This window comes from Rousettus aegyptiacus, unplaced genomic scaffold (assembly GCF_014176215.1).
Source record: "Rousettus aegyptiacus isolate mRouAeg1 unplaced genomic scaffold, mRouAeg1.p scaffold_m13_p_6, whole genome shotgun sequence".
NCBI classification, from domain to species: domain Eukaryota; kingdom Metazoa; phylum Chordata; class Mammalia; order Chiroptera; family Pteropodidae; genus Rousettus; species Rousettus aegyptiacus.
Genome location: NW_023416309.1, coordinates 65,797,585 through 65,903,292, shown reverse-complemented (window position 1 = coordinate 65,903,292; position 105,708 = coordinate 65,797,585). Strand labels below are relative to the sequence as shown.

Below are 105,708 nucleotides of genomic sequence, written 5' to 3'. Positions count from 1 at the left end.
CGTCAATAAATGGTACTGGGAAAACTGGAAAGCCACATGCAAAAGAATGAAACTAGACTGTTGTCTATCACCACACACCAAAATTGACTCAAAATGGATTAAGGACCTGAATATAAGACCTGAAACAATAAACCGCATCGAAGAAAATATAGGAACTAAACTCAAGGACCTTGGACCTAAAGAGCGTTTTATGAATTTGACTGTTTTATGAATTAAATGAATGAAACTACATCAAACTAAAAACCTTCTGCTCAGCAAAAGAAATCGTCAACAAGGTAAAGAGAGAACCATCCAAATGGAAAATATATTTGCAAACAACACCTCTGATAAGGGCCTAATATCCAAAATATACACAGAACTCACATGACTCAATAACAACAAAAAAATCAAAGGATTCAATCAAAAAATGGGCCGAGGACCTGAAGACACTTCTCCCTAGAGGACATACAAATGGCCTAAAACATATGAAAAGATGCTTATCATCTCTAGCTATTAGGGAAATACAAATCAAAACCGCAATGAGATACCATCTCACACCTGTTAGAATAACTATATTCAACAGGACAAGTAATAGCAAATGCCGGAGAGGATGCAGAGAAAAAGGTGGGACTGCAAATTGGTATAGCCACTATGAAAAACAGTATGGAATGTCTTCAAAAAAAACTAAGAATGGATCTACCATATGATCCAGCAATCCCTCTACTGCATATTTACCCCCAAAGACTTGAAAACCCACATCCAAAGGATATTTGTACAGTGATGTTCATAGCAGCATTATTCACAGTGGCCAGGACATGGAAGCAATCAAAGTGTCCTATGATAAGTGATTGACTAAAGAAGCTGTGGTACATATATACTATGAAATATTACTCGGTCATAAGAAGAAATGAAATCTGCCATTTGGGACAACTTGGATTTGCAAGATAATCATGCTAAGTGAAATAAGCCAGAAAAAGTTGAAAATCACACGATATCGTATATGTGGGATATAAACCTAAAAGCAATAAATAAACAGGACAAACAGAGACTCATGGACATGGACTAAGACTGGTTGTTACCAAAGGGTAGGGTATGGGAGAGGAGGGGGAGGTGGATGGGGTAATGGGAGTCAAATATAGGGGGTATGAGGAGGACAAAGTGAGAAAAGGGGATCAAATACATGGTAGCTGAAGGAAACAACTTTGGATGGTAAATACACAATAGAATATACAGATGTTAAACATACACCTGAAAACTATATAATTGTATTAACCAATGTTACTGCAATAAATTTAATTTAAAAAATTAAAAAATATAGTGCAATATGCTCAAAAGTAAATGCATACTTTTCAGGTTTGCCTGAAATCTTTCACTTTTTAGTTAATGTCAAATTTATCATTCTGATAAATATTCCTTGAAGTGATTTTTCCCCAAGCTCTATTGAAATATAATAGAAATTAGTTGTTCATATTTACATTATATAATTCAATGAGTTTTTTCTATTGTATTTTTGTTTTACAGCATAGTCTCAGAGAGCCACATAAGCAATCACCCCACTAAATCAAGTACCCCTCTTCCCTCTTACATATTTATTACAACATTATTGACTATTTTCCTTATGCTATAGTCTACATCTCCATGTCTGTTTTGCAGCTATCCATTTGTACTTTTAATCCCTTTGCTCCTTTTTGCCATCCCCGCTAACCCTCTCCCAATTAGTAGCCCTCAAAATAATCTCTGTATCTATGTTTATTTCTATTTTTGTTGTTGTTATTTTGTTCTTCAGATTCCACTTGTATGTGAAATCATGCGATATTTGCCTTTCTCTGACTCATTTCATTCAGCACGATACCCTCTAGGTCCATCAAAGCAGTATCTTTTTCCATCCACTTCCTTTTTTAGTCTGTATGTGTCTTTTAATCTGAAGTGAGTCTCTTGTAGGCAGCATACATAGTAGTAGTCTTGTTTTCTTATCCATTCAGCCACTCTATCTTTTGGTTGGAGCACTTAATTCTTTTCTATTTAAGGTACTTGTTGATAGGAATGTAGTTATTACCATTCTTTATTCATGTTTTTGATACATATTTTTTTCTTCTTAAAGAAGTCCCTCCAGCATTTCCTGTAATACTGGCTTGGTGTTGATGAATTCCTTCAGCTTATTTTTGTCTGTGAATCTCTTCATTTGTCCTTCGACTCTAAATGATAGTTTTGTTGGGTAAAGTATTCTTGGTTGTAGATTCTGTGTTTTCATTATGTTGAATATTTTGTGCCAAGTCCTGCATAGTTTCTTTTGAGAAATCAGCTGCCAGTCTTATGGGTGCTCTCTTGTAGGTAACTAACTGCTTTTCTCTTGCTGTTTTTATGATTTTCTCTTTGTTTTTAACCTTTGGCATTTTAATTATGACGTGTCTTTGTGTGGTCTCTTTGGGCTCCTCTTTCTTGGGACTCTCTGAACTTCCTGGGGTTATACGTCTATTTCTCTCACTGGGTGAGAGAATTTTTCCATCATCTCTCCAAATAGCTCTTCAATGTTTTATGTCTCATAGGTTCCTTAAATTATTATTATATTCTTGGCTTCTTTTTTCTTGCCATTCTGATTGACTGTCCTTGGCTCCCCCATCCTCAATATCAGTGGTTCTATCCTCTTCTTTATCCACTATGTTTATTCTCTCTAATATACTCTTCATTTCAGATAATGTGATAATGTGTTCTTCATTTCTGACTGGTTCCTTTTTATAATTTCCATTTCCATATTTATGGTTTTCTTTATCTCTTCATTAAAGTTCTCACTGAATTAATCTACACTTCTCCTAAGTTCATCGAGCATCTTTATAACCAGTGTTTTGAACTCTGCATCTATGAGATTGCTTGGCTCCATTATTCCTAGATCTCTGTTCTCTTCTCTCATATGATTCTGCTTCTTTATCTTCCCATTTTGGCTGCCTTTCTGTGTCTGTTTCTATGTACTAAGAAAAGATCCTAAATCTCCTGATCTTAGGCTTTATGTGGTAGGTGTCCAGGGGCACAGTCCTGAGAGAGGTTCAGTCCAAGTTTAGCCCTGGCCTGTGTCCCTCTGGGGTCACCTGTTAAGATTCAGTAAGCAATCCACAGATGCTGTGCTTAGTTGCCTCGGGAAACCACACCAGAAACCAAGGCCAGCTGCCACCAGTGTAGGTCTTGGAGCTGGTCAGCAAGGTGCACCATACTCACTGAGGACACAACTGGATATGGCTTGAGTAGGGGGAGGCAGAATTTCAGGGAATTCTCTGGGGGAAGTGATCTCCATTATCCAGTTTGATGATGTCTCAGCTATGGTGGTGCTGCCTCTGCACACTGGGAGAGGCGGAAGGCTCAACAGAGGAACCATGGATACCGCTGGCACTTCTGCCTTGGAGAAAGCCTCACCTCCAGCCCTCACTCTGACAACTCGTTGTCCCCTATAAGTCCCTGATGTCCCTCGTGCAGCCAACCAGGTACCGGTGCACAGAGTGAGCAGGTCCATCACCATGAAAGCCTGGTGGTAGACACGACTCGTTTAAGAGATGTCTGCAGCTGCCACAGCATCTGTCCTACTCAGCTGCACAGGACCAGGCAGCCTCATGTCTTTGCTCCCATCTACCTTCTACTGTTGCAGGGTGATTAATTATTTCTGTCCCTAGCCGTAGTGTTTCTTTTCCTCTGGATCCCAAGTGACTTTCCTTGCTGTTTGTTCCATGTTTCTGTCACAACTTCGATTTGGTCGCAAGTGCAATGAACAAATCCTCTATCATCTATGCCATTTTTTCCCGTCTCCTGAAGTGATTTTTGAGTATTTTCTTTTACACACCTTATCCAATTTTTCTGCAAATTCTGTCGGCAAAATTCCAAACCTCGTAAATTCTCATCAGCTATTCTATTACCACCTGGTTCAAGCCATCTTCCTCTCTCACTTGAATCATTGCAGTCATTTCCTCACTGGTCTCCTAGATTGGTTTTGCTCCACTTCACTATATATGTAGTCTTTACAGAGTAGTCAGCAGCATCTTTTTATAGCATAAATCAAGTCACGTCATTGCTCTGCTTAAAACCCTGCAGTGATTTTCCATTTTAATTTCTTTTAAATTAAAAGCGAGAGTCTTTCCAATGGCCTACATGATCTAACTGCCTATTATTATCTCCAACTTTGTTCTCCTTGTTCACCCCACTTCGGTAATACAACTATCCTTTCTGTTCCTTGAATAGTGCACTTTGTTTCTCCTTCAGAGTCTTTGTATGTGCTCTTCCCTCTGCCTGGAAAGTTCTTCCAAACAGTCACATGACTCTCTCCTTTACTTCCTTCTAAAATGTCTTTTCTAAAATGTCACTTCCTTCCCAGGATGTTTAAAATTACACACACACACACACACACACACACACACACACAGTCTCTTTCTATTCCTTTTGAAGTTTTATTTTTCTCTGCAGCAGTTATCAATCTGACATACTTTACTTTTTTAAAAAATTGTATGTCTCCCTCCAGCTAGAATGTATGCTCCCTACAGGTAGTCACTTTGTTCTGGTTTGTTCACTGCTTTTCTGTTCATTCTGTTCATCCCCATATGGAGAACACTGCCTTTACTAGTAGGCTCTCAAGAACTATTTGTCAAGTGAACGATCATAAATGTATGACAGGGTCAACATTAGTAAATATGTTAATGTCATTCTCTGTGGAAACACATTAAAGAAGGAAAACTTTGTGCCCACAAATCATTTGATAAACTACAATACTGATATCTGTTTTCACAAACTCTTAGTAAGCTGGGAATACAAGAATAACCTAGCTACCAGAAGTCTTAAGGAAAACATACACTTCATGGTGGAACATTAGAAGCATTCCTATTAAAAATCAAGTCGAATATGTCTTCAGTCTTCACAACTATCCCAAGAAGTTAAGAAAAAGAAAAGAGCAGTAATAAACATACTATGACAGGGCGGAGGCTGGCAAAAGTCCCTGATGTGCCTTGGTGAAGCCTGAAAGTGGGCTGAAGGCTGCTGGTGCACAATGCATGCTGTGGTGGGATGTGGGCCCTACCTCCTCCAGGGAAGCTGCATCAGTGCCATCCTCCCTTTCTTCGCCCTGTGGTATCTGGGACTCTGGAATCTGAGATAGGCTCTATCAAAGGATGCATTCACCCAGAAGTCTGGAATGCATGAGGCAAAGTGAGGGACCAGTCCAAATTTGAACACTTCCTCATGATTCCGCAATCTATTCTTATAGTGTCCCAATAAATTCCTTATTTGATTAAGACATCCAGAGTTGATTTCTATTGCTTTCAGTTAAGAACTTTGGCTGGTACACTAGGGTTTCCACCGGTATGGCAATTTAAAACCTTTTTCCAAGCTAGGCAATACATAGCATTGCATATTCCTTATGGTAATCCACTCATTCATCTGTTCAACCAACTCTGCTCCAGGGACTGAGAATACAAAAATGTTAAAGGTATAGTCAATGTACTTCTAGTGTAGTTGGGAAGAAAAGCTACGCTATCTGAGCCCTTACAACAATCAATCCAGCAGTCAAACCCTGGGGCAATAATAAAAGCATTAGCACTTTAGTATATTTAACTCATTCTGAGATATACCACTGAAAGTGCTGAAGAAATTGAGGTCCGGTTTCCATCTTGTGATAAGAAAATTCAAAAATCAGAGGGAGTAAATTTATTTGAAGGTTTTACTGCCACCTAGAGGACTAATCTCATACTGTACTGTGTGAACTGAAATGCAGAGCTGCAAACTGGAAGCTGCTTTAATTGAATAAAGTTAAAATAAAGATATATTTAAATATTTATTTAAAGAATTTTTTGGAATTTCGAATAAGACATTTATATGTTTTATGGCGGGAACTAATAACATTTTGGGTCATGGACTCATCTTCAGATGTGATGAGACAATGAACACTCTCCCAGAAAAATACATGTACCAATTCAGCACATTTCTAAGGATCCATGGACCACAGAAAACCATACCCAGGTTTAGTCCCTAGTTATGAACCTCTGCTTTATATGGGAATTAGCTAAACCCTAGCATCCAATGTTAAATGCAAATACAGTTCAAAGATGGGCTCCAAATTTACCTATTTACAAAATATTCCTGAACTACTTGTTTCCCTTTCCAGTGAGCTGTTGTTCCACATGGAGACACACATAGTATGAGAAAGTGGACTGTGGAGCAGAGCAGCAATCAGGCCAAGCCAAATCTCCCTTGATCTCCAATACAATTTCGAGGCCCCCTCTGCTTGCTCTAAAGCAGTGGGCACTAGTGAACAATGAACAGGCCCTGTTGAAACATAGGATGGATCATTGGCCATATGTCTATCTTTGGATCTCAGCCTCAGTATCTAGATACAAAATGAGTATAGTAATGGTATTGACCTCACGGGTTAAGGTGAGGATTAGATGAGCTAATGAATGTAAAGGGTATGTCCAGCATGTGATATAGAATAAGAGGTTTAATACATGGGTTAACACAGATGGGTTTCCTTGTTAGGGTCTGATGGGACATTACACAGAGCCCCTTAAAAGCAGCCATAGGACAGACTTTTTGCAGAGCAGTCCCAAGAGTGGCAGATTTGAAAAAGAGACAGAATGTATAGCCTTGACGGGTGTCCTAGTCAAAGTGAGAGATTTGAGCTGTGAAATAGGAGCGTATCAGCAGATAAGCCTCAGAAGCTTGAATCTGCAGACTCCTCAAGCCCCCTTTTTTTCCCTGGAGGAGACTGTATAGTGACCTCAGCTGAGGCAGATGCCCTGCAAAATGTCATTCATTCTACTGAAATCTACCTCTCCGCTCTTGATTTGTTTCAAAGCAAATAACCAAAGTCACGCCTCCACAAAGCCTGAGCAAGGAAGTCAGTCCCAGCTCTGGGAGAAAATAGCTCACATGCCAAAGGACTCACAGGCCCTGGCTGCTGTGTGTAAGAAGAGACAAGAGGTCATGTGGAAGAGTAGATTTTGAAACTGTTGGATTGAGAAGGGAAGAAATATAAGCCTGGGTAAGGGGAGTTTTATCCCCCCTGGGGGCCTTCAATCATAAGTCACAATCCAGAGCTATGGCAAGAATACCCTGAGCTGGGTGACGAGGTATTTTGGGCCCAAAGGTGACTGTAGAAGCAAGTGGCAGCGATGGAAAAGGGCAAGAGGTAGAAAGGGCAAGAGGTGGAAACTCCCTTTCACCTGTTACTTTTTTAGAGGAAGTAGCAAAGTCCAACTGCTTGTAAGAGATGTGGCTGATGATCCACTGACAAGTCATGGTATCACCCACTTCCTAACAAACGTCCTGGTGGAAAAGAGGTTCTGCCGGAACAAGCTGGTGCAGATGCAAGTGAAAGCTTTAAAGACGTAGGCCACTCCTCCGGTGCCAGAGAAATGCTAAAGCAGTACTATATTGGTGATATGCATCTGAATAACCTTAAACCTGAAAGTGGAAGCAAGGACCCTTTGAAAAATAACACATGCAAAATTTGCTGATCACATTGGATTTTTTTCATCATAGGTGTTATTCTCTTAGGTTTCTTGTATCATTACTTCTACATGTCAGAAAGCAAATCCTCCTGAGGAGGCCTCGTTGAAGTCTGGAAAACAAATCCACTTCGGAGTGAAAACTAGAGACTTGTTAGAAGGCTATCACAGTGCCCTGTTCTCAAATCCTAGTTGTATTCCTCCCGCTTAGAGCTCAGATGGTTTGCCAGGTATCCATCTCAGACTTGGGGACAGTGTCCTTTTTCAGAGCCTTACTCCCAAAGCACCTACCCATTGTTCTGTGCCACTTCCAATGTTTCCTCTCTTCACTGGTTTCCATGAGCACGTTTATATTACAAAATTATCTGTTAATAATTGCAGTCCATACATCCTAGTGACATTACTCTTTGGTAAAATGTCTTCTTTCCAAATCCTGTTTACATTAGACAGTCTTAACATGGCAACACACTCTAGTTTTGAAGCTTTCCTTTTTTCATTTTTCTTTTAAGTAAATATTATTTTGTTAATTCTAAAAAAAAAAAAAGAAAGAAAGAAAGAAAGAAAAGAAAAAGAAAAAGAATACCCTGAGCTGGTCTTAATAAACTATTGGGACGGAAATTGGCCCAGGAAAATGAGGAGGATATTTCCAGAACTTCGTTGGCATAATATTGAGGAAAGGTTATAATGGTTAAGGAGGTGGAAATATTGGAACTGATTTACTGTGTAAGACCTGAGAACCCATCAGAGAACATTGCCTTATTAAGGCCATCGACATCTCTGAGTTGCTTGATGGTGGCAGCCTAATTTTGGCTAGTGTGGGTAGTAAGTGGTGCTACTATCAATGAGAATAATGGGATTCTGGAATGACAGAAGCCAGTTGACTGTATTTAAATATCAAAGGAAAGTGAATATAATTATTGTATTTGGAAAGCAAGGCTGGACTAGCCATCAGGGTTCCTTGACTGATAGGGACCTGGAAAGATGGCTAATGGATCATGGTGCTCCTAGTGGGGAGAAAGATTAATAGCCAATTAGGACATGGTTATTTATATAATCTTTAAAAATTCAAGAGCTCATGAGCAGAAGGCTAATGTGACCTGTCATGATGAAAAATCATATTCCCTCCCAAATTCCCAGGTGTAAGTCAGTTCATAGGCCCAGAGCTCATTGTTTGAAAGGGTAGCCAAGCTCCCTTAAGGAAGGACTCTGCAACACCACCATACATACATACATATACATACATACATACAGACAGACAATATTTTCCCAGTCATTTTGCTATAGGAAAGAGACATGAGAACTACACAAGATGACAAGAGCCTTTATTCAGAGCCTGCAATGTGCTGCCAGACAATGGGTAACTTACAGAACAAAGGAAGATTTCTATGAAATTACTAACTATTTACTCACATCATGAAAGGAAAACAGGAAAACAGTCTTTAAGTCATACCCTACACAAAATAAACCCAACCATTCATTCTCTACAGCCAGATCATGAAGAACATACAGAACAAAGGCTAAGATTACTAATATGCCTTTCACACTGCATAGCCTTACCATCAAAGGAAAATATGGAAACAAAGTCTTTAAACGGTAATTCACAGAAACTAAGAATCAGATATAAACTTAATTCCTTGAACACTTTGGGTGTCTCTCATTCTCTGCCTTCAAGAGAAAACCATGCTCTGTCTGTGGACCGTTATTGCTTCTCTAATAAAATTTTCTTTTTTTTTCTAACTCCGGTGTGTACTTGAATTCTTTACTGTGTTTTCTCTCTCTTGTTGTAGGACTTTAGTCTCCACTTAGGGGAATTCACTCTATCCTGCATCATCTTTCCTGGAAACCATGAAGAGATAAAAAGACATAAACATGATTCACCCAGGTACTCTATGACTCTCCTCTTTTTTTAGATGGTAACTGGGAACTCATCCCCAGCCATGTAGATCAAATGGCCTTGGGCAATGGCTGACACTGTTCTGGGGATCTGGTTGCGGTCAACCCTCTGATAGAGCGGGAGTCCATTGATCCTGCCTGCCTTTCATACTTCTTTTCCTCTATCTTCCCTGAAACCTGGTGCCTCCCATCAGAATTGCAAAGAAGACCTGCTGAGGGACCACCTCACCCAGACCCCATATTAAGACTGTGCAGCACCTTTTGACCACAACAGGATGAGTGAATCCCTAGAGTCTTCTGTCTCTTCCTTTTGGCCCCTTGCTTTCATTTCACTGGGAGATTGAGAAAAAAAATTATATATTTTTATATATGGTTAAGCTAAACAAGGTCGGAATAAACATAATTAAGTAAATAAATTTAAATATCAAAAGTAAGCTAATGTAAAATTAGACTTGGGTTTTCACACTCTGTTAAATAAGTGTTTCTTGGACTAAGGTGGTCTGCTACTGACATTGTAGAAAAGTTTTCTGAGTAGAAACAAGGATTTTGTGCTTCATCAAAATAATTTTCTGTGTTTTATGTTGTCTTAACCAGGTCATTGGTTACTTTAAAAAAAATCTAAATCTCCACAATAGTAAAAACTAAGTTTTGCTAATTATTATGTGAATGTCTATATTTCAGGCCTGTTAGGGTTCATGTACCCTTCTCAATGTGAGTATACGCCAGTGTAAAGAATGATTTGGGCGTTTTTACCAAAAACCCAGATAAGTTTAGGGATGAAGTCCTTAAGCTTGGCCTGACGTTTTCTCCAGCCTGGCAGGGTGTAATAGTAGTTCTGACCCATGTTTACATCCATAATGAAAAGGCTCAGATCCTTCAGAATGCCAGCGAATTTGCTACCTATCAAGTGGCTGATGAAGGAGTTCCAGAACACATCCCACGTGGAACTATGAGGATGGGAGAGATCGGCTAAAGATGGGTCACTTTCTTAATTGCATATCGGAAGAAATAAAAAAAGATGCCAAACTAAGCCAGTGACTTATATTAAGGTAAAAGAGATTACTCAGAAAAAGGATGAGAATCCAACTATATATCTTAACCAGCTCTCTACGGCTTTTAGAAAATATACTAACATAGACCCAAAGTCCGATGAAGGCCAAACATTCCTGACTATGCATTCCATAACTCAGGCTGTGCTAGATATTCAAAGGAAATTCAAAATGTGGAAGCCGGACCCCAAACCCCACAAGCTGCCTTCATGTTAAAGGTCTTTAAGGCGTTCAGTAACCAGGACTGGGCAGAGGGAGAAAAGAAAGGAGAGTAGAAAGAAAGGTGCAAAGTTTAGCTGACATAATGCAGGGATCATCTTGAGGTGATCTTAGCAATAAAAGCCTTTTGGGCCAGGATGGCCTCAATCTTGGTCGATATCGACAGGACTGGGGCACAACCAACAAACATGCTGAAAAAAGGAAGGGCACTAGAAAGGTGTGTCTATTCAGCACTGGAAAGAGGTGGACCTCCTAAGCCCTCTCCCCTCATGGCTAGCTTCTCAAATAAGAGAGCCACCTCCTACAACTGAGGAGGCCCAAGCATTCGCTGGCTCTAGTTTTAGAGAGATCTATTGCCATTACGACAGTGGAGCTTCAGGTCACCCTTGGCATGACTGTTAGGAAAACTCAATATTTTTTTTAAGTTTCTTGGGGTAACATTGGTTAATGCAATGATATAATTTTCAGGTGTACATGATAATTTGACATCTATATATTCTATTGTGTGATTACCACCCATAGTCTAGTTTCCTTCAGCTATCATATATTTGATTCCCTTTACCCACTTCATCCTCTCCCAACCCCCCTATATTAGACCCTCTTTACCCTGTCTACTTCTTCCTTCCTCCTCCACCCCCTACCCTCTGTCCATGTCCCTGAGTCTCTGTTCGTCCTGTTTATTTATTGCTTTTAGGTTTATATCCCACATATAAGTGATATCATGTGATTTTCAACTTTTTCTGTCTGGCTTATTTCACTTAGTATGATTATCTTGAGGTCCATCCAGGTTGTCGCAAATGGCGGTATTTCATCTCTTCTTATGGCTGAGTAATATTCCAATGTATATTTGTACCAGTTTCTTTAGCCAATCATCTATCGTGGATACTTTGGTTGCTTCCGTGTCTTGGTCACTGTGAATAGTGCTGCTATGAACATCGGTGTGCAAAATATCTTTTTGGATATGGGCTTTCAAGTATTTGGGGTAAATACGCAGTAGAGGGATTGCTGGATCATACGGTAGATCCATTCTTAGTCTTTTGAGGAACCTCCATACTGAAAAACTGAATTTTTACTAAATACTAGAGCTGCCTACTCTATCCTGACCTTTCCCATTGGAAATCTCTCCAATTCTGACTGTACAGTGACAGGACTAAAGGGCCAGCCTAAGGTAAGATAATTTACTCTTACCCTTATCTGTGAGACTGGGTCTAAGATTATAGCTCATTTCTTCCTACATGTTCCTAAGTGTCCCATCCCCATAACTGGTTAAGACGTATCTAAATTAAGAGCCTCCATCTCTCTTCAGGGGATGCCACACAAGTTTCAGTGCTCCCTGAAAATGGGATTTATTCACTAGCTCTTAGAACTCTCTTGGATACAAAGCTACCTGTCCTTCCTAAGAAAATTAGGACTCAGAGGGCAGAGTCAGTAAAGAATGTTACTACTCCAGGGGAGACAATTAATATTGAGCCAATTAAAATGAACCTTACAAGACTTTTAATATCATAACTTGTGGCCCAACATTTGGATTTTTGCAGCTTTATTTTGAAGCTGCTTATGGGGCATGACTTTCCCCTTTTGGGTTCTGAAACTGCCTACAGATTGTATTCCCCTATGCTGATTGAACTGTTTGATAAATCATACTCCTTGCATTGTCAATAAATAACCCTCCCTGTACTATAATTGTGTGATCAAAAAACCTTTTTGTTCTACAAGCTTAGGCTGAAACAAGGATTGATAAAAGCTTAATTATATATTATCCATTGTTCTCATCTCACAATCCCACTTGCTTGACCTCTGAGTCAGATGACTGTTGAAAGTCCAGTTTGCCTCTACTAATCAGAAAATAAATGATGTAAGTTTATAGTCTTGTTTCCCCTAGCAACCCATCTCTTTGCTTATCAGCTACTCATGACTTATGCCTTTAAAAACCTTACTCTATTCTGTGCCCCCCACCCATTTCAGAACATATTATAGGTTCTTACTAAGGCCTATATTCCCTGATTTGTGAGTCATTATCGGATTAAACCATTTAATTTTCAGAAGTATTCTTAACTTTTGTTTATAGGAAGTAGGATCTTTAGGAGGTGATTAGGTCATTAGGGAGCCCTCAGGAGTGGAATTAGTGCTCGAAGATTGCTCTCATACGATCTGCCTAAATGAGGGCACAGAGAGAAGACAGCCATTTATGAACCAGGAATCAGGCCCTCACCAGATATGAATCTGCCAACACCTTGGACTTCCCAGCCAGCCTCCAGACTTATGACAAATACATGTTTGTTGTTTAAGTCACCAAGTCAATGGTGTTTTTGTTATAGCAGCTTGAACAGACTAAGACAAGCAGCATACAAGAGTATTGTTTGACTTATACAATTAAAAGAAGATCAAGCTCAGATATCAGAAAACTGATGTCACTTCCATGATAGAAAAATCATGATCTTTCATCAGTTTCCAAACCTGAGATTGTTCTAAGATCTAGACCTAACAATTGAAAGGGTGGCTAAATGTCTTTGAGGAAAAACCCCAAAATGCCACAACAAATATATATTGTAGATATTCTCCCAATCCTTTCTCCAAACATGCTTTCAGTCATTTACCAGAATAATTGTCAACTGAGAAAAAGAGAACACTCAGATCCTTCAAGGGGTAATAGATTTAGGTTCTAAACTGATACCAGGGGCTCAAAACATTATTGTGGTCTCTGGTTAAAGGGAGGCGGGGTGGATTTGAAGATCCTGTGATTAAATAAAATCCTGGTCCCAAATCCATCTTACCATGGTCTGACAGGTTTGAAGACTCACCCTGTGGTCATTTCTCCATGATCTCATGGCCCCACGAGGCATAATCAGAATAGACTTTTCTAGCATTTGGCAAAACCCTCACATTGGCTCCTTGACATGTTGAGTGAGAATCGTTAAATTTAAAATAAAAAGAAAAGAAAAGAAAAGAAAAGAAAAGAAAAGAAAAGAAAAGAAAAAAGCAAAAGAAAGGCCAACTGGAAGCTCCTGAAACTTACCCCAACCCTTGGCCAAGGTACTAAATCAAGAAATACTGCATCCTGAGTAGAATGATAGATTAGTGCCTCCCTCAAAGAGTTAAAGAATCAGTGGTAGTTCCCATTCTACTTTCCATTTCATTCATTGGCATATGACTCCTGCAAAATTCAGATGGATCATGATGGATGATGGTGAAGTGCTATAAATTTAACCAAGATGCAGACCTAATTTTTATTGCTATTTCAGATTAACACAGCCTCTGACAATTGGTATGTGGCTATTAATTTAGCAAATGCATTATTTTCAAACTCCATTGAGAAGAATCAAAAGTGGTTTGCACTCACTTGCGATGAAGGACAGCACAAATTCAGTCTTGTCCAGTTCATGTTAACTCTAGTGCTCTCATTGTATTATTCACAGCTCTCTAGAGAAATAGAAGAGAAAGAGAAAGGGAGGGAGGGAGAAGGAAAGGGAGATCGTTTGATTATAGAGAAATGGTTCATGTAATTTTGGAAGCTGCGAAGTCTCACAATTTGCCATCTGCAAGCAGGAGAAATGCATAATTCACTCTGAGTCTGAAGTCCTGAGAACAGGTGAGCTGACGATAGTATAAATCTCTGTCTGAGGGTCAAAGATGATATGTCTAAGCTCAAGCTGTGAGTCATAAAAATGAAGTGAGTTCCTCCTTCCTCCATCTTTTGTTTTATTCAGGCTCACAATGAATTAGATGATGCCCATTCACACTGGGAAGGGCAATCTATTTTGCTTCCTCCAGTAATTCAAATCCTTATCTCATTCAGAAACACTTTCACAGACACGTCCAGAAATAATGTTTAATCCGGGCACCTTGTGGCTGATCCAACTGACACATAAAATTAACCATCACACTATTAAAACAGTCTAAGCAACACTGTCTATTAAAAATATGTGAGTTATATATGTAATTTTAATAACCACACTAAAAAAATGGCAAAAAGTAACAAGTGAAATTGATAATATATATTTACTTAGCCCAATATATCTAAAATTTTATCATTTCAACATATAATCATCATAAAAATATTAGTGAGATATTTTACATTATTTTTTCAAACCAAGTCTTTGGAATCAGGTGTGTATTTTACACCTAAAACACATCTTCATTTAATTACTCACACTTCCAATGCCAACTAGTTATGTGTAACTAGTGGCTACCATATTGGACAGTGCCGGTCTGAAGAATACTTCATTGTCTGGACATTCTGCAGAACACCACACTGGGGCACTATATTGATGACATCATGCTAATTGGATCTGGTAAGAATGAAATGGTATTCTGGATGCCCTGGTAAGACACACACATGTCAGAAGGTGGGACATAAGCCTTACAAAGATTCAGGAGTCTGTCATACTTGTGAAAATTTTAAACCTGTTGAATGTTTGTGTAGAAAAGAATCTAACCTTGCCTAAAGAGGTCTGGCCTTTGCCCTCAGCTACTGGGCAGTAATTTCTAGGCTCTTGCTTGTCATAGTTGATAAGAGTATTTATATTTGACTGGGGGTTTTGGGCCAGCCATATGCAATAGCAGCAATGTGATTTGGGGTGAGGAGTTTGGGTGATGCCGTATCAGTGTAACTTCTCGAGGGACTGGAGACTAGGAGTAGCCACAAGGGCAATCAGTTATGTGTATGTGGCAGAGCCCCAATAAAGATTTCGAACACCAAGGCTCTTGAGTAAGCTTCCGTAATTGGCAATACTCCATGCATATCATCATTTATCGGTGTCAGGAAAGTAACATTGTCCTGATCGCATGGGTAGAGGACAACTAGAAGCTGTATGCTTGGTACTTACCTAGATTCTGCCCTATGCATTTCTTCTCTTGGCTGACTCCATTTCTTATCCTTTAGCTGTAATAAACTATAAACATGAGTGTAACAGATTTCAAAAGACTTCCAAGCAATTATCAAACTTAAGGGTGGTTTTGCAATTGGTGTCAGAAGGAAGGCTGATCTTGTGTGGACTGTGTCCCTTACCATTACTGTTGGTGATTTTCATGTTATTAAATGTTTGTTTACATTTGTCCTTATACTTACCACTTTCTTTGTTCTTTATAATGCCCTGCTTCTCAGATTTTCCAGCTAATGCCATTTTCCTTCTGCCTGAAACAAATTCTTTAGACTGTTTTAGTGAACTCTGCTGGTGACATATTTTTTTGGTCTAAAAATGTCTTATTTTGTTCATCCTTGAAATGTATTTTTTGTTGGGCATAGGATTCTGGGTTGGTAGTTACTTTTTCCAGTATATTGAAGATTTAATTTCACAGTGTTCTGGCTTCCACTGTAATTATTGGAAAAGTTAGCCTTCTGCCTAATGTAATTCCTTTGAAGGTAATCTGTTTGCCCCCACTCCCAATTATTTTTAATACTTTTTTGAGCCTCACAATTTTTAAACTTTATTTTGAAGTAATTTTAGATTTACAAAAAATTTGCAAAAATAATTTAGAAAGTTCCTGTGTACAGTTCACCCAGCTTCTCCTAATGTTAGCGTCTTTCAAGACCATAGTACCATTATCAATTAACATTGAAACATTAATACTAATAAAACTACATTCCTTATTAGTAGTTCTTCAGTTTTCCCATTGATATAATTGGATCTCACATTGCATTTAGTGATCATGTCTCTTTTTCTCCTCTGGTCTTTGACTATTCCTCAGTTTTCCCTTACCTTTCATCACCTTGACACTTTTGAAGAATAAAATATCCCTCGATTTGAGGTTACCTGTTGTTTTTTTCCTCATGATTAGATTTAGGGTATGTTTTCTTTTTTTCTTTTTGGCAAGAATACCAAAGAGATGATGTCATGCCCTTCTTTGTGCATCACATTAGGAGATAATGTCAATATGCCTTATGACTGGTCATGTTGACTTTGAGCACTTATTTGTGAAAGGATATTTTGAGACTGTGTAAGTATCTTATTTCTCATCATACATTTGTTTCCAAATTTTAGCATTCATCATTGGTTCTTGCATATAACAATCTATGACTGAAATGTCCTAATGGTGGTTTCCTATTTTCCTCATTACTTTTACATTAATTAGAATTATTTTATAAGTAAGAGCTATACCTTCCCTCCCTTCCCATTGATTAATTTATTCAATTATTTACTTATATCAGTATGGGCTCATGAATATTTATTTCATTCTATGAACCATAATTCACTATGATCATTATTTAATTTGTTGTTTAAGCTTCATTGTGTTCATCTGTTAGTCAGGGATAATGACGACTGCCTTACACAACTGTCATAAAGATTAAATGAGATTTTAAAATGTAAAAATATCCAATCCAAGGTACCTAGTAAATAAATGCTAGTTCCTTTCCTCTCTTTCCTTTACAGAAAGGAAAGCCATGATAATTTGGAGGCAAAACCATTTTAAATAGGTGAATAACTGAATTTTAAAATTCTCTTTTAATGTAATGCATGTTTTCTACCCTAGGATATTTAAAGCAATAAGAATTGAGCTATCCTGGTGTTGCTTAGTGGTGATCATTTGGGATCTGCCTATAATGACTGTATAAGATTGATTTTTTTTTTTTTTAACCAGGGATGACTTTATTATTTATTTATTTTTTTGTTTGTTTGTTATTTTTTTAACATTTAATTTTCCCCCCATCCCCCCTCTGGTAACCACTAGTCCATTGTCCATGTCAATGAGTCTTTGTTTGTCTTGTTCATTTGTTGCTTTTAGGTTTATATCCCACACACAAGTGATATCATGTGATTTTCAACCTTTTCAGTCTAGCTTATTTCACTTAGTATGATTATTTCAAGGTCCATCCATGTTGTTGCAAATGGCAGTATTTCATCTCTTCTTATGGCTGAGTACTATTCTATTGTATATATGTACCACAGCTTCTTTAGCAGGTCATCTATCGTAGGACGTTTCATTTGCTTCCATGTCCTAGCCACTGTGAATAATGCTGCTGTGAACATCGCTGTGCAAATATCTTTTCAGATATGAGTTCTCAAGTCTTTGGGGTAAACATCCAGTAGAGGGATTACTAGATCATATAGTAGATCGATTCTTAGCTTTTTGAGGAACCTCCATACTGTTTTCCATAGGGGCTGTACCAGTAAGATTGATTTTTAATCAGTATGCCCATGATTTGTATGAAAATAGGTGCTTGAGGATACTTGAAAACAGACTGTTCTCTTTAGTTTGTTTCCCCAGAAATCTTGTTTATGTTCTAAAATTGTTCAACAAAACTATTTTCAGAAACAGTCTAAAGCATGTCTTAACCCCTTTCCTGTTTGCATGAAATCTCTCTCTTGTATAACTATTTTCACATTGCTCTAGCATATCAATAGTCTTTGGAAACAAACGACATCATTCTATTTATAGCATTCTGTTTTCAGTAGTTTGATCACTGAAAATGTCAAATTCTAGAAAATGCAGCATTTCTAAGCAAGTTACACTTTTTTTTTTCTAAACAGGAAAAAGAAAGCAATGAACCAGCAATTGCACATATCATCATTCCTAACTCTAAATTAGTAAAATCATTGATTCATCTTTAATTCCCAATGTTATGGTAATGAATGGGCAAAATCCAAGTTTTGCTTCTCCAAAATTTATTTAAAATTAGGTTTTTAAAAGTTTTGGGCAATCTTTGCTTTTTTATTTCCTAAAGTTTTGTAATTAATAATCTATGTGTGGATTTCTTCTTATTTATTTTATTTGGGGTTCATAGTGACTCTTGAATTGGTGGGTTGATTTCTGCCATCACTTCAGAAAATGGTCATCCATTAATTTTTCAAATATTTTCCTCTTCTACATTCATTCTCTCTTTTCTCCCATTCTGGGACTTTGATCAAATGTATTGTAGACCTTCTCACTGTATTCTCCATGTCTGTTACCCTCACTACATACTTAATTCTGGGTATTTTCTTTTGACCTGTCTTCAATTTCACAAATTCTCTTTAGTTATAACTCTGCTTACAAATCCATCTTAGTTTGTAGTTTCAGTCCTAGAATTTCTAGCTGCTTCTTTTTTCATATTTACTCTGTCAGTTTTCATTGTCTCATTAGTTCTCTGCCCAAATTTCGAATTTTATCTTTTAGCTCTTTGAACATAGTTAGCACAGTTATTTTATATCTCTGTCCAATAATTCCACTATTAGGAGCTCTTGTGTGACTGTTTCTATTTGTCATTTCTCTTGGCTCTTTTTCCTAATATCTTATTTTCTTGTGTGCCTGATATCTGTGATTGTGTGCCAGACATTACATTTGAAAAATTGTTTGTGGAAACAATTTGAGAACTTGGATGATGTTATCTTATCGTGAGAGGATTTTTTCAATTGCTTTTATACGGTACTTGGGGGTACCAGAAATCAAAATTTCCTTAATTAACCGTTAAGGATTCAAAATTTCCTGGGCCACCCAGATGCCTTGAAACTGGGTTGCAATCCCTGCAAGGGCTGGTTTACTTCTCGTGTAGTCTTTTCAGAATCCCAACCCAACTTTGTCCTTTAGTCTGTGAAGCTGTCAAAAGCATTGCTCTTTTTAGCTTCTCAATCTTTTTTTGTGAACAGTGAATTCTTCCAGTACAAGTGGCCCTAAATGCAGTATTTACTTTGCTGGATTTTTTTTTTTCTCTATCTTCACCCAGAAATCCTTTATTACCTTCTTATTGCTCCAATGTCTTTTAATGATTTGTTCATGTTTTTAAGTTTTTCTGAGGAAGAGCCACAATTTTACAAAAAGTAATTAATTGTTTTAATAGTGATATTGGTTAATAAAATCCAATAAGTCTCAGCTGCACACTTTAACAGTAAGGCATATATATATATTTACACTGTATGCTCACCTTCCGGGCCACATTTTTTTAGAGATGACTTTTATAAAGCTATCGATACGAATGCTTTTGAAAATGTAAAACGTTGAGTTAAGAATAAGTCTTTGTTTAGACAGTTAAAGTGAGAATTTTAAGATATCACTATGTATTCTGGCTCTTGTCATAAATCTGAGTTGGTTTTTGTCTGTTTTCTAAAAAGAGACAATAGCTTTCTTCTCCTATATTATCAAAAGGTTTATTTGAATAGTTTCCTTGAGGTTATGAATGTTGATATAGAAAACTATATGTTAGAATGTTTGTAGTAGAGCCATATTAGATTTGTAAACAGTGTTTATCATAGGAGATTAATTTTATTCACTGGCTTTGTGATAATTGACTTGCTGATTTAACCTCACTGATTTGTAACTGATACAACTGGTATAAAAAGACTGTAATGATTCCCTTAAAATTAAGAACATAATTAAAGGAACCCCTGATAAAATTTATTTTTACATGTAAATTAAAGTGACTCTAACAAATTAACTTGGAAATGCAATGCAGAGTATCAGTCTACCACATTAAGTATTCAGGCTAAGAAATAGTCTTGCTTATTTTTATATTCTTGTTTTATTTTAACTTTATTCATATATGGATCATCAAATTTCAAAAGATTAAATGACAATACTCTTAAAGCTTCTTTAAGCATATAAATACTTTAATGGGTAATGATTCAGAGGGCATCTACACTGCTAGATATCACTTTATACTTGCCCAATAAACAGATACCCCATACTGTGACACTGGATAAATGAGTATTAGCTGGAGGAGGAAGGAAAGATAGGCAACATGGTATAAGTAAATGGCTTTCGAGTCAGACTGACAGTGATTGAAATCCTGTCTCTATCCCTTACTACCTTCGTGATCCTGGGTAAATTAGTCTGAGCCTCAGAGTCATCATCTGAAAACTGGGGATAATGATAGTGGCCATCTCACAGGCCCTTTCTGAGGGGAGAAGGTAAAGAATTAAGTGAGGTTGAGATTATAAAGCACTTAATACATTTAGAGCACATACAAGTATTTAATAAATAAATAAATATGGCTATTATTACCTGACTGGGAAGTATTCAGCAACCTGGGGTAATAAAGGCAGCTCTGGAATTTCTGCTAGGAGGGGCTCAAGAGCAGCAATCACAATGGAAATTAGTGTAGGACACTGATTTTACACTGATTATATGCTGACTTCAAGAGAATAAGGAAGAAATTGGGGAGATTTTGAGGACCTGCAGGGCTCCTCCCATATTCCTTGTTGGCTGCTCCTATCCCAGAGATATTCAGGGGGTTTCTTTCACTCTCCCCTCCCATCTCAAACAATTAATCTGTCAACAAATACAAAGGAGCTGCTGCCAAAGGATTGGCCTCCTGGAAGAGAACCAGAGAAGGGTGGTGCACTTTCTTGATAAGAGTGTAAATGTTTTGTGCTTACACTAGATACCACTTCTCCTTGTACGCTGACCCTGTAGAGAAGTCTCACTTAGCACCCCAGTCCCGCTCCTCCTTGACTTCAGTCAATCTCCACTTTGGGAGAAAGGTGCGATGGGGGCGGGGCATGACCCGTCGTTCAGCAGAGTAGATCTTCCGGAGCACAGGCTGGTATCCAGGGCCTTTTCTGACTTCCAGGAGCGCTACTCAGACCCCTCTGCAGCCTCTACTGAGGCCTGAAGGACACAGACAGACAGACAGACAGACATCTATCCTCAGCACCAGCTCTGGTTGAGGATACACTAGTGCATGGAGAGCCTCAACTAGTCTCTCTTGCTCCTGTGGGCACACTCTCCTTACCCAAGGAGACCTTGGGCTTGACCTTGGGCTCTGGAGGCTCACTCTCTAAGTTTGAAATTCGGGCTTCACCTTTAGTTAGCTTGTGACCTTGGGCAGGTTATTTTTCTGTGCCTAGTTTTCCCCATACCAAGACTGGCTCCAAGGACTATTATTAATCTAGTGGATTTAGCGTAGTACCTACCTGCATATAGTACTCTCAATAAATACCAACTGTGATTACCTTATAGGCCCCTAACTAAAATAGATAAATCTATTAACTTGCTTTGGTCAAAAGACACAGGGTTCTAGTTATAGTCTCAACATCGACACACTGATTTTGGACAAGTTGCCTCTTCTCTCTGCATCGCAGTTTCCTTAGCAGTCATATGATGGACTTCATGGATTTTTAAAATACACCCAACACTTATTGAGTTGCTATCTTCTAGGCCTCTTCTCCGCAAAACATCAAGGTTACAATTATTACCCAGTCCTTGATCACACTCAAGGGGTGGTGAGGAGCACTTAAAGTGGGGAGGCTTGTTGGACTCTGCTTTGGGGGTAAATAAATTGTCATCATATTCACAGGAAAATGGCACTTGAACAAGGTTTCAAGAATGATTCACTGGAGTTTGCCTGGTAAATACTGGTGAGGTTTTTGTTTTGTCCTTTTCAAATTGCTGAAAATAAGACCACTCCTTTTTTATTGCCGAAGTCACTAATCCAGGGAGTGAGCCGGAAAAAAGCAGGGTTTGCCGCCTAGTCTGCATCCCGCGACCCTGACCTCCTAGAACATGCGCGCCAGGGGGCGGGAGGAGGGTTCTGCTCTTCTGGGAGAGAGCAGGGAAAGGCAGTGCATGGTAAAGCTACTCTAGTCAGCCAGCGCCTTTTAACCTAACTCGAATGAGAAGTAGAGGGTGCTAAGGTGGAGCGTGGGGTTGTTAGCTCGGCCTTTTAGAAGGACGTGTTCTGAAAGGTGTCCACAGCCAGGCGCCCAGTCCCGAGGCGCCGCGCCATCCCAGTTCCAGCGTTTCTCGCTTCAGGAGGGTTAGTCTTGCAGGAATTGGGCCTGCACCAGTCACCGGAAAGCTGAGGCTGCTGACCTCTGCGAGTTAAGAGCTTCTAAATTAGGTGGAAGAGGCGCCCGCAGAATACGCAAAGGGCCACGCGGGCGGCTCGGGCGCGTACCCCCGCACCCACCAAAGGAGGCGGGGAGGGGGCGGGGCCGGCGGCGCGGCCTCCCGTGAAGCCTCGCGCGGGGAAGGACCGGAACTCCGGGCGGGCGGCTTGTTGATAATATGGCGGCGGGAGCTCTCTGGGCATCTGGAGGAGGCGGTGGGGCCCACACCCGGAAGGGTCTCTTTTCGGGCTAGTGCGGCGAACGCTGCGGACCCGGAAGTCCGGGCCAGTTGCTGAATGAAGGGAGCCGGGCCCTCCCCGCGACAGTCCCCCCGCGCCCTCCGCCCCGACCCGGGCCCCGCCATGTCCTTCTTCCGGCGGAAAGGTAGCAGAGGGGGCCCCTGCGGGGAGCCTGGCCGGGCCTCAAGGGCGGCGGTGGGGATCGTGGGCCTACAAAGGCTTCCTCCTGGGCGGTGGCGAGGCTCTAGGCCTCCGCGCAGACACCCCCTGTGTGCTTCGCTCTACTCTGGGACTCTGCAGGGAGGGAGAAGGTGGCCTCTGCGTGCGAGGTCAGAGGGGAATCGTCCTCTGGTCCAAAAGTGTTTGCAGAAACATACAAACTGATGCCTGTTTGGGTGTGTGTGTGTACACTGTGGATCAAGAAAAATGAAATTCCTTTAGTACTGTGTTGTAGAAGTCTGACTTTTCAGAATCTTGATGATTTTGTCTAAAAGCAACACGTGAAAAAATTGTTTTCTTCAACTAGTGCTCTTTTCCAGTTTCCCCTTTTTTTGGGGGAAGGGGAGGTTCTACTGTTTTTAACATAACATCGCTAAAAGTTTCCTAATGAAGAATACTTCTTGTGATGACTTAGTAAGTTTACTAACTCCTGGAACTACTTTATAAACAAACTAGTTCTATTTCTGATTTTCAGTTTCAATAATAGCTGCCCAGTTTTTAAGTAGAGGCAGCCTGATTGTGTGTGTGTGTGTGTACTGGATCGGTGCATTTCATTAAAATACATATCCAAAGTGAACAAGTGTCTTTTGATATGATAGTGGTTCTTGTATCAATTCTTGCTGGTTCAGAGAAAATGTATCAGACCAAAAAAACTGGTTCGGAAAAAACACTAAACAATCAGAGACTTGAGCTCACATGACAGCTCTGCCATCTGTTAACTTGGGGGACATAAAAGTATAAACTCACTTTGCTCTCTTCTCTCCACTAAGAATTAGATAATTCCTAAAGACTCCATTCAACTCTTTAAAGAATTTCTTTAAAGTACGTACAAAGTTTGGTGAATGAATGAAACTGGTAAAAGTGATAAAGGAAGTAAGGTACTTTTGTGTAGTCAATAACTCTAATTTATTTAACAGTTTTGAAGTGGTTAGGTGTTTTTGTCTTTTTTTTTTTTTAACGGGGGAAAAAAAGTACCCTGTGTATGATGAGACACATTACATGTTGCACAATAAACTCTTGTCTCTATTTATTCAACAGATATTTTTGAATGTCTACTGTTTGCCAGGCACTGTGGTAGGTCCTCAGTGTAGAGCACTGAGCACGTCCTTGTACCCACAGTTTATTGTCTGCTGCAGTAGACACTAAAACAGTCAAAATCTCTCTCCCTCCCGATCTCTCTCCCTATCCAAATTGAATAAAGTCTTATGAAACAGATAACTTGACAGAGGAAACATTTAGATTAAATGTTAGAGAAAAGCCTGAGAAAGTGACCTTGAAACTTAGAGCTGAGGAATTAGCAGTGGTAACATGTAGATGCCAGAGAAGAGCATTCTAGGCACAGAAGAGCATGTTCAAAGGTGGTGAGGCAAGAATTTGGTGCCCTTCAAGAAAGGAAAGAGGGCCATGTGACTCAGGCTTAGAGAGGAGGTCGAGGATCAGATGATGTAGAGCTTTATAGGCTATGGTTAGATTTTATTCCAGCTGCAGACACAATATTATTTAAACATTTTTAATAAGTGATTTTGTCTTGTTTGATGTTTTTAAAAGATCATTCTTGTTTTTTGGAGACTGGATGTGGCAAGAGTAGAAGCTGGAAATGTTCTTGTGTAGGGATCCCTTCCAGTCTTTACCATTTTAAAATACTACCTGTATGCATCTCCAGCTTGGATTGTCTGCGCTGAATCCAGACTGGTATATCCAACTGTCAGTCCACTTTATACTTCTACCTAATAGATACCTAATAAATAGACTATTTAATAGATAAATATTTAACTTACTATATCTGAAACTTAACTCCAGATTTAGTCATCAGTTTTTCTCATTTCTGTACATTGCATTTCTGACCTTTTAATTGCTCAGGCTAAAAGTTTAGTACATTCTTGAACCTCTCTTTCACTCCTACTCTATATCTGATCCACTAGCAAATCTATTAGGTCTTTCTCAGAGTATATCCAAATCCAGCCACTTCTCACTGTTCCTTACCTTAACATTCTGGTCTGTGCAGTCATCCCTATTTAGATTAGATGATTAAAGAAGTCCTCTTTAATTCCAGTCTCAGCTTAAATGTCAAGAGGAAGCTGGTTTTATGAAAATCAAGGAAGCAGCATTATTTTGCTATTAGCCTTCAATTTGGTTTCCCTTCCATTTTTGACCCCTATAGTATATTTTCAAAATACCTTCGTTCAAATTCCTTCAGTGGCTTCTTACATGTGGCCCTCCATAACCTAGGTCATAAAAATTGTATGAAATTTGTTACCTAGCAGTTCCATTCCTAGATATTTATCCTAGAGAAATTCTTACATATATACATAGAAAGATAGGTACTAGAATGTTCACATCAATGTTTGTGATAGTGAAAACTAGAAAATGAAACAAATGTTAACACGAAAATGGGTATATAAAAGTATGTACATTTAAAGGAATTAAGCAACTAAAATCAACTAGAGCTATATTAAAACTAGAATTGCATTAATATAGACAAATGTTGAATTATTGAATGAATATGGGCATACCTCAAAGATATTGAATGAATACAAGTATGAGATACAGGTATACCTCAGATATTGTGGGTTTGCTTCTAGACTACTGCAATAAAACAAACATAATAAAGTGAGTCACGAATTTTTTGTTTCCTGGTACATATTAAACTTATGTTTACATTATACTGTAGATTGTAAGTATGCAGTAGCATTATGTCTAAATTCATATACCTTAATTAAAAAAAGACAGTGCTAAAAAATGCTATCCATCATCTGAGTGTGTCATAATCTTTTTGCTGGTGGTGGGTCTTACCTCTATGTTGATGGCTGCTGACTGATCAGCGTGGTGGTTGCCAAAGGTTGAAGTGGCCATGGCAGTTTCTTAAATAAGACAATACTAAATTTGCTGTATTGATTGACTCTTCTATTTATGAAAGATTTTTCTATAGCATGCAGTGCTGTTTGATAAAATTTTACCCACAATAGAACTATTTTCCAATAGAAAATTGGAGTCATCTTGAAACCCTGCTGCTGCTTTATCAGCTAAGTTTATATGATAATCTCAATCTTTATTGTTATCTCAGAATCTCCATAGCATCTTCAAACCACTTTCTTTGTTTATCCATAAGAATCAACTCCTCATCTTTTAAATTACTATCATGAGATTGCACATCTTCAGGCTCCACTTCTAATTATTATTCTTTTGGTATTTTCACCACATGTGCATTTACTCTGTTGAAGTCTTGACTTTCAAAGTCTTCCATGAGGATTGGTGTCAACTTCTTCCAAGCTTCTGTTAATGTTAATATTTCGACCTCTTCCCATGAATCTTAAATGTTCTGAATAGTATCTAGAATTGTCAATCATTTCCAGAGATTTTTAATTTACTTTGTCCAGATCCATCAGCGGAATCGCTGTCTGTGGCACTTATAACCTTATGAAATATATGTCTTAAATAATAAGACTTAAAAGTTGAAATTGCTTCTTGATCCAAAGCTGTAGAATGGACATTGTTTTAGCAGGCATGAGAAGAACGTTAATCTTATTGTACGTCTCCATCAGAGCTCTTGGATGACCAGGTACATTGTCGATGAGCAGTAATAGTTTGAAAGGAATTTTTTTTTCCTGTGCAATAGATCTCAGCAGTGGGCTTAAAATATTAGGTAAACCATGTTGTAAACAGATTGGCTGTCATCAGGCTTTGTTACATTAATAAAGCACAGATAGAGTAGATTTAGTATAATTATTAAGGGCTCTAGGATTTTTAGAATAGTAAATGAGCATTAGCTTTAACTTAAAGGTCACTTACTATACTAGCTCCTAACAAGTGAAGTCAGCCCGTCCTTTGAAATTTTAAACCAGGTGTTACCTAGGTATGAAAGTCCCATATGGCATGTTCTTTCAGTATAAGGCTGTTTAGTCTACACTGAAAATATGTTGTTTAGTGTAGCCAGGTTCATTAATTATCTTAGCTAGATCTGGGTAACTTGCTGCAGTTTCTACATCAACACTTACTGCTTCACTTGTACTTTTATGTTATGGAGACAGATTCTTTCCTTAAACATCATGAACCAACCTTTGCTACATCCAGTGTTTCTTCTGCAGCTTCCTTACCTCTCTTGGCCTTCAAAGAATTGAAGAGAGGTAGGGCCTTGCTCTGGATTAAGCTTTGGCTTAAGGGAATTTTGTGATTGGTTCAAACTTATCCAGACTGCTGTAACTTTCTCCATATCAGCAAAAAGGCTGTTGTGCTTTCTTATCATTTATATGTTCCTTTACATTCACAACTTTGCTGTTTGGTGCAAGAGACTTAAGCCTTCAGCCCATCTTGGCTTTGACATGCTTTCCTCACTAATCTCAATCATTGCTAGCTTTTAATTTAAAGTGGCAGATACACTACTCTTCCTTTCACTTGAACAATTAGAGGCCATTGTAGGGTTATTTATTGGCCTCATTTCAATAGGGAGGCTTGAGGAGAGAGGAAGAGAGACGGGAATGGCCAGTTGGTGGAGTAGTCAGAACAAAATATTTATCAATTAAGTTCATCATCTTAAATGGGAACTATTTGTGGTGTCCCAAAACAATTGCAGTACTAACATCAAAGATGACTGATCACAGATCGCCATAGCAAACATAATAATGAAAACATGTGAAATGTTACTGGCATTATCACATGTGTCACAGAGACATAAAGTGAGCAAAGCTTTTGGAAAAATGGTGCCTGTAGACTTGGCTGAGTGCAGGGCCATCACAGACCTTCAGTTTGTAAAAAACTCAGTATTTGCAAAGTGCAATTGCATTGCAATTAAAGAGGTATGCCAGTGCCATTTATGTAATTTTTAAAGATGTGCAGAGTAATTTGTTTTACTTTTTTATACATTCATATGTAGTGATAGTCTAAAACATGCATAGCCATAAACATATTTAATTTGGCATGGTATTTATCACTGGGAGGGGAAGAAGAGCATTGAGATCAGGTAGTGATTTGTATGAACCTTTATATGTATAATGGAGAAATAAGGCAAACTGCTAATATTTGGTAAAGTTGGGTTGTGTGTGTAGTTGCATGTTTGAAATATTGAATAGAAGATATGACTGGTAAGATGGGAATGCATTGAGGGTGGCGAAGTGAAACTGGAAGTATTTTGGTGGTAGAATCAGTTGGTGTTAGAAGTGATTTGGGTGTGAGAGGTAAGGGAGAGACAGTGTTAAGGATGACTCCCAGACTTTTCGCCTGAGAAACTGGTAGGTGATGTTGTGCCATTCATGAGAGATCACAAAAACTGTAGCAGACACAGATTTGGGGAAAGATGGTACATTTTGCTTTGGACAAATGGAATTATGGAATATGTAAAAATAATATAAAAATGATTTAGACTAGAAATATAAATTCAGCAGTCACATCATGTTTATGGTTTTGGAAGCCTTAAGATTGGATAAGATTGTCCAGGAAATATATACATATATGTAGTAAAAAAGAAAAGGGATCCAAATCCTTTCCCCAAGAAACTCCCAGTGGGCAAAGGAAAAGTCAGCAGGGGGATAAATTAGGAGTGGCTAGAAAACCAGAAGAATGGAATGGCATGGAAGCCAAGACAAGTTCATGTTTCAAGCAGGAGACGTAGTCCATTGGCAGATGCTGCTGAGAGGGCTGTTAAAACCACTCACCCTACCATATTTCCTTATTTTATCTTCCTGACAGCAGTGATCAGTTGGAATGATCTTATTTTTGTCCGTTTGTCTTCACATAACTTGCATGCGGACTTCGCTAAGGCAGGACTATCTTTTCTAAGCCAGAAGAGTATCTGGTACATACTAGCCACTCAAATATTTGTTGATAGATTTATCAGGTACTATGAGCGCTAGTTGTTTCCTGCTACTAGCCTTTCAACTTGACTTTAATGTTTGAAAGTACAAGTAGAGAGATTGGTCACATTTTGGGATTTCTTATTTTGATAGGCTTTTCATGGTGAAGTTAAAGAAAATTAAATGTTGAAAAAAACACAAAACGTAAAAAGATTAAAATAGTCTTATGTTAGATCCTGAAAGAAGTTAACACTTGGCTTAGGCTGCTATGTACTTTCTTTTCTTGGACATTGTTAGTGTTTATGCAGTAGAATTTTCACTATTTTGAATGATAGAGGAAAGATTATAATTTTTTAAGAAACAGGTTGTTAAATCTTATATTCGAAGTTCAGAATGTTTGTAAGTTTAGAGTGTTTGTATTTGATGTTGTTGGGGGAATACATAGAAATATGATATAATATATAACCTTTCTTCAGGATGCATCTAATAGTGAGTAGCACATGGTGATAATATTAGTTAACAGCCTAAATTTACTGTGTGCTAGTTACTCCTAGGCCCTTTACAAGTATTTATTTTTTTATCCACAACCCTCTAAGGTTGTTATTATTAATGGCCTAATTTTATAAATCAAGGAAATTGAGACCCAGAGGAGTAAAGTAACTTGCCCAAAGGTCAAATGGATTTATCAGCCAGAATTTCAAACTAAGTAACAGTCAGAATTTCAACCTAAGTATTCTGTCATTGATTGTCTATAAGCACACTCAGTGTTTTTGACTGAATACTGTTCAGAGGTATCTTCTAGAGAGATGTTCCCTGATGACTGCCTGCCCTGGCCCTCTCTCCATTCCATGGCAGTTAGTCCATTGCTACTTTGAATACTCATGTGTTAGAATAAAGCTTGTCTAATTCTTACAATGTATAGAATGTATCTTTTTGACTAAAAGTTGGTTATGATGCTCTTTTATCTTCTAGTGAAAGGCAAAGAACAAGATAAGACCTCAGATGTCAAGTCAATTAAAGGTGAGTTCAGCAACATTCCATTTTATTAAAAAGTGCTGTGCTTTGCATTTATGAGTTCTTTAATCCTGTTGTCTCCCTTTTGCCAATAATTATTTCTGCCTTCTTTTAGAATTATTTATGATTGTGACTGTTTAATTTATATACTCTTCAACACCTAGCATATAATAAGCTTTTACTAAGCATTTATTGTCCTGGTGATTACACTGAACCAGTGCCCTCCTTATTAATCACACATTTGATTGTTCCCCAAAAGCGATTACTTGACTTTATTTTAAAACAACAAAAAGCAAAAAATACTCTTAACTGAGCAGTCTGACAACTGATTGAAAGTGCTGCTCCTTATAAGACTTAGTTTTCTGTTGTTTATCTGGAAGCATGGATGATTATAGTTTTCACTTTATTACTTTGGATGAATGTCCTTACCTTAAAATTTATTCAGAATACTTTATTGGAATCAGTATATTGTACTTATTTATAAGACATACTTAGATTATAATCTTTGCTGTATTTTTGACTGATTTCATTTTGTCAGTGTACTAAGATTAAAATGGGACACTTACAGTGGAAATTATTTCCATAGCATTATATATCAGTTTCGTAAATGTAATTTATTTTCATGAAATATCTGGATCGCTACTTATTTAGATTTTTCTTTCAACCGTTTTTATGTTGTGTGACTAACATTGAGTATTAACTTTATATGCTCAGTTTTCCGGAGAGAGAGTAATTATAACTTAAGAGATTTGTAAGATTATTTTCTGCTTGTTTCTGATAATTTAAAGCCAGTTGTATTCCTCGTTAGTTCATACTGCCCTCGTTAAGCAAACTTTGGAAATGATAAAGGCTGAAAGCCCTTAGCAAGCAGGTTTGTGAAGACTAGATCTGATTGCAGTAGAAAGAAGGGACTTTGCTATTTCAAGCACACCAGTCTCCTACACTAACAGTATAACCTTGGGAAGTCATTTAACTTTCTTCAGATTCTTTTGTAGAATGAGAAGATTGGCCTACCTAACTTCTAATCTGTACCAGGCTAAAAAAATTCTGTGCTTGTACTCTGTTTATGACAGTACATAATCTGTGCTAGCACTCACTGACTTAATTGAAAAAAATCATTTGAAGACAGCATCATTGCATAATTCTCCTAACTCTTGTTGAATGCCTAATAAATATAGATACCTGGAAAACAGGTATGGACATTCATGTTCTTACCGACTTTATTCATGAACACCTCAAGGAGCAATAGATTGAATTATAGTACAGTGTATTCTTCATAATAAATATTATCAAGCATTACTCAGATTCTGTGTCTGGGAAATGTTTACTAAGATTGAGAGCACCTGTGTGTTGACTGCTTAGTGAAAGAAGTGGTAGTAAATTCAAGTTTAGTTATCTGTGAGTATTCTGAGGGTGTGGAATGGTTAGTGACTGTATCATTTCTATCCTTGCTGTAGTAATATGCTAAACCAAAACTTCTTCATAGAATCTTTAATATTTGTGTGGAATAAATAGGATAGGTAGGATTTTAATTCAGCTGTATCATAGAGTGACTTTGACAGTATTGTAATATTGAGTTGACTATTTCCTATTAACACATGTGTAACCTCTATTCTGAAGTCACAAGGATGATTTTAATATTTCTTCAGATTACTAAAGGAAATATATTTTATAAATTTTTAAGTGTGTTTTATCTTTAAGCAGCGTGAACTTTGATCATAATTTTTTTGTTGTTGTTTGATGGAGAAATTTTCCTATTCAGTTAAAAAAAAAAAAGTAATCTAAAGAGAATTTTTCTAAAATTCCCCCCCCCCCCAAGCTTTTATTTTACAATTTTAGTTTTGTTCTTTGGGCAAGCAAGGATTAAAGAATTGGAAAGTCGTATTTCAGAATGTTCCCTGGCTTTGGTACTGTGCCTGTCCTCAGTAGAACTTCTCAGAGAAAGGTCTTTCTTTGAAATTCCATTTTTGGCACAGTATTTTGAGTGTTATAAATAATAACATGGTGTTTCTTTGCACTTTTCTGGTGCGTGATTAGTTTACCTTTCCCTTTTGTTCAGTGTTAGTTAAGAGAGATGTTATAAAACTTAATTTTTAAAGTTCTCTTAAAGCCCTCTTTTGAGACACTTTTAGACTATCTAATTTTGTTTAATTTTTGATAATTTTTTGAAAAATTATAGCCTCAATATCCGTACATTCCCCACAAAAAAGCACTAAAAATCATGCCTTGCTGGAGGCTGCAGGACCAAGTCATGTTGCAATCAATGCCATTTCTGCCAACATGGACTCCTTTTCAAGTAGCAGGACAGCAACACTTAAGAAGCAGCCAAGCCACATGGAAGCCGCTCATTTTGGTGACTTGGGTAAGTGACAGTCACTTTTTGTTTACTTAAAGTAGGAGGAAGGAGTTGAATATAATATGTGAAACTCCTGCCAGAGAAAACTGAACTGTTTAATTGGAAGGGACCTTGAAAAAAATGTATTTAAATTAAAATAATAGCTCTAAGTGTAATGGATGGTACTATGTTATGCTTGCATAAGTACAAAATATGAAGAATGCCCACTAGAAAATCAGTCATTTCCAGAAGAAGAAATAACATTTGGCCACTAAATGTATGAAAATACAATAGGGATCTTCCTCTCACTCCGCCCCCTAAAAAAGAAAAGACATGCAGAAGATTTCTTACAACTGCATGTGTACCTACCATTATCTCAAAAGTAAAAGTTTCATTAAGAAAAATTATAAGTCTTGCAGGGGACCAGGATTTCCTGAAGTTTATGAAACTGGTCTGTACAAAGATGACTAGTTAACATTGACAATAAGACAACAAGGATGATGACATGTGAAATGCTTCAGAAGATAAAGATTTGAATATCAGAGGACTAAGAAAAGCCCTTTTGAAAAATCGATGAAGTCATCAATTAATTTTATGAAATTGAACATCTTTATGTCATCCTGTGAACGTTAAAAAAAAGATTTGATTTTTGTTTATTCTGATAGCTGTGGTTATTATATCATAAATTTAATTAAATGTAAAATAAACTTATTTTAAATTTTATTGAGTTTAATTTTTCAAGATAAAAATCCCAGAGCTGTTCTTTATTCTATTTTAAGTAATGCTGAGAGTTCATCACATCTTTCTGTCTATACGTACATATACACAATTGTTCCTCAGGATAAGTTTTTAGAACCAGAGTTACTGGTTTGAAAATCATGCAGATTGCTAAGGTTTGCTATCTGTTACTGAATGCGCCTCCAAAAATATTTTGCTGGTTTACATTCTCATTAGTGCATGAGAGCATTTCCTGTTTCTCTGTGCCTTGTTATTTTTTGAAAAAACATCTTCCAGTTTGACAGGCAAAAATGTTATTTTATATTAATTTGATGGAGTTCTTATTGAGGTTTTATTGCATGTTTTATTGGCCTTTTTTTCTTGCTTTGGGACTAGCATAAAATTTTTAAAGAGAATTTACATGGTCTGAATTGCCTTTAAAAGAAATATGAGGATTATTTGAGTAACAAAGAGCTTTTTAATAATTTATATGTTTTGGACAGTTGTATCTTCGCTTGTTTATAAACCAAAATCATAATATTTCCAGTTCTTTATTTAAATTGCTAGGAACTAATGCTGATAATAACTGATGCTCCTGGTGACTGAGTAATCTGTCAATCTTCAACTATTTGTTATTTGTTACTGAACTACTAATTTTTTTGCTTCTTTTAGGCAGATCTTGTCTGGACTATCAGACTCAAGAGACCAAATCAAGTCTTTCAAAGACCCTTGAACAAGTATTGCATGACACTATTGTCCTCCCTTATTTCATTCAATTCATGGAACTTCGGAGAATGGAGCATTTGGTTAAATTTTGGTTAGAAGCTGAGAGTTTTCACTCTACAACTTGGTCCCGAATAAGAGCGCACAGTCTGAACACAGTGAAACAGAGCGCATTGGCTGAACCCGTCTCTCCATCTAAAAAGCAAGAAACTGCAGCATCTTCTGTAACCCAGTCTCTTGACAAGAGATTAGAGGATTCTGGTTCAGCCCAATTGCTTATGACTCAGTCAGAAGGAATTGACCTGAATAATAGAACTAGCAACACTCAGAATCACTTGCTACTTTCCCAGGAATGTGACAGTGCCCATTCTCTCCATCTTGAAATGGCCAGAAGAGGAGCTCATCAAGTTTCCATAGAGACCCAAGAATCCTCCTCCAGACTTACAGTAGCCAGTAGAAATAGTTCCTCTTCTCCACTAAAAGAATTATCAGGAAAACTAATGAAAAGTAAGTATGTGATTTATTTCTCTCTCTCTCCTGTTTTTTAAGACAATTTACAAAGTGGAACTCGAGATGGGGAATATAAGTATTGGAATATTTTTTCTTCCATACCCACTGGCAAATTTGGGAGGATTTGGAGCATGCCCTGGAGTAGGATCAGTCTATGAAAAAGGGACAGAAGGATTATCTCTAGTGATTCAATCCTCTAAGAAGAACTTGAGCAGAATTAACAAATGAAAGGTCTAGTGCCATCCAACTTTTTCCTTCCAAATTTTGAAATCAAACCATGATCCTGATAGGGGTGAGTCTTCAGTTGATCTAGAGCTCATTCTTCCCTTTGGCCTATGCAGCAAGCATGTTTACAGAAGCAGAACAAAGAGCTGTTTATAAGGTTAGCCTTTTGAGTGAAAATTCCTCTTCAATCTCATTGTGTTTTTACTTTGCATTTCCCTAATGGCTAATGATAATGAATGTCTTTTCATGTGCACATTTGCCATCTGTATATGTATTTGGTGAATTGCTTAAATCTTTCCACATACTTTATTAGATTATCTGTTTTAGTATTGTTGAATTTTGAGAGTTCTTTGTATGTTCTGGATGTAAGACCTTTACTGGCTATGTGACTTGCAAATGTTTTCTTAGTTTATAGCTTTACTTTGCATTCTCTTACCAGTATCTTTCACTAAGCAAAAGGACTTTTTGATTGTTTAGTTTATCAGCATTTTTTGGATTGTGCTTTTATGGATTTTATGGATTGTGCTTTTGGAGTCGTACATAAGAACTCTTGCCTAATCAGAGGTCATGAAGATTTTCTCCTATTTTTCTTAAGAAAGTATGGTTTTTTACTTTTCATTCAGATATTGTTGTGGCACGTTCAAATCTAAGACCCAGGAAGCCAATTGAGATTAATCATGAGCCTTTATTAGCCAGCCAGCGACTGATTCTCCCCACTAGAGAATCAGCCTCGAGCTCCCAGAGGGGATAGCTTTAAAAGCCCCAAAACTCCCTCTAGCAAGCAAGCAAGCAAGCAGGTTTACAGAAGCAGATGTTGGCGATTAGTTTTGTTATCTATACTCTGGCAGCAATATTGTTCTATTGTTCTTCTTGGGAGCCTTGGGAGCTATTTTCTCCTAGGCAGCTGGCGCCTGGAGATATCACCCTCTGCCCTGTCCTTGGGGCTGACTTACTGAGGAATTGATACCAATAACCATAACAACATATTTTCCAAAGTAGTCACGGCCAGAATAAAGAGAGGAGATGTGAGCAAGGAAGATGTTATTGAAATGCACTTTTACACTGTTACATTCCCCACTGGTTTTCTAAGGGAATTCAAATCATTTAATCCTCAACCTGCAGCGGTGGGCAGTAAGTTTTGAGAACCATGAGTTTCACTGTCTGCAACCTTTTTTTTTGACATATATAGTTAACCAATTAATTATACAAGGTCCCAATAATAACCCTAGAAATGCTTATATTAGGGGTCCTGCAGTGGAGGAAAGCAAAGTAGTCAACCACGGGGGCCAGTTAAACACGCTCTCATACCAAGATCTTGTCCTCCGCATTGTTCTTTTCTGTCGCCCAGCCCTTGCCTGACTAAAGCCTCTAATAATACCTGAATGGTTAGCATAAGAACAGCAGGTTTTACCTAAAGCTATATAATTAAAGCAAGATCTATGCTTTATGAACACATTAGTCTTACATGTATGAATTAATATACAAGATTCTTATTTCATTTTACAGATTCTGAATATATCAATACAAACAAGAGGTCTTTCAAACATGATTTCATAAGGTGTGATCTCCTTACAGTAGGGGGTGTATCGTGCCCTTAAAAGCGGAAGGGAAAGAGGCTTACCCAGTTTTCTCCAGTTTCCATCTTGAACTTGGTTAAAGTTTCTTTCAGGGTCTCATTTATCCTCTCTACTTGTCTTGAGCTCTGAGGCCTATAAATGCAATGTAACTTTTAATTAATTTTTAGAACCCTGGCTAAAGATTGAGTGGTCTGGGCGATGAACGCCGGATTATTGTTAGACCCCAGTGTTATGGGCAGGCCAAATTGAGGCCCTGTTTCTGAGACTAATTTCTTTGCTACTACCTGAGCTGTCTCTTGCTTGGTGAGGAAGGCTTCAATCCATCCTGATGAGGTGTCAGTGAACACAAGTAAATACTTAAATCCAAAAGTTCCAGGGCTTATTTCTGTAAAATCTAATTCCCAATGTTCTCCCGGGGCTTGTCCACAAAATCTCGTCCCTTGTACTCCCTTGGAGGGCCCTGGATTCACTTGTGTGCAGATATAGCCCTGGGCCGATACCTGCTTGGCCATTTGTTGCAGCCCTGGAATGTAATAGCCTCTTTTTAACAGTTTAATTAACTTGGTACCTCTCAAATGAGTTCTCTGGTGAACCTGGGTTATAAGGTCTCGGCTCAAGCAAGGCCTCAGGTATTACAGTGCAGCCGTCTGGGGGCCTAACCTACCTAGTAGATTCCTCTTTTCCTCTCAGTTTGTTGCATAGTTTAACTTTTCCTGAAGTGTAGGTAGGGGTGTCCGTTAGCACCCTAGGCAGTAGGGCCGGCAGAATGTCAATTGGCCCCACTGGTTTTCTGGCAGCCTCCTTTGCTATCTATATAAGTGTTCACAGTCTTGTTTTCACCCCACCGCAGAGCTTGAATCACTACTACTAGTTCAGCCTGCTGAGCTTAGGTTCTATGGCTCAGAGCCTGTGCCCAAATAACAGTCTCATTAGTCACTACGGCCACCCTAGCATACCTGATTCCTTCTGTGACGAAGCTGCTTCCATCTGTGAAAAGAGTGGCCTCTGTATTTGGCCAGAGGTTGTCTGTCAGGTCCGGTAGAGTGCAGGTGACATTCTCTAGGGCCTCAAGACAGTCGTGTATGGGCTGCTTGGGGTTGTCATCTGGTAGCAGGGTGGCCGGGTTGAGAGCAGCAGTTTTCAGGAACTGAATGTGGGGGTTGTTGTTGTGTAGGACTTTAGTCATTTTCTTAATCTGGGTGATATTAACTTCATCCCAGTTGTCGAAGATGCATGCACAGGGCTACCTCATCTAGCTCAGTCAAATTCTTGTCTTTAAACCTTCCTGTCCTTTGTTACTTTTTTCCTAATATCTGGGGCCGACTGACTGACAAAAGCAAGGTTTTATCAGAAGCTGGCGATACTAATCGAGAGCATCTTTACCTTGTTCGGTGTTGGGGTCCCAAGGCGGATGGGCGTATGGGAGGACATGTTGAATACGAGCTGGGTCTGTAGCGGGCTGTCTGTTTGGCTCTAACACAGCCTTGGTGCCCTCTCACAGGATCTGATCTTGTTCCTCTGAGGCAAAAAAGACCTGGAGAAGCTGTTGACAGTCATCCCAGGTGGGCTGATGGGTAAAGAAAATAGTCTCTAAAGGAAAGATTAGTCTCTGTGGTTTTTCTGAGAAAGAAGAATTTTTATGTTTCTAGTTACACAGATCTTTCCTGTTATCTGAAATTCCAATTTCAATATCAAGACCACGTATTTACTCAAATCATAGCTAATTATTGTAATAGTTTTATTGTCATGGCCCAAATCAGAGCCATTACTCTTTGCTTCTTTATAAGCCCTTTGTTTCTGAATAGTCAAGTCCATTCTTGATATTCATGACATACAATAATTTATAATAACTGAAATTATGACAAAGATACAAATTTCTAGGAACTTTATACAATTTCCAAAACACTTGTATGAGTAACATGTATTTATAAACATGTAACCTTAAGAAGGTTAAGCATCATTTTAAAACCTTATGATAAATACATTTAATTTTAGCCAACTTGACTGTATAAAACAAGATTTTCTCTTTCTCCTTTCCTTTACAACTTCACATGTTCACTTATGTTCTTGTCCTTTATTTTCCTTTCAGGATTTCTCTTCACAAACCTTCTACTACTTTTCTCACTCCCTCGGTTTGCCTCTTCTCATTCACTCAGAAATAACCAACTTTAAGACAAACACCTTTCCTTCAATTCCCTTCAAAATAAATCTCCATACTTTATACCCTCTTTTGTGCCTCAAACGACCTTTACATAACCTGAAACTCTTTTAGGATAAAATTACTGTCTTTTTTCTTAAAAACACATCCTTCATATCTCAAAACACATTTTAGTTTCTTTGCATACTTTGCATACAGAATTTTTTCCTTTACTTGTATTATTCCTAGTAATTCATTTACATATACTAGAATTCATAACTCTTAGTAGCCTTAATTTCTAGAGAAAACAATGAAGTAGGCAATTATAAACTGTGTTTTATATATCAGCATTTAATAGATTAGTAAATTTATGAATATACCCATTTTATAATTTTTAAAGGCATATGTTTTTTCATAGTACAATTTTAGGAAGAATTAACTTATCTATAAGTGTTTATTTCTTTCTAAACCAACCAAAGCAGAGTTCTTTTACAAATCCACCTTTCCATAAAAATAAACTCTAACCCAAACCGAAGAACCAGTTAGAAAGGAGACTCCAAACTCTGTGAACCTTTTAATCAAATTCACGTTCAGTTACTCTCTAGACTCAACCTGTAACACAAATGCACATCCATCTCTTCACCATCCCTCAGCGACATCCCTGCTTCCAATCTCTACTTACACAACCATTTTCCTACTGCTCTTCCCTGCTCTAATCTAAAATATAAAGAAGGATTAGCCTAACGGGCCCCTATTAGCTTTTTAACTCTTGTATTTTCAATGTTAAAAACAAACTCACTTCTATCACTGGATAAATTATTTAAACTTCCTGCACCTCAGTTTTTTCATCTGAAAGGCTGTTTGTAGGTTGAGTGACCCCTGTGATGGCCACCCTGTTCCAAATGTGGGCTAATCTAACTAGCAGAACCTCTGGAGATTGAAGAGGTTGACACGGAACCCATAACCTTGGGCCTGCCACCTGAAGTCTTTGAAATCACTGAGGAGATACTGCAGAGGAGTGGGTCTGGAAGAAGCTTGACCCGTGGCTGTCGGAACAGCGGTGAAAAAAAATATGACACCTGTAAAAGTTTAAAAAAGTGAGAGCCAGAGCCACGTGTTTCCCTGGGACCAGTCCGGCAGGGCAGTGGCAGCTAAACCGAAAGAGAAAAGAAGGATTAATAGGCCTATGAGGATAAGAAGAAGGAGAAAAACATGACATTCAGAGAGACCACAATTTCAAAAACAGACACCAAAGAGACAGAGATAATGGACTAACACAAGACAGGTGCCGGCACAACCAACCAGGGTCAGGATCTGACATCTCAGTCCTGACCAGACTAGGGAAGTTATGCCGCATCCAGCCTTCCACTAGTTCACAGGGCCCAACTAACCAACCAAACAGGTACCCAGAAACCTGAATACCTGTAGTGCAGTCTGACTTACCGGTGAAGCTGCTCCAGATCGCTTGTGCCCAATTGTTACAGAATTGACTGATTCTTCCCACTAGAGAATCAGAATTGTCTACCTGCCCTCCTGGACGAGTTCTCCTGGCATCCGGGGCTGAGGAATGTCTCTCAGCAGCCGTCTCCTGGACGGGGCAGATCCTAGCCCAAGATGGCTGGGGTTGTGGGTCTTAGAAGTCTTAGGAGATCTTACCTTCCCTGGGGAAATCTCACTGGGGCCTCCAAATGTGGCGCATTCAAATCTAAGACCCACGGAGCCAATTGAGATTAATCATGAGCCTTTATTAGCCGGCCAGTGACTGATTCTCCCCACCAGAGAATCAGCCCCGAACTTCCAGAGGGGATAGCTTAAAAAGCCCCAAACCCCCCTTCAGCAAGCAAGCAGGTTTACAGAAGCAGATGTTGGCGGTTAGTTTTGTTACCTATACTCTGGCAGCAATATTATTCTATTGTTCTTCTTGGGAGCCTTGGGAGCTATTTTCTCCTAGGCAGCTGGCGCCTGGAGATATCACCCTCTGCCCTGTCCTTGGGGCTGACTTACTGAGGAATTGATACCAATAACCATAACAACATATTTTCCAAAGTAGTCACGGCCAGAATAAAGAGAGGAGATGTGAGCAAGGAAGATGTTATTGAAATGCACTTTTACACTGTTACAATCAATATGTGATCTATTTTGAGTTATTATTGTATAAGGTGTAAGGGTTAGGTCAAGTTTTTTGTTTTATTTTTATTTTTGTATGTGGATACTTTATAGTTCCAACACCACTGACTAAAAAGACTACACTTACTCCATTGAATTGTCTTTGTACCTTGGCCATATTTGTGTAGGTCTAATTCTTGATTCTCTGTTTTGTATTGATGTATATGTCTGTTCCTTCACCAATACCACACTGTCTTGATTACTGTAGCTTTATAGTAAGTCTTAAAATTGGGGAATGTGAGTCCTCCAAGTGTGTTATTTCTTTTTCAAAATTGTTCTGTCCTAGTTTCTTTTTCTTTTTCATTAGTTTCTTTTTCTTTTTCATATAAATTTACGAGAAACCTTGCTGGAATTTTTATTGGAATTGCATTCAGCCTATAGGGCAATTTGGGGAGAATTTCTGTCAACTATATTGTCTTACAATCCATGCACATAGTATGCCTCTTCATTTATTTATGTCTTTGATTTCTGTCATCAGCATTGGATAGTTTTCAACGTATACGTCCTTCACATGTTTTTTTTACACATATTTAAGTATTTCTTTTTTGATGCTATTGTGAATGGTATTTAAAATTTTTTTTTTGTTTCTAGTTTTTTAATGCTAATATATGGAAATATGATTGACTTTTATATGTTGAGCTTCTATGACGTAGTAGTAAATTCTCTTATTATTTCTAGGAGCTTTATGGTAGAGTGCTTGGGATTTTCTACATAGACATTCATGTTTCTGTGAATAGGGGCAATGTTATTTCTCTCCATTCTGTATTTTTCTTTCCTTGCTTTATTGTACTATTGCGGGATTCTCGAACAGAGAGACGGGACACCCAGGCTATAAGCAGGAAGTTGCTGCCAGCACCAGCTCAGCGGATTCTTATCCAAAGGCTGAGCCTCAAATGTAACACGCCAGGCAATTTTATACCATCTTGTACTTCCACATGCCTGCACAGGTACTGATGTTCCGTATTAGGAAGGAGAACATTTATTGGCTGCAAAACTATAAGGAAACCGGCTTAAATGTTTAAGCAGGTTTTCAGACTGCTTTGTCAGTTGGAGAGTCCTGGGAGGCAGGTAGTGTATAGTCAGGAACTAACTTGTTTGAGCAGGAAATGGTCAGGCAGGGTCAGGCTGCCACATTCCCCCCTTTGATGCTCAGACCCAGGACTGGGTCAGACAAGTATCATCTTTTTCTGATTTTTGGTTTAGGGGCTGGTACTTCCATAGCATGAGGACTTTTGCTGTAGTTTTTCTTTCGACTATAGCCTCTATGAGGGAGATAGTTGACCAGAAAACAAGAGGCAATAGGCATGAGAGGAGGAGGCAGGTCCCAAGGAGAAGTACTATCCCAACTTGAAGCCACCGAAAGTAGAGAAATAGGGTCTAAAGAGGCTACTAGGGTCCCATCCTTTTCAACTTTTGATGGACACATGAGCTATTTTTCTAATATTAGTAGCTATGTCAGTCACAGTTCTGCCATTGTCATTTATTGGAGACAACAATTGAATTGGTTAAACTTCCTGCATACTCCCCCTTCTTCTGCTAGCAAATAACCTAAAGCTAAATGGTCTTGATATATTGCTGCATGCATCTGGGACTGCTGTGTGGCTAGGAGTTCTAGGACCGAGGTTATCTGGTTAGTAATGATCTCTAGTATAGTATAGCCTGTAACCTGATGATTTGATTAAGCATGTATATGGGGGTCCGGTAACCCCAGCTTTCATCTTGGGCCCATGTTGTAGGGCCATAGTATTGAATAATATGGTGGGTCAGCTATTCATCTTCCCCCTACATTTGTTGTCCCCCTGCTTTGAGTGACCCGTTAGTCCTAGCCTTTAAGTCTTGATATAGGGGAACACCTAGCTCATTTCCTCCTTGGTTCAGTAGCAGCAAGAAGGCAGGCCGAATGATCCCGATGGTGCAACTTCCCTTGCAGTTTGTTGGGAGTTGAATGTAAGCCCTCTTTCCACAAATCCAGAAGAGCCCATCAGGCGCTTTCCAATTCCCGGGGCTAGCGGAATTGAGAGTTTCCCAGAATGTACCAATAGCTGAGATGGCGTGGAAGGGATTGGGGACTGTGCCATTCTCTATAGTACAGTTTGTGACAGTTGAGCTTTAGTCAAGAGAGTGGCACATAGGGGAGCTAGTTGTAGTACTGTTGGCCCAATACCATGAAGGAGCTTTGGGCCATCAGTCTAGGTCTGTGTGATTTAAAAATAGCATTCTTTTACATGGAGTTTCTCCAACCCTCTGAATGTATCTTGGACCTATCTAGCCAAGACATTCTTCCCCTACTACCTCTGAGGAGAGGACCCATCTCTGGGGTCAACCCTATTCGTGTTGAGCCATGGTGTGGTTCTACCAGAGGAGGTAAAAGGCGTCTAGGCTAGTTACCTACCAAGGCCAGTCTTCGCTCATGGGCTATCCTCTCAGCTAGGTCAATAAAGAGGGTTTTTTTTCCAGGGTTGGGAGGTCTAAGTTTTGGCCTAAGACACTTTTAAGTGGGTCATAAGTTGGACTGGGCCCTGGAAATGGTTTAGGCTTTGTCTGTTCTATTACTCACTTTGACTAGCTGGGCTCGGGTGCAGTCTTGGACTCCCCCTCCATCTGAGGTACCTACATACCCAAGGTATATCCAACAGGGCCATCTCTCTGTCCCTCTCGAGGTTGGCCCCTGGCAAGTGTGTCCCACAACATATTTGGTTTTTATCCATCCCATTCAGTACCTTTTGCCAGCGTAAGTGCAAATGGTAGCTGATTTGTAACAAGCGGCTGGTTAATGGGTATATGAGGTAAAGAAAGGCCTGCTGGACCTGACCATCTATTTGGACAGCCCATAGACATTAGTCACATTAAGTCTCAGTGGCCATCCTCAAGGGCAAGCTTATGAGAAGCATTAATAGAGTCCTCAGGGGCATGTTGGCCATTTTCGTGGGGTGTCGGCGTCCTCAGGCTTCTGCTGCGCATAGATTGTTTAGCTTCCGGGGTGACCAAAGCGGGGCTAATGTTTTACCCTTAGTCTGTTGGCGCCGGTGGTGTCTTCTTCCAGAGGGTTGTCTTGAGGGTCTCAGAAGAGTCTGGAACACATTCCCACTCTGCAGCTGCAGGGTTAAGTCTGCTGTGATGTATCCAGGGCATTATTTCAGCAACCTTAACTGCATTGGCGGTAGATAAAATGACAGTAAAGGGCCTCTCCACAGGGATTTTAGGGGCTGAATGTTTCACTCTTTTACCCACAGTCTCCTGGCTTAAAGGGATGAACTTCAGTGGTTAAAACTGACAGGGAGCCTTTCCCTAACTCATTGGTTGAGAGTCTGAAAGGTGGTCCCTAGGGCCTGAAGCTATTGTCTCAAAGTCAGTTCACTTATTTCCTTGAAGTCTCCTCGTCCTTTGATGAGTGGTAGTGGATGCCCATATAGGATCTCATAGTGGGAGAACCCAGCCTTCTTAGTTGGGACCAACCTGATTCTTAATAGTGCCATGGGGAGGACTTCATCCCAATGTAGATGTGTCTTCTGACATAGTTTTTCCAACGGAGTCTTAAGGGTCCTGTTTATGTGTTCCACCTGTCCCGAAATCTGTGGTCAATAGGCGGTATGTAATTTCCATTTAATATTTAAATTTTTGACCAGTAGCTACACTATTTGCACTACAAAGTTTGGTCTATTATCCAAGCCGCTGGTAATTGGTAGGCCAAATTATGGAACAGTTTCTTGGAGGAGCAGTCTGGCTCCTTCTCAGGCCTTCTTAGTCCGGGTTGGGTAAGCCTCTACCCAACCGGAATAGGTGCATACAGAGACTAAGAAATACTTGAGGTCCCGTAATCAAGGCATTTCAGTGAAATCTACTTCGAATTTCTCAAAGGGGTGCCACTGACACTTTGGACCCCTGGTGGGGCACATGGCCCTTGCCTGGGGTTGTTGCAGGCACAGACTTCGCACCGTTCACACACTACTCAGGGGTGCTAGAGAGCTGGAGAACGTAGAACTACTGGCCCAGAGTGGTTTCTAGGGCAGTGCGACCAACATGAGTCCTTTGGTGAAACTGCTTGACAAAAGCTAGAGCTAGGATCCCAGGGACTGCAATTTGCCTGTCCTTTAACTTCCACCATCTACCAGGGAGGAGGCTCCCCTCTTCAGCCTTAAACCAAGCTTCTTCTTGAGAGTACTTGGGGTCCCATTTGGCTAAGGGACTGGGAAGCAGGGATGCAGTTAGAGCTGCAGGGATGGCCATCTTCTTGGCCACTGCCAGTTTGGCAACATGGTCTGCCCTGTGATTGCCCCAGGCTATTATGGCGTCCTCTTTTTGATGTCCTTTGTAGTGCATGATTGCTACTTTCTCGGGGGCCCACACAGCATCTAAGAGTTCTAGAATTTCCTTTCCATATTTTATGTCTTTTTCTCCAGAATTGATTAGACCCTTCTCTTTGTACATGAAGAGTAGTGAAGGTATTTTTAGAGTCAGTGTATATATTAGCACACACTCCTACTGCCAGCTAAAGGGCACAGGTCAAGGTGATGAGCTTTGCCTTTTGTGCTGAGATTCCCTTAGGCAGAGGTTTTGCCTCAGTCGTGGAATGTAGGGTCACCACGGCATATCCTGCAAGGCGTTCTCCTCCCCTCACAACACTGCTGCCATCAGTATAATATTCTATATCAGGGTCCTTGAGGGGCTGGTCCGTCAAGTCGAGTCAACTGGAAAACACTTCATCCATGACTTCAATGCAATTGTGGTCTGGCTGGCCAGGCCCAATGGGTAACAAAGTGGCTATGTTCAAGGTTCGCACTACTTCTAGGTGGATGCGTGGATTCTCACACAGCATTCCTTGGTATCTGACCATCCGGGCATTGCCCCTTGTACTCCAATAATGTTATTACTGAATATGGTACTTGAACTGTCAGTTCTTGTCCCATAGTCAGTTTGTCAGCCTCTGACACAAGGAGGGCTGTGGCTCTAAGTCCTCGCAAGCAGGGTTGGCCAGTCCCGGGCAGCAGAGTCAAGCTTTTTGGAGAAATAAGCCACGGGACAGTGTCAAGATCCTGGCAGTTCGGTTAAGACCCCTACTGCAACATCCATGCACTTGTGTACATACAAAAAGATTTGGTTATGTTTGCGAGTCCTAGTCCGGGGGCATTAGTGAGTGCCCACTTGATTTCTTTAAAGGCCTTCTGTTGTGTAGATTCACAGAGCAGGAGTTCCTGTTCTCCCTTCTTTGTGGCTTCATAGCGGGGTTTGGCAAGGATGGAGAAATCAGGTATCTAGATTACGCAGAAGCCAGCTGCTCTGAGGAGTTCACGGACTTGTAGCCGGGAAGTAGGGCCAGGAATTGAGCAGACCGTTTGTTTCCTTTCTGGGCCGAGTTGGTGCTGTCCCTGTGACAGGTGGAAGCCAAGTTATTTGACTATTTCTTGGCAGATTTGAGCATTCCTTTTAGAAACCTTGTAACCCGCTTCCCAGAGCAGATTGAAGAATAGTTCCGTTCCTTCCATGCATTCCTCATAAGTCTTTCTTGCTAAGAGGAGGTCATCTGCATACTGGAGTAACGTACAGCTTTGTTGGTCTGCCAGGAAGGCCTTTCAGTCGGAAGTTAGAGCTGTCCCAGGGATAAGTGGTCATGTCCATGCCAGCTGGTCCTTGTCTCCACTTTCAGGGCTTTCCCATTGGAAAGCAAAGATTGACTGACTTCTGGATCTGCTGGCAACACAGGCTTCCTTTCCTTCAGCTGACCTTGGGAGGCTGCCAAGACTTGGGCTAGTTCTCCTCTAGGCGGACTCTCCACCAAGGGGGTTGGGTGTGAGCTATTGCCTCCCAAGAATCAATATAAGGAAATTGGTCTTGGTGGCCAGGTTGACCGGTAATGATTTGAGAGACCTTTGCAATAACTTCCCTATTGAGTGACCCCTCTGCTGGCCACCCAATGCCAAAAGAGGGCTAGTCGATTCCACAAAAGGTGCATAGTTTCTGGGGGGTGTTGAATAATCCTTTTTGAAATTCTTAAGCATACAACCTAAAGGTGTCTGTTTACTCTGTTTAACCATCCTTCCACCCGTGGTTGGTATCACACATGCACTCAGATTCGCTTCACCCGTCTCTGGCTACTCCCCTTGTGATGATCTTTCAGGTGACTCTTAGCGATTGGTGGGTCAATATAAAACCCCGACTCAGATCACTGGAGTAGACTCCTCATGGAGATCCAGTGACACCGCTCTAAGCCGTATGAGGTTCGCTATGGAACCACGGATATGGGTTCAACTCTCACTTCATAGTAAGGACATGTCTCAGTCCCATGCAATCACACACCAAACACACTCTATCCTCTGCCCTTATGTACCTGGGAGGTCACGGTTTCCTCCAACAAATGTAGAGTAATCACGTGAACTCAGGAGTTGATCAGACTCCCCTCCTGTCCTCTGACAGGCTGTTCCTGGGACCTGGGTCCTTACCACTCAGTCAGGCGGTGCTCACAGGCTGGTTCTTGCGCCTCTCTGGGTTCCATTGTGCTCTTGGAGCCGCCACCCTGGTCCGCTGGAAGAGTCGTTTTCCCCTACAGACAATAGGTCCACTGGCATGCTGGGTGAAATCTGCTTCTCCCAACATCTTGGGGACCAGACCCCGAAGACTAGGGAGGCAAAAAACCGCAATCTCCACATTCCGGACGAGCTCTCAGAAATGAAGTGGGATTCTTGAACAGAGAGACAGGACACCCAGGCTATAAAAGTAGGAAGCAGTGTTTATTGATTCTGGTGCTGGCCCAGAGGATTCTTATCTGAAGGCTGAGCCCCGAATGTAACATGGTGGGCAATTTTATACTATCTTGTACTTCTGCATGTCTACATAGCTATAGATATTCCATAATAGGAAAGAGAACATTGATTGGCTGCCAAACTATAAGAAAACCAGCTTAAACATTTAAGCAGGTTTTTGGACTGCTGTGTCAGTCTGAGAGTCCTGGCAAGTGAGGTGTAGTCTGGAACTAACTCATTTGAGCAAGAAATGGTCAGGCAGGGTCAGGCTGCCACAGCACTAGCTGGGACTCCTTGTACCAAAATGATTAGGAGCAGTGAGAACACAGTCACCATTAAATATGTGATTGCTATGGGAATTTTGTAAATGCCCTTTAGCAGGTTGATGAAGTTACCTTCTCAAGAGTTTACTGAGAGCTGTTGTTTGAATCATGAATGGTGTTGAATTTTGTCAGATTTTTTTCCTGTTATTTAATATAACCATGTGATTTTCTCTTTTTTTTTTTAATTTGTTACTATAACATTGTTTGATTTTTAAAAAAATATTGAATAAGCTTGCATCCCCACGGTAAGACCCATTTGGTTGTATGGTATATTATCCTTTTTATGTTGCTGGATTTGTTTTTCTAAGCATTTTTATTTCTGTGCTTATGGTGGATATTGGTCTGTAGTTTTCTTATATTGCCTTTCTCTGGCTTTGTTATCAATGTCATACTAGCCCCATAAAATGATTTGGGAAGTTTCCCACCTGTTCTGTTTTCTGGAAGAGATCATGTAGAATTGGTGTTATTTCTTCTTTAAATGTTTGGTAGAATTTGAGAGGGCCTCGAGATTTTTTTTGTTTATTTTTTTTGTTTGTTTGTTTTTTCAGAATGCTTATAAGTACGGATTAAGTCCCTTTAATAGATGTAGAACTGTTCAAATTATCTATTTTCTTTTAGTAAATGTGCTGCCAAAGTGAGCACCAGATTATTTTTTGAGTGAATTGTAGTAGTTTATGTTTTTCAAGGAATCATTAATTTTATCAAATTCTTGAACATATGGGCATGTAATTTCCTGCTCTATATTCTTTCTTTCCTCCTGATTTAGATTTATTTTTCTCTTGTAGTTTTTTAAGGTAGAAACTTAGATTGCTGATTTGAGACCTTTTTTTTCTTTTTTAAGATAAGCATTAAATGCTATAAATTTCTAACAACTGCTTTAGCTACATTCCAAAAATTCTGATACTTTGAGCAAAAATGAAATGTCTGATTTTCCTTGATTCTTATTCTCTTGCCTATAGATTATTTAGAAATGTGTTATTTAGTTTTTGAGTATTCGAAGAATATTTTTTCTTCTTTCTGTTACTGATTTCTCAATTATGTTGTGGTCAGAGAACATATTTTGAATCACTTCAGTTCTTTTAAATTTGTTAAATTTTTTAAAATGACCTAGGACATGGTCTGTCTTGGTGAATATCTCATGTAAAGAATGTATATTCTGTTATTGGATAATTTTCTATAAATGTGAGATCGAGTTGGTTGATAATGTTGTGTAGTTTTTTTTGTATCCTTGCTGATTTTGTGTGCTTATTCCGTCTGTATTAGTGAGAGAGGAATGTCATAGTCTCCAACCATAATTGTGGGTTTTTCCAGTTCTACTTTCCTGTATGTTTTTGCTTCATGTATTTTGAGGCTCTGTTGTTAGGTGTGTACATATTTAGGGTCATTATATCTTTTGGGTGAGTTGACCTTGATCACTGTGTCATGTTCCTCTTTATCTCTGTGGTAACTTTCCTTGTTCTGAGTTCAGAAATATCTGTTATTTGATTTATATAGTTGCTCCAGTTTCATTTGATTAGTGTTTACATGGTATCTTTCTTCATACCTTTATTTTTAACCTACCTTTATCATTCATTATTTTTAAAGTGAGTTTTTTCTAAGTAGCACGTAGTTGGGTCATTTTTTTTTTTTAATCTGACAACTATTTTTTTGTTGGTAAATTTATTTCAGTATAAGTTTTAGCATAATTATTTACATTAAATGTAATTATTACAGCATGGTTATTTACATGGTATTATGTAAAGATTATTGACATTATTATAACTTAAATGTAATTTATTAAGTGTAATTATTAATGTTTGGGTTTAGTCTACTATTTTGTTATTTTGTTTTTTTGTTTGTTCCTGCTTCTCTTTCCTTGATTTCCTGTATTCAGCTTTCTTGTGGATTGTTTAAATTTTTTTAGCATCTGTCTATTGAGTTCTTAATTATATCTCTTTGTTTAAACTTTTTAGTGGTTTCTCTAGGGATTACAATATATATACTTTTCATATATAATTTAAGTCTGCTTAAAATTAGTATTTTATCACATGTTGTAGATGTTACGTACATACATTGAAAACCCCATCAGACAATGTTAAAATTTTCCTTTCAACTGTTGTGCAAAATTTAAAAAATTTAAGAGAAAAAGATCGTCTATTATCTTTAAACCAGATACTTGCTATATCTCTTGCTGTTTCTTCATTCCTGAAGTTCAGTTATCATTTCTGGTATTTTATGGTATTTTACTAGTGTCTCAGGAATTTCCTTTAGCATTTCTTTTAGAACAGGTCTTCTGTCAAATTCTCCATTTGAGAAGCTTTATTTTGTTTTTTCTTGAAGTAATTTTCACTTGATAGAAAATTCTAGGTTGATAGTTCTTCTTTTGCCACTTTAAAAATATTATTCACTGCCTCCATAATTTGTGGTGAGAAATCTACAGCCTTGGAATCATTATTATCTTATATTTAATGTGTGGGGTTTTGGGGGCTGCTTTCAAGATATTTCCCTTGTCTTTTGTGTTCAGCAGTTTGGTTATGCTGTCTGGACATGTATTTCTTTGAGTTTATTCCTATTTGAGGTTCACTGAGCCTCTTAATTTTGTAAGTGTGGCATTTTGCCATGTTTGTAGGAGTTTTCAGTCATTGTTTCTTTTTTATTTTTTATATTAGTTTCAGGTGTGCAGCATAGTGGTTAGACATTTATATAATTTAAGAAGTGATACCCCCAATAAGCCTAGTATCCACCTTGCATTATAGATAGTTACTATAATATTATCGACTATATTCCCTATACTGTACTTTATATCTCCGTGACTATTTCATAACTACCAATTTGTGTTTATTAATCCTTTCCATATTTTCACCCATCCCGCCAAGCTCCCTTCTATCTGGCAACCATCATTTTGTTCTCTGTTATCTATGAGTCTGTTTTGGTTTTGTGTGTTCATTTATTTTGCTCTCTAGAGTCTACATATAAGTGAAATCATATGGTAATGGTCTTTCTCTGACTTACTTCACTTAGCTTAATACTGTTTAGATCCATCCATGTTGTCGCATCAGTTATTGTTTCTTCAAGTTTTTTTTGGCATTGTAATTTTTTCCTTTTCTTCTGGAACTTTAATGACCTAATTGTTATACCTTGTCATTGTCCTACAGGTCCTTGAGGCTCTATTTACTTTTTTCTAAATTTTTTATTCTGCTCAGCTTAGAAGTTTTCTATTCCTCTATCTCCATATTTACTGATTATTTCCTCTGTCATTTCCATCGTGCTTTGAGTCTTTCCATTGAATTTAAGTTGTTTTGATTTTAGTTATAAAATTTCCATTTGTTTCTTTTCGTATTTTATATTTCTCTGTGGTGGTGGTCTTTCCATTTGTTTCAAGAGCGTTTGACCTTAGAACATCATAATAGCATCTTAAATTTTTTTTTTTTTTACAAGTCCAGTTTCTGTGTCATCTTGATTGTCTTTTCTCTTGTGAGATGAGATTTTCTGGTTCTTTGAATGGCGATTAATTTTGGATTGTATCTTGGACAGTTTGATTTATATGGTTCTGGGTCATGTTTAAATCCTGTGTAAAATGCTGCAAATTTACTTTAGCAAGCAAAAGTCCTAGTTAGGTTCAGGCTACAAGTTCTAACCAGCATTCTGTAGGTTGTGGTTCCATAGTCAGTTCAGTTTTGGATCTTAGCTGCATATGTGCCTCCCAGTGTCCAGTCTGAGTCTTGGTGGGTAGATAGGTCATAGCTTAGTTCGCACACCCTTGAGAAATGATCTTACAGTCAGATTCATGTTTTTTTCCGCTCAGGGGCGAGCCCAGTAGTACAAATATAACTTTATAAGCTTTCATAAACTTCCTCCTCTCTGTGATCTGACACTGTCTGTTCCTAGGGAGCCCACGTTCCTGGTTATTTGGCTAGAAATCTAGGCTTTTAGTTTCCTCACAGTTGAGCACACTTCCCACAACTGTGTCAACCTCTTTGGCCAAGTAGCAAGAGGATCAAGAATAAAAGAAACAGGGATTCTCCCCTTCCTATTGGGACTATAGTATCTGCCAAAGAATAGGGTTTTTTTGGAACTTTTGGAGCCTGCCTGGGTGCTGCTACCATTGCCACCAGTGCTGCTCTGCTATTGCTTGAGGGCCGAGACTAGAGCGAAAGGGAAAAACAAAAAGGGGATTTTCTTCACTTGCTGTTATCCATAGGAGCCCTCTTTTCTGCTCCTTAGACCAAAAATAGAGGGCTTATCTGGAGCTTTTTCTTTGTGCATCTGGTATGGAGTTTTAACTTTTTGGATCTAAGCTGGGGACTACTGGAGAAACAAAAAGTGGGAAACTTGCCTTCAAATATGGAGGTGCTCAATTCTGTTTTTTTTTTTTCTCTGTCTGCCTGCTACCATTTACATTTTCAGGTCCTCAGATACATTTGTCCACTGTTTTTAGTTGCATTCTGTGGGAGAAATGGAGTTGTTTATTTCATCTTGACATATCAGTATTTCAAGTCAAATCAAATGATATGTTTTCCATGTAGATTTGCTTTTTTCCCCCTTAGAAAGTAAATATATTAGGAAGATAATGGTTTAATGTTTGCCTCTGGTGATTCCTATCAAATTATTTTCATTGTATTAAAGCTTCTTGAGCTATAGAAGGTGGCCATATATTAACACCTCGTATTTGTATTTAAAGCTTTTCTGGAGCCTAGAAATTCTTTCCTCCTGGTTCCAGCTTGTGCTTTTCATAAGTGGTAGACAATCTCTTTCTTGAATAAACCTTGTTTTTGTAGTTGCATATATCACTCTCAGGTGGCCTAGGGTTTTCGGAGTATGTTCTTGTAACTCCTTTTTACCAATGAAGGGTTTTGTAATGACCCACATAGCTTTTGTAACTAAAAGCAGGAGTTACAAAAAAGAGCTCGAAAGCAGCATGGAATTTCATCTTGAGTATCTTTAAGATATACTGTTGTTTATACTTCATTTAAATAGATATTAAGTTTGGTTATAGGATGTTTATGCATAGAGGTAGAGGTTAACAAAATGACTTCTTCTGAGCTGACTTTGTAAATGTATTTATTTCACATTTTGCTAATACACGTTCTCCTTAATAGCCATGTAACTGGCTGACTAAGGCATGCATGATCTTTTAGGAATAGGCTTGCATGTTCCTTGTGCTGGACCCCACCTCCCGCTTTGATTATTTTCTCTGCTTTAAGCCATCTTTATCACGAGATATCTTATCTCTCTGACTAAAAAGAATTCATGACCTCAAGGTTTTTCATAAAGATGCTGCTGATAATTTAAAATAATAGAAAGAGTGGTAATCTTTAAGATATGTCCATTTTAATGAAATGCTGTTGTATCTTGGTTACATGTAAGTCTTGGGTAAAATTCTAGATATGTTTCTATTATGGAGTCAGTTCATATTTTGTGTTTTGAGGTTTGTCATGATTAAGGATTAATTTCAGTTAAAAGACAAGGTTTGAGCTATTTAAATATTTAAAAACTTCTTATTGAAATACTAACTTGAGTATTGTAGTTTTAAACATGACTCAATTAATTGAAGTTCTTTATTTCCAGTAACCTGGCCTCATAGTCCCTAAAAAGTTGTTTTTAAACAACAAAACATGTTTTTAGCAATTTCCATGTTCCTTTGTTCTTTTATTAAAGAGTGTTTTAGAAATTGGACCAAAGCATTTGTCTTAGCCCAGTGTTTATTGGTTAAAAATGTTTATTAAAATATTTAAAATATATCAATGCTCTTTTATTCTTAAATAAGTGAAAATTGAGTTTTCTAGATCCAATAGAAGGGTACAACCTTGTTCTATATTTCTGAAGTGAAATGTAGTTAATATTTTTTTAAGGGTATCATAAGTTCTTTCAGTGAGTTTAATCCCCAGAAAACAAATTTGCATTAACACTTATCTATATAAATTATTTCAGCATTTGTCTGGGATTGGCAGCTATTTTTAGTTAGTGGAAAAGCAAAACTTTAGAAATAACCCAAGTTCTGAAATTTAGGTTTTTTTGACAGACATTTTCTGCAAAACCAATATCTTTTGTTCAAATTAGCAATTTTCTCATAGTGGCTATGCAATAAATATTTATTGAAATAATGGAATTAGCTTGGATTATTTTTGATCTGGTTAAATGCAAAACAATTCCCCCAAATCTTCACAATTGATATCTTTCATCAAGGCCCTGGTGGCAGAGAGGATTAATTCACCAAACAAGCATAGTCTCTCTTTTAAGTATACAGTATAATATTAACTGTACATACAGTGATATACAGCAGATCTCTAGAACTTTTTCATCTTACCTAACTGAAACTTTACACCTGTTAATAGCAATCTTCTATTCACTCCCTGGCAATTATCATTCTGTGTTCTTCTATGAGTTTGACTATTTTAGATACAACATGTAAGTGGAATCATGCAGTATTTGTCCTCTGACTGGCTTATTTCACTTGGGAATAATGTCCTCAAGTTTCTTTCATGTTGTCACATATGGCAGGATAGGCTCCCCTTTTTTTGTTTTATGTACAGGATGTTTATTGAATTAGCTTTTGTTAAAGTGAACACTTGGAGACAACCTAAATACTAAACAGTAGGAACACATTTAAATGAATTGTACTCATTAAGATATCTTCCTTTTTAATGGCTAAACAGTAATACAGTGTGTGTGTGTGTGTGTGTGTGTGTGTGTGTGTGTGTGTGTACGTGTACATGTGCTACACTTTTTTTGAGGAATCTCAATATGGTTTTCCATAATAGCTACACCATATTACATTATCACCAACAGTGTACAAAGGCTTCAATTTCTCTATTTCCAACTTTTTTGTTTGTTTGTTTTTGGGTTTTTTTGGATAAATGGCCATCCTAACATGTGAGATGATATCTCATTGTGGTTCTGTTCAATTGATCTATATGTCTGTCTTCTTGCCATTGTACTATTATTATTCTTGTGGTTTTATAATATATTTTGAAATCAGGTTGTGTGATGTCTATACCTTTGTTATTTTTTATACCTTTGTTATTTTTCAAGGTTATTATGGTTATTGGAGTCCTTTGTGGTTCTGTATGAATTTTAGGATAGTTTTTTCTGTTTCTGTAAAAAACACCATTTAAATTTTGACAGAGATTGCATTTAGATCATTTTGGGTAGTATTGGAATCTTAACAATTTTAAGTCTTTCAGTTTATGAACACAGAATGTCTTCATTTATTTGTGTCTTTAATTTCTTTCAGCAAGGTGTTAGATTTCTTAATGTATAAATCCTTCACTTTCTTGGTTAAATTTATTTCTACATATTTTATTATTTTTGATGCTATCGTAAATGAGGTTATTTTCTTAAACTCCATTTTTGATAGCATAGTCCATGGTTGGTATATAGAAATGCAACTGATTTTTGTATGTTGATTTTTGTTCTGTAACTCTAATAATTATCCTGTTTCTAACAATTTTTAAAAAATTTTTAAAAATTTTTTTATTTTTTTATGGTGACATTGGTTAATAAAATGAGGTAAGTTTCAGCTGTACATTTTAAAGCGTGTTCATCCCATAGTTGATTTCTTTCCATCACCAAATATGTGATAGACCACTAGTCTATTGTCCATGACCATGAGTCTTTGTTTCTTTGTCCTGTTCATTTGTTGCTTTTAGGTTTACATCCCACATATAAGTGATATCGTGTGATTTTCAACTTTTTCTGTCTGGCTTATTTCACTTAGCATGATTATCTCAAGGTCCATCCTTCTTGTCACAAATGGCAGTATTTCATCTCTTCTTATGGCTGAGTAATATTTTGTTTTATATATGTACCTCAGCTTCTTTTCCAGTCATCTATTGTAGAAGACTTCGGTTACTTCCATGTCCTGACTACAGTGAGTAATGCTGTTATGAACATCAATGTGCAAATATCTTTTTGGATATGAGTTTTCAAGTCTTTGGAGTACATACCCAGTAGAGAGATTGCTGGATCATATGGTAGATCAATTCTTAGTTTTTTTAGGAAACTCAATACTATTTTCCATAGTGGCTGTGCCAATTTGCAGTCCTACCTTTTTTCCGCATCCTTTCCAACATTTGTTATTACTTGTCCTGTTGATATCAGCTACTGTAACAGGTGTGAGATGGTATCTCATTATGGTTTTGATTTGCATTTCCCTACTAGCTAGCACTGTTGAGTACATCTTTTCAAATATTTGTTAGCCATTTATATGTCCTCTAGGGAGAAGTGTCTGTTCAGGTCCTCTGCCAATATTTTGATTGGATCATTTGGTTTTTTGTTGTTATTGAGTTGTATGAGTTCTTTGTATATTTTGGATATTAAGCCCTTTTCGGAGGGCTTGCAAATATATTTTTCCATTTGGATGGTTGTCTCTTGACCTTATTGACAATTTTGCTGTGCAGAAGCTTTTTAGTTTGATATTGTCCCATTCATTTATTTTTGCTTTTACTTCCCTTGCCTTTGAGGTCAAATTCATAAAATCCTCTTTAAGTCCAAGGTCCTTTAGTTTCGTTCTTTTGTTTTCTTCTCTGCATTTTATTGTTTTAGGTCTTACATTCAAGTCTTTAATCCATTTTGAGTTAATTTTGGTGTGTGGTGCTAGACGACAGTCTAGTTTCATTCTTTTGCAGGTGGCTTTTCAGATTTCCCAGCATCACTTATTGAAGAGGCTCTCCTTTTTCCACTGTATCTTTCTCCTTTTTTTGTCAAAAATTATTTGCCCATATAAACAGGAGTTTACTTCTGGACTCTATTCTGTTTCACTGGTCTGTCTGGGGTTTTTTTTGCCAATACCTTGCTGTTTTCATTATTGTTGCTTTGTAGTACAATTTGAAGTCGGGCAGAGTGATGCCTCCAGCCTTGTTCTTTTTTTCTCAGGATGGCTTTGGCAATTCAAGGTCTTTTGTGCTTCCATACAAACCTGATGATTTTTTGCCCTATTTCTTTAAAAAAATTTTGATGAGATTTTGATGGGAATCGCATTAAATCTGTATAACGCTTTAGGTAATAAGGTCATCTGTTATTAGTACCACTACTTTAGTTTTTCTCTGGATGCATTTGCTTGAAACATTTTACACTCTTTCACTTTGAGTTTTTATTTGTCTTTGGAACTGAGATGTGTCTCCTGGAGGGCAGTGTATAATTGAGTTTTGTTTTTTGATCCAATCTGCAACTGGGTGCTTTTTTATTGGTGAGTTCAGTCCATTTACATTTAGGGTCATTATTGAAATATGAGGTCTTCTTATAGCCATTTTATCTTTTGCTTTCTGGTAGCTTGGTGTTTCCATTGCTTCCTTGTCCTTGCGTTTCTGTTTTCTTTATTTTGGTTGGCTTTTGTGGGGTTTTCCCTCTGGTTCTTCTTGTTTTATGTTATATACTTCAGTTCTGAATTTTTGGTGTGTGGTTACCATTACGAACATGTAAAGGATAAATATATATATATATATATATATATATATATATATATACACACACAGTCATCCATTTTCTTCTGCACGTCCCTTATCTCCATTCCCCTTTGCAAATTTGGATATTTGAATCGTTTCCTTTTCAATCATTGTTATGTCATTTTGTCCCTAGGTATGCTGAACATTCATTACCGTCTTGCTACAGCAAATCTCTTCTTATTGTTTAAGCTTATAATGCTCTGTTCTTTGTAAGGATTACACTCCTCTGCTTCTGTGTGCCTGCTAGTCACCTTACTCCTAATTATGTGTTTTTATTGTCATTTTGTTTTAAGTGAGTTGACCCCTTTCAGTATTTCCTATAATGCAGGCCTCGTAGTGGAGAATTCTCTCAATTTTTTTAAGTCTGGAAAAGTCTTTATTTCTCCTTCATATCTAATTGAGAGCTTTGCTGGATACATTATTTTTGCCTGGTAGTTCCTTTCATTTAATAGTTTGAATATTTGATTCCATTTCCTTCTGGCTTGTAAGGTTTATGCTGAGAAGTCTGATGATAATCTAATGGGTTTTCCTTTATAGGTTACCATCTTTTCTCTGGCTGCTCTGAGATTTCTTTATTTGTCTTTAGGATTTTCTACATGTAATATTATGTCATCCATGAACAGAGATAATTTTACTTCTTCCTTTACAATTTAGATGCCTTTTTTTTTTTTTCCTGGTCTAATTGCCTTGGCTAGGTCTTCTAGTACTGTGTTGAATAGAAGTCATGAGAGTCGACATCCTGCCTTGTACCTAATCTTAGAGGAAAACTTTTCAGTTTCTTGCCATTGAGTATGATGTTAGCTGTTAGTTTTGCATATATGGACTTTATTATGTTGAGGTAATTTTTCTCCTACTCCTAGTATGTTGAGTTTTAAATTATAAAAGAGTGTTGAATTTTGTCACATGCTTTTCTGCATCCGTTGATTTGATCATATGATTTGTATCTTTCATTTTGGTGTAGCATTTCATTTTAATTGATTTCTTTTTGTATCAAACCATCCTTGCACCCCAGAGACGAATCTCGCTTGGTTGTGGTGTGTGATCCTCTTAATATACTATTGAATTCTTTTTGTTAGTATTTTGTTGAGGATTTTTGCTTCTATATTTATTAATGCCATTGTTCTGTAGTTTTCTTATAATATCATTGGTTGACTTTGGTATTACTTAATATAAGCATGTATAGTTTTAAATACCCCTCTTAGTACTGCTTTTGCTATATCCCATAAGTTTTGCTATATTGTGTTTTCATTTGTCTTAAGATATTTTTAAATTTCTTTCTTGCTTTCATTTTCAACCCATTGGATGTTCAGAGTGGTTTAATTTGCAAATATTTGTGAATTTTCCATTTTTCTTTCTGCCGTTGATTTTTTTTAATGTCCTAAATATAATCTGACATGTAATCTGTCATAGAGAATTATCTATGTACATTGAGAAGAGTGTGTATTCTGCTGCTTTTAAGTGGAGTGTTCTTATATGTCTTTTAGGGCCATTTCCTCTGTGATGTTTTTCAAGTTCATTGTTTCTTTATTTTTATGTTGTTGAAAGTGGGGTATTGAAGTCTCCTACTATTAACTGTATTGCTGTTTATTTCATCCTTCACTTCTCTCAATATTTGCTTTATATGTTTATGTACTCTGATATTGGGTGCATATATATATGATTGCTATATCTTTTTGGTAGATTGACCCTTTTATTATTATATAATTTCCTTCTTTGTCTTTTGTGACCATTTTTGACTTAAGGTATATTTTGGCTGATATAAGTATAGCGGCCGCCCCCCCCCCTTTGGTTACTGTTTGCACAGAATATCTTTTTCATCCCTTCACTTTCAGCCAATATATATCCTTAAATTTAAAGCAGCTGTCTAATAGACAGCATATAGTGAGTTTTTGATTATATTTTAGAAAATCGACTACTTTGCCTTGTGAGGAATTTAATCCATTTACATTTAAAGTATTTATTGATAGGGTAAGATTTACTATTGCTGTCTTATTGTTTCTGAGTGTCTTTTAGGTCTTTTGTCCCTCTTTTTCTCTCTTGCCGTCTTCCTTTATGTATCCATTTTTAATGTAGTGATATGCTTTGATTCCTTTCTCATATCTTCCATAGGTATTTTTATTGTGGTTACCATGGGGCTTAGATAAAAGACCTTACAGTGATAACAATTTATTTTAAGCTGATAACAACTTAACTTTAATCAGTACCCTGGCCCCCTCCTCACCCCAGTCCTTTTTTGACTCAACTGAGTCATTCTAACTTTTTGTACATAAGTTTTCTTTTATATAAAAATAGAGGTAATCTAATTTGTTAACCCAGGGGTTCTCAAAGTATGGATCACACAGCCATAGAGAGTCCCTGAGACTTTTTCCAGGGTGTCAATGTGATCAGAACTATTTCCAAAACAATTCTGAGATGTTACCTGTCTTTCCACTAATGTTGACATTTGTAATAGTGATAGAAAGGCAATTGTAGAAAAACCTGCTGGCATTGAACCAAATTGTACTAGTAGTCATTGTGTGCTACCAGTAAAACTAAGTGGATGTCTTTGGAAAAGTAGATTTTTAATTTCATTAAATGACATGTGTGATGAAATGGGAAATATGCAGAAGCACTTCTGCATACTACATGTGTAGTTGATTGTTTTTGTGAGTTCAAGTAGCTGCTTTTTAAATGGAATACCATTTTTACTGGTAGAAATGACTACAGACAAACTATGGTTATTCAGCTTGGATATTCGGCAGACTTTTTTTTTTTTTTTTTTTTTTTGGAAATGAATGAAGTGAACTTGTCATTTAATGGAAAGCAGTTGGCAATATTTTTGCTCAGAGTAAAATTTAAGCTTTTCAAGTGAAAATAACAGTTACAACTTGTATTCATCACTCTGTGTTTTGACAGATTTAAGGAATTTTCTGATAAGGTCATTGGTGATAGTATCGATGTGATTCCTTTTTCTATACTATATGGCAGTGGTCCCCAACCTTTTTGGCACCAGGGACTGGTTTCATGAAAGACAACTTTTTCACTGACCAGAGTGGTGGGGGATGGTTTTGGAATGACTTGTCATGCACTTTGTTTCTGTTATTATTACATTGTAATACATAATGAAATAATTATACAACTCACTATAATGCAAAATCAGTGCGAGCCCTGAGCTTGTTTTCCTGCAACTAGACAGTCCCATCTAGGGGTGATGTGAGACAGTGACAGCCTAAGTGTGTTGATTATGGCCTGTCTACTCCATAATCTCGTTTTGGTTGCTGCCATTGAGAAAACCCTGCTTTACAAAGATAGAATGTTGGAAATGGAAACAGACTTTTCAGTGCTTTTGTGGCAATCTCAGGATATTCTGCCTTGACTTTAATCCAGAACATATGGAGGTTTGAAGTTGTCTCAAATATACTTTTGAGGCCATAGTCATTTGCGATCTCAGGCAGTGGATCCTTTTCTAACACGGACAAAGTTGATTCACCTGGCTCACTCTCAAATGGGTTGCAGATCCATTCCTTCTCAGTTTGGGGGTCCTTTATGTTTGGGAAGTAATGCTCAAACTCTTTTGAAAGCTGAGATAAGTGATCATGCACCAGCTGGGAGAAAGAAGGCCTGACTCGGTCTCTTTCAAAATCTCTGCTAATGTTTGAAACATGTCAAAAATTCCAGTGTTATTTATCACCCTCATAATTCCAATTTGGCTTTGAATGTAGCCCCTTTATCTGCTGACTTGAACACAGTTGTCATTCTCCCCTAAAGTGACTTGAGTTGCTTAAGCAGGTTGAATATGTCGCACAAGTAAGCAAGTTTTGTGACCTATTCTGTGTCACTGAAATTTGCTGCCAGCGGTGACTGTTTTTCCAAAAGAAATATCTTTAGTGGCTCTCAATAATTCAGAAACTCCGGCCAGTGATCTACCTTTAGAAAGCCATCTCACATCTGTGTAGAAGAAAAGACGTGTGTACTCTGCATCCATCTCCTCACGGAGCTGCACAGACGTGAGTTAAGGGCATGTACTTTAACGTGGTTGATAATTTTAATCACATCCTGCAAACCGTTAAGTTCAGGTGACATTTTTCAGCTAGCCAGCATTTCTCTATGGATGACACAGTGCGTAGACTCACATTCAGAAGCGACCTCTTTGACTTGAGTAGTAAAACTAGAAAGCCGTCCAGCATGGCAGCCACTTCATCTGTGCACATACCGAAACAAAAATGACCAGTTCAGTTTTCCTGATACATAGTCATTCAAAGACTGGGATAGTTCTGCAGCTGTGGTGTGGGCTGGCAACAAAAGTGCACATAACATCCTCATGCACATCCTCCTGAAAAATACATCACACAAAAACAAGCCTTGTTGCCTTGTTGTCAACATTGTAGACTCATCAATCTGGATTGTGTACCGTGGTGACTCATTAATCTTCCATAACAGTTGTGCCTCAATATCCTCTGCTATTTCATCAGTTCCTCTAGTTATGGTGCTAGCTGAAAGAGGAACAGTGCTGCTTTTTAAACAGCAGCCTCTCCTAAAAGTTCACTACAAATGTCCTTAGCAGCAGGCAGGATCATCAACTCTTCACCAATAGTAAAGGGCTTCTTAGCATTTAGTAATACAGTTAGACACTAAGAGTGATGCTCTCAGCGCAGACACTTTTGATGAACTGGTGGCCTTCAATATTGCTTCTATTTTTCATGTTCACAGTTTTTTCTTTTGAAAAACTTCAGAGACTTGTCTTTTAATGCAGGTGCTTGGTTTCCATGTGATGAAGCTGTTTTGACAGTTTCATGGCTTTATTGGATAGCCGGTCACCACATATTGTACAAAGTGGTCTTGGAGAATGTGAATTACTTGTTGTAGTTAACCTGTAATTTAAGTAGGACTCTTGGTATTTTCTTTTTAATGTCTTTTTGTTGGCAGTCTTAGAATCTTCTGGTGTCTCATCATTGAGTCTTTGTCCTTTTCAAAGAAGTTTCCCAGTGACATTTGTTTTTTACTCATCTAGCTAGGGTTAGCTTGTGGCTGAGGTAAGTGCACAGTGTGGGAAAGAGGCATGGATGAAAGTGGTAAATAAAATAATGCGTGGCCTACACATGGACTAAAATAACTGTTGGATTCTGACTTAAAGCCCGCCACCAGATACAGCTTAATTGTAACTTGCCACTCACTGTAGATTTTTGACATGAGTCTGCAAGCAATTGATTTATTATGGTCTCTGTGCAGTCAAACCTCTTTGTTAATGTTAATCTGTATTTGCAGCTGCTCCCCAACACTAGCATCACCACCTCAGCTCCACCTCAGTTGATCAGGCATTAGATTCTCATAAGGAACGTGTAACCTAGATCCCTCACATGTGTAATTCACAATAGGGTTCGCACTCCTATGAGAATCTAATGCCTGATCATCTGAGGTGGAGCTGAGGCAGTGATGCTGGCTAGCATCAGGGAGCGGCTGTAAATACAGATGAAGCTTTGCAGGCTCGCCCACTGCTCACCTTCTGCTGTGCAGCCCAGTTCCTAACAGGCCAAGTACCGGTAACAGGTCATGCATTGCCAGTGGGTTGGGGTCTCCTACTACATGATGCAGTATATCGACATTTAGAAGATAAATCAATGAACCATTGTTTTCCAAAATATTTGAAAATATCTGATACTATAAAATAATTCATGAGTAAAATATTCATTAAACGTGGGAAATAGACCAGTGGATTTTAATGTAACAATACAACAAGTTCATTGATACAGTTTCTACATTCTAACTAACCTTTAAGAAACTATTACTTATCAAGTTTTGGTGTGGTATCAAAGCATATATCCACAATTATCTAAAAGCCATAAAATACTCCTTTTCCCAACTATACATCTCTGAGGCCTAATTTTCTTAATATGTATAAAAGAAATCCGTTTCACTGTTTACAACACTTCTGATACCAAATGTGTGGGTTTCCTGCACCATGCAATTCTTCAATTCTCTGTGGACAGTAATTGGACATCATACAGTTTAATTCATTCTGACACTACCTGGAGCAAGTGCAGACCTCACAGGTTAAGTCCTTAGTCTCACAAGACTGCCCCCACCACCACTTCAGATGCCAGTTGCAAGTTCTAAGTTGTTACCTGTCATTCTGGCCAACCAGCTATAAATCAGGGATTCTCACAACCCATTCCTCTTGTTCAATAATTTGCTATAATGGCTCTTAGAACTTAGGGAAACACTCTACTTACGTTTACTGGTTTATTTTAAAGGATATTATAAAGTACACAAATGAAAAGCCAGATGAAGAGGTACAGACGGTAAGGTCCAGAAGGGTTTCACGTATAGGAGCTTCTGTCTCTATGGAGTTCGGGTGTGCTACCCTTTTGGTACATGGGTGCATTTACCAACCTGGAAACTCTGAACCGCTTCATTGAGAGTTTTTATGGTTCTATTATATGAGCATGATTAATTAAATCATTGACCATTAGCGAATAATTTGATGATTCCCACCTCCTCTCCTTTCCTAAGAGGTCAGGAAGTAGGGCTGAAAATTCCAATGCTTTAATCACATGATTGGTTCTTCTAGCAACCAGCCTTCATTCTACCAGTCACCTCATTACTGTAAACTTTCCTATGGTTGAAATGTGTGGGTTTAAAGGGGCTTGAAAGGGGCTTATAAATAATAGAAGATGCTCATATCGCCCCTACCACTCAGGAAATTCCTAGGGTTTTAGAAGCTCTGTGCCAGGATCCAGGATGAAGACTATATATTTATGTTCTTCTTATTATATCATGATATCACAGTATACTTCAACCAAAACAAAATAGCACAGCAGATTGAATACCTAAACAAATATGAGAATCCAATAGTTTGCTATTGACAAATGTAAAATAATGACCTTATTAATTTTTTGTTAGCAAAATAGTTATTTTCTATTAAAAAATCTTGTTTATGTTAACTTCTAACAGGTTTAATATTAATTTTTTTCACTTTAACTTCTAATACTTTAATATATATAAATAAAACTAATAAACAGAAGCTCTTTAGGGTCCTCAGTAATTTTTAAGATTTCAAAGTCCTGAGACTAAAAAGTTTGAGATTCATTGTTTTCACCTAGGGTTTTGAAGGTCGAATGAATGTAGTATTCATGAATGTGAAAACATTTTGGAAACTATTTAAAACTTAAATTTATAAATAATTTTTGAGCTGCTATTGTTTTATCGCTGTGCACATCCTTTAAGTTTGGACTTCAAAGCAGAGACATGGAAAGAGAACATGTATAAATTATTGCTATTAGCTTAGGCAAGGAGTGAAGGGGATAATTCACATATAACTGCTGTTCTATAAACCAAACAGTGAAAAAGCAATAGAATGATGAGGCTTGTTTTATCCTAAATATATGTCTATATACACACACATACACACACACACACACACACACATACACATATTTATAATTACAAATACAAATATATATTTGTACATATGTGCGTGCACACATCTATGTTCCTGGGCACACAGCAAGCTAAACCTTGGTATTTAGGAACATAGTCCACTACTAGGTCAAGGTGTGTTTTGATTTTTGAAGTTGTCCCCTTCTTCCTTTGCAGGTATAGAACAAGATGCAGTGAATACTTTTACCAAATACATATCTCCAGATGCTGCTAAACCAATACCAATTACAGAAGCAATGAGAAATGACATCATAGGTAAGCAGTGCTTGAAGCTTTGACAAAGTAAAATGCCTATTTTTGGTTACTAATTTAAGAGAATTTTTTATGAGCATGGAATTTAATATATCCTTTCCTAATCTCTATTCAGAGTACTTTATTACATACGATTGTCGTTTACTTACGAACTTTTTCTCATATATTGGACCCAAATTCTTAGACTTTGACTTGAATAACAGCAGCAGCAAGAACAGTAATAGCACACATTTAGTGAGTACTTCCCAGGTCCCAGGCAATATTCTAAGCTGTTTCCATGGATAAACTGATTTAACCTTCTAAAGAACCTTGCAGCACATGAATTTGGTTATTATTTTATATGACAAAACTGAAGCACAGAGAAGGTTAGTAATTTGCCCAAGGTAACACAGCTCAGAAATGGCAGTCAGGATTTGAAACAAGACCCCTACACATTAACTAGTACGCTACTTGGCATTCCCTTTCAAACTGTGCACTGAGATCAACCTCTTTTGTCCTCATCCCCCTGCCCAAAAATGCTGGAATAGAAAAATCAAAGTGCTAGTAATAAGAGCCAACAAATATTTCAGGAAATTGTTACCATCGTATACACACATATGTATGTGTATACTGAGTCACAAATATGTTTCTATGAAAATATAGTAAAATAAAAAGTTTGAAAGTTTTTACTGTTGCATTAGAAAGACCTTGGGTGCACCTGTAATCACAGATAAAATTTATCTGTTAAACAAATGTTATTAAGTCTTAGTTCTAAGTTTTTTATTTTTATTACAAAAATTTAATATTTTTGACATATAAAATATAGCATGTTATTCTATTCCTAGCAGATTCTTTACAGCATGGGGCTCTTTTAGTCTTTACTGCAGGTCCTTCGCACTCATAGGAGACAGTGAAACCGCCTCCAGTCTCAGCTGTGGTTCTTAAATTCACTCACCGTGCTTTATAACAGTGAACAACTAATTGTTGGCTATTTTGGGATCCATCAGATGCTGCCCCCATTGTTTTCCTTTTCTTTCACCCACACAGACACCTATAACACAGGTCTTGGTGGTTTGTCCTTATCTGCTTGTATTTCGGGAGTTTTACCAAGTTTTGTTGTATATTTTGTTGTGGGTTTTTGATTTTTCTATGTTGCTCCTCTATTTTTTTCTGTGGGAATTTGTTGCTACCATCTTCCAGACTTCCCTAGACTGAGTGTTCCTAATAATAAAACTGGGGTGTACTAACTAATTAGAATTTGGCTATTTGAGGAATTAGTTGGCTAGTGATTCTTTTGGGCATTTGTTTATACCACTTGGTAATCAAACTGGAGTAGGGGAGAAAAGGAGGGGGTTTTGAGCCAAATAATTTAAGAATGAAATGTGACTGCAATTCTAATTTTCCTTTTCTTAAACTTTATCAAATTAATGATATAATCCCATGAGGAGAAAATTATTATGAAGGATCAAGTTGATAAGATTTAGTGATCTAGGGATCCAAGAAAATTTCCATCCCATTGTCTATTATTATGCATTTAAAAATGCTAATTACCTCTATGTCTTTACCACTTTTCCTCTTTGAGCCTCATTCTTCTGAATCCTGCTTTAATTATTTATCTCCTGTTACAGTGATAACATTTTAATATAGCTGTACTTTAAGCGAGTTACAGTTTGAAGAGGTCTCCACTTTAGCTATTATTATTCTGTATCCCACTTGCCTAGTTTTGTCGTAAATGTTATTCGTGTGTTTTTGATGTTGCTGTCTACTTACTGTTTTTTATGTGAGGATTCAGAATGACCCTAAAACTATGCTTCTACTACTTCTTCCTTCTTCCACAAATCCTTGAAGTGGTGAAATTTTTAAAATACTTTGAAGGTACAGCTGACAGAATTTGCTGGTGGCTTGGAAGTAAGTGGTGTGAGAGGAAAAAAGGAATCAAGCATGACTGAATACCTGGAAGAGCGAAATTAACCAATTATAAGATAAGGAGGATTGTGAGTGTAATGGCTTATGGGGAAAATCAGGAGTTTGGGTTTTAGACATCCAAATGGTGAATGTCAAGTAGGCAGTCAGACATCCACTTTAGGAGTTAAGGAGAGAGGTCTAGGTTGGAGATACATGTTTGGAAGTCATCAGCATATAGATGGGTTTAGAGTCATGAAACTGGATTACCATGGGAATGAGTATAATATGTGAAAGCAAGAGGTCTAAGGACAGAATTCTGGGGCTGGCCTAACATTTAGAAGTCTGTCAGTTGAGGAAGAACTGGCAAAGGAGACTTAAAAGTAACAGCCAGTAGTAATGTAGACCCTCCTATATCACTGTGTATCAAAAAGCCAAGTGAAAAATGTTTCTGGGAGGAAGGGAGTAATTAAAGATGTTAAATCATGCTGAATGGGTTATGTATGATGAATAGTAGGAATGGAATGAATTTGGCAACCTGATGGGCATCTGGGCCTCTGGTCATCTTAATTACAGTGGACCTTCAAGGACAAAAACTTAATTGGAATCTTAAGAGAGAATAGGAGAATGAAGACAGCAAGTAGGGGCAAGGCATTTTGCACTAAAGATGAGCTGAAAGGGAATGTTAAAGGACAGTGGTTTTTGTTTTTAGGGTGACATGTTATAAACATTTAAGGTGTATGATAGCATACAAACAAGTATATAAGCACAGTGTACAAACAGTGTATAAAGCTGGTGAGAATAAGGCAATAGTGAAAAACTCGATGCAGGAGAAGGGGACATCTTCTGTAATAAAGAAGTCTTGAGGGGAAAAGAGGATGGGCTCATTGCTCAAATAGAGGATTGTTCAGGTAGAAGCAAGGACAGTTCATCCGTAGTAACAGGAGAGAGTGCAGAGTATATGGGTAGAGATGCAAGTGGGTTGCTAGATATGGTGGGAAGTGGTAGAAGTAATTTTCTGATAGAAGTAATTTTCTGATAGTTGTCTTAGTGAGGAAGGAAGCCAAGTCATCAGCAAAGAGAACAGAAGGTTTAAGAAGGGAAGAGAATATGTGCCATGTGTTGTCTAGGAGAATGTCAGAGTAAATGGACCAGGAAACTATAGTAGGATTCTTGGGTTTCATTAATGTCCCATTAAGGTCATGAACTTAAAGTGAAACCAGCCATTATGGTTGTATGGTTTTTTTCTAGTCGTGTTTACTAGTTTAACAGCTTATTGATGTCTTACAGTTTCTTTAGACAATTTTTAATTTTAGCATATTTTATGTTTTAAAATTCCTATTGAATAACATTTTGATAAAATTTTTTACCGATAAACCTTTTCATAAATCTATAATTCTTTAGGTTACAGTCCTAGAAATGGAATTGCTGATTGAAAGCTTATGCTAGAAACTGTCAAATGGCCCTCTAGAAAGATACATCAATTTATATTCTCACTAACACTAGTGTCAATTTTCCCATGCCCTTGCTCAAGTGTATATATTGTTAAACAATAAGAAATATGGATTTTTAAAACACTTTTATGCTAATTTACTAGACAAAAGTTGGAGTGTCTCATTCTAATCTATAATTATATTTACATACTCTTTTGTGAATTATCTTTTCATGTTTGCTCATTTTTCTTTCAGTATATTTCTTGTTAGTTTGTAAGAACTCTTGATGTATGAATAATAATTTGTCATATATAGAGTAAACTGTCATACATGCTGCAAATTTTTTCATCCTAATTGTCTTTTAATTTGGTTTTTGGGGTGTTTTACTGTATAGAAATTAATTTATGCTAAAATTTTTGGTTGCTGCTTTTGCATGTATGCTTACAAAGACTTTCTCTACCTCAAAATTAGCTGTTCACCTGTATTTTCTCTTAGTTCCACTTAAAACCTAATTTACATGCCTTTACAGTTATTTCCTATTTTCATTCACAAATGTGTACATTTTGTATTCAATAGAAATTTAATTATTTACTATTTCTTTAATTATTTAATTATTTACCAGCAAAGATTTGTGGAGAAGATGGACAGGTGGACCCCAACTGTTTCGTTTTGGCACAGTCCATAGTCTTTAGTGCAATGGAGCAAGAGTAAGTTAATTTCATAATTTCACATTTTGTTATCTTGAGAATTTGTGTTCAGTGTTAGGAATGGGCTTCATTCAGATAAAAACAAAGTGTCTTTGAGGATTTAAGTATTTTGAATATTTACAGGATCTTTACAGGCATACTCTAAGGTTGTCTTGGTTAATGATTTCTTTTAAATGTAAATTGAGAACTCTATTTAAAAAAAAAAAAGTTTTTATTGAATCTTTTTTATTTTGAATCTTAATATTTCCTAAGTTAAAATAATTTGTTTTTAATTCTGAAGTCATTTGTGTATAATTGTGACTATTAGAACTGGTTTATTGATTTAAACAGTGCATGTCTTCAGAAAGATATCCTAATTTGTTAGTGTATGCTTTAAGCTTAATGCATGCCATATTACTAAATCTACATAGATTTGTTGAACTGCCTCCAAGTTTTTTTTTTTAAATTACTGCTGCATGCCCTTAAAAAATCTACATATTTATTCTTTGATTTAACATTTATGAAAAGGGTGCTTTGTGCACAGCACTATTAGATATAGGTCCTGCCTTGAAGTTATAGCCTAATAAGAGAAATAGGACGTATTCTTTTGTTTATGGAATATAAGGTAGAATGTGTTAAATATCAGAGGAGATCTACAAAGTCATTATGAGGTGGGAGAGATTATTTACAGGTAGAGGAATCAGGAATGACAACATGGGAAGGGAGGTAGTGTTGACCAAGCTTTTAAAAAACGATAGACACAATATGGAAAGAGTATATTTTTCCCAGTTAAGCGCTTTCCCTTGGTCGTTTCCTCAAATTGTCCCTTTTTTGTTCATATGCAGGCACTTTAGTGAGTTTCTGCGAAGTCACCATTTCTGTAAATACCAGATTGAAGTGCTGACCAGTGGAACTGTTTACCTGGCTGACATTCTCTTCTGTGAGTCAGCCCTCTTTTATTTCTCTGAGGTAAAGTCTGCATTTCTTTTCATACTCTTTTAGAGCATTTCAGCCTCTAAACTATAAATGTTCAGGCCCTGTCTATAGGAAGTAACATAGAAGAGACAAATCATTTCCAAAAAGATTGATTGGATTTAAATAATTTTATTTAAATAATTTATTTAAAATAATTATTGTTTTAAGTTGTATGTAAATGGAAATAGTACTTTAATGACAGATTAAAGAGAGAACATGAAAATTCAATGTAAACTCTAATTTGAAAAACCTAATTAAGGGACTGCACATTTTTAATTATTCAGAACAGTTTTAAAACCACAGAAGTTAATACTTAATTCCAGTGCTCAAATATTCGGAGATGAGACTTTAGAAGAGAGGGAGAAAAGTAATAAATTTTTTATACTGTCATTACTTTTGCTTTAGCTACTTCATAGGTTTGCCCAGTAAAGCATTTTCAGTAAGCAATGAGTATATTGATCTCTTCGAGACATATATTTTAATATAATGGTATTTGTAGGCTTCAGCACATGAAATTCTTTTTTGCAAAGCAAGTGATTACAAAGCAGAAATAAGAGGAGTCCCAGTCTCACAAAGCAGTAACTTAAATACACACCTGTGTTCTGTCTCCTTATAAGAATACAGTTCAGTTAATTTATTTTTTCACTCCCTATCTTTGCTATAAGTTTAAGTCAGCATTTGTTCAGGTTAATATGGCTGCATATATTGATGGAAATGATCAGATATAAAAGACTTGGTCTGGTTACTTTACTCTTTGTATATTGACAGTGAGGAACTACTAATCCATCTTTACTGTACTTTTTACTCCAGTTCACTAAAGTTTGCATCTAGCTGTGTGATAGTGGGTTTTTCTTAGTTGTTTTTTTTTTGCCTCTCACTGAAACAATGTTTTTAAACTTTTCAATCTCAAATGACTGTAAGTTGCTGACTGGAATTAACTGAACAAGTGAATGTATTAGGCTAGCGGTCCCCAATTTTTTTGGGACCAGAGACTGGTACTTCTATGAGAATCTAATGCCTGATGATCTGAGGTGGAGCTGAGGTGGTGATGCTAGTCCTGGGGAGCAGCTGCAAATACAAATAAAGTTTCGCTTGCTTGTCTGTTGCTCACCTGCTGTGCGACCTGGTTTCTAACAGGACACGGACCAGTACCATTCATGTTTAATGGTTAGGATAAATTAAGGATGATGAGTCTACAGCCATGCCACCCTAAATGTACCCTATCTCATCTGATCTCGGCAGCTAAGCAGAGTTGGGCCTGGTTAATTCTTGGATGGAAGACCAACTAGGAATACCAAGTGCTTTAGGCGTTAAAAAAAAATTAGGGAGGATGAGAGAAATCTGTTTATAGTCTTATTTTCCTCTTGTATTTTTCCTTCTAGTACATGGAAAAAGAGGATGCAGTGAATATCTTACAGTTCTGGCTGGCAGCAGATAACTTCCAGTCTCAGCTTGCTGCCAAAAAGGGCCAGTATGATGGACAGGAGGCACAGAACGATGCCATGATTTTATATGACAAGTGAGTTTTATTGATAGATGTTTTCAACGCAGCAAATATTTATTGAGTATTTGATATGTACTTTGGAAATAAAGATGATTAAACTTAGTCTTTGCTGTTGAGCTCACAGGAAGCAGCATAAAAGCTGCATTTTTCATATGGTATATGTAAAGTTTTAGGGGTCCTTAGAACAAAACTTTCTGCTGGGGTTAGGGGAGTTTTGTTTGTGGATGGCAAGATGATGATGATGATTGTAGACTTCAGGGAGGGTTTCACAAAAGAAAGATTTAATTGGATCCTAAAGAATGAATTGAAATTTGCTAGCCAGAGAAGGTGGAAAAGAACATTTTAGCCAAACACAGGGGCCCAAGCAAAGTCACGAAACTTGGGGGAATCGTGGTACTTTCAAAAACTTAAGTTCGGGTAATTGAAACTTGGGTAGGGAATATATGAGGAAGATATAACTCATTGGAAAGGGTTCTAAATGTCTTTGAATGGGTGCCTTCTATTTTCTGGTGCAAATCTGCTTAGCCAGATTAACTACTCAATGAATAATAGTTTTTCATTGGTTTTCACCGAAAATGAGAGGATAGCAAAATCTTACAGTGAACAGAATTGAAAACATCACGCAAGCGATAAAGCTGTGGCCAGCTCCATAACACATGATGTTCCTTCTTTGCATTTAACTTTTTTTTACTCTGTAAAGAAAAGTAATGTATTATTTGTATCCACAAGCAAGCACCAAGAGGATAACTTGAGGATAGAGAAAAATCCAGGGATGTTAGAGTTGGAAGAGAGCTAAGAGCATATAGGTCAGTGGTTCCTGAACATTGCAGGCCCATATTAGGCTGTCTGCATAAGAATCAACTTGGGAACTTAATAAAAATAGGTTTCCAGTCCTGCTAAGAGATTCTTGTTTCAGCAGGTTTGAGGTGTGACCCGGGAATCTTTATTTTTAGAAAATACCCCAGATGATTCTGACGAATAGGTCAGGGAGCTAGTCTGATTTTCCTGTCTTCCGGGTAAGAAAACTAAGGCCCAGAGAGGCAGTGACTTTCTCAAAATCACAGGGCAGTTTAGTTGTAGAACTTGGACTGGAGTGCAATTCTCAGTTTTAACTAGTGTTTATTTTAGTGTATTTGTGGGAAATATTATATAAGAAACATTGTTATGGATGTTAAAATGGTAGGTGTTTACATTTAGAAATTTGGTCGGGGGTGCCCAAAAATTCAAATTATGGAGGAATATTAACCAACTCATTTGTTATTAGATAGAAGACTCACATTTTGTTAAGAAAACACTGATGACAAAAAAAAAAAAAAAGGGAAGTTTTCTTTATGCCATTAATAGAAGAGTGGCACTAGTAAGGTCCTAGCTGGAGCTCAGTACCACACAGAGCAGAGACCTTGTTTTCCCATTTTTATATTGGGAGCCATTTCTAAATGAAGACTACTGTATAGCATCCTACTGGCATGTCATTTTGACAAGTTCATTGCGCTAAATTTGACTTTACCAGTCAAACTCTGCTTGTTTGTTTTTATATCTTATGTATGCATCAGCACAATCATGCTTCATCAGCCTTTGTGTATTTGTATCATTTATAGAAATTAGAAGCCACTAGAATGCTTGGAAGAGAACATATATATGTTTTTCTTCTTTAATGCTTTTGTTAAAGTATCCATTTATAAGCAGCTTACTAAAACACTAGTTGCATTATATCCTATGAAGATAAAAATCTTTTGAGTTATCAATGATTACTCCTTTTCCTTTCCATTCCAAATCATCAGCAAGATTTATTCTATCCAAATACATCGAATCCAGCTATTGCACCCTCAGTGCTCTTTTGTTTTGAATTCCTACATGTATATTACATATGGCTTATAGTTTTAATGGTGTGTTCTCATTGTATCCTGTGCAGGGGTCTTTTCTGTTCTCTTTTTAAGGGAAAGGACCATTTAAAAGGGCAACCTCTTTTAAATCCATTTCTTTCTGCCAAGTGCTGAACAGAGAATAGGTACCCATTAAATATGTGTGATTGATTGATTTCTTTGCCTCAGTTTTAGCCTGATCCTCAAATATCTTAAACAAGAACAAAGGATGATGGAAGGCAGATAGGGAGGTAGCAGATTGACTCAGATATCTTTGAGGTGAGAGGAATAAAGATTGTGGCAGGGCTGTCATCACCCAGTTCCATAGGTCTGCAGGCTGAATTAAGTACCCTCATAGAATATTCTCTGGTGTAGGTGCTGGAAGTTGCTTATATTTGCTGTGGAATTTGGTTTTACTTTGGCTATCTTTCTACCATAGGTACTTCTCCCTGCAGGCCACACATCCTCTTGGATTTGATGACATCGTAAGATTAGAAATTGAATCCAATATCTGCAGGGAAGGTGGGCCACTCCCTAACTGTTTTACAACTCCATTACGTCAGGCCTGGACAACCATGGAGAAGGTAACCAAAACTCCAAAACTATTAAGCTACAAGAAGTTTTTACTGGTGGAACCCAGCAAATGTACCATGGGAAAAACCAAATGTAATAGAACAGTGGAAAATTGAAACAGTGCAACATAGCAATTAAGAGCAGAGTCTTTGAGTCTGGCTTGGTATGTATTAATTTTAACCTTTATAGGCTGAGCGACCTCAGGCAGTTACTGAAATTTTTTAATGCCATTTTTCTCATCTGTAAAATGGATACTTACTTTATAGTTATTTTGAGGATACAAATGAGGTAAAATATGTAAAGTGCTTAATAATCAGATAGTAGTATTGGGCAAAGTTAGCTTAGGAATAATTTACATAGTTCACTAATATCCCTCAACAGGGTTGGAGCATTCATTTTGTATAGTATTGTGATCACTTAGGATATCGTTAATATCTTATTAATAATAAAGTATTAGAATTTGTGAATGATTTATTCTTTTAATGAACTAGAACAGATTTTCCAGGCATTACACAGAGCCTAGGATAAGCCCATGAGGTTACGTTGCTTACATATGTCATATGTATCTAGGTGGAAAAGGATTAAGTAAGCACTGTTATATAATACCACACATAGAAACTGAATTCCAGGAATATGGAAGAGTTACATATAAAAATCAGATCAGTAAAAAGCTAGTGGTAAACTCAGTAGAGTATCAGGGATAATTTTTTCATATTTAAAATTAAAACCTTTCTAATCTTAAAAGAAAAGTTCCAGATCTATATCATATATTATACTTCCTGGGTAATAAAGAAAATTAAAATACAGAGAAAAACAAAATCTAAAAATATTTCTCACTAAATGTACATATGTAAAGAATTTATACTAATTTTTAAGAATACTATCAGGTAGACAAATGGGGAAAAGACATAGATGATTTGTTTACCAATACTTTGAATATTTTTGTGGTAGGTATTGGTGTTAGAGTGATAAACAAAACAAACATGGTTTCTGCCATTCTGGAGCCCTGTCTATAAAGAAGGCACATATTAAACACAATTATTCACAATTGTGCTAAGTGCTATGAAGGAAAAGTCGGTAATAGTATATGCCACTAATTAACATGAGAACTTATTCACCATCATAATAATTTTTAAATTCAAATGAAAATATCCATGTACCATCAAGTATTTATTTACAAATAATTTGAAAAAACACAATCCAGTGTTGGAAAACTTGCGTCAAAACAGTCTACATTGCTAGTGGCACAAATTAATAACATCCTTTGGAAGGGTAAATTGGCCATATATATGAAAGCTAAAATGTTCATACTGTTTAACTCAGTAATCACACTTCTGATAATTTATCATAAGGAAATCAGTTCAAAAGTTAACATCAATATATACACAAAGACTTCAATATTTATAGCAAACCAAAAAATCTAGTTTCAATATATAGCTGCTCCCTGGACTGTTTTCTGGTCACTGAGAAGTCTATCAAGTGTGTAATAGTTTCTTGGCAAGTGTTTTTGGGGAAAGGAAAACTATATATTGGACACATAATTTTAGTTACAGTGTAATCTGTATGTAAAAGGATAGTAGTTGGAGTGTAACAAGGAGAAGTAAAATCATTTGTGCTAGTTGGTAGAATTGTGGTAAAATTTTGTTTCAGAATAAAGTTTTAGTTGGATTTGATTTCAGCTTTAAAATGTTTGTCCTTTCTTTCAGGTGTTTTTGCCTGGCTTTTTGTCCAGCAATCTTTATTATAAATATTTGAATGATCTTATTCATTCAGTTCGAGGGGATGAATTTCTGGGAGGGACTGTTTCACTGACTGCTCATGGTTCTGTTGGCCCTCCTGAGGACTCTCACACAGGTGGTTCTGACAGCTCAGCTTCTCAGGTATTAACCAATTTGCCTCTACCATTAGAAAGAAAGGAATACAAACCTTTTTCTTCAAATACCAGTAACAGGTCCCATGTATAAGTTTTAAGTTCTAGAAGAAACAAAGGAGAAATAAAATTAGCCTACTTATTGTATATTCTAATCAATGTATTTGATTCAATTCAAATGAAAACATCCACATACCATGGATGTATATTATATTGTAAGGTATGCTATTTTATTCAGGCCATTATGCTGTTGGACACCGTAGCTGTTACTTTTAATAATTAAATACTTTGATATATATTTATAGCCTCTGAAGAACTCTGTGTAATTATTTTGGAAATGTAGTAAATAAATTTGGGATGTTTTTTTAATATAATAATTGAACTGCTAGATTTCTTAATGTTTTGGTTTCATTTTGAACTGTAGTGCTATTGTACATTTCCTTAAACTTTTTGTTTTTTTTGGAGTGCTTTTACATATCAAACCTTATATAATTCTCCCCAAAATCACATGAAATGTGTTATCTCCAAGAGAAGAGCTTTAAAGAGATATTAAGAAGTAAGTGGTAGAGCCAGAACTATATTCTTTGTCTGGTGTTCTTTACCGTAAGTTCAATAATATAGCATAATTATTTTCTTAGCAATATTGACAAACAAATAACACTTTGGATTTTCAACATTAGACCTTGGACAGATTTTCTTAATTTATTAGACAGTACAGTTTTATTGCCATCAACAAGGCTCTCCTCAGTACCTTTTCCTCCTATTAAGGTTATATAGGTGACCTGCTGTATGTGGTTGCCATTTTGTTTTTTGACATAGGCTGAAATGTTTTGGCCTTTTTTAGACACTTAAAAGCTCTAGGTACTAACTATATGTTTGTACATTTTTGGTTGAAATAATATGCATACAGAAAACTCAATATATCATAACTGTCAATAACTTAAAGACTTCTCATAAACAGAACTAACCCGTGTAACCAGCATCCAGATCAAGAAACAGAACTTCATCAGTATGTCAGAAACTCTCATGTCCCCTTTCAGTCACTAGCCTCTTCCCTGCCAGGGTTGCTGTTATCCTGACTTTTGATATCATAGATTAGCGTTACCTGTTCTTGTCATTAGCTTTATTGGGTTTATTCATAAACCATGCAATTCACCCATTTACATTGTATAGTTCAGTGGTCTTTATAATCATGGAGTTGCTTAACTATCATCACAATCCTTTTTAGAACATTTTTTTTCTGCCTAAGAAACCTGTTCTTTATCCTTTAACTGTCCTCTCCAAATCTTCCATTCCTCTAGCCCTAGTCTACAGCTAATCTCCTTTCTGTCTGTTGATTTGCTTCTTCTGGACATTCCATATAAATGGAACTGAATGATATGTGGTCTTCTGTTACTAGCTTCTTTCACTTAGCATAATCTTTTCAAGGTTCATCCATTTTTAGCATGTATCAGAACTTTATTTCTTTTTATGGTCAAATAATATTGTGCAGACACACTATATTGTTTATCCATCAGTCGGTGGACATTTGGGTTGTTTCTACCCTTGGCTATTATGAATAACGCTACTGGATAAGTTTTTTTTGTGTGGATATATATTTTCATTTCTCTTGTGTATACACCTAGGTATAGAATTTCTAGGTCAAATGCTAATTCTGTTTAACTCAATTGCTGTTGCTTTGTAATAATTGTTGAAATCAGGAAGTGAGAGTCCTCCAGCTTAGTTCTTCTTTTTTAAGATTGTCTTGACGATTCGATGTCCCTTAAGTTTCCATATGAATTTTAGAATCAGCTCGTCAATTTCTATGAAGAAACCAGTCAAGATTCTGAGGGTGTGCATAGAGTAGATCAATTTGGGAGTATTGCCATCTTAACAATGTTAAATCTTCTGCTTCACAAACATGGGTTGCCTTTCATTTATTCAGATCTTCTTTAATTTCTTTCAATATTTTATAGTTTTCAAGTATAAGTTTTTTATTTCTTAAATTTATTTTTAAATATTCTTTTGATGCTATTTTAAATGGAATTGTTCTCTTAATATCATATTTAAGTTATTTATTGTAGTTTATAAAAATACAAGTAATTTTTTTATCGAGGTAAAATTCACTTAAACTTAACCATTATGAAGTGTACATTTCATTAACATTTTGTATATTCAGAGTGTGCAGTCATCACCACCATGAACATGAGACAACATTATGTTTAGGCCGTCTTTAATTTCTTTTGGCAACATTTTGTAGTTTTCAGTATACAAATTTTATACCTTCTTGGATCAGTTTATTTCTAAGTATTTTATTCTTTTATATGCTATTACAAGTAGAATTTTTTTTTATTTTTTCATTTGACAAACTTTATTTCTAAGATATATCATATTTGCCCACTTTTTCAATTTAAACATTCTGTAAAGTTTTTTTATTTTTAAATATCAAGACCCTGGGTGATTTTAAGTTGCATTTATATTCTATTTATTTATTTGAGAGGGTTCTTAATGAAGATTTTCTTCCTAAGAGTTAATCAGGACTAGGCAATTGAAGTTTTGCAGTTCAGCTTTTGTGCTTACGTTGTTTTCCCTGAACTATAAATATTTTTGTTAAAACTTTCTCTTTAAACTATCACTTCTTATAATCTTGAATTGAATCAAATTCTTCCTTTCAAGAAATGTTTTTGATGTTTATTCATTTTCTTTTCTTTTCTTTCTTTTTTTAGGTCTGGGAAAGCAAACCTTACATATCCTCCTATTCTAAAAACATTATGAAACACTGATTATATATAATTTCATCTTTTAAGTCATAGTTGATAGTGCATAGAAATAGAACTGCTTTTTATGTGTTGCTCTTCTACTGTTGACTTTACTAAATTCATTTGTTAGGGCTAAGTTTTCTTATGGGTTCTTTAGGATTTTCATTTGAGAATTTCATTTTAGGTTATCATTGGAGAATAGGAATAGTTTTTTTTCTTTCTATCCAACTTTGGATGCCTTTTATTTCCTTTCCTTGCCCAATTGCTCCGTCTAGAATTTCTAGTGTAGTGTTGAATAGAAGTGGTTAAAATGGGTGTCTTTGTCTGATTCCTGATCTCAGGGGAAAGCTTTCAGTTTTTCACCATTTAGTACAGTATTAGGTGTGGGTTTTTCATAAATGCTCTTTATCAAGTAGAGGAAGTTTCCTACTATTCCTAATTTGTTGAATTTTTTAATAAGGAAATTGTGTTGAGTTTTGTCATATGCTCTTTATCAGTTGAGCTATATACAGGCTTTTGGTTTTTATTCTATTGATGTGTCATACTGCAGTAATTACTTCTCAGATATTAAACCAGCCATTCATTTTTGGGTTAAACCTTACTTGGTTGTGGTGTATAATTATTTTTATATGTTGCTAGATTTGGTTTGCTAGTATGTTGTTGAGGATTTTGCGTCAGTGCTCAATAAGTACTAGTCTGAAGTTTTGTTTTGTTTTTTTTCTTGTGATGTTTGGTTTTGGAATCTGTGTAGTTATGGCCTCGTAGAAGTATTCTCTCTGTTTTGGTGCCTCTTTGTTTTTACTTACATCCTCTTCTGGGTACATAAAGTGTGCCCTTCCTCTTCTCCCACCCTATAGAGTGTTCTCTAAGTGTCTGTTCAGTTATTTATTTTATTAATTTAACCTATACTTTAGTTATGGAATTTAAGCGTGTTCCTGTCTTTTGTTTTTTTAAACAATATTGCAGTGAATAATCATATAGAAGTCATATCACATGAGTGTGAGTCTGTAGTTGAATTTTTAGAAGTGAAATTTCTAGATCAATCTATGCCTCTGTATTTCATAGAAATATGAATTCTGACTTGCTTTTTTGTAGAGGTCAGGAGTGGGAGGTAGAATACTGGAGGGGAACTTATTACACTCATCTAGCTGGTCATTTTAGAAAGTTTTTTTTTTTTTTTAGCTTTTCTTTTGTCACATGGCCTCACTGAGAATTAAAAACATTCATTTTATCTCATATAAGTTGGACTTTACATTGTTAACCAAGATCATATGCCTGGACGAATGGGAGTTTTGCACACATGGGAACGTAATGCTGTGAAGACGGCATATTTATTAGAACTTAGGTTATTAAGAAAAACAGATTTAGCATATAAATGCCAAATGTAAATTTTAATATTGTTTAATATTTAAACACCGAAGTTTTTGTACAAATCTGTCATATTCCAAACCCAGGACTGATTTGATTCCTGAATAATACACTATTAATTTTACAATTTCTGTTGTAGTCCAGTGTGAAAAAAGCCAGTGTTAAAATTCTTAAAAATTTTGATGAAGCGATAATTGTGGATGCTGCAAGTCTGGATCCAGAATCTTTATATCAAAGGACATATGCAGGGTAAGTTTGGCACACGTCTTGAATTTTTACAAGTGTAAAGAATTTCGCATCCTTTTATCTTTTAATTAAACATTTTATAGTTGTTTCTAATCTATAATTACATGCCCAGTACTTTTACATATAGTACACAGTAGAATGTGGTTAACAGTGAAGGCTCAGGAATGACTTACTGAGTTTTAATCTTGTCTCAGCCATTTATTTGCAAGCTACTTAACCTCTTTGTGTCTTGGTTTTTTAATGTAAAAAAATGAGGGTAACATTACTACTTCATTGCGTTGTTGAAGGTATTAAATGAGATAACACATAAAAGCATTTAAAACATTGCCTGGTATCTAATAAGGACTTCATAAATATTACCATTATCATTCCATCACCATATACAAGAGTGATGAGTGTCATTTATATAGTATGTTTTGGGCTGTCTTCCATATTTCATTTGATTCACATGTTAGCTATTTTAAAGTCCTTGTCTTAAAAGCAAAAATAAATATACAAAGATGCCAACATCATTTATTATGAACTATATAACTAATACTTAGACTATGGAATAAAATTGCTCCTTTGTGTTTAAGAATTACCTTGGTTGCTTATTTTATCCTATAACAAAAAGACAGGGACTCATAGGATATGCCACTTATTGAATTTTACCACAAATCAAATTATAAAATCACTTCCTCTTCCCTAAAGGTGGCTTGGTTACCACATAATCCCATGTAAAGGCTTGATTACTTCACCCCAACCCCAGTCCCCTTAGTGCTATAGAAGAGGGATTTCAACATGTTTAATTGCTTTTATCAGAAAGTAACAGTGATATTTGGAAGACAAAGGAGTCTGAAAGGTACTTTGAAGTAAATAAAGGTTATTTGACCACATTATTTTGGAAAGCACACTTCAGCTGTGTCAGGTTGTACTAATCTTTATTCCTTCTTTTAGGAAGTAGTGGACAGTACGCCTAAATGAGTTAATTCCCAAAGATTATATTTATTCTTAAGGAATGGTTGGTTCATGTATTTAAAACTTTACTTAAGAAAGTCTATCAATTGCAAGATATTTTACTTAGTTTCTTTTGGAGTGTATAAAATAAATCTACATTTAAAAAATAATTTTAAAATGGATCATAAATAGAGGATGTTCTCCATCTTTAAAGATAGTTTAAGTGTTTTAACTTTATGGTTTTAGCATCTTTCTGAAATTTTTGTCAAGGCAAACAAGTTTTCTCTCAGTTGTTATATAGGACCTGTATATGAAATGATGACTTATTAGGAAGGATATCTCTAAAATAAGATCCATTTTTCCTGAAATGAAATAATACACAGACATCACAAAATTTTTCTTTTAACTAATTTTTAATTATGAATACATTAAACCCTTCTTATAAAAAATTAAATTACAGATAAGACTGATGTCCCCTTTGATCACACATCAGTGCTTTAATTTCTTTCCTTCCTTACTCAGGATGAGTTATGGTATGGTGTATATTTTTGTTTGCTTATTTTTATGTAATTGATATAACCCTTTATTCTGTATCTTGGGTTTTCATTCATAATGAGTTTTGTAGATTTTTTTTTTAGCCCGCAGAGTTACCTCATTTTAACTATGTTGTAGTAGTCTATATATCTAATAGTAATTCTAGTGCATAACTGTAGCAAAATATTCCATAGTATGTAGTGTCCCTATTTGATCATTTTGGTATTAATGAGAATTTAAGTTGTTTTCAATTTTTCATTGTTATCCACAGTATAGCAAAGAACTTTTTAAAATATACTTCCTTGTACCAAAAAACAGATTTTAAATTCTAATAGATCTTATCAATTTACCTTTAAAAATATTTGCACATTTTACATTCTTATCTGTTATTAATTTTCCACACATCCTTGTCAATATTAAATAATATCAAACTTTATTTATTTATTTACTTATTTATTTTTGCCAATCTTGGATTATGTTCATGAGATAGAGCTCCTTTTGGCATGTTTGATGGTTGTTGAGGTTCTTCTATGAATTGACTATTGATCTCCTTTTTGCATTTTTCTTTTGGGTAATTTCTTAATGACTTGTTAGAATTTGGTGTATTTCTGGATATTAATTATTGGTTAGTAATAGCTGTTAAAAATAAGACCTTTCACTGTGTTTTTTCTTTTAACTTTGCTTTATATTACTATAGCTTTATAACATGTAATTATTATATATAATTACTCTAGCTTTCCAATATATTTTGCCCTACCTTTTAATCCTTTCTTTATAAAATTATCTTGGCTATTCTTGTGCCTTTTCTCTTCTATTTGAATTTTAGAAGTGTGAATTACCTCTTAACTTGTCATGTTTCATAAACCTTTTTGGGATTTTGAGTGGAATGACATTGAATTAAAGATTATTTTGCTTTCTGTAGGGGATGGTTCTATTTTAAATAAACCCCATTTTTAATAACATGAGATGGCTATAAATTGGATTTCTAGATTGAGTTGAAATGCTTAAAAACTTACTTTTTCCTTCTTAGTTTAAAATTGGGTGTTATTCTTTTTTATACTTACTTAGGAAGATGACATTTGGAAGAGTCAGTGACTTGGGGCAGTTCATCCGAGAATCTGAGCCTGAACCTGATGTAAAGAAATCAAAAGGTTTGTGGTGTTTTTATATGAAGTATTAAGCCTTTACTCACAATAGTCATTGACTGTATATAAGTGAAGGATCTTTTAAGATTTAAACTTTATTTTATGAAATAACTGCCATATCTTTCACCTTATATTTATAGTCAGAAGGGAGTACAAGGGCTTCATGCAATCACATCTCTATACAGTCTCTCTCTGAATCAGAAGTTTTTGAACTTGCTTTACCATTCAACAGACACATATATATGAAAAAATATTCATCACCTTTTTGTTTAATGGGGGAATACCCAATCCAGGTTGGACTTGAAGTTTATCTCGAGACCCTTTATTTTTGTTAAATTTCCTCTGAATCACTAAAAGTTATTATGAAATATATGTGGAAAATATTAATGGTTGAAATTCAGATCCTTTGTTTAAACAACAGAAGAGTGCTTGGTCAAATGTCAAGAGTTAAACACAGAAATCCTTTTTCACAAGCGCATATTTTTATGACTAATTTCAACTTCCAAACAGTTGGTTTACACAGGAAGATTTTGGAAATCAGTGTAGATTCATTCAGTGATAACTAGAAATTTTTCAGTGTGATTGGATTGACAGTATTGTCTTGAGTAAAAGATACTAGCTTTCGTAAGAAGAAAATGCTCCATTTTGATAAGTGTGTTTAATATTAAGAGTTATTACTAATTTTCCTAATTTACTAGTTTAATAGGACTACATTCCTATTATGTTTATCTTATTTTTTTAAGACAGCTGTTGTTTGGGTAAAGAATTATAACAATTTGGTTGATGAATAGCCTCTTTTTAGGTTAAATATACATTTACAGAGTATGCAGAATGTACAATTATTAAAATAATTTAGACTAAAAAAGGGTGCTACCTATTTAACTTTATTAGTTTATCCAAATAATTGATTTTATTTCTTGTTTTGCCAGAGAAGTCAAAGGTACACAGTTGGGGAAAATGTTAAGACTGAAGGAAGAGTACACAGTTCATTTAGTAAAAAACTTTTGAGTGCTTCTATGTACTCGTATTCTCTGGGCAGTTTGAAAGATATAGATCCTGCCATTAAGAAATTTATAGTCTAGTAGTGTCTTTCTTTGGGTAAAAGGTGAATACTAGGAAGAAGTCACGGATGACCTTGGAGCAGAGGAAGTGCTAAACAACCTCTGTGAGGTAATGTCCAGGAAAAATTCTACACTGTACAGTAGCTTCTATCAGTGGGGTTAATAGGGTTTTTGGTATTAATAGACTCTCTGAGCTGAGTTTTTGTGTTTTTTTTTTGAAAGCTCGTCTTATTCCTCTGACAGCTCATGAAGAAGTATTGCTCCAGAGTTTAGGTGTTGTATGTTTGCAGTTTCTTTCTTTCTTTTTTTTTTTTTATGTGAATCGAAGTATATTATGAGTAAAGACATATAAGAAGTTTCTCCCTAAACCATGATTGATATTAATTCTATTCATTCAGTCTCTTCATATTATTCATTTATTAATTCATTCTAAAATATGAATACCTACTATATGCATCTACCACTCTTAAGTATTGGGAAGAAAATAAAATTTCTGCTCTGAGGGAGTTTACATTATCATGGAGGAGACCCGTAAATAGATAAATATAGTGTAGGCATATGTGCTTATTATATATTTTATATATTTTATACATAAACATATAAACAGAGTAAGTAAGTGGATGAGTGTGAGGAATGCTATTTTAGCATTGGTTGTCAGGAAAGGTCTCACTGAGGAAGTAGTTTTTTGAGTAGAGGCCTGAGCAAATGGGGCAATTTCTGGAGGAAGGGCATTCTTGGCAGAAGAGACAAGAATAAGGACCCTGAAGCTTAAGAGCTCGGCATAATCAAGGAATCAAGGAACAGCAAGACCAGTGTAGCCAAAGAGGAGTGAGGAAAGGGCTAAGTGGTAGAAGGTGAATGAGGTTGGGAGGCTTACCACAAACTATCGTAGAGACTTAAAGTTTTGGAGACACATTGCAAGTTGGAGCAGGGGAATAACATGATATGATTTATGTTTTAAAGGAATGGCTATAACAGCTGTTTGGAAAATAAGAGTGTAGGGGTTTAAGTGGAGAAGCAGGGAAACAGCATTCTTGGCCATGGTCTATATAAAGGACGATGATGGTAGTTGTGGATTAGATAGTGGAAGAATGGTCATATTTGGGTTATATTTGAAGGTAGAGGCTACAGGATTATATCTCTGCCAGCAAGCCTCTCCATCAGATTACTTGCATCATTAATTTGACACACGCCTACATAAAGTAATGAATAGGCATTTCTGCAATTCGAGTAAACCAATCCATATATCCTGATGTTTTCTCTAGTTGTTCAAATGTCTCTTTAAGTCATATATTTTTTTTGTTAAGGGAATGATGTAAAATAGAAGCCTACAGATTCCTTTCATTCATTCAGAAGGCATTTGAGTGATTCCTGTGTGCTGGACACTGTGCTAGATGCCGAGGATACAAATAAGAGGGTATAGTCTGAGTTTATTTTAATCTAGTTTACTCCCTTTTATATGACCCCGACTTGGTAAGCCTATCACGCTATCTTATAAAATGCCCAGCTATTTTCCTGGTTGTTTATTGGGTTATTTAGTTGTTCCTTTTTCCTCTACATTTCTTGTAAACTGGAAGTTGTACCTAAGGTCTTGATGATTTGAGTTATACTTTTTGGTTAGAATACATCTAGGTGATGTTGTATATGGTGTTTTTAAAAGTATATACACATATATAGCCTAGAAGGATACACAAATGTAACACATTACTTTAGGGATGAGAAGAGAGTGGTACATTTTACTTTTCATTATACCCTTTTTGTTTGCTTTTGAATTTTCTTATCCTGTATGTTTTACCTCTTAATCACCCATTCATCTCTTCCCCTATGGCTTCCTATCTCCTCTTTGTTGTGATCTTTGAATGATGCCCCCTGTCCATCTCTGAAGTTTTACCTCGAACCACTCTTTCTTTCACGGACTAAGAAGCTTTAATTGGACTCTCCTTTCATCTTTTCCTGATACTCCTTCCTTTTTAGGGCCTCTGCAGTTGCTGTTTCCCCTGCCATGACAGTGTTCCCGTGTGTTCATGTAACAACTGGCTCCTTTTCATTGCAAATATTCTCTCTTCAGAGAGGACTTCCCACCCCACATGATCTAAAATCATCTGTACCACTAACACACCATTTCTTTTCTTATTCACTGTCTGAAATTACCTTGTTCATTTATTTGCATACTTGTTTTTAGTCTATCTTTCATGACTAGAATGTTATCTTTCTGAGAATGGGGATTTTGTCTGTTTTATTTGACACTATATTTCCTGATTCTAAAATTATGCCTGGCACGTGGTAGTGACTCATTACATGTTTGTTGATTGAATTAATTAATTAATCTAGAAGAATTTCTGTAGAGATCATCTGGGTGGTAAGATTATCGGTCATATTTATTTTATTTAAGAAGAAAATAATTTTTCAAAATGACATAGACACTAAATTCCTCAGGGGGATACTCAAGAGCCCCACTTTCTCCTTCTCAGACCCAAAATAATGGAGGTTTCTTAGCAATGTCAATCTCAAGCAAATCTGAGATGATACATCTGTGGATACCATCTCCTTATTCTACAAATGAAGAATTTGAGGATAAGGGAAATTGTAACTTGTTAGGGATCACATGGCAGAATAATAGCAACACCCAGGCCTTTGGTTCAGAATGCCATTTTGACAACAGTCGTTTGCAGTTTAGCTCTACTTCTCCCTTCCTCTCCTTTCTTGCCTAGGGCAGCTACAAAGAATGGTCCATCATTTATCAGCCTATAGTTCCATTTTGGATTTTAAAACCCTGATAATAGAGCACAGAGGAAAGGGTTGAATTTTGAGAAGAGTGTATCTCAGGGCTTCTGAGAAAATGAGAACATTGCTTTCAGGGCAAGCAAGGTAATTTTAGAAGTTACATTCAAATCATCTAGGCGAACGTGTAACAAGAAGGAATATAAAGGATGTTGTGAGCATGTGGTCCCTATAGTGGCAATTCCCTGATGCCTGGATGGAGTGGTGGAAATGAAGCTGTACTTAAATTGTGAAAACACTTGCATGTCATATTAAGAAGCCCGGATTCATGTCATATAGTTATCAGGGATTTCTAAGCAGAATACTGACTAGGTGCATTTTTCTGGTAGGAGTATAAAAATGAATTGGAGTTAGAGACTGGTATGAATGAAACCAGTCAGGTAATAGGATTAGCGAGTAATGTGGATAGAGGAAAAGAGGATTTAAAGATAGGTAATGGTAGCAGGAATTAGAAAGAGGGTCAGATTTATGACTTCCAAGAAGGAATTCAAGCGAGTGCATCCAAGGTAGAATTTGGTCACAGATTTCATGTGGAAAGTAAATGAAGATAGTCTAGGTTTTCTAAACATGGATTCTCTGGATGAAAAATTGTTGATTTTTAATAGAGGATTAAATTAATTTCTGAGATAGAGGATATAAGAAAAGGTAGGTGGGAGACAGATGAGCTCCATTTGGAACATGTTAAGTTTGAGTTGCCTTTAGGATAATTTATAAGTATGGGTTTGATACCTAAAGGTGAGGGTTTTTTTAGTTATTTGCATTTTGAAGGAAGTTAAAGCCACAAGAGGGGATGAGATGTCCCTAAAGAGAGGAGAAAAGAAGGCTGGGAATGGGATCCTGGAGAAGCCCTATGTTAAAGGAGGTGGGAATAGTCAAAAGTATTAAAACAAACGGAGAGACAAAATCTAGGTATTAAAAAAAAGAATGTTAGCAAGTAGGAGATTATCAACAGTGTGACTCTGCTGGTGAGCACGAAGGGAGAGCAATGTGTTAGGTAATTCAACAGCCATTTGAGACTGTAGGCAGAGAATGTAATGTTGTGGCCCTGTCAACTCTGCTTGACCATAAAGTTTAGGCCATTACTCAAACTTTAAAAATAAAAATTATTAAGGAAAAAGGATCTAGGTTTTGTATTTATCATGAATGCTATATATAGTTCTATCCCAGTTGTTGAATTAATCAGGACTTTGCCTAAAAAATAATCTACCAACTATTTGATTCAAGGCAAAGTTAGGCTATGAGCCTATTTGTGTTAATGAAAGGCTAAGTTATGTATTTCATTCATGGAAATAGAGGCTAGTGTAAGTCCTTAGTGATTCCTCAGCTTCTAAGTACAGTTGTAGACAGGCTTATGTGTCTCCTAGAAAGTTGAGGTAGACTATGGCTAGGATGGAGTATGGCTATTTAAAACTCTGCTCTGGGTGAGCAGAGCCTTCTTTTCTATTTAAAACTGGGTGAGCAGAGTTTTAAATAACCATCCATACTCCATCCAGCTAATTTATATAGCATGTAGCAGTGTGATCTATACTCGAAGCCCTTTTTCATAGGAACTGTTCTGGAAGGTTTGGATACATAACAAATAGATTGATAATTTCCGATATATTTCTAGATTCTTACCCAAAGTTAAATCCAGGTCATGGTTTTTGTTTTGCTCTTTTAGTTTGCTGCAAATCTAACACTTGATAAGTTTTCTTTTATCAGGTAAGGACAGTAGAAGAAAAATCCAGAACTCTGAAACAGCTTTTCAAAGGTTTTTCAAAGCACAATGTTTGCTAGTTAAATACTCTGTTATAGAAACAAAATAATCAGTTTCTATTAATTGTAATATTCCTTAATGTTTTAGGGGAGATTATACAAAAAATATAAATATATATTCATACCTAGAAATAGCTTTTAAGTAAGAGCAATTTTAATGTAAAATTATGCATACAATCTACATGCAACTTTGGCTTTTTTACTAGGTTCCATGTTTTCACAAGCTATGAAGAAATGGGTGCAAGGAAATACTGATGAGGTAAATTCTACTTTTAATGTAAAGAGACTCCTTTTTGTTAGTGTCACCTTGTTTAACTAAGGTTTCATGTTTCCTCTTTCTTTAGTTCCCATGTTGAAGCAGCATGGCACATTATTGCTCCCTTATCCTGGGTATAACAAAGGGCGGGCCCTTCTAAGCCTTGGTAGAGAGACAGTGGAGATATCTTCAGTCCAGAGACTCTAGCCCCTAAAATATATCCATACATTCAAGTTTCCATCGACCAGGAAGCATTGGTGTCAGTATAGAAACAAAAGCTCAAAAGTTTCCTTTCTCACTGTCATTTTTACTTTGAGAAATGGAGGCTTGCTCTTTTAATATTAAGTACATTGAGAGATGGAGTGGAAAAATAAAAATGTTTTGTTTGGGTCATCTAACTTGAAACTTGTCATAATATTGGATGCTCAGTAGATGACCGTGGAAGACAATGAATGGCATGTTAATATATCATAGCCAGAGGGTAGCCCAGGTTCTTGATATATGGTATTGTGCTACTTATCCAAATAAGTAGAAATTATATGCATACACAGTTGTGTTTAGAACACTGATAATGTATGTCTTGATTCTTCTGTTATCAACAGTTTGAATTCCTTCTTTTAGGCCCAAGAAGAGCTAGCATGGAAGATTGCTAAAATGATAGTCAGTGATGTTATGCAGCAGGCACAATATGATCAACCGTTAGAGAAGTCAACAAAGGTAAGGATGACTTATGTTTTGATCTAGCTTGTTTAAAACTGAAAAGAATTAGATTCAAGATATATAAAAACAAAAAGACATAAGAGACCTTCTGCTTCTGCCTTTGAAGGATTAACTACTATAGAATTTTTCTCATCATAAACAACTTGAAAACTGACAAACTGAATAAAACAACTATTTCCAGATATTGGGCAACAGGCAGTAGAGGACTTTAATCCTCAAAAAAAGGGTAACATGGAGGTGATTCATAGCTCACTGCTCAGGAGCAGTTTCCAAAGCACAGGGAGGGGGAAACCTAATAGTAGAGTTCATAGTCTTGCTTAATTGATGAGTCAGAAATCAAAGTTTAGAGAGCCCAAGGTGGCTAGAAGTCATAGAACAGCGTGCTAGAAAAAGGAGCTGCATAAAAAGAGAGGTTCAGCAATATTTAGAGAGGTCCCTTCAAGTCCATGGCCAAGTAAGTACATGTATTGAATGAAAATGTCTATGGCCAGGAAAAAAATACCAGAAATGAGTAGGCTGAACAATTTTTGGAACATGGGTCTAGGAACAATTCAGTTTCCTACTGACAAGTGTGGACAGATCCTGTAATACACAAGGCATTGGGTAGTATCCTCAGAAACATATCTTACTATTGGAGCTAAATTAGCCCTAGAGTAAAGCACCTTTACCAAGCTTAAAAACAGCTTTTAAAAGGACCAAACTGCTCTGTAAGTAAAAACTGCATGCTAGAACAAAGGCTTATCCTCCTTAAAGGAACAACAAAATTCGTCATCTAGCAGTGTAAAAATAAGTGTCTGACATCTAGTCAATAATTATCAAACATGCAAGGAAGCAGAAAAACCTGACCTATAATCAGAAGAAAACACAATCTATAGAAAACAAACTAAAAAATACTGAATATAAGAGAACTCAGAAGAAGGGGGAACAAGGAATAAAGAATCAGTTGTACAAATAGAAGACAGATAGCAAGATGGTAGATTTAAACCAACTCATGTTAATAATTACATTAAACATAAATGGTTTAAATAGTCTAGTTAGAACACAGACGCTGTCAGATTGGCTAATAAGGTAGAACCCAATCATATACAGTTGACTTCTGAACAGTGCAGGTTTGAAGTACACTTAATACAGACTTTTTTTAATTGACCACAGTTCATTTGACCCATGCAGTTCAAACTTGTGTTGTTCAAGAATCAACTGGCAGTTGAGAGTCTGTGTATGCAGAGGGCTGACAAGTCATATGTGGATTTTCAACTCTGCAAGCAGTCGTCGCCCCTAACCCTAGCATCATTCAAGGGTCAGCTTGTACTATAAGAAGCCTATTTTAAATATAAAGACATCAGTTAAAAGGATGAAAAAGACCATGCAGACACTATCAAAGTACACTGGAATAGCTTTATTACTATAAGTCAGAGTAAACTTCAAAACGAGGAATACTACCAGGCACAAAGAAGAACCTTTTATATAATAAAAGGTCAGTTCATCAAGAACCTCAATGACATTTATAAAACAGTGCATCCAGTAACAGCAGAATACACATTCTTTTTGGCATGTTTGTGGAATATTCAGCATGTATGTGGTATATGTGGAGTGGAAAATATACTACATTCTAGGCCATAAAAATTTAAATGAATTTTAAAGGATTGAAATCGTGCAGTCTGCTTTCTGAACACAAAGGAATTAAATAAGAAATCAATAACAGAAAGATATGTAGAAAATCCCACGATATTTAGAAATTAAACAACATACTTCTGAGTCAAAGAAGACATACCCATTAGTTGAAGAAGAAATCAAAAGAGAAGTTAGAAAATATTTTGTACTGAATTCAAATAAAAATACAACATAGTATTTGCAGGATACTGCTAAAGAAGTTCTTAGAGGGAAATTTATAACATTAAATGTTCATATTAGACATGAAGAAAGCACTCAGTCTAAAGAAACTAGAAAATTAGTAAATTAAACACAAAGAAAAGCAAAAAGGAAATAATAAAGATAAAAGTAACTACAAGATACATAGGAAACAGGTAGATAATAGGGAAAAATCAAAAATGAAATGCTCTTTGAAAAGATCAATTAAATTGATAAATCTCTAGCCAGAATAATTGAGGGGAAAAAAAGAGATTAAACATGAATTACCAATACCAGAATTGAAAGAGGGGATATATAATTATATAACCATAGTAATTAAAATGATAAGGGAATATTATGAACAGCTTCATGCTAATAAATTCAACAGCTTAGATGAAACAGAAATTCCTTGAAAGACATAAATAACCAACACTCTCTCAAGAAGAAATAGATAACCTGAATAATAAGAGACACACATAGTGGCTCTACCGAATACATAGATACAAACACAGGGAGGCAGATAAAATGGTGAGACAAACATGTCGCAAGTGAAAGAACAGAATAAAACTGCAGAAAAAAATCTAAACAAATTGGAACTAAACAAGCAGTCTACCAGATGCAGAGTTCAAAGCACTGGTTAAAAGGATGTTCATAGGACTTCAACAAAGGAATAGGAAACATAGAAATGAAGATAGATAAGATAAGAAAGAACCAGTCAGAAATGATGACTACAATAACTGAAATGAAGAATACAATAGAAGGAATCAACAGTAGATTAGGTAAAGCAGAGGATCAAATCAGCTATTGAGTAGAAAAGGTAGCAGAAAACACCCATTTGGAACAGCAAAAAGAAAAATGAATCCAAAAAAATGAGGACAGTTTAAGGAGCCTCTGGGACATCAAGCATACCAACATTTGTATCATAGGAGTAACAGGAGAAGAGAGTGAGCAAGGAATTGAAAACCTATTTGAGGAAATAGTGACGGAAAACTTTATTCACCTGGAGAAGAAAATAGACATAACAGCCCTGGAAATGCATAGTCCCAAACAAGAGGAATCCAAAAAGGCCCACACCAAGACACATCATCATTTAAATGCCAAAGGTTAAAGACAAAGAGAGAATCTTAAAAGAACCAAGAGAAAGGCAGTTTCCTATGAAGGAGCTCCCATATGACTGTCAGCTGATTTCCCAACAGAAGCTTTGTAGGCCAGAAGGGATTGGCATGAAATATTCAGTGATAAAAAGCAAGACCCAAAACCAATATTAATCTACTTTGCAAAGCTGTATTTCTGATTCAAAGGACAGATAAAGAGCTTCACAGACAAGAAAAAGCTAAAGGAGTTCATCATCACTAAGCCAGTATTATAAGAAATGTTAAAGGGACTTTTTTTAAGAAGAAGAAGAAAAAATTAAATATAAATAATAAAATGGTAATAACTACATACCTATCAACAATTACTTTAAATGTAAGTGGGTTAAATTCTTTCATCAAAAGACAGGATGGCTTAAGAGATAAGAAAACAAGGCCCCCTACATATGTTGCCTACAGAGAGACCCACTTCAGATTAAAAGACACACATAGACTGAAAGTAAAGTGATGGAAAAATATATTTTATGAATATGGAAATGAAAAAAAAAAGCTGGGGTAGCAGTACTTGTCCCAGACAAAATAGACTTTAAAACAAAGGCTATAATGAGAGAGAAAGAAGTACCCTGCAGTTCTACTCTGGATATTTAACCAAAGAAACCCAAAACACTTAATTCAAAAAGACATGCATTCATAGGTTCATTGAAGCATTATTTTACAATATCCAAGTTTTGGTAGCAATCTAAGTATTTATCAGTAGATGAATGAATAAAGAAGTGATATATATACATTGAATATTACTCAGCTATGAGAAAGAATGAAATCTTGCCATCTGCAACAATATAGATGGAGCTAGTGGATATTATGTTAAGTGAAGTACGTCAGAGAAAGACAAATACTATGTGATTTTACTTATATGTGGAATCTTAAGAAAATGAACAGTCAAAACAAATAAAATCATAGATACAGAGAACATTTTGATAGTTGCCAGATGGGAGGGGGATGGGATGATAGGTAAAAATAGGAAAAAGAATAAGAAGCACAAATTGGTAATTGCAAAATAGTCATGGGCATTTAAAGTTTAGCATAGAGAAGATTTCAGTAATGTAATAACTATATTTTATCAGATACGTAAAGTGTTTATTGTGATCACAAGTCTTATAAATGTCTAACCACTTTGTTGTACACCTGAAATTAATATAACATTATATGTAAATGAAATTGAAAATTAAAAATTAAAAAAAAAAAAAAAGAAATCCTGCTACTTACAACAGCAGGTTAGACCTTGAGGGCTTTATGCTACATGAAATAAGAGAAAGAAATGCTGTATGGTTTCATCTACATGTGGAATCTAAAAAAGTTGAACTCATAGAAACAGTAGAATGGTAGTTACCAGAGGCTTGGGGTTAGGGAAAATGAAGTACAGACTTGCAGTTATAAGATAATTTATAAGATAATTTAGTACTGATAGGTACGTAGTTATTGCCATTTTATCATTTATATTTATGTTCTGTTGTTCTTTTTCCCCTTCTTCTTAAAGAACTCCCTTTAACATTTCTTTATTCTGGTTTGGTGGTGGTGAATTCTTTTAGCTTTTTCTTGTCAGTGAAGCTCTTTATCCCTGATTTAATTTAATTTGATTTGATTTAATTTAATTTTTTCCCCTTTAATTTTAAATGATACTCTTGCTGGATAGAGTAGTCTTGGTTGTAGGTCTTAGCTTTTCATCACTTTGAATATTTCCTGCCAATCCCTCTGGCCTGTAAAGTTTTTGTTGAGAAATCACTTGGCAATGTTATGGGTGTTTCTGTAGGTAACAAACTGCCTTTCTCTTGCTGCTTTTAGGATTCTCTGTTTGTCTTTAACCTTTGGCATTTTAATTATAATGTTTCTTCTTGCGGGCTTCTTTTGGTTCATCTTGTTTAGGACTTTCTGCTCTTCCTGATCTGGTATGTCTATTTCCTTCTCCCTGTTAGGAAAGTTTTCAGTTATTTTTTCTTTGCAAAGGCATTGGATTTTTCCATATTATGGCTCTGTCTTCATTTAATGAGCCCCCTGTGGATGGTTATTTAGGTTGTTTTCGGTTTTTCCCTATTACAATCAATACTTTAATGAATGTCTGTGTATATAAATAAATCTTCGCCTCTCATGAGTGTATGCCATTGGGTTAATTCCTAGAAGAAGAGTTACCCTGTCAAAAGTAGGTATTTTATCTATTGCCAAAATCGAAAGATAAAAGCCAGTCTGCATGCCAGTTCTTGTTATGTAACCTTAGAATGAGTTACTTGACCTCTTTACGCTTCTATTCACATGTATGTAAATGAAGAGAATTGTAGTATTTTACCTCACACATTGTAGTCAGATTCTGGCTATCATACACACTGATGTATAGAAAACATTCACCAAGTAACGGGTTCCCTTTTTCCTTAATCTGTAACAAAATGTATCACTGCTTATAGAAATGTACCTTACCTTTTTTTTCTTTTTCTTTTTTTCAGCTGTGACTCAATACCTGAGATAAAGGAAATCGGCTTTTGAAAAATAAGAGAACTTTTTTCTTTCGGTTGGATTCTTCAACACAGCCAATGAAAACAAAGCACTGTATTTCTTTTCACTGATACATCTGTTCTCAAGAATGACAGGCAGTCCTAGACTTCCACCATAAGCAGAGTGACATGTAGGCACTTGCTGCACATGATGTTCGCACAGTGAAAGTCATAAAGAGACAAGTGGTATTGTTTACATTACTAGAAAATTAGTTGTTTTTCAATGGCAATAACCCATTTATGAGAGAGTTATAGTCCACTGGAATAGGCAGGGACCACATACTGTGGGAGGCAGATAAATAAATGTAGAGCTGATATTTGCTGGACATTCTGTAGCAGTAACCCATCTCTAACAGCATAAAGCAGGTACCAGAAGTGCTTTGCTTTAGCCTCTTAAAACTAACAGGGGAGTCAGCCCCTCCAAAAGCTAGGCAGCTCAGAGTGGCAGTGTGGTGCTAGCTGGTTGTTTTTCTTCAGTGGAACAGGGTAAAGGCTCATAGTGTTCCTTCATAAGACATTAATTTAAAAGGAAGCTAACAGGTCATGGGTCAAGTCTCAGTGACACTGTCCTTCCTTTTGATGACAGTATACAATTTTCACATTTTAATTGCTCCTGAGATGTAGTATACTTAAAGCTAGTCTATCCCCTGCTAACTAAAGGGCGAATATCCTTTCTTTTGAGCATTAGAACTTGTTCCTCTGGAATTCTGTGCTCCAGGTTATTAAACTTTCCCTTCAGAATACATGTGGAAAGGAATAAACAATCACTCCAGTGTTACCCCTGTGGTATCTTGAACAAAATGTTTATTCCTAGATTATATGATATTTTTAAGAAGGTGGGCAGGCAGGGGTTTGGGAGAAGAAAAGCACTCAATTTTGACTGCCTCCTCTTTCTTTACTGTGAGCTGGGAAGTTGCAGTTGGTGGCCTTTTTTCTTTCTGTCTGTAGGATGGTAAGAGACTCCCTCATCTCACTTAAACTCAGTTGGCTTCTGGGTCTGAACTGCGCTGTATCAGCAAGGCTACCCTATTGGTGAACACACTCCACTGGCCAGGCAGTGCCAATGCTTTGACTGTTTTAAGAGAGAACGTTCTCTTAGGCGTTACTGCTTTTGCTCAGACGTTGCAAAAAAAGTGTATAAATATATAATTATTAATCACTTCTGTCCTTGAGAAAGTCTTGAATAAATAGAAAATTTATTCCATTGCAATATTTGATTATATAGAGGCACACTGTTTCATCAACAGAAGAAACAAAAAGGCTGTGTATAAGTTTTTGGTACTATGTACCACCTCTGTTATTCTTCTAAAACTGAAGTATTCATGTACTTAAACCGTATTCTATTTAATTGTGTTTGATTTAAAATATATATATATATATGAATTATATTTAAAATTGTGTCAACTTTCTGCTTTCAGGGCATTTATGGCTCTTCTATTAAAATGTGTTGATTCTTTCAAATAGTTCCATTTGCTTTACAAAAACCCAGAACATGAGCCACTGCTGGACTTAGCCTTGTGTTTGGAGTGTATGACATAGGCCTGAGGTTTTATGAGGTGTATATGCTATGATTAACCTGTTTTGTTCTTTTAACAAAATAATTCCATCCATTTCACTTTGCTTCAATCTTTAAATAACAAAAAAGCAATATAAAGGTCATAGAATAAAATGTGGTTTTGGGTGACTCTTGCTGCCTCTGCATGTTTTAGAATAAAAATTTCTGTAAGATTCTAGGCTATTTAAACTAGTGTTTTCACTTAAGATATTATTTAGTCATTTTTTAATATACATTTTGTGCTTCTGAGTTAGGGATGTCAATAGTTGTCTGGTTCTTCTAAGAAGAATAGCAAGTTTGAAACTAGGTTACTTTTTTCTGCCCCACTTGCCTTGGGACACAGACACAGAATGTGACCTCAAATTATTAGCCAGATTTAATATTTGATCTAAAGTAGATCCTTGTACTTATGTTTAAATTGGGTTTGGAGTCATATAGCAGTGAGCTCCCACTGTTTTCTAGGTTCTATACAGTGTGTCCACAAAATATGATTTCCTGGCAGGGTTTTTATAGGTTCAAGAAATCAGTTGAATATCCATCTGTATCATGTTGTTGACAATGCAGATTGTTAGAAAAGATGGTAGTGAGAAAGTAATAACTTTTGTAACCTGGTGTGTCTCTATCACTCTTGTAAGATTTGGTGAAACTAAAAAGCAAATGTCAACCGAGTCCAATGAAGAGCAATAAAACAGGGAGGAACATTTGTAACTTTTTATATTTGGCTTCAGTATTCAGTGGAGCTTTATGAAATGTAAGTAAGTTATAGTACTGGAGCTTTGACTAGTTCGATAGGAATTTTCAGGAGAAGATCACTGGATTGTAGAAAATGACATACTTCTTTGTTGTTTAAGTACTGGTGATAGCTAAGCACCTGATGATGCCGATACAACACTAACCTTTTTCTTCCACTCATCCCTTCCCCCACATACCAGCTGATTAAACCAGAGTTGAATTCCTGATCCAGACAAGCCCAAGAAATTTTTATCTTAAGAATTTTGCAGAAGGGAGGAGGAATACCAGACACCATCTGGAATGGTGGACTCCTGAGCCAGCACTACATGGACAAGCAGAGAGGTTTAGAAGTAGAAATACATGAGAGAAAGTACATCTGAGAGAGCAGCTGCCTTAGTAGCCCTGAATATTTTGCTGATTTCTGGATCTAGCCTTGCATCCTTGCATGGACTCCATTAATCCCTTGGGTGGCGTTAGAATGAGGTTTGGCTTTTAAAAATCAGTCTAAAGTTAGTTTTTATTACATGCAACCAAAAGGACCTTGACTAAAATACTGCCAGACTGCTCTCGTTACTAATGTTCATATATGCTCAGTGTGTTTGCCAAGTACCACTGAATTCTGGAGTTTTCTTTAGTAAACTTTCTTGTGTATTCTCTCAAAATGGAATCTTAAGCTAATGGAACTAAAAGACGCTCCCTCATTTTTACAAGGAGAAGTTACTCAGACACAGGAAAAGGGTAGGTCTTTGCCCTGTTGTGGGATGGTCACCATTTGAAATCAGGTTTTCTGGACCAGGGCCTTCTCATCCTTCCCAACACCCTTCTGAAGGACAAACACCATCCCGCTTACAGCAGCTGTAATAAACCCAGAAATAGAGGACATTTCTATTAGTGAGTAACTGGTATCAGCTGAAAATGGAGGGCAATAATTAGAAAAATTTGTACATGCTGACCACTTCTTTGTACTAACAAGGTCTTTGGCCATTGGCTAAGTGGAAGTAAATCCCAGCAAAACCCTTCAAGGTTACAACTTAGGAGACACACACTAATAGTTACCCTATGAGGCCCTTTACAGGTGAGCACTGTGGGCACATAGGAGGCCTCTACTTGGGCAGGATTGGGAATGGCTCAGATAGGAAGTATGGTACTGTAAGTTTTGGACATACCAAAATGGCACTGAGGGGACCAGTATGAGCAAAGGTCCAGGGGTCCTTTATGTTCAGAGAGGGAGAAGTCTGTCTGCTTGCCTGTCACATAGAGCAGTATTTCTGCCTTAGTAATTTTATGCAAACAAACTTCCTTAATCTGTTACTTTCAAACCACCTACTCACACAGTCAGGGTGTCAGAACTCATCTGGAATAATTTAGCCCCTTGCCTAAGCGTGGTAGTGTATCCACCACTGCCAGGCACTACTGAGGCGCCTATAGGACTGCTCCTTAGCTGTACACCAAGTAGCACTTGTGAGTCCAGGCTGGGTAGCTGGGCCCTCTGGGCTCAGCCTGTGGTAGGTGGGCAAGGTGCCTAAAAAGAGCAGACAAGTTCAGCCTGAAGGGAGCTGGGATTTGCCAAAAAGCAAATAGAGAATTGTGATGACTGTGGCATTTCCCCCATCTTCAGATATCCAAGTTCCCTATCTTAAATGTACCTTTAGGCCACACCTCTAAATGATCCCAAGCTGGCCTTTGCCTACATCATGGTAAGAATCCCACGTGCCATACATGTCTTGAAAAAGGCTGTAGCTGAAAAGCACTTTGGATCTCCAGACTAAGCGTAGCTCTTAGTAGGGGCCCAGGCTTCTAGGCTCACCCTGTAAGTCCCAGGAGCTTCATCCAAACCTTAAGTTTGGCAAAGAGCGTCTTGACAAAGAGCAATCTTTGTTTCTTCCAATTACATAACTACTGGTTTATCAAATGTTCACTTAGATGTATTTTAATACCTACTAAATGCCAGGCACTTATAGTGTAGGGACACAGGAATAAAACTTTCTGAGCTCCTTGGAGCTTCCATTCAACTTTGGAGGAGATAAAAGTTGGAAGTTTCATCTAAAATATGTGCTGGTATTTTTGACACAAGATGACCTTTTAAGCTTGTGACTCAAAACCCTTTCCTTCCAGCATCCTACCAGAAGTCATCAAGCTTTCCAGACCCATAGAGAGAAGGCCCACAGGGAGAGGGGTCACCTTTCTGTGACCTCGCACCTCACACTTTTGTGAGCACCTTCCTTTCAGAGCCCTCTGAAGACCCATTGTTGTGCTATTCCATTTACTCACCCACAAGACTAGACATACTTAGGTTGATAATAAGGGGTGGACACCTTGAGGTCTGAGGCCATCAAGGCAAGCTTCTCTCTAAATAAGGTAAGGCTTAAAAGGGGCCCCAGGATCAGTCTCAGCCCTTTGGGGCTCTCCAGAACTTTGGGAAATGTGAATTCTTAGAAACTAAAAACAAGACTAGTGTGAAGTTATTCTGTGCATGTGATATAGACTCTCAATCTTGGAAAAACCTAGCTAGCCACTGAGCTGACTCAATGAGGTCATTAGCTCCTTCTGAGTTCTACTTTAATGATAATAACCAGCATCACTGAGTATTTACTGTGTGCCAGGCACCATGTCGTTGATCCCTATGACAATCTTAAAATGGTACTTTTCCATGAGACTGAATTTAAGAGAGAAAAGAATTTCTCCACGGTTTCACAGCCAGGAATCAAATCCAGGCAGCAAGAGTGCCCTCTTCCCACTACTCTGCTATGCTGCAACTTGGTTCTCTCATTTTGCTGCTTTTTGGTATCCACTAAAAACTAGTACAGCAGATGTCAAAGGTTTAAGAAAAAGGGGATTGTGGCTTTAAAATTAAAAATGTTCTATCCATTACCCTAAAGCAGTAGTTCTTAAACTTTCATGTGCATCGTGATCTCCTGGAGAACATGTATTGCTGAACCAAATCCCCAGAGTTTTAGTAGGATTTTAGTGGGTCTGGGGTAGAGCCTAAGAATTTGCATTTTTAACAGATTCTCAGATGATGCCACTGCTGCTCCAGAGACTGCACTTTTGAGAATCACTGCTTTAAAATCTTTCCTGTAAATTGGGTGATGAATTTGATTTTTTTCATGGGAAATGCCCGTGCTACACAAACGTAATTTGAGACCTATTACTCATGATTCACTCAGACAAGCACATAAATTCTTTATTAGCGTTCAGATGTTTATCAAAGCCAAGAACACCCAAACACCCCACCACTGTCAGTGGGCAGGTCTGAGACCATGGAGGCAAGTCTTTCCCACTGGGGTAGGCTTAGAAGAAGCCACAGACCAGTCTCAGCCCCACGGTCTTCAGCTCCCTGGCCCTCAGTGCCTTTGCTGGGGGCAGTGCACCTGACATATTCCTCCAGGGCCAAGACTTTAGGCTGTTGGAATCACACCTATGGTTCCAGTGGAACCTATTGCACAAAAGCTATCTGGTCCATTTCCTTCCAGCTTTTCTCCTCGGTCTTTGATGCCAATTCCCTCTGAAGTCCTAGCCATGCCTTTCCTGACCTATTTCTTCCTCCAGTTGTTTCAGGTCCTTTCCATAAGCCACTGATATCTCATTCTTTCTTCCCTTCTTCTCTCTCTGTTTCTTCCTTCAGCACATATTTCCTAAGGGTCTGTTTTATGCCTGTCTACTTGCTTAAGATACAACAGTACCCAGGATAAATATACTGCCTATCCTCTTTGCAGTCTAGAAAACAACGACAAGTTCATGTGATGAGTGTTATGTGTGTAAGCAAGGAACTATTTGGAGGGTGGGGGTGCAAAATTTAGGTGGACCCCCCTTTTATAAACCACAGACTTCTTGATCATCTCAGTCTTTCAGTTTAGCATAATTCCTTCATATTCCTGACACATGCAGACCACTCCCATTCAACTAGACCAAGATTTTGTCTCGCATTAACCATGACCACCTACTTCTGGCCAGTGCTACTTCCATATCCTTGCTCCACTTCCTCCGTTGCTACCTAGGGAGGCTATTTTTTCATCTCTGCCATCTACCCAGCTCCAAGACACTCCTAGCTATCTTTCTCCAGGTCTTTGATGTATCACTCACAGCTTTTGTCACTCTTTCATTCTCAGCCCAGGAAACTTCACTGTCCCTCATGATGATCCACCCAACAACCCAACCTAGAGCTCTTTGTCTTTTTCTGTTCCCCAAAACATATTGTACTCTCCAGTTACACCCAAATTTTGTCGTCTCCTGCAACTGTTCTACCTCTGGTTTCTCTTCACATTTTAGCCTGCAACAACCTCAAATGATGCAGGTTTTGTTTGGTTATAGATTGCTCCTATTAGAATTAATTGAAAGAGGGAAGAAATTTAGTAATTATTCCTGGGGGTATTCCCTCACTATTACAAGAGTTAAATTTTGTAAACCAGCCTTTAAAGAGCAATTTCAAAAGCAATAAGTGAGTACATAGTTTTGTTGTAAAGATTATAAACATGCACCTACATGTAAGCTGGGGTGGGGGAGGATTGTCCTAACATCATGACTTGGATCAGACTTTCCAATGACATAGTCCTACAAGTATTTTAAAATGCAGCGTCTCACAACTTAGATGCAGTGCAAGTGAAGGAGATAACGCTTTGAGAAACTGGCTCTAAATAATGATGAAGACATTGATGTCCAAGATGCACGTAGAGAGTTTGAATAAAATTGTTACTTGAAATGTGAATGGAAGAAAAAAGCAATATTTTGTATTACTGGATTATTGTATATAATGTTATTTTAAATATGCGTGTATAACTAATAAATTAGATATTATAACTAGACATCTGGCTATTTTATCAACATTCCTAAAAATTTAAATACCAAGTTAAAACCCTAATTTTTTCATTAGGTAAATAATAGAGATTTGCCTTAAATGACTTATATCAGTAATGAACTCCCTGTTGTCTGCTAGATAAAGTCCAAATTCCTTATTTAGCATTTAAGGCCCTGACTGATCTAGCTTCCTAGACTTTGCAACACTACACCTTTCCCCATTCTTTCCTTAGTGGGTTTTTATACCTTGTAGCCCGTGCCTTTGCTTAAACAATGCCTCAATTTAAAATGCCTCCCCCCCCCCACCCCCACCCCCGCAGTCTGCCTAAGGAAGTCCTTCTCCTCTTGGAATGCCAGGTCATTTCCTTCTCATCCTCCTCTTCCAAAAAGCCTTTCCTTATGCTCAGTCCATCTGATTCGCCCTTAGCACAGGTCTCACAGCATCCAATTTGGCATCAGCAGGGTTGGTTCTGGGCCTATCTGCTCCAGCAGAATGTGAGTGCTTCCCAGGGAAAGCCTGAGTTTGACCCTAGGGAGCATGGCCTAGGAGATAGTTCTGGTGGTAAAGGAGGGGGTTTGCTTTAAAAAAAAAACAGGCCCAGCTAATGGCGTTTCATCTGCCCAGGCTCAGAAATATGCCTTAGGGACTGAAGGGCTCCCTACCTGCTCCTAGCAAGAGACATGTGGAGAGAGATCTCTCGTGCTAGTCTAGCAGTTCACAAAGCATGATTTACAGGTGCCTGAGTGTCCCTGAGACCCTTTCAGGAGGTCTGCAAGGTCAAAACTATTTTCATAATAACACTAAGACATTAATTGCCTTTTCACCATGTGAATATTTGCACCGATGATCCAAAATCAATGGTAGGTGAAACTTGCAGCAACTTAGCAGGAATCTGGACAGTGACGCTAAACTGTATTAGCAGTATTCTACACCACCAAGAGCCTGCTATTAAAAAAAAAACAACAATTATTAAAAGCCAGTTTCCCAAAAGAATGTCTTTGATGAAGCAGTAATAATTATTTCATTAGATTTCAACCTGCAAGTACATGTTTTTTTAATACGGGGGACAAAAAGGGAAGTATGTATAAAGCACTTCTGCTCACTGAAGTATCATGGTCTTCCCCAGGAAAAGTACTTATGCAAGTGTTTGAATAGTGAGCAGAACTAGTCACTGTTGTCATAGAATACCATGAAAGAACAACTGACAAACTGGTTATTCAGATTTTGATATTTAAAAGACATTTTCTTGAAAGTGAATGAAGTGAGCCTGTCACTTCAAGAAGAAAATACAGTATTTATTGTCAAGGATAAAATTCAAGTTTGCAAGCAAAAATGAGAATTTTAGGAAACTGGTATTCACCAGTGTGAGCTTGATGGCTTCCAATCTTAAAGGCATTTCTAATGAGATCTGATTAACAATTGTGATCTTTTAAAATCACATACATCATATTGTATGAAGAAATGTGTAACATTTGGAAGATCTGCACAACCCAATAAACTAATAATTTTCAAATGACCGATACATGATGTACAAAACCATGCATAGCTAAAAGATTCATTCAAGGTGCAAAGTCCACCAATAGGTTTTAATATAATGATATGAGAAACTCATTGATATGGTCTCAGATTCTACACTGCAACTAACTTTTAAGAAACACTTGTCAAGTTTTGGTGCAGTATCACAGAAGAATATCCACAAGACTATTAAAACACTCCTCCCTTTTCCAACTACATATCCGTGATGCTAGAATTTCTTCATATGCTTCAACCAAAACAACAGATGAATGCAAAAGCAAATTACGAGAATCCAGCTGTCTTTGTTTAGCCAGACAAAAAAGAGATTTGCAAAAATACAAAACATCATCCACTAATTTTTTCCATTTTAAAAGTATCATTTTTCATATTTATATAACTACATATATAAAAATGTAATATGCAATTTGTGGTGTTATTATTGATATGTTCTTTTTAAATGAATTTTAAAATAAATATTAAGCATTTCTCTGTTTTAATTTCTGGTACAGGATACATCAATAGATATAACCCATGTAAATCAAACTTCTTTAAGATCATCAAAACATTCTAAAACATCTCAGAAATACCCCACTTGTCCAACCTGAGGCTAGCAGTGGAAGCCACAGCAAGATGGCCAGAGCTTATCTACACTGTGCTGTTTACATGAAAGTAGATGCAGTCATACCACATCTCTACTATGAGATCTTTGGCCTTTCTCTCACTTTTCTGGGCCTCATGTCATCTGTAGAAATGCAGATAATGATGGTTCAGCAGTTGGTCGTGGCAGAGCGAGAGAATTTCTCTGACTTGAGAAACATTTAGTAGTGCAATCAAAAGGTCTCAATTTATTATGAAGAGTGTAAAGAGTTGGGTTTCTTGGGTCTATTACAAAAGAAAAATAAAACCTTCCTAATAATCTTATTTCCGAGGCTACTCTCATAGTGCAGATGTAGCATTTGTGCAGGCCATTGGTTCCTCATTCAAAGCATCTCTAATCATGAGGAGTTATTTATAGTTGTGTAATTGCTAATACTGGGAAACAGAGATTTCCTTCTTTTCTCCCCACTGTGATGAGAATTGCTGATCTGATGTCTTCACCCAACTCAAGAGGAAGTGTTATTATGTCTTGACTGCAGGGCCCAAACCTATCTCATCTGCCTCGGGGATCTGGCCTGGATCCCTGCCTGGAGTTAGCCGCGTAGCTGACATGCTGGGTCTCTTGAGAGAGAAGCTCATGGAGAGTGTGAGCCTTCCTCAAAGGAAAGAAGAAGCAGAACCCACAGGCAACAAGAACTAAAACTGTGCATGTGGTCTCAGTGCAGAAAAAGCAGATATCAGCAGACCCAGAAGGAAAGCCCTGAGGCATACGGCGAGGTTAGCCCTCAGCACTGGTTGACTGAGGCAGGAAGGGTGGGGGAACATCAGGAGAAGCTGACAGCTCCTCTGTCCTCCCTAAGGTTTCACTAAGGGCTGCCTCCTCTAGAGAATTTACACAAACCTGATTTCATGAGCACCTGCAGGGCAGAGTGAGAGATTCTCTCAAGAACAATTCATGTAAGTCAAGTTCCCAGAGTACCAAAGAGGTAATTTATTAATTTATGAGATTGCTTTTTGGCCTTTTGGCTAAGATGAAGTGTATTAATTTATGAGGAAAAGTTCAACTCTTAAGAAGTAAACCAGAAAGAGCACTTGACAAAATCATGATAAAAATTGAAGAAAATAGGAATAGAGGAGAACCTCTCTCAATTTTGACATTTATCAAAACCCATAGAAAACACAACACCAAGAGTGAATCCTAAAGTATACAGTGGACTTTGAGTGATGACGATGTGTCAGTGCAGGCTCATCAATTGTAACAAATGTCCCACTCTGATGCTGGTTGTTGATAATGGGAGAGGCTGGGCATGTGGCGGGATAGAGGGTATATGGGAAATCTCTGTACATTCCCTTCAATTTTGCTGTGAACCTATAACTGCTATAAAATATAATCTATTTTTTCAAAAAGTAAACCAAATGATGTTGTTCCCTTGTTTAAAACCCTACAAGGTCTTATCTGACTCAAGGAAAAAGCCATCCTTATAATGACCTATGAGACCCATTAGCATCTAGCCTATTTTCTCTGTAGCATCATCTCCATCACTCTTCCCCTTGTTTGCTTAGCTCCAGCTACAGGGGGCTACAGGCATGATCCGGCCTCAACTTGAAATGCTCTCCCTCTAAGTATCTGCATAGATCACACCCTCATTTCCTTCTAGTCTTTACTCAGATGTTACCTTATCAATGAAGCCACCTCTGGTCATCTTTTCTAAAATTATATCTCTCCCTTTATATTTCCTATCTCCATTCCCAGATTTTCACCTTGATACCTTGTCACTAGCTAACATCCTATCAATTTTATTTATCCTTATTTATGGCCTGTTTTTCCCACTAGAGAATAAGCTCCTTGAGGGCAGGCATCTTGTCAGTTTTGTTCACTTATAAAAAAAACTTGTCAAGTGAATGAATAAATGACTCTCTGGTGAGCATTCTAGCCCAGAATGTCAGATCCTGACATGCCTCATAACTGCAAAGCCACATAGTAAGCCAAAGCTTCAGGGCTTCAGAGTAAGCTGGAATCAGAGCCAAGTTTATTTGCTGATCTTGGTTAATGGTATGGGAGGCATTCATCTATGCCAAGGCAATGAAAATATTAACCAATACCCTCTCCCCCCATTGTCTCCTTGATTCTACCTTTTTATTCTTCCAAGGTCCCCAGACTCCCTTTGATCAGTCCCAGCTTTTTAAAGTTATGCTCAACTTTAGGATCTCGATGACTTGGGAGTCATATTTTTTTCTCTAAAGTATCTCATATAAACTCTGCTGCAAGCCATTGTGCTGATTTTGAGCTTTGACTCTCAGCGCCAAACTTCTGTACAAGCAGCCTTCCTGTATGTAATGTGTCTACTACCTCCATTATGGTAGTCCTGGCACCTGACCTAGTGCCCAGTGCAACTAGTGGGAGTTGCAAGAATAAAGAACTCAACTAAGACAAGAAATCGAAAAGATGGGGTGGGGGGAATCCAAAAGATATTTTGAAAATTAAAAATGTTTCATCTAAGAAAGATGAAATACTTTCATTTGTGATAACACGATTGGATCTTTATTGAGATTA

The 105,708-nt window shown here is 37.0% G+C and overlaps 1 protein-coding gene across 2 annotated transcripts; it reads left to right on the top strand.

Annotated features, from left to right (window-relative positions):
• Positions 1 to 22,501: 22,501 nt before the first annotated feature.
• AKAP10 (A-kinase anchoring protein 10) lies at positions 22,502 to 101,049 on the top strand. 2 transcript variants are annotated; one of them, XR_004951289.1, is made up of 15 exons: positions 22,502 to 22,740; positions 29,573 to 29,620; positions 31,794 to 31,976; positions 33,339 to 33,896; positions 64,059 to 64,157; positions 68,091 to 68,175; positions 69,000 to 69,123; positions 70,512 to 70,648; positions 72,935 to 73,079; positions 74,775 to 74,948; positions 79,184 to 79,293; positions 81,829 to 81,911; positions 84,274 to 84,383; positions 87,709 to 87,761; positions 88,380 to 88,422. XR_004951289.1 is itself a non-coding variant. In XM_016145138.2 (15 exons), the coding sequence occupies exons 1-15, from the start codon at positions 22,653 to 22,655 to the stop codon at positions 93,916 to 93,918; spliced, it is 1,989 nt and encodes a 662-aa protein (XP_016000624.2). In that variant the 5' UTR covers positions 22,503 to 22,652; the 3' UTR covers positions 93,919 to 101,049. The 2 variants fall into 2 exon arrangements, 1 of the variants encoding a protein (XP_016000624.2); XM_016145138.2 differs by lacking the exon at positions 84,274 to 84,383 and adding an exon at positions 93,913 to 101,049 and having other exon boundaries at positions 22,503 to 22,740; positions 88,380 to 88,475.
• The last annotated feature ends 4,659 nt before the right edge of the window (positions 101,050 to 105,708 follow it).

What these genes read in the sequence shown, in the direction of transcription:
- AKAP10 (XM_016145138.2), top strand. Translation starts at nt 22,653, where the DNA reads ATGAAGGGAGCCGGGCCCTCCCCGCGACAGTCCCCCCGCGCCCTCCGC. An exon ending in GCCATGATTTTATATGACAA is followed by an intron (nt 70,649 to 72,934) that starts GTGAGTTTTATT and finishes TTTCTACCATAG; the next exon opens with GTACTTCTCCCTGCAGGCCA. An exon ending in CTGACAGCTCAGCTTCTCAG is followed by an intron (nt 74,949 to 79,183) that starts GTATTAACCAAT and finishes TTTCTGTTGTAG; the next exon opens with TCCAGTGTGAAAAAAGCCAG.